The 141,911-nt window shown below is 51.3% G+C and overlaps 1 protein-coding gene across 1 annotated transcript; it reads right to left on the bottom strand.

Annotated features, from left to right (window-relative positions):
• Positions 1–34,030: 34,030 nt before the first annotated feature.
• PTH1R (parathyroid hormone 1 receptor) lies at positions 34,031–139,826 on the bottom strand. The gene is made up of 13 exons (XM_032681460.1): positions 139,176–139,826; positions 84,126–84,231; positions 74,783–74,893; positions 72,223–72,341; positions 62,053–62,147; positions 59,340–59,526; positions 55,848–56,001; positions 47,410–47,470; positions 45,910–45,976; positions 42,764–42,858; positions 39,754–39,895; positions 38,016–38,057; positions 34,031–37,004 (listed from the first exon to the last, which is right to left on the bottom strand). Exons 1-13 carry the CDS (start codon positions 139,248–139,250, stop codon positions 36,642–36,644), a joined length of 1,617 nt encoding a protein of 538 aa, XP_032537351.1. The 5' UTR covers positions 139,251–139,826; the 3' UTR covers positions 34,031–36,641.
• Positions 139,827–141,911: the final 2,085 nt, after the last annotated feature.

Below are 141,911 nucleotides of genomic sequence, written 5' to 3'. Positions count from 1 at the left end.
TATTATATTCTATAATTTATTATATATGGAATATAATACATTCCAACACATGGAATCCAATATATATTATATATTATATGTTATATTCCATAATTTAATATATATGGTATGTAATACATTCCAACACATGGAAAACAATATATATCATATATTATATTATATATTATATTTCATAATACAATATATATAGAATACAATACATTGCAACACATGGAATCCAATATATATAATATATAATATATTATAATATAATTATAACATATTAATTATATATCATTAATATATATAACATTAATTGTAATTATATATACTATAAATACTATATAATTTATATAATAATTCCCTCCTGGAAGGGGCTGTCCAGCCCTTGGCCCAGGGGTGGAGTCCCCACCCCTGGAGGGGTTTCCAAGCCCTGTGGATGTGGCACTTGGGGACACGGGGCAGGGGTGGCCTTGGCAGAGCTGGGGGTTGTTTGGACTCCATGATCTCAGAGGGCTTTTCCAACCTAAAGAATTCCTTGACTCCAGCAGTCCCTGCCTTCAGGGTGAGTGGTACCCTCTGGCTGAGGGGAGTGGACACCCAACGGGATGTTCCACCAGCCAGGTCCTCGCCAGGAATTTTCTCCCCCTTTGGCCACAGCAGGAATTCCTGCCTGGGAATTCCTATGCCGAGATTGCTCCCCCTCGGGAACAGCCAGGAGCAGGTTGTGCCTGTTGTGGAGCTCCACAGAAACCACCTGGGGCTGGAGAAGGGTTTCCAAGGCAGGCACAGCGTTGGGGAGGCAACATTCCCCCACATTCCATGGGGGAGGCAGGAAATGGGGAGACAAATCCAGGCAGACCTAGGGAAGATCATTCCAGGCTGGGATATTCCAGGAGCCTCGTGGGCCTCTGGGCTGGGAGGGGCAGGAGGCAGGAGAAGCTGCTGAGCAGCCCCAATATTTTCCCGGTGCACGTTCTGGGCTTTTCTTGGGAATTAGCACGAGTTGCTGATGAGCTGAATATGTTAATGAGCCTCTGAGGGGGGGCTGGGCAGTCTTTGATGGGGACTCTCTGAGCTCCCTGCAGCAGCCAGCTTGGAGCTTCCCTCTCCTCCTGCTTTCCCTGCCCTGAGATCTGAGCCCTTCCCCAGCATCCTGAGTATCCTCCTTCCTCCTGCCTCGGGATGGAGCCTGGAATCTCCGGGCAGGAGTCACAGGGTCCCTCCTCAGCCGCTGCCAAGCCCAGGCCACCGTCCTGCCGTCCTGTTGGGTGGGAGGTTTGCAGTCCCTGCTCTCGTGTCTGGGATGGGATCCAGGCCCTGGAGGGGGATGCCTGTTTTCCAGTGAATCCCTGGGAGACTCTGCAGTTCTCCCTGCAGCGGTTCTTGTTTTATTTTACCCTTCTGTTTCAATTATTCCCCTCTTTGAGAGAGAGAACAATATTCATGTGGGCACAGGCTGATAGCTTGCAGAGCTGAGGGGGAATTAGCAGAGCCTTCAAATCCACATGGGTGGTTTCCAGGCAGAGCTGAAGGAAAAGAGGAGGGGATTGAGGGATGTCCCCCCTCCCTGTGATGTCACCGCTCCTTGTCACACGATGTGACACTGAAGACAAATCACTGAAACAAATGTCAGAGCAGAAGGAAGCTGTGAGGGCAAAAGCAGGTTCCTCCAACTTCCCAGGCTGGATTTGGAGGTATCCTGACAGGGACAACTCACTGGAGAGGAGGACATGGAGCACAGAGTGTGGGATGAGTGAATAACTCCAGTTTATCCATGAGGAGCATCACAGGGTGAGGGATGTGATGGATGCCCTGGATGGGTTGAAAGAGGATTCAGAGGACCTGATGCTGCTCCTCTTGCAAGGAACATGATCCCTGTGGCATTTGGGCACTGGGAAAGGGGCAGGGCCATCCAGAGGGAGGTTCAGCTTGGACCAGAACTCCAAGGTGTGAGCAGACCCACAACAGGGAAGGTCCAACGTAGGATGTGGCGTCCCCAGTGCAGAGGGTTCCCGGGGCCACCCCACTCCAGAAGTCCTGGGAAACTCTGACCTTCAAGCAGGTCCAAATCCTTCATTATTTCAGACAAGAAAGGCCAGAATGGAGGGGAACACCCCTGAGACCCTGGAGTGGCAGCACATTGGGAGGGGTCTGGCTCGTGGTCAGCCCTGATGGGGCAGCAGCTCCTCTGATGTGGCTGCAACTCGCCCGTTCCCTGGGCAGAATCCAGGTAGGAAAGGAAGGTATCCCAGCCCCCTGGCTCTGCAGGAGCTGCTGACGTGCCACCAACAAGTCCCTGCCATAAACTGTTCATCCCTCCAGGGAGAGGGTTTGTGGCTCAGGGAGGTGAGGGGGGAATGGAGCTGGTTATGGACAGCCCACCTCATGGGCACACCTGAGAGAACCAGGGAATGTCCTGAGCTGGAAGGGACCCCCAAGGATCATCCAGTCCAACCCCTGGCCCTGCCCAGGACACCCCAACAATCCCACTGTGTCCCTGAGAGCGTTGTCCAAACCCTCCTGGAGCTCTTGAGCCCTGTGGGACATTGCTGAGGTTTGAGAGCTGAAGGGGGAGGGGGAGAGCTGCAATCCAAGGTGTGCTTGAGGGGTTTTTATTCCCTTCAGGTTCCTCATCCCTGGGAGAAAAGTGCTGCTTTCCCTGGAATCCCATCCCTTGTGTGCAGGGGGTTGGTCCCTCCCCTCCTCCCCGTGTGAGTTGCCCCAGTGCCTCTCTCTGTGCTGTAATAAATCCCAGCCACCCAGCACATAAATCCAGCTGGCATGTGGATCCACCACAGAGGCTTCAACAGCTTCCTGCAGGGGCTGTGCTTTCCCAAAGCTTGGTAGCTCCTCCATCTAGGGTTTGCTGTGTCCTATAGAAGGGACCACCCAGAAACTGCCATTGTCCCACTCGGTGCAGAGGGAGGGAGTGGGAGATGCTGATGCTGCAGGTAAATGCCACCCACACTGATCTCAGCCTGAGAAGAGGGGCCTGAGAGCCCCTTCCAGGGCCTAAAGGGGCTCCAAGAGAGCTGGAGAGGGACTGGGGACAAGGGATGGAGGAATGGGACAAGCTTTAAGCTGAAAGAGGAAAAATTTAGGTGGGATATTGGGAAGGAATTCTTCCCTGAGAGGGTGGGGAGGGACTGGAATGGATTTGCCAGAGAAGCTTTGGCTGCCCCTGGATCCCTGGAAGTGTCCAAGGTTGGGTTGGAGCAACTTGGGCTAGTGGAAGGTGTCCCTGCCCATGGCAGGGGGTGGCACTGGATGAGCTTTGAGGTCCCTTCCCACCCAAACCATTCAGGGATTCTGGGATCTGACTGTTAAAACATTTCACAGCCAGCCCCCAAGACCAGCTGCTGAATTGTCCCCATGGCTGCTGAGCAGTGTCAGGTTTTGGTCTCTTACTGATGCTGCAAAAAAAAAAAATTATCAAGGAATTAGGAAAATATCCTTGCTTTGAAGTTCCTTACGTGCTTAAAAATAAGCCTGGGCTTAAGTGGAAGATAATCCCCAGGACAAGAGGGACCTCAGGAGAGGTCTGCCTTCTCCTCCTGCAGGACAACCCAGTGTCTGCTTGAGAAGGGTCCTGAATCCGGGTTGTTTGGGACAAGAAAAGCCACCTCTAATGTTTGGAGAGAGGAGGGTCAAAGGCCAGCAGGAGGAATTGCCCAGGGCAGGCTCTGAGGCTCCTGCTCCTCGTCCCCTCCCTCGTGCAGGGGCTGAGTTGTGGCTCTGGACCTTCGGGGGTTCTGCTCGTGCAAGGGGGAGGGAAAGGGGGAAGGGATGGCAGGAGATGCTGGAAGAGGTACTTGGGTGGAGGTTGCTCCAGGGCAGCACTGACAAAGCACAGGGATCATGGAATAATCAGGCTGGAAAGGACTTCAGGAAGGAGATCTCTGGTCCAGCCTCCTGCTCAATGCAGGCTCAGCTCTGAGGTCAGACCGGGTTGTTCAGAGCTTTTCCAGAGAAAAAACTCCAGGAGTGGAGAGTTCACAACCCCCTGGGCACCTTTTTGCAGTGTCTCCTTGTCCTAAAGGTCAAAACAACTTCCCAGGAGGGAAAGACATCCCTGGCAGGGAAGTGTAGCCGAGCTGGAATTCCAAGTCTTAATATTTTACCCGAAGTTCCTCACAAACCCTAAGGAGACCTAGATCTCCCCAGGGCAAAGCTGGCTGGTTCTCCTGAAGATGTGAAGCCTGGTTGTAACCACCTGACACTCTGCTGCTGTAAATGCACTTTAATTACCCCTCACAGAAGGAAAAACCCCAAAACCAGAAGCAACCGCGGCCAAACCCAAGCCCTGCCTTGTCTGCAGCGGCTGATAAAGCCTCCAGCTGCGGCCCGGGAAGGGATAATCCCGGGATATTAAAGGGTGACGAATGCAATTCGCCACAACCCGAGCGCGGGCGGGCACGGGCTCTCCCAAATTTGCAGCTCTGGCAGAGCTCTGATTTACCCACGTGCGGCAAACCCGGAGCTTCCCCCCCAGCCTTCCCCGCTGCCATCCCGCAGGAGCATCAAAGAGGAGCCAGCGGGAGGCAAAACCCATTCCCAGTTCTCCCCGGTGCCGATGACAGTCCTCGGAGATGTTGTCTCTTGTCTGGGAGCGGAACACGAGCCTCTGTTTTTTGCCCCCCCCCCCCTTCCTCCCGGCCCGGCTCTGACAGTTTAATTGGAGCGGCGTGAAATTGTTTTCCTTTCGCAGTAAATGACATTCCCCGTGTCGCTGTGCCCTCCCTGGTGCCCTGGCAAAACTCTCAGAGGCTGCTTTTGGGAGGGAGGGGGTGTGTGTGTGTGAGGCTTTGGAGCAGCGCCGGGAGGAGCAAACCGGTCCCTGTGCTCGGCCACGGGGTGCGAGAGGAGATAAAACTCAAATTGAGTCAACCGAGCCTGTTTTAAAGCAACCAGTTAATTAAAGCTGGAAAATGAGCCGGGGGGGAGATCAGGATTTATCAGAGCCGAGCACATTTAACAGGAGCAAACAGGGGGAAGCAGAGTCCGTGGAAGGCGATTTAGGGGCCAGCAGGAGATCTCTCGGGAGCTGAACTTCAGGGCTCACCTCTGGTGTCCACACAAGGGCAACAGGAGGCGATTTAAGATGCCCTGAGGGAATTTAATCATCCATATCATGGAATCACAGAATTAGCTGGGTTGGAAGGGACCTCAGAGATCATCAAGTCCAACCCTTGATCCAATCCTGCCGTGGTTCCCAGCCCATGGCACTGATGCCACATCCAGTCTCATCTTAAAAACCTCCAGGGATGGAGAATCCACCACTTCAATGGGCAGCCCATTCCAATGGCTGAGCACCCTCTCTGCAAAGAAATTCTTTCTAATGTCCAACCTAAACCTCCCCTGGCACAGCTGAAGCCCGAGCCCTCTTGTCTTGCTGATGGTTGGGTGGGAAAAGAGACCAACCCCCCCCTGGCTCCCCCCTCCTGTCAGGGAGTTGCAGAGAGTGAGGAGGTCTCCCCTGAGCCTCCTCTTCTCCAGGCTGAACAGCCCCAGCTCCCTCAGCCTCTCCTCATGGCAATTGTGCTCCAGTCCCTTCCCCAGCCTCGTTGCTCTTCCCTGGACCTGCTCCAGCCCCTCCATGTCCTTCCTGAGCTGAGGGCCCAGAACTGGACACAGCACTCCAGGGGTGGCCTCCCCAGCGCTGAGTCCAGGGGCAGAATCACTTCCTTGGCCCTGTTGGCCACCCTGTTCCTGAGCCAGGCCAGGATCCATTGGCCCTCTTGTCCCCCTGGGCACACTCTGGCTCCTGTTCAGCTCCCTGTCCATCCCCACTCCCAGCTCCCTTCCTGCCTGGCTGCTCTCCAGCCCCTCTGGCCCAGCCTGGAGCTGCCGGGGGTTGTTGTGGCCCAAGGGCAGGACCCGGCCCTTGGCCTGGTTGAACCTCATCCCCTTGGAATCAGCCCATGGATCCAGCCTGTCCAGGTCCCTCTGCAGAGCCCTCCTGCCCTCCAGCTGATCCACACTCCCCCCCAGCTTGGTGTCATCTGCAAATACGCACTTCCCTGGAGTTGTGGAAGCAGGGGCAGACCTGGAAACGGGAAAATTGGAGCTGCTGGCCTTGCCTTTCCCACCCCAGCAGCCAGCTGAGGTGTGAACTTGGTTTCCGTGGCTGATTTAGTGCTTGGCAAAGGCTGGAGGTGATAATTGGGACCGTTTGTCGCTACTTTTGTCAGCAGTTTCCCCCCTGCCTGATTGGTTCGTGGCAGCTTTGGAATTATTGGGCTGGTTTGGGTGTTTTTTTTCCTCTCAGTTCAGGGGCACAGACTTGTGGTTTCATGTTCCTGTTCATTCCCTGATTTATTCTGGGTGGAGGCTGGAGAGGAGGGCACAGGGAAGGGGGTTAGAATTGGATTTGGGGTTGTATTAGGTTTAAAAAAAATAAACAACCTGGCCAGAACAGCAGCAGAGCCAAGTGATTGTGTTTCCCTGTACACCAAATTGAGGGAGATGGAATTAAAAAAGAGCCCAGTTCCACAACCCTGGGGCAGTTCCAGGTTCTCCTCTCTGTCCTTAGTTAGTGCCTGCTGAGAAGAGGCACGTGGAGCCTCCAGATCCTCAGATTCCAGGTTTACAAGCCTTGTGTGGCATTGCAGGGTTTGCGGGAATCACAAGGAGGATTTTTGGGTTGGATCTCAGGGAAAGATTCTTTCCCCAGGGAGTGGTTGGGCACTGACCAGGAATTCAGTGGGCACAGCCCCAAGGCTGCCAGAGCTCCAGGAGGGTTGGGACAGCGGGGTGGGATTGTTGGGGTGTCTGTGCAGGGCCAGGGGTTGGACTGGATGATCCCTGGGATGTCCCTTCCAGCTCAGGGTATTCCATGGTTGTTCTGGCCAGGGTTCCAATCCTCCCTTCCAAAATCCCGGGCAGAAATCCTTCGGCTCCTGGGGGAACAGGAGCTCTCATGGCATGAGGTGCATCACATTCCATGGTAATTCCCATCTTCCTGCTTCAAATGTCAGCTCCTGCTCCAAGAGTTTCCTTGGTCCTGGGACTCTGTGCAGGATTTCCTTGCAGCAGGATGGTTTATCCAGCCCTGCTTTCCCAAGCTCCACCTTGCAGAAGGATTTCAACACTCACTGCTGCTGTTATTGGGTCCTTTTTCTTCTCTTCCCTCCTGGATGCTGAAATTCCGGGATGCTACACGTGATCCCGAGGAACAGCCAGTCCCAGGGGGTGGTGCAGCACAAGATTCCCAGGTCAGAGGTGGCTTGGAGAGGATCCAGCTCAGATTCCACTCCAGTGGGGCCTGAGCCACCACTTGGTGTCTGCCCAGGAGCTGAAATCAAAGGTCCAGGAGGAGACAACTGGCCTGGTTTTCCTGAAATCCTTCTGCTCTGGGAAATTCGGGGCCAGAACCACGAAATCCGTGCGTGACATCCTTGGGCTGGGGTGGGGGATCCTCCTTTGACTGGGGTGGGGATCCTCCCCAGCTTGTCTCCGGGGTGGATGGGGCTCCAGGCTGACATTCCAAGGGGAATTTTGCTGCCTGTCCCGAGTGGAAGCAGAGGTGGGATGGGCTGGAATCCCAGACTGACTCTGCCCTGCTGGGGACAGCCCAAGGCTCTTGCAATCAGCTCCTGGGCAGCACTGAAGGTCATTTCATCTTCTTCATTTTTTTTTTTTTTTTGGAGAAGAAAAACGCTGCCCTTCTTTCCGTGGATTTTCCAGAGATAAAGTTACCAAGCCACAAACATCCCGAGAAAATTGGGCCTTTCAGGTGGAAACCACTGCACAAACACCCATGTTTGGAGAGAATTAACCTGTCTGAAGTGCTGCCTGGCTGGGTCAGGAGCCCACAGTGACCTCCCCTCTCACCAGAACGTGTCACCTCAGCACTGTCTGCTCTGCTTTTCCCACTGGTTTCCCTGCTTTTCCCACTGCCTGCTCTGCTTTTCCCACTGGCTTCCCTGCTTTTCCCACTGGTTTCCCTGCTTTTCCCACTGGTTTCCCTACTTTTCCCACTGGCTTCCCTGCTTTTCCCACTGGCTTCCCTGCTTTTCCCACTGCCTGCTCTGCTTTTCCCACTGTGTTCCCTGCTTTTCCCACTGCCTGCTCTGCTTTTCCCACTGGTTTCCCTGCTTTTCCCACTGGCTTTTCTGCTTTTCCCACTGGTTTCCCTGCTTTTCCCACTGCCTTCCCTGCTTTTCCCACTGGTTTCCCTGCTTTTCCCACTGACTCCCCTGCTTTTCCCACTGACTCCCCTGCTTTTCCCACTGGTGTCCCTGCTTTTCCTATCCCAGGGCAGATAACACAGCCAGGGGGCTTTTCCAGGCAGGATGGGTGGTGAAAGAGTAAAAACACAGGTAAGTCTTCACCCAGCTCCCTCAGTGGCAGCTCAGGATCCTCGGGAAGAAGACAATGGAAAAGGGAATGGATGGGAAGCTCTGAGGAATGGGGCCAGCCAGACTCCAGCTGGTTTGTTTTGTTCCCAGGGATTCGTGGATGGCACTGAAGTGGAGGAGCACAAGGCAATGTGAGCCAAGAGCTGCAGGCTCCCGGGATTTACCCCATTTGCAGGGTGATGATTAATTAATCCTCATTTCCTGGCACTCCCTGGTGGGACAGAGAGCGCTGCTGGAGCCATGGAATCATCCAACTTGGATCATCAAGGCCGTCCCTCAAGTCCAACCATCAACCCACCCCCGTGTCCACCCCTGAAGTGCCCCAGCCCAGGATTTGGGAATGATTCCAGGGATGGGCACTTGGCCACTCCACCACTTCCCCGGGCTGGACAAGCCCTTTCTGGGAAGGGATTTTTCCAAATATCCAACCTCCACCTCCCCTGGCACAGCTGGAGGCAGCTCCCTCGAGCTTTCCTTGGAGTTCCCCGAAATCCAAGGGTGATTTTTGCTCTGCTGGGTCAGACTTTTGGGACTTTCTCTCCTCTGCTGATGCCTCTGAGGAGGGATTTTTTTGACTCTCTGCCTCAGCATTTTTGTTGTGCTTGGCCAGATGAATTTGAGTTGGTTTTGGGCTCTCTCCTCCCCCCCCCCCAGCCCCCCTCACACACCCCTTTACCCCCTTTTTCTGCCTCAAAATCCACCCTATGGCATCACCCAAGAAGAAAACCCCCTGGAGACAAGTGTGTGCACAGCAGCACGTGAGGAATTCAACAGATCCCTCCGGACTTTAAACCAGAATAAGAGGAATGTTTGCCTGGGTTTATTTCTTGATTTCATGGCATATTTACATTCTGCAGGGGGTGGGAAGGTGGGAGGGAACTGATGGGCTGGTTTGAAAGGAGGGTCTGTGGAGGCCTTTTGAAATCCCACCCCTCGAGAAAGAAAACAGGCTGAAAATTCACCCTAAACAGGAAAACAAACAAACAAACTCCAGCAAACAAACAGGGTTTGTTTTTTACAGCAAAGGGCTCCAAAGTGGAGGGAGGTGAAGTCACAACCCGTGCCTGGTTTGTTGTTGTAGGGTTTTTTTAGAAGAATGGGACATCCAGACAGTGAAATGAGCACAGAGAGGGAGGTGTGGGATATATTTGTGCCTTCACATGTTGTTTACGTGCCTGAATTTGCCAGCAGACGTGTTTTCATGGGTGTCTTTGTGCCTGCCAGACCTTGCTGCACGTCTTGAGGAGGAGATGATGGGGGAAAAAAAAAGGGTCTTGTTTGCTGCTGCAGAAATCCCACCCTGAAAAATTCAGGGGCAGGACTTTCGAAACACTTGTCCGGAGTGTCCGTGGGGGAGCAGGAGGTGTCCAAACCTCCTGGGTAAACCTTCCTCAGTTCCAGGCAGGAATTTCTCCCTGGAAAGGGTGGTCAGGCACTGGCAGGGGCTGCCCAGGGAGGTTTGGAGTGCCCAGCCCTGGAGGTGTCCCAGGAAGGCCTGGATGTGGCACTCAGTGCTCTGGGCTGGGGGACAAGGTGGGCATCGGGCACAGGGGGGATCCATGGGCTGGGAGGGCTTTTCCAACCTCTGGGATGAGTTTTCCACTGCTGAGTGGCCAAGAGCTGCTCAGGGCTGCTCAGATTTGGCCTCCACCCCTCCCTGAGTCCCCTCATCTGGGAACAATCCGGAAGGGTCTGTCCTGACACTCGGTGAGTGGGGCTGGAGGAGCAGCAGGAGTGGGAAGCACAAAGAAACCTGGAGGAGAGGATGAGCTTAAGCCAGGCCTGGGAGCCGTGGCCCAAGCTCTACCACCTGCTTCTCCCAGGAGAACAGCTCCTTTGGGATCTGCTCCAGCACAGCTGGTGGGAATTGGGGTGGTTGCCTTTGATTGCCGAGGCTCCAGTTTTCCCTGGATCTGCAGATCCATCCCTGGCAGGTGCCCATGGAGCAGGGATGGTCCCGAGTTGCCCCTGAGAGCCACCAGCACGGAGAAGGACTCGCTTTACTCCTCCAAGACATCACTCCCAAGCAGAGAAGAGCAGGAACTGGGAAGGGTCTGGGCTGAGGGAGGCAATTCCTGCATGGAAAAGTGCCAGGAGGGGGTAAGAGCAAGCTGAGGCAGGGTAGGGATGAGGACTGTGCAGTGGGACAGTGGAAGCACACAGGGTGGTCCTGGATTACTCCAACTGCCTGGAGAGACTGGGGAGGGACCAAGAAAAACCCCTCAGTGCCCAACACAGGGACCTTTGGCTGGGTGATATTCCTGGCCAGGGAGAGGAAGATTTCACTGCTTAACTCTTCAGTTGGTTCCCCATGAAATAAATGGTTTTAGGCTGAGTTCTTTGGGTTCCACCCCTTTCTTCCTGTTCCAAGTCTCCTTTTCTGTAACCAGGATCACAACCCTCGACTCTGCCCGTGTGAAACTTCTCGTTTCTGTCCTGTTTCCACCAAGTGCACGGAGCAAATTCCTCAGGTTTGGGTTGCACCAATCAGAGCTGCACCAATCAGAGCTGCCAACTCCTCAGCCCCACAGAATCACAGAATCATGGAATCAGCTGGGTTGGAAGGGACCTCCGAGATCATCCAGTCCAACCCTTGATCCAACCCCGCTGTGGTTCCCAGCCCATGGCACTGATGCCACATCCAGTCTCAGCTTAAAAACCTCCAGGGATGGAGAATCCACCCCTTCCCTGGGCAGCCCATTCCAATGGCTGAGCACCCTCTCTGCAAAGAAATTCTTCCTAATGTCCAACCTAACCCTCCCCTGGCACAGCTGAAGCCCGAGCCCTCTTGTCTTGCTGATGGTTGGATGGGAAAAGAGACCAACCCCCCCCTGGCTCCCCCCTCCTGTCAGGGAGTTGCAGAGAGTGAGGAGGTCTCCCCTGAGCCTCCTCTTCTCCAGGCTGAACAGCCCCAGCTCCCTCAGCCTCTCCTCACAGCACTTGTTCTCCAGTCCCTTCCCCAGCCTTGTTGCTCTTTGCTGGACCTGCTCCAGGACCTCAATATTTTTCCTGATTTTTTTTTGAATATTCAATATTTATTAGAAGTGCAATAAAAATAAACAGTTCTCCTGCCCCTGGGAGCAGAAAGATCAGCCAGGAATTACAGCCAAGGTGTGTCATTGTGCATTTGTTCCCCCCTTTGGCTCAGCACTAACACCCCAACCATGCAGAGTCCTTCCCATTCCAGGGATGCAGGAGGACTGGGACATCAGCCCTGTGCCTGCTCTGGGGGTTCAGCACTGGCTCTGGGAACCAAAACTGCTCTGGGGGTTCAGGCACTTTGTCCTCAGATCCAAAACAACCTTTGGGGCTCCGGAAGCCCAAGGAAATTTGGGAATTGGAGGTGTGTGTTTCACCGTCATCCCCTGATATGGTTTGTTTTGGTTTTGCCATGATTGTTTGGGAGCAAGTCTGGGAAGGGAGCCAAGTTGGTGTAAAGATTGACCATTGTTTGGGAACAGAACTGGGCAGAAACACCAGATAAGAGTGGCAAGGTTTAGAGACTTGGCAGGGAGCCAGCTTCAAACCATATCATCCCCAAGGATTACCAAAGGGGTTAGTTATGTCAAATACCAGGAAAAAGAGGGAAGATCTCTCAGGAAACATTAAGCAGCTCCTCTCTGACAAGAAACAGATAAGGAGGAGCCAACTGATTGCTGAAGGGGAGCCCTGGATTGGGACTCTGTTTTATGGGAAATCAATCTCAAACGATCTAATGGTCCCTGGTTGCTCAGGGAAAAAAAGATCCATGAATTTGTTCCAGTTCTTTGTTCATGCAACAGAAATTGTGGGGGAAATTGAACCAGGAGAAGGCAAAGCCTTCTAAAAAGGGTTTGGTTCCTTCAGGGTGAGTGGTTTTAGAGAAAGGCTTGGAGAAATTCTAACATGGATAAACCCCTGCACCCTCAGGAATTGGGGGCATTTAGTGGCACAAATTGGTCTGTTGGATCTCACCTGAGCAGGCACAGAACCATGGAATATCCTGAGCTGGGAGGTCCTTCCACCAGCACTGTTGAATCCAATCTTGTGCCACCTCAGATCCAGAGGGAGCTCAGGGCACGTTGCTGAGCACATTTGATACCCGTGGCTGGGCTCTGCAGGGGAGCTGAGGGAGGTTAGTCTGGACATTTGGACTCTGATCAGGAGTTAGGAGCAGTATCTGCCAGGGGATGTGGGGGAAAAGGTTTCAGGGCACATCCTTGGCTTTGGAGATGGTTTCGGTGCCGACAGGTCAAGGCAGCACCTGAAAGAAGGTGTGGAAATGCAGCACCTGGAAGAAGATCTGGAATTGCTCCCTGACCACTGTGGGCTTGGTCAAGGAACCCACCCTGGTGCTCCAGCCCTGCTGCTGCTCAGATCTGCTCCTCTGTCCCACAGCTCTGGCTCGGTGACTCCTCACCACAGCCTGGAACCTTCCCTGCTGCTGCGAGGGCTTGGTGGTCCCACACCCACCTGGGCACGTGTGTTGGGCACTGAGGGAACCCGGCATCAGTGAGGTTGGAAAAGCCCTCTAAGATCAACAAATCCAACCATCCCCAGCACTGCCAAGGCCACCACTGACCATGTCCCCAAGTGCCACATCCCCAGGGCTTTGCAACCCCTCCAGGCTTTGTGACCCCACCGCTGCCCCGGGCGGCTGTGCCAGGGCTGGGCACGGGGTTTGTTGTCTCTAACTGTGTCCAGTGTCTCCAGTGGTCCACCCTTGGCACTGGAGAGGGAGGTGTGGGATGAAATTCCGGGAATGGCAGAGCTGAGGGAGATGCTGAGGCACTGCTGGGAGGGAGAACCTTAAAGATCATCCCGTGGGCAGGGACACCTTCCACTAGCCCAGGTTGCTCCAGCCTGGCCTTGGACACTGGGCTGGTAGAAGGTGTCCCTGCCCATGGCAGGAGGTGGCACTGGATGAGGTTTAAGGCCCCTTCCAACCAAACCAGCCTGGGATTCTGGGATTCTGTGGTGGGACATTAAAGGCTGAGGTGAACCTGGGTCTGTCTGGTCCTCAGAGGTTTTGGGGTGATCTATAATATGGTAATTGCTGGTCAGCATCAATCTGCTGAGGGGGTGTCTGGTGTGAGAAGGAAGTATTTGGGAATTCTGTGTCTCGTCCTCACTGTCATCTGTAGCCAGGGAAGATGCCTTGGAAGTGGGAATGGTGCAGAGAGTGGACTAACTGGAACTGTGACACGGGGAAGAGGCCAAAGGCAGGCCTGGGAGTGCCCCCCGTGGTGTCCTGTCTGCAGAACCCTCCCAGGAATCACGGGACACTCACCAAATGTCCCAAAACTCCCGTGCCGGGCTCGGAGCACGTGGCGAGCGCAGCGGGAGCCGAGCTCAGCCGGGGCCCTGTGCCCGAAACCACCGAGCTCTGGGGGAAAGCTGAGCAGCTCCTCCTGCCCCTGCAGCCTCCTAATTCCTCCCAGCTGACTCCCAGCTCGCTCGTGGAAACATCTCCCGGCTCGTGGAAACATCTCCCAGCCCGGGATCCAGCCCGGGGATTCCAGGACAATGCTGCTCTTCAGGAGCGGGAGGGGGAATTAGGGATTAACAACTGCCCTCCTCTCGTGTGTTTTTATGTGTCTCCAAGGGCAGCATTTGTACTTTTTGTCCTCTTTGGAAAACTTGACCGTGGTTTTTGGTTTTTTTTTTTTTTTTTTTTTTTTTTTTTTTTTCATGGAACGGTGAAGGTTTGGCCACGGGAAAAGCAGGAAGCAGAGGGATATTGGAGCTGTAAACAGGGGAGGAGCAGATGTTTCGTCCCCTGTGTAGGGAACTCGAGGAGAAGGAGGCAGAAAGAACAGGGGAGAGAGAGCCAGAGCTGCCCAGGAGGGAGGGATGGAGTGTGGTGTGATCCGGTTTGGAAGGAGCTGGAAAGATCTTGCCTGCTTAAATTAGAAATTAATTAGAGTCCAACCCGACAGACCTGGAGTGTGCCTGGGTTCTGTGGGCCCTGGAAACCCTGCAGGCAGGACAGAGATCTGGCACATCCAGCCAGGCAGACAAAGGGAAAGAAAGCCAGGAAAGAACGCTTTCCCAAGAATGAAGATTCCTGGGACTTGATCTTCCCAACCCAAGCAGTGTCTCTGTTGCCAATGGTCCATCCTTGGCTCTGGAGAGGGAGGTGTGGGATGAAATTCCGGGAATGGCAGAGCTGAGGGAGATGCTGAGGCACTGCTGGGAGGGAGAACCTTAAAGATCATCCCGTGGGCAGGGACACCTTCCACTAGCCCAGGTTGCTCCAACCTGGCCTTGGACACTGGGCTGGTGGAAGGTGTCCCTGCCCATGGCAGGAGGTGGCACTGGATGAGGTTTAAGGCCCCTTCCAACCAAACCAGTCTGGGATTCTGGGATTCTGTGGTGGGACATTAAAGGCTGAGGTGAACCTGGGTCTGTCTGGTGCTCAGAGGTTTTGGGGTGATCTATAATATGGTAATTGCTGGTCAGCATCAATCTGCTGAGGGGGTGTCTGGTGTGAGAAGGAAGTATTTGGGAATTCTGTGTCTCGTCCTCACTGTCTTCTGTAGCCAGGGAAGATGCCTTGGAAGTGGGAATGGTGCAGAGAGTGGACTAAATAAGGTCTGGTGTGAGATGAGGGGTCAACACCGAGCAAGACCCTCAGTTTTGGATCCCTCACGTCAAGAAGGACATGGAGGGGCTGGAAGGGAAGGGAGCTGGGAAGGGGCTGGAGCAGCAGGAGCAGCTGAGGGAGCTGGGGGGGCTCAGCCTGGAGCAAAGGAGGCTCAGGGGGGACCTTCTGGCTCTGCAACCCCTTGACAGGAGGGGGGAGCCGGGGGGGTCGGACTCTGCTGCCAGGGAACAAGGGACAGGAGGAGAGGGAACGGCCTCAGGCTGTGCCAGGGGAGGGTCAGGTTGGATATTGGGAAAATTCCTCTTGGAAAGAGCTGTCCAACCCTGGTACAGGGTGGAGTCCCCATCCCTGGAGCGGTTTCAAAGCCCCGTGGATGTGGCACTTGGGGACATGGTCAGTGGTGGCCTCGGCAGTGCTGGGGATGGTTGGAATTGACCCCAGAGCCTTTTCCAACCGAAAATAACTCTGTGATTCCAAGACATCAGTTTTGAGCAGCAAAACCAGCCCAGGGTGAGGATTAACTGCTGTGGGTTTTAATGCAAAGGGCAGAGAGGAAGAGGAGTTATTTAAGCTCAAGGACAACATCAAACCAAAGATAAACAGGGCACAGATCAATTCAGAGGGGAAATTAGGAGGTTTCTAAAAGGTAGAAAATGGATGTTTTGGAGCAGGTTCAGTGAAAAGCAACCAAGGACAAGTCAGGGCCACTTCTCACATGGAATTCCATCCCTTTTGGAAAGGATGGTGGGGGCTTCTCCTCGTGACAGGAGGGACAGGACCTTGTGGGCTGGTTGATCCTTCCTGTCCTGTTTGGCTAACAGTGTGTAGGAGATGGAAAAGTCCTTTTGACTAAGACAGGGTTAAATATGATCCTCACCCTAACCACTGTGAAAGACCTAAAGAACCAAAGGAAAAAGCCTCCAGAAATTGAGTTCCAGCAGGACACCCCTGAAACAACAAACAGAAGGAGTTTTAGTACATTCTCAGTATGAAAATGGTACAGAGAAGGTGAAGGTTTCCCAGCTCATTTATTCCAACACTTCCATGTGAAAGCCAGGGCTGTGTTTGCCCCCGAGTGCCATTTCCTCTGACAGTTTTGGGCAGGTATTTCACAACTTGTCACTTCATTTTGCTCCCCCACCCAAAGCCCCGAGTGAGGTGGGTTGTGAGTGACTGAACCAGTCGTGTTTTCCTCCTTCCAGAGGTGGATGACAATGCCATGGCTGTAGGAATTCCCATTTATTCCTCCAGTCCAGGCTGGGCAGCCGGGCAGGCAGGTGGGACTCTTCAGGTGACAACCTGGGACATGGATGTTCCATTTCTGGAGAGCTGGGGGGGTTCCCCTGGAGAAGAGAAGGCTCCAGGGAGAGCTGAGAGCCCCTTGCAGGGCCTGAAGGGGCTCCAGGAGAGCTGGAGAGGGACTGGGGACAAGGGATGGAGGGACAGGACACAGGGAATGGCTTCAAGCTGAAAGAGGATAAATTTAGGTGGGATATTGGGAAGGAATTCCTGGCTTGGTGAGGGTGGGGAGGGACTGGACTGGATTTTACAGAGAAGCTGTGGCTGCCCCTGGATCCCTGGGAGTGTCCAAGGCCAGGCTGGAGCAACCTGGGCCGGTGGAAGGTGTCCCTGCCCATGGCAGGGGATGAAATGAGATGAGGTTTAAGTTCCCTTCCAAACCATTCCATGATTCCATGATTTCCCTCCTGTCTGACCCTCCGGAGATGTTTAGGCAGCAGCTCCAGGGGAATTCCTGGGGTCAATGAGACCCTCCTTGGTGTGGGGGTCACCTCAATCTGGGGTGTCTCCAGCACTGGCTGGGGGGGGGGTTTGCTCCTGGAAATGTGCTGCTCAAATCCCTGGATTTCTCCTGTGGCCTCAGGAATGGCCTTTTCCTGCCTCCTGAGTGCCGTCAGTAAGGAATAACAAATTTTAAATCCATGGAATGGTTAAAGGAGCCCTTGTGATGTCTCTGCCATGGTCTGGATGCCCAAATGCAGGTCTGTGACTCAGCACCCTCATTTAGGGCCATTTAGCTATTACAGGGCTTTGTCTGGGAATCCAATCATCTTAATTGGATCATTCTGATCCAAACCCACGAGGCAAATTCATGGGAGGCAAAGGCCAAACAGCCCTTGATTTATGGTAGGGCTGATTTTGAAATATAATAGCCACAACAATAAAATAACGAAAATAAAATAATATAAATTATTATAAATATATATTATAATATAAATATATGATAAACTATAATCATAAACTGTAACAATAAACTATAATAAATGTAAATACAAATACAAATATAAATACAAACACAGATATAAATATAAATATAATAATTGAATAAAGACTTTTTAATCCTGTTGTCACACGAGTCCTGGGTTCTCAGCCCAGCATAAACCAGTGCAATGTTGCTAAAATCAAGGTAACTTGGGCAGGTTTTGCTGCTCTGAGTGTTTAATCTGAGGTGATCGAGGCTGCTTAACTCTCAACATTCATTTGAACTGTGGGAATCCTGGAAGCTGCAATTCCAGCAAAAGGCTGGAGCTGCCTAATCAAGTAATTGTAGGTAATTCTGGATAATCAGGAGTCTTAGATCCAGAATGGGGAGCAGCAAACCAGCTGCCATTTAACTAAAGCTCCCAATTAAAGAACTGCCAAATGCAAATGTGGTTTTAATTTGTGGGGTTTTTTTAAACATCTTTTTTTGTGGTTCTAATTGCAGGAAAGGGGCTCATTCTGCAAAGAGACTTGTTTGGTCAATTAAGGATTGCTTTTAATTAATCTGCAAGGCTCCATTCTCCCTCAGAAACCCTCCAGTGTCTGTGTGTTCTTTTCCAGGGCAGATCCGGCCACATTTGGGAATTTTCTTCCTCCACGTTCACGTGCAAACGAATAAATGGGATTAGAAAGGACTTTCATTTCCAAATAATGCTACAAATCCCCAAATCCCAGCCCAATCCCCACGGGGCCAGTGGTGGAAATCAGGGATTATCGTGGAAACAGCAACATATCTGGGATAAAATTGTCTCTCTCTTGCTCTGGAGCCCTGAAGGACAGAAGGCACAGGTTGATTTTCACTTCACAGCACCTGAGATATTTTCAAGCTGAAAGAGGGGAAATTTGGGTAGATGAGGGAGGAATTCTTTCCTGTGAGGGTGGGGAGGGACTGGGATGGATTTTCCAGAGAAGCTGTGGCTGCCCCTGGATCCCTGGAAGTGTCCAAGGGCAGGTTGGAGCAACCTGGGCTGGAGGAAGGTGGGTGGGGTGGAATGGGACTGACTTTAAGGTCCCTTCCTACCAACCCATTCCACGATTCCAGGAGTGGAGGAATCTCTGATAACAAGGGCTCTTTTAGACACATGGCAGCCTTTGGAACACTGGCAGCAGTTTTGGGGTGAAATGTGATGTTTCCTTGGGATTATCAACATGAGGGAACAGGTCCAATCAGGAACCGACAGCAATTAATGCAATTCTGCACTTTGGGCTTATTTTAGGCTGTTGGGAACAAAGTCAGAATGAAGACAAGACTCAATTTTGTAACAACAACAACAACAAAAGAGATAGTGGTGGAATTTTTAGTAGCCAGAAGCTCTGTTTTATAACCACAACAAAAGACCCACTCACCTTCATAGCTTTCTTTCCATTCCATGATTATTAATCCAGAGGGGCTTTAAAGGGAAGGAATTGCCCTCACTGGGTTAGGAACACTCACTGGATCAGGAACACTCCCTGGATTAGTAACACTCCCTGGATTAGTAACATCACACTTCCCAAATCAGAGCTCCCAGATCCAGGTGGGGGCCCAAAGCAGGATCCAAGCAGAGGGAATTCATCTGTGACGGTGAGGTTTGAAAGTGGAGGTGGAAAACGGAGGGAGGTGAAATTCCAGACAGTTCCCTCTGCCTCTGTGCCCTCTGTCTGTGCTGGGGGTGGGTTTTGGGCAGCCCTCAGTGTTTGGGTGGGGATGGAGGGATGGGAGAGGTTCGTCTGGCTGTGGGTTCACAGAGTCATAGGATGTGCTGAGCTGGGAGGGACCCACAAGGATCATCCAGTCCAACTCCTGACCCTGCACAGGAACATCCTCAAGAGTCACCCCCTGTGCCCCAGAGGATCATCCAAACCCTCCTGCAGCTCTGGCAGCCTTGGGGCTGTGCCCACTGCCCTGGGGAGCCTGGGCAGTGCCCAACCAGCCTCTGGGGGAAGAACCTTTTGCTGAGATCCAACCTGACCCTGCCCTGACACAGCTCCAGCCATTCCCTGGGTGCTGTCCCTGGTCCCCCCAGAGCAGAGCTCAGTCCCTGCCCCTCCTCTGCCCCTGCCCAGGACGTTGTACCAGCACTGAGGTCTCCCCTCAGTCTCCTCTGCTCCAGCTGAACACACCAAGTGCCCTCAGTGTCCTCACAGGGCTTCAAATCAAGGCCCTTCCCCATCCTCGTTCCCTCCTTTGGACACTCTCCAATGGCTCAATCTCTTCCTTCCATCGTGTCCCCCCAAACTGCCCCAATGTTGACATGAGGTTGCCCCAGGGCAGAGCAGAGCGGGACAATCCCCTCCCTGGTGCCCCCAGGACAGGGATGTCCCTCCTGGCTGCCAGGGCACTGCTGGCTCAGGGCCAACTGGCACCACCAGGACCCCCAGGGCCTTTTCCCAACACTCATTCCCAGCCTATCATTCCCAGTCTGTCCCTCCATCCCAGGGGCAGAATCTGACACTTCCCCCGGTTGAGCTTCCCATGGTTGGTGATTCCCAGCCCTGGGATTTGGGATTCTTGTCACAGGGGGAGCTCGGGGCAGGTCCCACCCCTCTGGACAGGGAGCAGAATCCCCAGCAGAGCAGCACCAACCCCGCTCTGCTCCGGATCCATGTTTTCCTTCCAGGGGAACTCCCAGCTTGGGGCATGTTTTTGTCCCTGGAATTACTCGGTGAGTTCATTAAAGCCTCGCTTTTCATTTGGATTCATTCCCTTTTGTGTCCTGGAGACAGAGACTCTGGAGTGTGGCTGCTGCTCCTCCATCTCCTGCCTCCCGCTCGTCCCTTCGGGGGCTCCTCGCTGGGGGTGAAACCAATGGATTTGGGAAGTGCTGCTGCTTTTCCAGACTCTGGGAAAGGCTCAGGGAGGAACTGTCAGGAGAGAAGCACAGCAAGAGCTGAAGGGAGTTCAGCTGAGCTCAGGTCAAGGGGCTGAGTCTGCTCAGGCTGGAGATTAAATGGGAGAACGTGGCTGTGGGGCCTCGTGGAACCTGTCACCGTGGGACAGGCCTGGAAAGGGAAAAGGGAGAGGGGAAGGGAAAGGGAGAGGGAGAAGAGAAGGTTTGGGAAGGGAAGAAAAGGAAAGGAAAGGGAAGGTTTGGGAAGGGAAGAAAAGGAAAGGAAAGGGAAGGTTTGGGAAGGGAAGGTTTGGGAAGGTTTGGGAAGGTTTGGGAAGGGAAGGTTTGGGAAGGGAAGGTTTGGGAAGGTTTGGGAAGGTTTGGGAAGGTTTGGGAAGGTTTGGGAAGGGAAGGTTTGGGAAGGGAAGGGAAGGGAAGGAAAGGAAAAAGGAAAGGAAAGGAAAAAGGAAAGGAAAAAGGAAAGGAAAAAGGAAAGGAAAAAGGAAAAGAAAAAGGAAAGGCAATGCACATATTTGCAAAGAGCCCAAAGTCCTTGTAGGGGCTTCTCAGTGGAAAAGTGAGAGGCTGGTGGTTGTAATAACCACATCCCTAATTTAAATCCTTGGATTGTCCCCCGTGCAGGTGCATTGTCACCCCGGGCTGGGGGAGCTCAGCATTCCTGGGCCTTGGGGTGTCTTCCCTCTCTGGGTTCACCTGGGGTCCAGGGCAGCAGGGGGGCAGCCCAGGAGGGATCCTGACTCTGCTGGGCCTTCAGGACAGGGAAAAAAGAGCAATTCTGCCACTAAAAAATAGCATTTTCCTGCTGTGGAGAACAAACAGTGGGGAACAGATGGGCTGAGGCAGAAGGGCTGTGTGGGGGCTGATCTAAAACCACGGATATACATGATATGTCAATAAGAATTGATATAAAAATATTGATATCTGTGATATACTAACAGAGATCTGATGGAGAGGGAATGACAGATGCAGCTGGGACCCTCTGGTTGGGAGGAAGGGGGGGTAACTCCCCCCTGTCTGGCTCTGCCTGCAGGGGGAATTCAAGGCCAGGCTGAACCCCGGGATCTCAGTGGGAGTCCGACCATCCCGAACAGACAAAGCCCTTTCCCTTTTCCCTCCGAAGTCGTGGCAGGGAAGGTGAAAGCCGGGACAGGAACCTGTGGTCTCCCCTCCTGCAGAGCGATGCAAAATGCATGAGCTTTAAACAAAGGCAAGGGAATCTCTGGACAGCTCCGAGAACTTGTCCCTGGCTTCCCTCGGAATGTTTTCCCCCAGGGGCTCAGCAGGGTTTGGTAAACGATCCAAAGAAATTAGCCCTTAATTGGCCCTTCATTTGCTCGGAATATTTCCCTCTGTTCTTTCTCTGCAAACCCCCCAACTCCACAGAGTCCTGTGATTAATCAATTAATCTTAATTCTCTCTCTTTCTCTGTGTGTGGTTTTTTTTTTTGTTTGTTTGTTTTTGTTTTTTTTTGTTTTGTTTTGTTTTGTTTTGTTTTGTTTTTTTTTTGGCCAAGACATATTTTATAATGGAAGAGAATTAGAATTTTTGTCCCGTTTTCAGGGGAAAAATAGGAGTGTTATTCCTGGGCTGTGATGAGCTGAGATGTCGTGAAGGTCCCTGCTGAGTCCTTGACCTGTTCTGCTCTCCCAGAGCACTTCCCAGGAAAGGACATGGAAATGCACAAAGAGGGGATATCCAGAGGGGGCTGTTTGGAATATTTGGGTGCACAGGGCCCTGAGGACAGTGACAAATCACTTTGCTGCAGGGAGGGACCTCTTGGTATCTCCCTAAATCCGGGGGGTGGACAAGTGTCCTCCGGCCTGGGCAAGGCTGAGGAGGGATGTAAATACATATATTTACCAGGGAAAAGGACATTAATCGAGGAAATGAATGATTTCAGAGGGTCTAAACTAATCAGAGACGTTTAGAGAAGGAAGATGCTCAGATAATTGGGTTTGATCCAAAGGGGAGATGCAATCCAAGGATAACAAAGGCCAGTTGTTTGTAAGAGAGTTGTCTGGGCAGAGAATAAACTGAAAAAACAGGGTTGTGTCTCCGTAATAACAATCTCCAAATAGCCTCTTATAGATTTGTGGGGTTTAAAGCAAGATGGGGATAATTAATTCTGCAACTCTGACCTCGTGGAATCACCGTCCTTCCAGGCTCAGGCTCGTCCCGGAGCTCTGGTGGACAATAAATCTTCTGGAAGGGGGAACTGAGTCTTATTAAAACCTGGGAGTCGATTCTGGAGCTGGATTCTGTGCCCAGAATTGCTCTGATTTAGAGGCACGGAGGCCAAACTCGGAGTAATGATGGAAATAATAAAATCAAAGCCGGTGTCTCGGTTTTTGTGGCGCTCCCTGAGCTCGTTAAACATGGGAATCATCAAACATGGGAATCATCCTGGCTTTTAGCTGGGGTCAGTTCAGACTGGAAGGAGCACGAGCCTTTTTTTCTGCACGAATTATTTTTACGGTTGCAGCTTTTTGCATCCTGCAAAAATCCCCCATTTTTGTGGGTTTTGGGAACCCACCCCCAGCCCACATCCAGGGAAAGCTCTGGCACCTTCCCCTGAACCCCAGCTCGGGACAGGCAAGAAAATGCTATTTTTTTTCCCCTCTCACACTGAAACCTGGTGGGTTCTCCCTGTTGCAGCTTTAGGAGGTGAGTGGGACCATCAAATGTGCTTTCAGTGCACAGTTCTGGACACCTCGGTGGCATTTGGAGCCCTCACACAGACCTGGCTCCCAGGAGTTGCTGACTTACCCCTTGGCACAGTTCCCATGGCTGGAGCTTTGGATCACACCACAGGCAGCCCCTCCTTCCGAGGGGAATTCAGCTCATTCCCCTGGAAAAGTCATTTTTGAAGGAACTTCAAACACAATTGGCTCGGTCGCTTTCTCTGAGAGACAAAGTTTGGTTTCTTCTGGGCTTCCTGGTCCAACTATCCCAAGAGAGCTGGGATTTATTGGATTCCTGGGTGGTGAGTATCCAACAGACAATTTGGAGATGGTTCTTGCACCGTTGGCCATCATCTCTCCCAAACCTGGATGCTCAGGAGCCTCTTCCACCTCCAAGGAACCAGCGTGCAGGAGAGGGGGGTCACAGGGGACATGGCAGCCCTGGGAATTCAGCTTCACTGGGAAGGGAATTCAGATTTCCTGGGAAGGGAATTCAGGTCCTCCAGACTCACCTCTGGGCCTCCCAGCTTGAGTTTTCCTTGCTGATCTTGCACAAAAAGTGACCTGTTTCATCCCAGCCCCCGTGGGGGTCTCGTTAGAAGGATAGAGCTGGAAAAGCTCCTCCATCCCTGTTTCCCCTGAAATAATTTTCCTTCCAAAGGCAGAAAAGTGCTGAGAACTGTGGGCTGGGCAGCCCAGGATCCTCAGGGCTCACCTTCCCACCCAGCAGCACCACGTGCTCCAAAGCTGAGTGGTTCTCCTCAGCTAATCCAAATAATAAATAATTAAAATGTCTAAATAATATCCTCATTTTGATGTCAATTCTCTTTACAGAGACTGTCAAATAAATCCCATGGATGGTCAGAAGAAGAAGAAGAAAAAGCAATACATGGGATATTTGGGTTTATTGGGAGTGGTTTAATCATCAGCATCAGAAAAGACTTTTTTTTTGGGGTGTTAAACTGTTAAAGAAATGCTTTTTAAAGAACTCCTGAAATGGGGGAGGGCACAGAGCTCCACTTTTTCAGTGGCCAGGCATTTCTCCTCCCAGACAGTGAGAATCCCAGGATAGATTTTTTTGTTGGGAATTTGGGATTTGCCTAAAAATTAAAGAAATGGGATCTGAGCGTAGAAAAGGAGGAATCTTGAGGGATAAACTGAGAGGGGGAGGAATTGATGTAGAAAGTAGGGAAGTGAACCCAGGGGTGGTGGAAGAAGCTCCTCCCAAATCTTCTTGTCCTGTTCTGATGATGATTTGGAAGTTTTCTGGCATTTCCCACTTGATTTAGTCAAAGAACCAGCAAATCCACGTGACATTCCTGACTTCCATCTCCAGAGTCCACCCTGCTCACCTCTCAAAAACCTCCAGGAAAGGGAAGTTTTATTACAGGAGTTTTATTCCCAGCTGGAAGAAAAGTTCCTGGGCAGGGAAAAAGAACAGATTTGGCTTTGCCTTTGAGTTTTGGGATTGTGCCACGAGGTTGTCACGGATAACTGGAGTTGTGTGGAGGAAGGCCAGAGCTGGGGTCAGTGGCAGGGAAGTGCAGATGGAATTCCAAAGGGTTTTCTCCCTCCAGGGTGGGAGCACCGGAGGAATGGGGGAATTAGGGGCTGGTTGAGGTGAACCCAAGGCAGGACTCTGAGTCTCTGAGCTCCCCATGGGGTGGATGAGATCCCCATGGATAAGATCCCCATGGATAAGATCCCCATGGATAAGATCCCCATGGATAAGCCCCATGGATCCACCAGAGGCCAATCTCAGGCCTGGGAATGGCCCTGGGAATGCACCAGGGGCACGTCTGAGCCCGGCCTGGGCTGAGGGGCATCACCTGCCCCCTAAGCTGGGCTTTAGGGGGTAACATCTGAACATGCAGCAGACAGGGAACAGGTTCCTGGGGCTCAGCTCTGGGCTGTGTGCCCTGCAAAGTGCCAGCTGAGTGCCCAGGGGTTGGCACACCCCTGTCCCAGCAGGAATTCTGTGCTCACACGACCTCATGCTGGGTTTGGAAGTCATCAAACACCACCCCCCCCCCCTCCAGGGGTTCCCACCACAACAGATTTCTCTGGCAGGTGGTGGCACAACTTTGCCACTCAATCAGCAGGGAAAACACCAGAAACCAGGAATAAAAATGCCTCAGAGCCCCAGGGAAAGCAGCTGGGGTGGAGGAGAAACTGCTGGGCAGCTTTGACGTTCAAAAATGAGAGTCCTCAGCTCAGGGAAGGGAATGATCCATCATGGAGCAGCTTTAAATTCCAAGCTGAAGCAGCAACAGCAGGACTAAATAACTCCAGGAAATACATTATATATAAAATATATATATATTATATATATACATATATTTACATATGTATATAAATATATATAAAAATATATAATATATAAAATCTAAATAAATCTAAATAAGTATATATATATAAAATATAAATTTATTATATATATATATATAAATAAATGAAATACTGAGCTTTGGGTCAAGGAAATTTTCTCTGATTTTTCCAACACAGAAATCATGGAATCATGGAATGGTTTGGGTTGGAAAAAAGCTTAAGGATCATCCCATCCACCCCCTGTCATGGGCAGGGACACCTTCCACTAGCCCAGGTTACTCCAACTTGGCCTTGGACACTTCCAGGGATCCAAGGGCAGCCACAGCTTCTCTGGAAAATCCAGTCCAGTCCCTCCAAACCCTCACAGCCAAGAATTCCTTCCCAATCTTCCACCTAACCCTGCCCTCCAATTTTATAGACTCTGAATTGTTGATCCCCTTTTATAGACACTGGATCATTGATCCCATTTTATAGATGTGACTCTGGATCATTGATCCCATTTTATAGATGTGACTCTGGATCATTGATCCCACTTTATAGACTCTGGATTGTTGATCCAATTTTATAAATGTGTCCCTGTATTATTGATTCTCTGATTCCACGATTCTCTGATTCCATGATTCCACAATTCCACGATTCCCTCAGCCCACCCAGGCACAAACCAGCTCTGCAATCCACCTGCTGCTCTGGATAAATCATCCCCCATCCCTGCCTCCAACAGCCTCCCCCAGAACGTGTCTGCAGCACAGAAAATCCAGCTGTCAGCACTTTGGCACATGTCAATCCTTCCCTGCTCCGAGGGGGAATTTGCTTCCAAACACGCGGAGTTTGGATTTCATCCGGATTTTCTTGCTCAGGGTTTGGCTGCTCGGATGTTCCCTGTTTTCCACGGGCAGATGAAGGTTCTTCAGCAGAGTTAATGTTCCTTGTTAATCCTTGTGGCATTCGGTGGAGCACGGGGAGATGGAAAATTCCTTGCCAAGGGTTTGTTCTTCGACAGAGAAATGAAGAGACTTGGAAGTGCTGTTTGCTCAGCCACGGAATACTGAGAATTCTGCTTCTCAGGGGGGGAAAAAAATCCATGTTTTTATGTCAGTCTGGATCACAGAATGGCTTGGGTTGGGAGGGATCTTAAGGATCACCCAGTGCCACCCCCTGCCATGGGCAGAGACACCTCCCAGTATCCCAGGATGCTTCAACCTGGCCTTGGACACTCCCAGGGATGGGGCAGCCACAGCTTCTCTGGCAAATCCATTCCAGTCCCTCTCCACCCTCACCATAACAAATCCCTTTCTTTTGTCCAGCCTGAACCTCCCCTGTTTTAGTTTAAAACAAGTTTCAAGTTAAGTTTGGCCTTAACTCTGCCCAAGCCCAGCATGGACGACTTCAGCCCCGGTTTCCCAGGTTGGAACGACCAACCCCGTGGAAAACGGTTCCTTGGGGTGATGCAGTTCAGGAAATCTGAGCCTTCCCCTCGTCTCCCGTCAGGACTGAGTGTTTCCCACCTCACTTTGCTCAGCCTTCCCTGGAGGAAAAGGCTGCAGGAGGTCTCTGTGACCCTGCTCCCCGATCTCAGCCGGGGAAAGAGGGAGAAAACTGCAGGTTAAAAATAAAACAGCGGCAAAACCAGACAAACTGACCGAGTCACCCTTTTGTCCCCGCCTTGCCCCAAAGCTCTGTTGTTGCCAGGAGGCTGCAGGGGCTGTTTTGGAGGATGTTCTCGTGCCACTGATCCCCTCCTGGTGTCGGTGTCACGAGGGGCTCCTGGTTCCCTTCCCAGCAGCAGCGGGATCCCTTCAGCCAGCACGGCCCAAACGGTGCCCAGGGTTTCCCTGGCAGGGACTGGAGCTGGGCCCGGGAATGAAATGTGGCTGAAACGTGATCCCAGTGAAACGTGGCTGGGAGAGAACCTTTCCACGGTGTCACCCCACTGCTCAGACCGCTCAGGGCTTCCCGGAATTCTCTGGAATTCACCCCTCCCGTTGTAGCCCTTCCTCTCACTTTTAGCCACCCCACAACGAAACGGCTTCAGAACCCACCACTAAACACTTCATTTTTGTTATACATGAGGCCCAAATTGGTGGGGGCTTTTTCTTTACTTCACAGGAGAGATTTGGGGCCCTTCTGTCCCTTTGCTCTGTGCTGGAATCTGTGCCTGCGAGGTGTGATGGGAGTGGGATCCAAAAGGACCCATTCGAGGTCCTGGGGGTTTGTAGAGCAGTGGGATTCACATCCAAACAGCCCTGAAACCTTGAGGAGAAGGACCTGGAGGGGCTGGTGGAGCAAAAACTGGGTGTGAACCGGCCTTTGGAGCTGCAACCCAAAAATCCCCCGTGCCCTGGGCTGACCCCACAGCAGGGCAGGGGGGGATTCTGCCCCTCTGCCCCCTCAGCTGAGACCCCCCTGCAGAGCTGCTCCAGCCCTGGGAACAGCAGCAGGAGGACGTGGAGCTGCTGGAGAGAGTCCAGAGGAGGCCCCAGAGCTGCTGCCAGGGCTGGAGCCCCTCTGCTCTGGAGCCAGGCTGGGAGAGCTGGGGGGGTTCCCCTGGAGAAGAGAAGGCTCCAGGGAGAGCTGAGAGCCCCTTGCAGGGCCTGAAGGGGCTCCAGGAGAGCTGGAGAGGGACTGGGGACAAGGGATGGAGGGACAGGACACAGGGAATGGCTTCAAGCTATTCCAGGAGGATAAACTTAGATGGGATATTGGGAAGGAATTGTTGGCTGGGAGGGTTTGGAGGGACTGGACTGGATTTCCCAGAGAAGCTGTGGCTGCCCCTGGATCCCTGGAAGTGTCCAAGGCCTGGTTGGAGCAACGTGGGCTGGTGGAAGGTGTCCCTGCCCACGGTAGGGGGTGGCACTGGATGAGCTTTGAGGTCCCTTCCAGCCCAACCCATTCTGGGATTCCCTGATTCAGAAGCTGTTGGAGCTAAACTAGGATTAAGGAGAAGGATGTCAGCAGGGGAATTAAAATGTCTCCACGAGCTGCTTCCCAACAGGAAGCCTGGATTGGAGCTGCCCAAGTTTGTTCCTGCTGCTCCTGAAAAAGCATCAGCTCAAGCAGGTTTTTAAGCCACCCAATGCTGGATCTTCCCAAAGGATTTCCAGAGATGGCTCAATCCCATTTTTCTGTCTCCTCAGTGAACTGCAGGAGCTCATGGAGCCCCTTCCTCCCAAACCCAGAGGAACACCCAACCCACATCCCTCTGTGTCCCTGGTGGATTTTTGGGGCTCTGAGCCCTGTGGACAGGAAAAGACACAGGAGAAGCATTCCAGGAGAATCAAGGAAGGTTTGTTTTTATTGGAATTCCCTTTTACATGCACCTGTGGTTTGCCACGTTCCTTTGGTCCCTACAGAAGGCAGGGGTGGGGGATGTGAACCAAGCCCTGCCTGAGCACACACACAGGGCAGGGCCTGGAACACACGGGAGGAAATCACAGTTCCAGCCTTTCATTTTGGGAATTTGTCCCTCTCCTGAAGTGGGACAAGCTCTTAAACCCCACTTGGTGACAGGGGGGCAAACCCACCCCCGGCTGCTCTCCCGGGGTGGAGAAAGGAGCCAATATCCTGAAAATAACCCCTGGGAACGGCTGAGTCCTTTTCCCAATGCCCAGATCCCACCAGTTCTGGTGCCCACCATGGCTGGGCCCCCCTGAAGCTGCTGGGATGAAGGGATGGGTTTTAGCAGCAGGTTTGTCTCCTCAGCTCACACACAAAGCACTTGGGAACACGGGGTGGGACTGGGGCTGGGATTGGGGATGCCTTTGGCTGTGCCTGTCCTTCCTCTTCTGCCACCAACAGACTTCCCTCTCCCACCAGCTCCGCCTCCCACAACCTGTCCTTCCAAATATCTCCCAACAAATGGCTCATTCCAGGGTGGGGCTGGAGCCCCCTCTCTGTGGGAGGTGTCCCTGCCTGGGGAAGAAGTTGGGACTGAATGGGATTTATGGTCCCTTCCCAACCCAAACCATCCCAGGATTCTATAATTCCTCCTTTCCTGCAGCTCTCAAGGGAGAATAATTTAATTCAGACAGAGGCAAAAGAGAAGATAAAGCTTGGCCTGGCTGGAAAGGCTCAGGCCCAGGTTTAGGAGGGGTCCTGGCTGTTGGAATGCTCTGGTTTAAACAGATGCAGCTTCTCTGGTGAGGTCATTGCTCTGTCTCCTGTTTTGGGCACCCCTGCCTGGAGGACACCCTTCCCTTCAGTCCTTTCCAGTGCCCATTGCAGCTCTATTTCAGTGGATGTAACCCCAGGCATTTTGGAAACCCGGCTCACACTAATCCCACCCATCCCAAACATTTTAATCCCGTGCCTTTTTCTGGCCAAGTGTCTCTCACCTCCTAAATCCCCACTGCTCCCAATACAAAACGATGTTGTCACTCCTGGAGCATTTCAGGAGAGGAAACTGCCCCTCAGACCATCTCCCACCTCTGGATCTCTGTTTTGGGCTCCTGCCGTGCTCTTGATCCAAAGGAAAAAGCCACCCTGAAATCCCAGGAAGGTTTTGGGGACGAGGAGTTGATTTATTTAAATTTATTTCAATCGCTGCCCTTTTCCTGTGCGGAATTTACAGGTGAAACCCACTCCATGGAAATCCACAGACATTTATTTATCTGGGGCTTGATTTTCCCGGGGTCAGGATTTCATCCCAAACGGATGCACATTCCGGGTTCTCAAGATGAGTTTGTTCTAATTTACCACTTTTTTTTCAGGTGAGATAAAAGGGAAAAGTGCCAGTGGGGGTGAAGGAGAAGAGAAAGTTGTAGTGACACTGTTACACCCTCCCATTTGCTGACTCAAGACTCCCCTAATCAGGAGAAATCCTAATTAGGCAATAATTGATCTGCCTGAAAAGCAGCAGGTTTATGAGGTTCCCTCATCACCCCTGATCATCTGGGGCAGCTCTTCCACAACTTCTCCTCTTGTTCCTGGGCCCTGCCAAACCCTCAGCTCATTTCCAGCCCTTCCCTGCCCCAAAGTCCTGGAAATCTGTTCTGAAGGAGGACAAAGCTCATCGGGCTAATCATGGAATTAGGGAATTGGTTGGATTGGAAAAGACCTCCGGGATTAGCAGCTCCAACCTGGACCAAGATGCAGGAACTGCACGAGCAGGTGAGATTATGGAATGACCCAGGAATATTGAATGGGGAACCAGAGAAAGGGAAGGTTGTGGCAGCTCTGCAGGTCAAACTGACTCGAGATCTTTGAGTTCAGCTGGAGGATGAAATCCTGGGCCAAGGTTTGCAAACCTTTCCCTGCTCCTGGGAAAGGTTTCACAGGAACCTGCTTTGATATTTCTTTTAATGCTCCCCCCCGTGATGCTTCCCCCCCCCCTTTGTCTCCCAAATCCTGGCCAAATGTTGGTGTTGTTTTGAAGTTTGGGTGGGGTGGGACTGGCTGGAGGCAGTGGGAAAACTTGGTGGGTCTGGGTTCACATGGAAGAAGGAGAGAAAAGAGGGGAGGGAAAGGATGAGGGAAGGGAAGGGAGAAGGGAAGGGAAAGAAAGGAGAAGAAAAGAAGAAGAAAAGGAAAGGAAAGGGGGGAAAGAAAGGGGAAGAAAAGGAATGGAAAAGGACAGAGGAATAAAAGGAATGGAGAAGAAAAGGGGAGGAAAAGGGAAGGGGAAGGAAAGGGGAAGAAAAGGGAAGGGGAGGGGAAGGAAAGGGGAAGGAAAGGGGAAGAAAAGGAAAGGGAAAGGGAAGGAAAGGAATGGAGAAGGAAAGGGAAAGAAAAGGAATGGGGAAGAAAAGGGGAAGAAAAGGAAAGGGGAAGAAAAGGGGAAGAAAAGGAAAGGGGAAGAAAAGGAATGGGGAAGGAAAGGGGAAGAAAAGGAATGGGGAAGGAATGGGGAAGAAAAGGAATGGGGAAGAAAAGGAATGGGGAAGGAAAGGGGAAGAAAAGGAATGGGGAAGGAAAGGGGAAGAAAAGGAATGGGGAAGGAAAGGGGAAGAAAAGGAATGGGGAAGAAAAGGAATGGGGAAGAAAAGGAATGGAGAAGAAAAGGAAAGGGGAAGAAAAGGAAAGGGGAAGAAAAGGAAAGGGGAAGAAAAGGAATGGGGAAGAAAAGGAATGGAGAAAAAAGGAATGGAGAAGGAAAGGGGAAGAAATGGAATGGGGAAGAAAAGGGGAAGAAAAGGAAAGGGGAAGAAAAGGAATGGGGAAGGAATGGGGAAGAAAAGGAATGGGGAAGGAATGGGGAAGAAAAGGAATGGGGAAGAAAAGGAATGGGGAAGAAAAGGAATGGGGAAGAAAAGGAATGGAGAAGGAAAGGGGAAGAAAAGGAATGGGGAAGGAATGGGGAAGAAAAGGAATGGGGAAGAAAAGGAATGAGGAAGAAAAGGAATGGGGAAGGAAAGGGGAAGAAAAGGAATGGGGAAGAAAAGGAAAGGAAAATCCCTGGCAATCCCTGGCAAAGTGCTGTAGTGTGTGGCAGTGGCAGAGGAGGCTGATCTGGGCAGGAGTGGTTCCTGTGCCAGTTGATGCCCTGGCCAGGAGTAATTCCTGTGCCAGCTGGAGCCCTGGGTGCTGGGAGGGAGCCCAGCCCAGCCTGGCAGTATCTCCTCAGTGTTTCTCAGCAGCAGCTGAAGCTGTGCCCGTGCCATGGGGCACATCCCACCTGAGCTGACTCAGTTCCCTGTGTGCCCACCAGTACCAACCAGGGCTGGGGGAAAGGCAGGGGGTGTTTTCCTTGCTCTCTGTGCCCTTTGCTTCCCCTCCCAGCCCGAAGGTTGTCAGAGAAGTGAAGAAAGAGGGGATGTGAGCCACGATTTCCCACGACAGGTTGGTTTGCACCAAACTCAGGGGCACCAAGGGGTGGAAAAAACCAACATCCACCAACAAGAACACCTGGAAAGGCTTCACAGATTCCTAAACATCTCACTCCTCAAGTGATTCCTCTCATTTCATGCAATCCTGTCTCAGGTGAGAGCCACTGACCCCAGTGGGAGGATCAGGAGTGTCAGGGGATTCACTGATCCCTCTGCTCATCCATCAGTCTTGAAGCTTTTGAGGTGGAAAGTGCAGAAAAATCAGTCAGTGGGGGGAAAAAAAAAAAAGGAGAACCCAACCTATAAATGAGGTTTCTTAACTTTTTGATCCGTCAGAACCCGAAGTGAAAAGTTTTAATCCAGATATTGAGTTTGACAAGACAGTAAACAGGAAGAAAAATTTGGAGATCTTCCCTCTTCGTGTGTGTTTTTATAGTTTAAAAAGTGGGAAATTCTTCCCAGCGCCATGGATGTTCCGTGACCTTCAGCTGATTGCCCATAAACAGATAAACAGAGCCAATCCCTGGCTGAAGAATTGGATTTTGGGAGACCTTTGTGAACTCTTGGCTCCAAAATGTATCAGACAAGAGGCAGCAGAGCTGAGGAATGGTGGGGAATAGGACAAGACATGATCTCATCTGAACCAAGACCAAGCAGGGGAGAGGAGGTGTAAAAACATTTGTCTGCAAAGCAGAAAGGACCAAACTGCTGCCAAAAGTCCTCCTGAAGAAATAAAAGGCTGAGGAGGATCTGAGAGCTCTGTACCCCTCTGGAAAAGAGGGAGATCAAGGGGAAAGGACTCGGGAGGAACAGGAGGTTGTGGTGCTGTGGGTGGGAGGCAAAAGGAGATGAACTCTCCAGGGTGGGATTCCCATCCAATTCCCAACAACTTGGCGGGGCTGGAGAAGGGGACACTCATCCAAAAGATGGGCAGGGAGATTCCATGAATCCATGAGTTCTGTGCCAGCCCAGCAGGCCTGGAGAGGTGGGAGGGACTGCAGGACTCCTGGGTAATGCCAGGGGTTCTGCAGGGTGAGAGGAAAAGGGGCACAAATCCGACACCAGGGAGGAGGGGAACTGGGAAAATCCAGGCCAGCAGCTCCTCTGCACCTTTGCCTCCTCCTTGGGATGAACCTGAGGAAATCTTTTTACCTGTCTTTGCCAGGCTCAGGGAAGGTGTCCCTGCCCATGGATGAGATGGCCTTTAAGGTCCCTTCCAACCCAAACCATTCCAGGCTGATGATTCCATGACATGTTTGCTGCTCCCCACCCCCAAGGCCACGTGTTCTCTCTGCTCCAGGATCCCACGTTGGATCCAACCCGGGATGGGCACAAACCCTGAGGTGGCTGCAGGGTTTGGTCATCGGCTGAATGGTGAAAATCCATCCAAAACTCTCCGTGTTTCTGCTTCCTGAGGCCTTTTGGGAAATCAGAGGGGAGAGGAACTGTCCCCCCAGGTGCACCCAGTCCTTTGGATGGGAAGAAACTCTCCTTGAGGAACGTCCTCAGCTCCTGGTGACAGAGGGAGGGAAGGGGCTGCTCTGAACCCAAAGGCTCCTCCTTCCAGAGCAAATCCCAGCCATGAATTGGGGTTTATTCTCTGTTTTGAGACACCACAGATCTGATTTTTTCCTCACTAAAATCAGGGAAGGATGACCTTGGATGTCTAGTTGATAGTCCTGATCCAAACCCTCAAATCAGGAGTTTGGGATCAGCCCAGGAATGGCAGGAACAGGCTTTGACAAACGTATTCTGCTGAGCCTGGATGTCACTTTTCCCCTTGGTTTGGTATCAGCACTCCCTCAATTTTTGCAGGAATATTGTTTATTCACATAACCCCCTCCACTCCCCCCCAAAAATCTATTATTCATGATTTGCAATTAAAAAAGGCTTAAAATAAATTATTTCTTCCTCTGTACATCCCTTGTGCCTGTAAATTTATCTGTGTCCAACAGGAGTTTTTAGACATTTATTCTGAATAACCCAGTGCCAAACCCATTGCAGCGAGGGCTGGGTTTGATGAGGGTGTTGTATTTGTTTATAAATAATTTCATGGCTTTTGCTAATTCCTTGAGCTGTGCTGAGTGATTGTCAAACATGTTCTTAATCCTGAGTTCTCAGTGACAAACACAAGCAAACACTGAGTCACTGCTTGGAGGTTTTTTGGTCTTTTTTTTCTTTGTTCTGGCGGTGAAATGATAACCATTTTTTTTTTTTTGAGTGAGTGAGAAAAAACCGGGAAGGGCAGAATGGGAGAGCATAAAAAGAGATCAGTCGTTGAAAATTTACATTTCAACAGCTGCCATTTGGTGGGAAATGGCTGTGATGGGATTTGACTCCTTTAAACCTTGTGAAACAGGACAAGAAGATCACAAATTAATCCTGGTTTTTAAAGAGCTCTTTGACAGGACGAGGGGAAGCAACCTCCAGCTGTGCCAGGGGAGGGTCAGGTAGGACATCAGCTGGAATTTCTCCCTGGAAAGGGTGGTGAGGCCTTGGCAGGGGCTGCCCAGGGAGGTTTGGAGTGCCCACCCCTGGAGGTGTCCCAGAAAGGCCTGGCCGTGGCACTCAGTGCTCTGGGCTGGGGGACAAGGTGGGCATCGGGCACAGGGAGGACTCGGGGACCTTGGAGGGCTTTTCCAACCCCAATGATTCCATGGTTCCACGATTTATGACCTGCTCAGCCCCCACCTCCCCCAGCAGGTCTGAATCCCGAGCTCAGAGATGTCCAGGGGAGGAGGTTTCCCCCTTGATTTCCCTGGGCTTTGCTCAGGCCCAAGTTGGGAGGTTGTTGAAGGAGCTGTGGGACACAGGTCAAGATCCCAGCTCCTCTTCCTACCTTCTTTCAGAGTTTGGGGGAAGTCAGCCCTTCATTTCCCTCTGCAGACCAGCTGTTTGCATGGACTGGATGCACCTCAGGAGTTCTGGTTGATGTGACCCAACAATTATATCACAGGACCAGAATAGAGAGAGCAGGTTCTCCCATTTTCCTCACCTTCCCACACTTCCCCAATACCTCTTTCCTATTCCATTGGAGTAAAAGGGGCCAAAATGCTTCAGTTCCCAGAATCCTGCCAAGAAGGAAAGGGAGAAATGAGGACAAAAAGCCCCCTGAGGAGCTGAGTCTTGGACTGGAGCAAAGGAATGGTGATGGTGGGACAGAGGCTGGAAAGAGGGGCCGGGTTGGCTCAGCAGAACTTGCTGCAGTGGGAATTTTGGTGGCTGTTCCTAATTTCTCCCTCCTGCCCAGTTCTGCATCACGGCTGGGAACAGGCAGAGCCCCTTCCCTGGAGGATCAGCCCCAGCACAACTCACTGGTGGCCAACAGGACTTCAGCCCTTCATTGCTGCTGGAGATCCACCAGAGAACAACCTCTGGGGACACTCGGCCAAAGCACCAACGAGGGAAACTCTACCCAGGGACAAAACCCTCCTGGTCTCCCTCTCCCAAAGGAAGGAGACATTTCCTTGTGCCATTCCCTTTGGAGGCACCCACAGTAGGATCTCCTCATCTCAGCATCTCCAGGCAAAGACAATGCCTTTGGTTGGAGTTGACCCCAACTGAAAGTGTGACCTGGTGTCCAGTTGTGTGGGATCAAAACACAAAGAACAGGGAAGCTCAGAAGAAGGTGACCACCCAGGAGCAATCCCTGTGCTTTTATCCATCAAGATGTGCCTCTGGATGTCATGAAGGTGGGTTTATCTGGCTGTATCCCACAGTTTGTTCTTCTGGGGGATACAGGCAGAAGGCTGATGGAGTCTTTCTCCTCAGGAGGGTTTGGACCAGTTGTCCAGAGAAGCTGTGGCTACCCCATCCCTGAAAGTGTTCCAGGCCAGGGTGGAGCAACCTGGGAGAGTGGAAGGTCTCCCTGCCCATGGCAGGGGGTGGCACTGGATGATCTTTAATGTCCCTTCCAACCCAAAGCATCCTGGGATTTTATGCTTCAGTGGATTGGGATTTTCAGGGAACAGAATGAGGGGCAATTTAGAGGTTTAAAAACGAAGTGAAGCTTCTTTCCATGAGCTCCCCAAAAACGGAGGGCTGAGTTAGGTCCCCTCTGAACTGATTTTAGCCACAACCCCCTCCCCCCATCTATGAATTCCCTGCCCTTGGAAGGCCCCTCTCCATCTCTGCTGCGTCTGGAAGAACGGAAACGTCGCGTATTCTGAGAACCACATTTTCCATCCTGAATTCCCACCGGTTCCTGCCTTGCCACCGGGACTCGGGGAGAGGAAGGAGAGTTTTCTGCCTGGATCCTGCAGCCCTGAGCTGCGAACCCTCCCCAGCCCCGAGGAGCACTTTGCCGAGGAGATTCCCCGAGGGAAGGACGACGCGCGACGGGTTGGAGGGAGCAGGACCTTGGGCCGAGTGCCCACCCTGGGGGTGGTGCCAGGCAGGCCCTGTGGGCAGAGGGCAAACCAGACTGAAGGGGGGGTGCCCAGGGTAGATGCACCCCCTCGAGGTGATGGCACTGCACCCCCCCTGCGAGCCCCCGGGGAGCCTCCCGTCCTCCTCGGCCGCCCGCGCTCTCTGAGAGCTCCGAGGGCCCCCGGGGTGCTTCCCAGCCCTCCCTGGGCAGCTCCCGGTGTCTCTGTGGTCCCGGGAGCACCAGGGACACTGGTGGATCACTGAGTCCAGGGCTGGGATCCACCTTGGTGGCCCCGCTTGTTTCTCCCACATAACTTAACCTCCGGTTCCGCGGAACAGGGAAACTCCATGGAAACCCTCGGCGTTCCACCCGCGGCCCCATGTTCCGTCACCCACTAAATGCTCTCCAGGAACCTTCTCCCATCCTCTGGCTTCTTTTCTTGCTTGTTTTCCCCCTCCTCCCTTTACATCACTGTCTCTCTCTCCTCCTCCACGAGCGCCGTGGGTCTGTCCCCGTCGTAAAGGCCGGAGCCGTTGAGATATTCCTCGTCCTTGTTGTACTGCTCCGGCCCGGAGGAGGGCATGGAATTCTCGGAAATGGAGCCGTTTTTCACGTAACCTGGCAAATTCCGGTGTCCGTTGAGGGTCCCTGGGATAAGTCTCGTGTTGAGATGGAGGGCAAGCGCTCCTCTTGTGGCTACATTTGTGATGCTGGTGTGGGACACCATTGGTCCATAGCTGTAGGTCGTGCTCCCACTTCGTGCTTTCCTTTTAAAGTCAAGGGCTAAAGTCCACCTGCTCCATGACTTCTTGATTTCTGCTTGGACCTGGGGGAAAAGGCAGGGAAAAAACAAGCGTGAGAGGGAGGAGAGAGGGGCAGGAAGGAGGGGGTGGGAAACTCCAGGGGGGGAGTTGGGCTTTGATGATCCTTGTGGGTCCCTTCCAGCTCAGGAGAGTCAGTGATTCTATGGGATTGGAAGGAACAGCAAATTCACCTTAAATCCCCCCTTTCCACATGGAATATTTGGCGCTGGGAAGCTTGAGTGGCTGGAAACATCTGGCTGAAAATGGGAGTGAACTCTGTCCAAGAGCAAACCCAGGAGAGAATCCCCTCATGTACCACGAAATCAAGGAAAAATGGGATGAACAACCTCCAGAGGCACCTGAGTGCCCAGAAATTCCTCTAGGAAGGAGTTAACTATTTTAGAATTAATCTATTACTTTAGACTGAGACTACTTCAGACTGAATCTAAACCAGATGGCTAAAGCTGGGATGAGATGAATTCCCCTCGTGGTACAGATTTTGCCTTGTTTTAATCTTCATATTTGAAGTTATGTTTCCCCTTAAAATCTCCAAATTTAGGACAAACCAGCTTTGTGCCAGTCCATGAAAGTCCTTTCCCATCTAGTTCCTTAATCTGCAGCAATGGAGGGAATTAATGGAAATGAAGAAATCAAAGGATATTGCTCTGGAAATAGGAAAAAAAAAGGGTCAAAAGGCCCTGAACAATCCAAAGAGTTTTCTGGTCAGGCAGCTACTCCATCAATCCACTTTTCTTCCTGCCACAGAGCTGAACTTGAGCAGCACTAACCAGCCCTGGTGCTGGGAAATGATAACCCCCCCACATTTTGATGTCCATTAGGTACTTCCAGCAGGTCATTTTTAGGGACATATTGACCTGGGTGTCTCAGACCAACAAAAGTGGGGCCTGAGAGACTTTGGGAGTGCCAAACAGGGCTGGGGCACTCTAAGGAGTGAGGAGGTGCTGATGTTCATCCACCTGTGTGTGGAACTGTCCTAAAAGGGGAGGGGAATCCCGAGGATGTCGGTGACTTACCTCTCCATTGCAAAAACAGTATATGATGGCAACAAAAAATCCCTGAAAGGAAGAAAAACCAACGTGTTAGTGGGGATTTGGCTGCGTGGGAGCTTCTCTTTCCTGCTCTTTTCACTCCCAGGTTCCTCTGGAAGGAGCAACACTCAGCATTTGCTGTGTAGAATTGGCACAGTAGACCTGGGGGTCCTGGGGGACAGGGAGGACACGGGGTATAGGGGTGGGGTGCATTGGGAAGAGCGTTCCCAGCAGTCAGGGAGGGGATCCTGCCCCTCTGCTCAGCCCTGGTGGGGCCCATCTGGATGCTGTGTCCAGTTTGGGCTCCTCAGCACAGCAGGGACAGGGAGCTCCTGGAAAATAATTCTCCTGTGGAGGTGCTGAAGGGATGGAGCATCTCTGGGAGCAGGAAAGGCTGAGGGAGTTGGGGCTGTTCAGCCTCCAGAGGGGACACCGAGAAGGGACCTCCCCAGTGTCCGTCAGGGGCTGCAGGGAGGGGGCAGAGGATGGACCAGACTCTGCTGGGGGGGCCCAGCAGTGGCACAGCAGGAACGGGCAGGAACTGATGCCCGGGAAGTTCCACCTGGCCACGAGGAAGAACTTGTTCCTGTGCGGTGACCGAGCACTGAACAGATTGTCCAGGCAGGGGGTGGAGTCTCCTCCCTGGGGATATTCCAGAACCATCAGGACACAATCCTGTGCCACGTGCTCTGGGATGGCCCTGCTGGGGCAGGGAGGTGGCACCAGATGCCCCGCTGTGGTCCCTCCTGGGACCCTGTGACCCTCTGGGCCATGGTTTAGTGAGCAGGGCTATTTTTGGATCTTCTGCAGGGCTTCTGGGATGGTGTGGGAGGGGGCTGGGAACACAGGGAGTTCTGCCTCGCTGAAGGTGTTTAGGAACTTCCTGGATGTAATTCCCAGTGTTTTATGTGTGGCTGATGCTCCTGGAGGGTGGAAGATGGTCCTGAGGGGACTTTGCCAGCTCTGGCTGTGACTGGAGCAGAACTGGCTGAGTGAGACCAGCGAAGGAATCCAGCTGGGAGCAAACCCCCCACTCCTTTGGGTTGGCCAACACTTCCCCCAGCTCTTGCTGAGTGTTTTATCCCATCCAACAGGAACTGTGGAAGCACAGGAATGCAAGTTTGGGCTCCATCTCCCTGACAGTTTCTCTGGACCCTCTGTCCACCTTTCATCATCCACTCTGGTCACCCATGACCACAGGAGAGCCAAAAGTCAACCTCTCAGTGATGACCAAACGCTGCTCTCTTGCAGAGTTGCTGATTCCTGCTGCTGTGTCTTCCATAGGACCATTCCTAAAACTAAACCTCCCCTTTTTCCAAGAACTGAGGAATCCACTCAGCACTTGGGGCAGGGAAATTGGAAGGTAATTTGAAACAACATCTCTGTGGATCTCCACCAGCTTGTGTCTCACCTGGGTCTAAAGGGGTTTATTCTGTGGGGCAAAGTTACCTTTCAACAGGACCATTTTTTTTGTTGGACACACTGAGCCTTTATAAATACAAATAACATAAATAGCATGCTTTGAAAAGAGAAAATATTTTCAAATATTTTATAATCTTTATATTATAAAGATGATGATAATATTTACATTATAAAATTATATCTATTCAAATACTGTCAATCACTGTGTATTGTAAAAGCAGCTCTGCTTCTAGAGACAACTTTCATTCCCATTTCCCCCTTCTTCCCATGGTTTCCCCCCATAATTCCCCAGTGCCAGTACCTGGAAAGAGTTGAACAGCATTTCATAGTGCATTTGAACTTGCCAAAGAATCCCTGACACATCTGTGTATGGCATAGCCATGAAAACAATATAGTGAACTCCAAACAGAGGCATAAGGACGAGGGTAGATTTCAGCAGCTTCCTGTGGGGACAGGAAAAGAGAGGGGATTAGTGGAGGGGGGGAACATGAGCCCTGGTTAGGCTTGGACAGCTCCTGTTCCCACGGGAATTGGGGCCGCCTGGAATTTCAAGCTGTTGCTTCTCTTATGGCTCGTGAGACAACCCCTGTCCTGATGGGCCACCTCAACCCCCTCCCAGGGGATGATGCTGAAGGTGAAGGCACAGAAGGGTCTTTTCCAGCCTCAGACTTTCTCCAGGATCATGGGTGGAGGGTGGGAGGGTGGCTGGAAAGGAATGTGTGCTGCTCTTCCAGCCCTCAGCCCTGATTGGGATCAAATCCTTGTTCATAAAGGATGTTCTCCTTCACCCTCAGCCCCTGACTGGCATCAAATCCTTGTCCCTAAAGGATGTTCTCCTTCACCCTCAGCCCCTGACTGGCATCAAATCCTTGTCCAGAAAGGATGTTCTCCTTCTCCTCAGCCCCTGACTGGCATCAAATCCTTGCCCATAAAGGATGTTCTCCTTCCCCTCAGTCCCTGACTGGAATTAAATTCTGGTCCCTAAAGGATGTTCTCCTTCCTCTCAGCCCCTGACTGGCATTAAATCCTTGTCCATAAAGGATGTTCTCCTTCATTTTATACCTGGACATGGTCCTACACAACCTGCAGGAGGTTGAGCAGGGAGGGTTGGACTGGATGATCTCCAGAGGGCACCTCCAATCCCAATTTTCCTGCTTGTTGAGGCACACCATGGACATCCCCCCTGGGTCAGTGGCAGGGCTGGTGGAGAGGGAAGTGCATTTGGGAGCAGAGTTATTCCAGCTATCCGAGGGAAGAGGACAGTGCCCTGTGGGGTTGGAAGGTGGACATCCTCAGGAGGTGCTCTGGGCTGCAAGATCACTTGGAAAACCTCCTGCTAAAGAAGCAGCTGAATCTCAGCACGTGCTGGGGACGGGGGGGAGGCTCCACACAACCCAAGCACTTGGCTGGGTTTGTTCCTTGGGGAATCAGTGACATTAATTGAAGGGTTGAACCCTCTGCCAAGAGTTCCAGCAGGTCACCAGGAGCAGCAATTCTTGACAGGGGTAAACACCCCCCCCCCAGAAAGGGCTGGTAGGGCCTCTGTCCAGCAACTGCAAACCCCCGAGGGAACTGGACACTTCCGAAGGAGAAAGCCTCATCCAAACCATGATTAACAGCGACTTTCAGCCAGGGAGAAGTAAATAAACAGATAAATCAGAGCCCTGACAGGGCAGCAAAAAAAAATAAAAAAATAAAAAAATGGAGAGGTGTTTTCCTGCCAAAATGTCCTTTCCTGCCTCCAAGGAAACGTGAGGGGTTCGGAGGGGGAGGCGGCGGCAACGAGCTCATGGTTTGCAGCCCCCCATCACTCTGCTCCCCCCCCTTTCCATGGGTCATGTTGGTCAGTCCTGGATGTTCTGGGAAGCCCTGGGAGCTCTCGAGCACCAGAGGCGTCTCAGCAATCTGTTTGTTCCGTCTGGTTTTGACCACGCTGCAAATAAACCCAAATTATCAGGAGAGCAGAGCTGGCGGAACACGGGAAAACACAACGCAACAAACAAGGGAACACCAGCAAAGAGGCAGGAATGTCTTTGTCATCTCAGCAAAGGCACCAAAAACCTGCTGAAGGGCAGATTTAACAGACAGACCAAATTTCACAAAGCACAGGAGGGAAATAAATGGAAATGAGGCAACGGGTACACGTTTTAGGGGCTGCAACAACATAAAAAAGGCTTTAATTTCTGCACTCTTGGCTCAAGAGCAGCACAGTCACTTCTACACCAGCTGAAGAGCTTGAATTCCTCTCTAACCTACAAGGCAGGTCCTCCAGGTTGGGCTGGAGGGGCTGAGGAGGTGTTTAAGCTGTTGACTCGTTCTGCAGCACCAGACTTGGGGGACAACATCCTCCCCACCCTGTTTGAGGTGGCTGCAGACCCCGGGAACTGCTCACCCCGGGCTTCCTCTGAAGCTTTGTCCTCACTCCAAAAACTGCAGATGATCCAGGTTACTTTTGTTGGGAACCATGGATGGAACTGCCTTTGCTAGTCTGGATTCCAAACCGAGTTTGACAGCAGTACAGGTGGTTGGCGAGGCTGATATGTTCCTACCACCATCTAAAATTTAACTTTATAGCTACACTTTTCCTCAATTAAAGGTGTAGCCAGAGGTTGAACAGTCACCTGTACAGCACAGAATCAGTCCGTGGAGGTGACAGAATTACCCTCACAAAATGTTCCAGTCTTTTTTTGTTCACAGAGTGCGAGATGAGAGTTTTCCCGACAAGCTTGGGGAAAATAACGTATCGAGACTCCAAGAACATCACAGAAAATGTTAATACAATGAGCTTTTTCTTTTCTTTATCTGAGAGGTGACCAAAAAAAAAAAAAAATCAGCTACCCATGTGGCGTTTCACTAGTCACTAAATAAAGTCTTGACGCTAAAAATACATCTTTAGCAAAAAAAAGAAAAAAATAATAAATCCTCTGAAAATATCAGCAAAACCACTAAATCTGATAGAAGAATTACATTCTGCAAAAACTCCTGAGAAATATCAGTCACAAATCTGAATTATAACCCCCTGAACCACAGTAACTGCACAGGGAGCAGACAGAGGGTGTGTGCAAAGGGGAAACAGGGAAAATTAGTTTGCTTAAAGGAAAATTAATTTACTTAAAGGAAAATTAGTTTACTTAAAGGAAAATACGGAAAATCAACTCTAAAATTCACATTCCTCTTACACCGTATGACCAGATCCCACTTTTTTCTCCCCCCGAGGGAAACAAGCTTGGCAAATGTCAATAGTGTCAGTTAATTAGTTAATTAATCCCTTTCTAGCATGGATTTTGCAGTGGAGAGGCCCCAGGACCCACCTGTACTGTTGTCTCGAGTCGCACCTCCCCGCGTTCGTCTCCCGTAGTTTGGTGGCGAGAACTCTGATAATATTGATAAAAAGAATAAAATTTACCTGCAAGGACAAAAAGAAAAACAAAAAAGAAAACAACAAAGAAAGGAGAGCTGTTAAAAAACACACATCCAGGTGGTGGCAGAGGTTTAGTTGGTTCGTTCCCCCGGGGGAGTCGAGGCAGTGGCTGTGGAGGAAGGAAGGGATGAATTTCCCGGGAATGACCTGTTTGGCAGGATTTTATCAGGGTTTACCCTCGGGAGAGAGAAAGGAACGACTTTCTCTGACAAGGGGAGGACATCTCACGTGGAAAACCCCCAAATCTGAGCCAGCCAGCCCAGCAGGCACCTGGAAACTGGGCAATTCCTGGGAAAAGACCCAAATGAAGTTATAATTTTCTCTCGCAGCCTGACTGAGATTCAAACCTTCCCAGGACACCAGGAGCATTAGTAGGATGCCTTTCCATGTTTCCACGTGGAAAATGAAAGGAGAACAAGCCAAATGCACTGTGATGGACACACAGAGTGGACCTGAGTGGAGGTGACAGATCAAGAGCAACGGGACTGTCAAACTTCTGCTGGGTTTCTCCCCCGGCTCTTCCCTGGAGAGGGGCTGGGTGTGGGTCACACCAGGGCAACCAGGGAGGAATATCTGCTTCTGATGCTGGGAGACACACCTACGACCCCAGCTCGTGGTTAACTGCCCAGCCAAGCTAATCCAGATGGTCACACCTTGGAATAGCTGCTCAGGGAGGTGGTGGGATCCCCGTCCCCAGAGGGATTTAAGAGCCCTGTGGAGGTGGCACTTGGGGACGTGCTCAGTGGTGGCCTTGGCAGTGCTGGGAATGGTTGGGCTCAACCTCGGAGAACTTCTCCAGCCTTAATGACCCCGTGAATCCAACCTTGCCCTCCAGGAACGTGCTCCTGGTGGCTCACATGGCAAAATTGAATGGCAAAACATCTCCTGGCTCCTTAAAGGAGACGAAAACCAGGTTGACATTCCAGAGATTTTCGGGTTTTTGGAGCTCTTCAGGGGCTGGTTGCCCTGGATTCCACCTGCAGCTGGCCCAGCCAACCCCCTTCATGGCACTGATGCAGCCCCACCGTGGGACTGCGCCGGGTGGATCCATGTTCCCGGGCAGTGCTGTGGTCTGGGAATTCCTCTGGAAGCTCCCAGCAGTCATTGGACCTCCCAGATGCCCCCGGAGCAGCGTTTCAAGGAACCAAAGAACCACACAGGCTTGGAATTTTGTGCCAGGAGGGATCATTTGTCACCCTCTGGTTTGATCTCTGGCACAGCCCAGCCCAGGAGACCTCCCTGTTTTCAGAGCAGATCTGGCTCTCCCGGGGTTTCCGTGACGGAGATCCCACCACAGCCCTTGGGAAGTCGTTCCAATGGATAATTATCCTCGCTGTTACAAGGAGTTCCCTGAGCTGCTGAATGAGCAGGGCCTGCTTTTGCCACAGCTTTGTCTCCTGGGGTTGGATTCCTTCGCCTTTAACGAGGTGCAAGTTCATTTTCGACAGAGTTCCCCTCTGGAAAAGAGGGAGGAAGCTCCTACCACACCCTTTCCCTTGAAGGGCCACCAGGAAAATTTCTCTCCTGTGTCTGTTTGACCATTTTGTGGGAATTTAACCCCCAGAGTTCCCTTTGGTTGGGATTTAGTGCCTGGCATGGGAGTTGTGAGGGAGGGATGGACAGACCCCCAGGCAGAGCCTGGGAGCAGATAATTCCTTTCCATTGGAAACCAATCCCAAAGGGAATAAAACCCCCCTGCAGGATTTATTTCTCATATGAGTGTTTTTGGCTTCAAAGGCTCCAAAGTGGGATCTTGTTCTGGCTAAATCAAAGATGTCCAACCTCACCACAATTAGAAGGGAAACTCCCCCGATTTCCTGAACCGTGCTAAATCTTAAAAGAAATCCAGGCAACAGAATAACATCAAAGCCAGGAGAGGAGAGAAGGATTTTAAGCCCCTCAGCCTCCAAATTCTCTGCAAGTACATCCAGCAAATGCACAACTCAGTGCAGCAACATCTGAGCAGCCAGTGAGGGAATTGAGAAAGCAAAGTGAACAAACTGAACCCACAGAAGTTAACCAGAAACAAGCCACAGAATCTGTTTGCAGCATAAATGGCTGCCTTTGCAAACAGCCTCCTGCAGCAGCAGCATTTGCCCAGGGCTCAGCCTCAACGGGGCTCTTTCTGCTCTGCTAATTGGGCTTTACATGAAATGCGAGGGGGTTGCTGGAATTCATCCCCTTGAACCATCTGAACTTGCTTCTCCATCCCACTGCTTCACTCCTGGTGACCATGCTGTGGGCTGGGGGGGATCCATTTCTTCCAAGGTGCAGAAGGAATCGGGGAGAATTTCCAGCAAAGGGAAGAAATTGAGCCCACCCCAACAAAACCCCAGACACCTCACTCACCTCAGTTCAAGTGGAATTGAGGAAATCTGGGAAAGCAGGTTCTCCACCCCATTGGGACGCTGCTCAGGCAAACACAAAACTGCCCCTTGTGCAGATAATCCCATTTTATAATGAGCTCTCTGGCTTTGGAGAGCTCAGCCCTGGGTCTGGAGAACATCCCTGCATCCTTTCTGTCCCCTCTGGCTCCTGGGAGGGGTTGGAATAACCCCCCCATCAGGTGTTCCATCACAGCTGGGATGGTTTAACTTCCCTCCCCACCTCGGAGGCTTCCCCAGCTTTTCATCAGCTCAGCAAAGATGAGTCTGGAACAATTTGATGACACTGAAACACTCCTGGAGAAAAGAGTTGCTCCAGCCCCCAGATTCCAGTTCTTCCCACTGGTGGTCAGAATGACCCCTGAGAGCTCCCAGTATGGTATGGCTTGGAAATACTGGTTTGAATGTTGGATTTTAGGGTCAGAAAGGTGGGATTTTTCTCTCCTGAGCAAAACTTGAAGCCTCTCAAAGCCCTGTGCTTTCAAACTGTCAGAATTCCAGGCAGGTCAAAAACAAGGTCCTTAAACTGGATATATAAAGACTCCACATTATTAAGGGTAGATTGTTGTTAATTATTAGAGCAGAGAATCCTGGCTCAGCTCTTCCCATCCCACCACAGGCACTGCCTCTCCTGCCAGGAGTGGGTACTCACCACGATAGCTGCCAGGATGGGCACCTGAATAATCCATTTTAAATTGCCAGCACTCAAGTCCCAACACCTGAGGAGAGATGGATGTTCTGTCAGGAAATCAGAGGGGATGGAGAGCAACGGATCCAGCGACTCCTGGGATAAATCCCCCCTGGCAGGGGGGGTTTCTCCAGAGCCTGGTGTGGTGGAAGGACCTTGGTGGGTTTGGAATGGCCCTTCTCCTGCTCCAAAGCCATGGCAAGGGGTGATTTGTGCTCTCCCTTCCTTTTCACAGTCAGGAAGACCTGCCCCCTCCAGGCAGGAACCAACCCTTTTCCACTTCTTCTTCACCTCCTTACCAGGAAAAAAACTGGAGTAATCCCCCTTTCCTGGCTCATGACTTAGGAACATGGAATCCCAGAATGGTTTGGGTTGGAAGGGACATTAAAGATCATTGAGTTCCACCCCCTGCCATGGGCAGGGACACCTTCCACTAGCCCAGGTTGCTCCAACCTGGCCTTGGACACTTCCAGGGATCCAGGGGCAGCCACAGCTTCTCTGAGAATCCTGTGCCAGGGCCTTCCCACCCTCCCAGCCAGGAATTCCTCCCTAAACTCTAATCTAAACATACTCTGTGTCTTTGAAGCCACTCCCTCTTGCCCTGTCACTACAGTTCCTGATGAAGTTCCTCTCCAGCTTCCTTGTAGGCCCCTTGGGGTCCTGGATCCCTGCTGTGTCCCTGCTGTGTCCCTGCTCCAGACAGGGGGCTTGGGCTGGCTGCCCTTTAAAGATCCCTTCCAACCCCAACCACCACCCTCTGATAACCCCTTGGAATGATTCCACGCACTTCAGCAGTTCTGCTAACCCATCCTGCCAAACCTGGAGCTGAAATCCCACTTGGAAAGCAGTGTCTTCCCAGGCAAAGCCATTTGGGATGTTTCCCGGGGACCCCCAGGCTCCTGGGGGCAGATGGTGGCATATGGAACCTGCTGTGTGGTCAGACCTGGGCTTTAGGGGGGGAAGGCTGGGTTGGATGGGGCCTGGGATAGTGGGAGGTGTCCCTGCCCATGGCAGGGGGTGGAACTGGATGAGCTTTAAGGTCCCTCCCAACCCAAATATTCTGGGATCCACATGTCCTGTGTGGAGGAGTTCCACCTTCACCCCCTCCCCAACACCAAACCTCCTTTGACTGTGCTGAACCTGCCGTGTCCCAAATCCCTTCCTGTTCATTCAGGACTTCAAAGACCTCGTCCCTGCCTAGCTGGGAAATGATCCCTCTTTTCCCCAGGGATAACAGCTGCAGGTGTTCCCATTTCATGGCAAATCACAGAGAACCAAGTGAAAGTTAGGAACCCTTATCCTTCCTTGCCACAACAACCCCACCCCCACTCCTCCCTCAAGAGTTCCATAACTCCAGAGTTGACTTCTGGCTTTGCCTGGTTCCTTTTTCCCTTGGAATTCACCCATGGGCCCCACAGAAGCTTCACAAGTGAAAGGAAGAGTAGAAAACCCAGCGGGACTTACTCTGTGTCGGCGAGAGTGGCTCTCACGCTGGCCCACGCTGTGACAAATACAGCTGGGAGGCCTGCAAGGAACACAGGGCAGGGGTCAGAAGGGGGATTTGACTCCCAAAATCCGGGTGGAGGGGGGTAGAGGAAGGGCACAAGAGCAGTTTTCCAATATTCAGGCTGGGAAAGGCTCACCCCTCACATCTAAGATCTGATCTGGGTCAGTTTTGGGCCCCTCAAGACAAGAAGGACAATCTGCCAAGGGGGTGTCTGGTGTGTGAAGGAAGTGTTTGGGAATTCTGTGTCTTGTCCTCACTGTTTTCTGTAGCCAGGGAAGATGCCTTGGAAGTGGGAATGGTGCAGAGTGGACTAAATAAGGTCTGGTGTGAGATGAGGGGTCAACACTGAGGAACATTCTCAGTTTTGGATCCCTCATATCAAGAAGGACATGGAGGGGCTGGAGTGTGTGCAGGGAAGGGAACAGAGCTGGGAAGGGGCTGGAGCAGCAGGAGCAGCTGAGGGAGCTGGGGGGGCTCAGCCTGGAGAAAAGGAGGCTTAGGGGGGACCTTCTGGCTCTGCAACTCCCTGACAGGAGGGGGGAGCCGGGGGGGAATCGGGCTCTGCTCCCAGGGAACAAGGGACAGGAAGAGAGGGAACAGCCTCAAATTGTGCCAGGGGAGGGTCAGGTTGGATATTGGGAAAATTCCCTCCTGGAAAGCGTTGTCAAACATTGGAATGGGCTGTCCAGGGCCGTGGTGGAGTCCCTATTCCTGGAGGGCTTTCAAAGCCCTGTAGATGTGACACTTGGGGACATGGTCAGTGGTGGCCTTGGCAGTGCTGGGGATGGTTGGACTGGATGGTCTTAAAGGTCCTTTCCAACCTAAACGATTCTGTGGTTCCTTGATCTCCATCCCAGCTCTCTCCTGTAGCCCACATGGTGAACAGCCAGTGGCAGGGAACGTTTTCTGGAAGGTAAATGCCATGGTTTGGACGCATCCACCTTACTGAATCCTCCTGCCTTTCCAAACATGGCATTTGCTTTTCCAACCTGCTGGCCAGGAGTGATTCAGGTTTAACCTGCCTCCTGATGGATGCTTGGGAGAGAAACAGCTGCTCTGGGCCTGAAATGGGCCATGGATTCGACAGGATAAATCCTCAGGTCCTGCTGTGCCTTTCCTCTGTCACTGCTTTGCAGACACATGGCCAGCAGTGCCTGAAGGAGGGACTGAGACCTGATTTATCCCACTCATTCCACTGGAAGCAGAGAATTCTCCCGTGGACGCAGGCTGGGAGACCTGGGGGGGTTCCCCTGGAGAAGAGAAGGATCCAGGGAGAGCTGAGAGCCCCTTGCAGGGCCTAAAGGGGCTCCAGGAGAGCTGGAGAGGGACTGGGGACAAGGGATGGAGGGACAGGACACAGGGAAATGGTTTTAAGGTGAAGGAGGATAAATTTAGGTAGGATATTGGGAAGGAATCATTGATGGGGAGGGGCTGGAATGGATTCCCAGAGAAGCTGTGGCTCCCCCTGGATCCCTGGAAGTGTCCAAGGCCAGGTTGGGGCATCCTGGGCCAGTGGAAGGTGTTCCTACCCATGGCAGGGGTGGGAACTAAATCATCTTTAAGGTCTCTTTAAACCCAAACCATTCTGGGATTCTATGATTCCAGTTGCTTTGTGCAGCACCCCTGTCCCAAGGCATTTTCTCCCTTCCTTCCCAGCAGTGAGAGGGGGATCTGGAGTCGGGCTCATCCCATTTCTCCCAGCTCAGGGCTGGATGGCTCAGCAGCTCTGTTCAAAGTGTGCCAGACTTGCTGCCTGAAGCCCAGAAATGCTCAAATTTAGGGCAACGCTCCCAAAATGCTGCAGCCAAAGGTTTGCTCCCGAATGAACCACCCTTAGTTCAGCACAGCCACACTGGGGCATCATCATCCTCAAGAAAAAAATTCCCCAATAACCAAATGCAACCTTCTATTTATTTTTATAGGGTCCAGTTATTTGTACAACTGAGTCCCCTACTGGCTTCCCTTAAAAGGCAGGATCGAATCCACAGTAGCTTCCACAAATCGGGAAGAACAGGCCCTTTCAGGTGCAAAAAAAAAATAAAAAATAAAATATTAAAAAATAAATAAAGGCGACATTTATCACCGGGGACTGTAAATATGCTGTTCACAGCCTAAGCTCCTTGGGGCTGGGCAGGAATAAGGCCAGGCTTAACTTTCAGCATGCACTTAAGTCTCATTAGGGTGCTTAAAGGCTTTCCTGACCACGGGCGCTTTCCTGGGCCGGGGGTGGAGCAGGGGATGTCTGTCTGCTCCTCGTGGGGACAACGGGGGCCTTCTCTGGGCTGGCACCTCCAGAGGCAGCAGTAATATAAGAAAGCATAAATAATTAAACACAGGGCCCCACTCAGGCCCAGCTCTGCCTACAAAGCCACATTTGTAAGGAATGCACCCTGCTCGGCAATCCCTGGGATTGGGGGCATTGCAGGGAAAATACCTGACCCCTGCACTGGGAATGTGGGGAGCTGAGGGCTTGGGAAGGTGAGGATTTCATGGAACAGGCACCACCTCTTTCCTCCTCATTGATGAAAAATAGGTGCACAGTCCAGACTGATCTACCAGAGGCTCAAATGTGTTTAATTTTGCTGATATTCCTGTTTCTATCAATGGGAAACTGCTCATGTTGAGGGGCTGACAAGCCTGTCTGTGACATATTGGATATTCACCCTCTAGAGTGAAGTTTGAGATTTGAAAGATGGATTGTTTCAGAGATCTGTGTGTATTTGACATGAATTTGTTCCCCTCAAGACTGTCCTGCCCTTCACAAGAGACACTGTTCCCATTCCCACTAACCCTGTGCTTTGTTTGAGGGTCCAGGCAACAACAAAATACCCGGGAGAGAAGAGCTACCCCTAAAAAATCCCCCTGTGTGCATTTGTTGTGCTGCTGCCTCACCCTGTGCAGGCAATTTAGGAAAAGGATCCTGGAGATTTTCTGCAAAGCCCATGGACTGAATTCCTGGCACCTGGTTTATCACTACATTTGTCTTTCTGTGTCCCTTCCATCGTTCTTTTTTTTGCACTTTTGAAGTGTAAATGTCCTTAAATTTACAGGAAGTGGTTGGAATCCTCTCCCTCCCTTTCCTCTGCCTCGGGTTTTGTTTCTTGGTCGGTGTGACATGCAACAGTTGGGCTGGCAGGTAATTCCTAGTTCAGCCTTTCCCTTCCTCTGACAGGTGAAACTTTCAATGGGAGAAGTCCTGGAATCACAGAATTGGTGAGGCTGGAAAAGCCCTCCAAGATCATGGAGTCGAAAGCAAAGTCCAACCATCCCCAGCACTGCCAAGGCCACCACTGACCATGTCCCCAAGTGCCACATCCACAGGGCTTTGAAATCCCTCCAGGGATGGGGACTCCACATCCCTGTGCCGGGGCTGGGCAGCCCTTCCCAGGAGGAATTTTCCCAATATCCAACTTGACCCTCCCCTGGCACAGCCTGAGGCTGTTCCCTCTCCTCCTGTCCCTTGTTCCCTGGGAGCAGAGACTGATTCCACCCTTCTCCCCCCTCCTGTCAGGGGGTTGCAGAGCCAGAAGGTCCCCCCTGAGCCTCCTTTTCTCCAGGCTGAGCCCCCCCAGCTCCCTCAGCTGCTCCTCATCACACTTGTGCTCCAGAAGGAGCAAAAACCTTGCCTCCAACATCTCCTCTATTTCCAGAGGGTCATGAGTGACCTCTCGGTGTCTCCACTTGAAATTCCTGGTGTGTGATTCCCCAAGAGTGACAATCCCTCCTGCTGAGCACTCACAGTTCCCACTGATGGGACAACCATTAGAAGTCAGGCCTGGGGTCCTCAGAGATCCCCCCAAACAGCAGGAGAGCCAAGAGGCTGCGGCTCAGGAGAGTCATCCGTGGATAAATCCATCTGGTCGAGCCACCAGAGAAAGGAGTGTCCAAAAATCCTGTGATACCCTGGGGGCTGTGAGTGCAGAGAGAGGCAGGGATGGATGGAGGGAGGGATGGGAGGATGGAGGGAGGGATGGGGGGATGGAGGGAGGGATGGAGGGAGGGATGGAGGCGTGGATGGATGCATGGATGGATGGGTGGGTGGAATGAGGGATGGATGGATGGATGGATGGATGGATGGGTCGGGGCATGGATGGAGGGATGGATGGATGAGTGGAAGGATGGAGGGATGCAGTGATGGAGAACTGGATGGATGGAGGGATGGATGGATGGAGGGATGGAGGGGTGGATGGGTGGATGGATGCATGAGTGGATGGATGGTTGGGTGGATGGATGCATGGATGGATGGATGCATGGATGGATGGATGGTTGGGTGGATGGATGTATGGATGGATGGGGGGGATGGATGGATGGGTGGATGGATGGTTGGGTGGATGGATGGTTGGGTGGATGGGTGGATGGGTGGGTGGATGGATGGGTGGATGGGTGGGTGGATGGATGGATGGATTGATGAACGGGTGGATGGATGGATGGGTGGATGGATGGATGGGTGGATGGATGCATGGATGGATGGGTGAATGGGTGGATGAATGGATGGGGTGGATGGATGGATGGGTGGATGGATGAACGGGTGGATGGATGGATGGGTGGATGGATGGATGGGTGGATGGATGGATGAACGGGTGGATGGATGGATGGGTGGATGGATGGATGGGTGGATGGATGGATGGGTGGATGGATGGGTGGATGGGTGGATGGGTGTGGGATGGATGGATGGATGGGTGTGGGATGGATGAACGGATGGATGGATGGATGGATGGGTGTGGGATGGGTGGATGGATGGGTGTGGGATGGATGGGTGTGGGATGGATGGATGGGTATGGGATGGATGGATGGGTGTGGGATGGGTGGATGGATGGGTGTGGGATGTGTGCAGTGAGGGCAGTCCCACCCCAGCCCAGCCCGGTGTGAGCGGTGCCCGCGGTGCCGTGGGTGCCGTGCCCAGCCTCCACATTGCATGCGCTGTGCGTTCCGGTGCCACACACAGTGTGTACAATGCAGCTGCTGGACAGGCAGCTTCTCCCCAGCCCCTGCTCTCCTCTGGGCCTTTCCCTGTGTCCGTGTCTCCCGGCGGCTGGAATCACGGCTCCAAGCCGGGAGGGAGGGAGGAGGTTGAACAGCAACTGCTGGGAGAGGGTTTGTGGATAAAGCCCGGGGGGAATCCGGTCTGAGCTCCCTGGGGTTTAAAACCCTCTCTGAGGAACAAGGAGTGGGTTTAATCAACTCCTCTGTGTCGTGTTTGCCTGATATTAAACGATCTTGGAGGGCTTTTCCGACCTCTGCAGTCCCACCATTCCATGACTTTTCACGTGGGAAGTTTAACTTGTCAGAGAAAGGGAAAGATGGAACTCCAGGAATTACCTGAGAGCCCAAGTGGAGTTACACTGACAGAGAAACAAAACCTGAGGCAGAGGAAAGGGAGGCAGGGCATTGGCACCGCTGATATTCCTGATGTGAAATAGGGATAACAACACCCTCTGATGCCTCTGCTCCTGTTGGGTACAAATTCCCTCGGGGGAGGATGATTCCTGCTTAGATAAACACAGGATTTTTGGACCTGAGCACCTCTAACAGTCTCACACCATCCCATTTACCTTCTCCAATTCCCTGGAGCTGAAATCCAGTGCGGTCCAGCTGCAGGGAATTACCACGGTGTGAAGGAAAAATGCCAGTGGGATCAGCTTGGGTTTCCCAGTTATTGGTCACGGCTCTTGGGCTTCCCTCCCAAAACAGCTGCTGTGGGATTTATTGTTGCCCAGAATGTCACTATTTATTTAATTTTCTCGGGTCCCTTTCTGCCATCGGGGTCTCCCTGGGAAGAAGGGAATGAGGACTTTTGATGGAGCTGAGCTCCCTCGTGCCAGCGAGGTTGTGGATGGAAGAGACCCGACAGAAATCCTTGGATTTCACATCAAAGAGTAACTGAATATCCCGGTTTCCTCAGCAGTCTGGAAACAACACCTCGGAGGGTGATTTTTGCACCCCTTTCCCACCTTGGAGATTTCCAGGCAGGAAGAATCCAACGCTGTTTATTGTTATGATATCCCAGTTTTTAGGACAAAAACCGCCTTTTCTGTACCTACGTGGAACGTCATAATTATTTCTCCCCGACTCTGTGCCCTTCCCTGCTGTGGTGTGGGCAGGATCCAGTGCCCACTGCAGGGAGCTGGAGAGTTTTTCCACTGATTCCGGCGGCTCCTGGACTGGTTTGCCCCTTCCCAGCGCCCAAAAAACTATCCAAACAATACGTGTGTGAACATTATCATGCTAATCCAAACACAGGCAGCCCAAATGCCACCGGAGGGGTCCTGTGTTCTCATTCCAGAGGAATTTAAATGGAGCAGCCTCAAACTCTTGGAAGCACATCCACGGTGGGTGTTGTGACAGGTGGGACCCGGGCTCTGCGGCTGCTCTGATAAAATGATTATTCCCTGGCAGTGCTTGGGGGAATTAATGAGGGCAGCTCCTGCCTGTGGGGCTGTTTTCCTTTGGCTGAGTTCTGAGCAGCAGGGAGTTGGTTTTTCTCGTGAAACATATGGCATTATTTTCCTCCTGCTCCCCTCTCTTCCAGAATTCCCTCTGGGGAATCGATTCTTTAAGTCTCTGCTCCGTACAGTTCAATGGCATTTTCTGAGAAGCAAATTTTACTTGAAGATGCCAATTTTACTTGAAGAAGATGGGTTTGGTTTGTTGTTGTTTTTTCTTTTTTTTTTTTTTTATTGTTTTGTTGTGGGGTTTTTTTTGTTGGTTTGTTTTGTTTTGTTTTGTTTTGTTTTGCTTTTTAATTTAATTTAATCGATTTAGGGGTTTGTCAACTTGTTTTAAAAAAGAGGTGACACCTGAAGCCCTCTGTGTCCCACAGCAGCTGAGGTAGGAAATGCCCCATCCACAAAACAGAATCCCAAAATGGTTTGGGTTGGAAGGGACCTTAAAGGTCATCTCATTCCAAGCCCTGGACACCTTCCACTAGCCCAGGTTGCTCCAAGCCCTGTCAAATATCTATTTATTTATTTTCTTTTCCCCTAAACATTCCAGCTGTCCAGCTCTAGACTTTTCCTGAGAGATGGATTCCCAGTTTGAGACTCATTTTTACACCTCCCATCCTTATCCTATGGCAGCACCAGCAGTTTATGACTTCATCATCAACTGAAGGAGCTTCTCCCCATATCCCACCTGGGAAGGAGGAAAGCTGGGGAGACTCCTGCAGGCTGGCTTGAACCCCAAAATCCTCCAATCCTTCCTAAACTCGATCCTGCACTACCTGGCTTGCTTGGAAACACCGGCTCTTCTCCCTGAGAAATGCAGCTCTGGGACGGGGCTGGCGTGGTGCACACATGAACCTCGTCCCAGGCTGCAGTCAGGATGTGGCCAGGTGCATTTTAAACCTGGAATGTGGGAAGCAGGCCTGGGCCACACAGTTTAGAGCAACCACAAACCCCCCCCCCTTCCAGGTTTTTCCTGCTGGGAGTTCCTGTGTGGACCCACAGCCCATTACTCTTCATCATGTCCTCAGGGATCATCCAAGACACTTCCCGTGCTCCCTCACACTCCACAGGCTCCAGGGACAACTGTGGGCACTTGTTTTATTGTCCTGAGCCTCCCAGCACCTCATAACTCCTTGGAAGCCAGAAACTAAGGCCAGAAGGGAACAGAAATCACATTTTTGTCTGAAATGTGTGTGCCCACAATGCCTCCTCCTGCACCCACATCCCGCCCCTTCCTCAGTCCCTCACGGAAAAGATGCCCAAGTTGAAAGAGAAAAGGAAGGGGGGGAAAAAAAAAAAAAAGCCTTCCCCACAAATTGCAGGTTTCCACCGGTGCTCCATGAAACCTCAGGGAGCTTTTTAAAGCAGCTGAGGTTGGAGGGAGGAAATCAGAGCTTTGGGAGCAGCTGCTCAAAGCCTCAGGCAACTTTCTACCCCTCCAGCCCGACGGGAGCACTGGGAAGAGATGGGGAGAACTCAAAGGATCCTTGAATGCCTGGAAGGATGGCAGGATGGGAGGGTGGGGAGGCACTACCAGAGGAGCTGTGGCTGCCCCATCCCTGGAAGTGTCCAAGGCTTGGATGGGGCTTGGAGCAACCCGGGCTAGTGGAAGGTGTCCCAGCCCATGGGAGTAAAAGGTCTTTAAGGTCCCTTCCAACCCAACCCACTCTGGGATTCCCTGACTCCATGTGCTGTCTCTCCAAGCCTGGGCTGATCCTTCCAGGTACCACAGTGGAAATCCCCCAATTCAGAAGGGGTAAAGCTTTCACAGGAGGGAAAACCTGTCCTTGCAAGAGTCACCCGGGGGGGCTCTGATGCTCATCCTGTATTTATTTATAACATCCCTTCTCCTGTATTTATTTATAACATCCCTTCTCCTGTATTTATTTATACCCACGACCATCTCCAAAAACTGCCTCCCAGGGGAGCTGTGAGGAGCAGCCACGACTTACCCCAGCCAAATAATGTGAATCCCCAAAGATATTTCTTCTCTGAGAAAAATGCCATGAAGATGAGGCTGTGGAGATAGAGCCCTTCCACCAGGATCCAGTAGTAATTGGTTGCCAGGAAGTAGAGGAAGAAGGTAACAGCTACTTTACAGCCCACCTGCAACGAGCACAGAAGGACAGGAAGGCGCGTGAGGAACGCGGGGTGGAATTCCCGTTCCCCACAAAGACAGAATGAACCAACACGGGGTGGGAAACAAGGTGGAGAAAGGGAAAAGTAAGTCAGGCAGTTCTGGTGGCTTTTATGAGGGGGAAAAATCATCACAAGAACAGAAGAGGTGACCAACTGAGAAAGCAGCCAAGCCAAACTTGGTTTTTCCAATAGCAGGTGAGCTGGGAGTTGTGGGGAACCTGTGGAGAGATGATGGCCTGATCCTGCTCTCTGCCAACCTACTGATGAAGGACTCACACACCTTGTAGGTCAGCTGTGTTTTCTCTTTTCCCCATGTCCCTTGTCCACGGCAGAGGACAAAGGGCTGTGGCCTTTGTGGCTCGGTCTAGGTGACCTGGCACGAGTCACAGCACTTGGAGCTACGACCCTTTCCTCAGCTCATGGAGGGATCTTATGGATCAGGTCACCCCATCCTGCCATGGATGTCCAAGCCAGGATCCTCCAGGGCTGCCTGTCTGTCCTCAGCAGATGTGAGGACACCCCAAGTGGCTTCTCTGGGCTTTGGAGGCCTCCAGGAATAAACAGAACCTGGAGGTTCTCACCCCCAATCCCAAGGTGCTTCTGAACAGAGCTGAGCTGCCAGGGGGGGCATCTGCTGGAGACCTCCAGGACATATTGATGTGGAATGAGCTGAGCTCTCACCCCACACTGGGCTGAAATCCTTTGCTTTCTAAAGGAAAACCTTGACTGTGACCCAACAGTCCTTGAGGCAGAGGGGGCAAAGCCACCCTCCCTCCAAATGTCTCAGCTCTGGCAGAGAAAGGTTGGACAATGTTGATGCCACGTGGGGTTAAATGGCACAAAGGGACATGTAAAGCCATCTCTTGCCAGTGGGGACATTCTTGGAGTCTGGGAAGTTGGATTTCATGGGAAGTCTGTGACTACCAAACACGTCCCGTGGCAGCATCGCGTCTGCAGGATGTCCCTTCCTTTGAGAGGAACACAAATGACTGGCAGGAAATGTCAACAATATGCACCTTGTTAACAAAAAAGGGATTTTTTTTTTATCCTGGCACAGCTCTTACGCTAATCCTTTCTCAATCAAAATGAACATGCACATATTATATCCATATATCCATATGTTTGTCTGTCAGTAAGATATGGACACATTTTCTTTTACAAAGTGAGTTAAAATGGAAGACCAATTAAAAACCCCCTTCCAGATGGGATTGATAATAATTTTAATATGTTTTTATGTTTTATACATAGTAAATTTTATATTCTATATTTTTGTTTTATATTTGTAAAAATACACCATGTACCCCCCCGCAGGGAGCATCAGGCAATAATTGCAAAGCTCTCACTTCCCTTGGAAACAAGAGAAATCCATTAATTGTTGCCTTCATCACTTATTTGCCTTCCAATCCAGAAGAATGGGAGATGCCATTAAAATGCTAATATTCAAAGAATGCCATTTATTATCCCAATTATTCCTCTGAATGAGTCCAGCCCAAGGAGAAACAGAAGACAATGCAGTGAAAGGTTTGGGGTTCTTCCCAAAAAGTGAGTGTTTTGAAGTGTGCTGAGTTCTCAGCCAGTTAATGAGATGGATCTTGGAATGGGAAGGAAACACAACACCAGATTTCCATTTGGGATGGCTTGGATGCACAGTGGGACACTCCACAGGCACTAATTGGATTCAGGGGGGTGCTGGCGGGTCCCTGGTGGGGGCAGGAGCTGTGAAAGGCTTGAGAAGCCACATAAATGTGAAGGCAGGAAGTTTATCCCAGAATGGCTGAGGTTGGAAAAGCCCTCCCAGCCCATGGATCCCCCCTGTGCCCGATGCCCACCTTGTCCCCAGCCCAGAGCACTGAGTGCCACAGCCAGGCCTTCCTGGGACACCTCCAGGGCTGGGCATTCCAAACCTCCCTGGGCAGCCCCTGCCAAGGCCTCACCACCCTTTCCAGGGAGAAATTCCTCCTGATGTCCAACCTGAGCCTCCCCTGGCCCAGCTGGAGGCCGTTCCCTCTCCTCCTGTCCCTTGTTCCCTGGGATCAGAGCCCGACCCCCCCTCGGCTCCCCCCTCCTGTCAGGGAGTTGCAGAGTGAGAAAATCCCATTCCAAGGATATCTTGGAAAATCTGTGATGGAACCAATGACCAGGAGAGCTGATTTTTTTTTTCAGAAGCTGAGGAAGACTTTGACACATGAAGATGGGCTCTTTACCCCCTGGCCCATGGCCAGTGCAGGTTCTGCCATCAGAGCTTCCTACACAAGGAAAAGACAAGTTGGGGGACAACTCTCCCCTTTGGGGACAAGTTCAAGCGACCTCCCTTCAGTTTTTATTTTGGGATGGTGACTCCTCTGACTGTGCTGACCCTGCTGACCCAACCAACCATCAATGGAAGCAGAGATGTCCCCAGTGAACCACTGGCCGTGGCACTCAGTACTCTGGGCTGGGTGATGGGCGGGCATCGGGCACAGCTTGGACTTGGTGCTCTTGGAGGTCTTTTGGTTCCAGGGTCCTTCTCTTGCAACCATCTGCCTTTTGCAGAAAAGCCCCACCCTTTCTTATGGCAGCACATAATCCCTCCTTTTTCCCATCTAAAATGCCTTTTTTTCATATGGGAGTGATAAAAGTTGTGCATTCCCCATCCCTGGAAGTGTCCAAGGCCAGGTTGGACGAGGCTTGGAGCAACCTGGTCTAGTGGAAGGTGTCCCTGCCCATGGCAGGGGATGGGACTGGATGATCCCTAAAATCTTTTCCAACCCAAAGCATTCCATGATTCCGTGTTAAATCCCAACAGGAACAACCAGCTGTGGTTTGCTCCAAAATGAAAGTGAGGCGAGTTGTCCTCTGGTGACCTTCTTCTTCAGGAGAAGGAGTCAGGGCTGAGACCCTCCCATGACACAGTGGCTTTGCTACATCTGGGCTGTCACTTTGGGGGCACAGTGATGCCTCCATGGGGCATCCAGAGAGCAGCTCCCAGTGGAAAACCAGCCAGTTGTGGTGGGAGAAGAACACGGCAGAACACGAGCACTGGTGGGAGAGTCAGGAATGTTCCCGGAGCCAGAAAATTCAGGGGACATCAGGGCAGTGTTGAAAATAGGAGTTGTGGGTGGGAGTCAGAACATCAACCACGAGGAACAGCTCTTCCTTAGCTTGGAGGTTGGGAAATCCCTCTGGATTGAGAGGGAGAGGGAATGGATGGGGCAAGGCCATGGAAGGGGAGCAGGGTGGAAAATCCCCCTGAAAAAAAGCAAAGTGCTGACCAGCCAGGACAGAGACACGAAGACCAGAGAGCCACCTGCTCCGGGGGTACTCACAAACTGCGACTTGTCCGCTGGAGGTGCCTCAGTGATGGATTTCAAGTCCTCCTCCGAGATCCTCTCCATCTCCTCCAGGGCCGAGCCCGAGTAGAGCACGGCGTCCTTCACGAAGATGCTCACGGCCCTCAGCATGAAGGACACGAACAGGTGCATGTGGATGTAGTTCCTAGTGCAGTGCAAACGTCTGCAGGGGACACAGAGAAGGGTTGGGGGAAGTTTAGCCCGTCTTGGGGGACGTTCTTTGGGTCGTCTCTGACTCCAAAGAGCCCCCCGGCTCCTCTCGGCCCCGCGGTGCCACAGACGCCCCACGCTCACCGCTCCCCCACAGGCATCAACTCCTGCTCCAGGGGGCTCCTGGAATCATGGAATCATGGAATTGGAAGGGACCTTAAAGGTGATCTCATTCCACCACCCTGCCATGGGCAGGGACACCTTCCACTAGCCCAGGTTGCTCCAGCCTGGCCTTGGGCACTTCCAGGGATCCGGGGGCAGCCACGGCTTCTCTGGGAAATCCATTCCAGGGCCTCCCCACCCTCACAGGGAAGAATTCCTTCCTCAAATCTACTCTAAACCAACCCTCTTTCAGCTGGGAGCCACTCCCCCTTTCCCATCCCTCGATGCTCTCGGACCTCAAGGGCAGCAGAACTTGTGGCCACCGAAAACCTCGCCAAGGCTCCTGTGAAGTGCTGATTTTTGTGCCCCCACCAAATTTAGCAGCAACTACAGGAGTAACTGGAGTGTGTTGGGCGTTTTCCCTGTTTTCCTTGTTTTCCCTGTTAGAAACATTCTCCTTTGCTTGCTCGTGTTGAGCAGGTTTTGGGCTCCGCCCCAGCAACGGCAGCAACGACCCCACAAATGCCGGTTGTAAAGCGCTTTAAGATCCTTTTTGGGGGAAAAGCTGGATGGGGAGAGGTCAGTGGGTTGGACCCACAGATGAGAGGTGCATTTGGGAACCAGGGATCACGGGTTTGGGGAGCAGAAGGAACTAGCTGACCTCTTGGGATCCCCTCTGTCCTCTAGAGCTCTCTGTCCTGGCTGGCCACGCATGGATTTATGGATGGATTAACATCCTCTCAAATCCCCAGCTCCAGTGATGGAAATAAAAATTAAAAGCTGTGCTTTTGTCTCCTTTGGAGGATATTATGACAGTAATAACAGTTGTTGTCTGGGCTGTTATAATCCAAATTCCACCAAGTGGAACTGATGAGGTAGAAATGAAGATGGGCTTTGTTCTCTGCGTTTGACATGGAGTCAGTGAATCCCTGGATTATGTGTTATCTGGAATAAAACCTGGCTTGACCCCTGCTGCTGCTTTCATCCTTGGGATAAAGATGTTCTAGCACAGTTGTCCATGTGGTCTGGGCTGTAAATGAAGTGCTCTGAGAACATGAACAAAGAGAGAAACTAGGAATACTCCTGAACTCCTGAAACTGGGAATGCTCTTAGATACGTGGACATGGAATATTTTAACAACCTTGCCAATGTCCAGTGGGCAAGGAAACGGAGAGAGAAGGTTGGGAGAGCAGGGGTGTGGTGGCTGGGGTGGGGTCTGGCCCTACATGGTTGCAGTGCCTCCAGGAGGGGTCTGCAGTCCCCTTGGCCCTGCGTGTGTCCCAAATTTGGGCTCTGCTCTCCAAGAACATCCCCCTAAGCCCCTTTGGCTCCCTGCAGAGGGGCCTGAGCCCTTTCAGAGCCAAAAGCCCCCCATTTTATTCCCAGTGGTTCATGCCCAGGGCTTGGCTCCAGCTCCACGTGCAGACACCACGTGGTGTTTCAAGCACAGGGAGAATTTCCCCCCTCAGCTCTTGTCTGGCTCCTGCTGTTTTCCAGGAGAAGATGTGACCAGACACTGAAGGGAAGCAGATCTGGGGCTCAGGGGTTGGGAGTCAGCCCCCTGCTCTATTCCCAGCTCTCCAGGTATGGCTTCCCAAAGGTCAAATTCCCAGATGTGGTGACACCTTTCATCCCTCCCATCCCACTCTCTCTGTGCCAGTGAGAATCCCAGAATCCTGCAGCGCTTTGGGTTGGAAGGGACCTTAAGGATAATCCAGTGCCACCCCCTACCATGGGCAGGGACACCTTCCACTCTCCCAGGTTGCTCCAATCTGGCCTTGGACGCTTCCAGGGATGGGAGATGCAACAGGAGCTCTGAGGAACAGATGCTGTGGGTCCAGAGGGGTATTTAGGGGTCTCCATCCCTTGGCAGAGGGGGGGTGGAAAGGCAGGGGAGACCAACCAGAGTCAGGAGGGTGAAGTGGGATTTTTGGCTCCCTGGGAACAGCAGCAGGGGCAGGTTGGAGGAATCAGCCTGGGATGGCTGGAGTTCCCTTCAGCTGCTCTATCCTTCATGGATATTTGGGGTTGGAGTGCCAAATTCCCTGAGGAAACCGTAACTACCTCAAAAAATTACCATCTAAATCTGAACCGGGTGGGGAATAGGGGCAGAAAACCCCAGAGGGTTTTCCAAGGGGGACCAACCTCTTCCTGGAGATTCCCCTCTTCCCGTTTGCTACAGAGGGTCTGGAAAACTCCTCTGGGGGGAAGAGGAGGAGGTTCAAACACCCCACCCGCCATCCCCCAGGACGTTTGACCTGAGCGACGCTAAGGCAGCCCAAATCCCGGACGGAACCGCTCCTGGAATTGCCACCCCAACCTCATCCTGTGGGAGAGCCCGAGGCTTTTTCCCTTAGGTAAAACCAGAGCCGCCTACCTGAAGTATCCCAGGATAAGGACAGCAACTGTGAGGGATCCCAGAGAGATGGAGTATCCAACAGTATAAATCAAATAGAGGCGATCAAAGACCTCCTGCAGCAGAAACGATGGAAAAAATAGCGTCACATTAGAACGCGGCCTCCTGACGGGGGGACACGGGCACTCGGACACCCCCGGGGCTGGGAACCCTCGGGAATCACAGCCTTTGGGCACCCTGGGAAGGGCTGGTTGTGTTTCCTGACGGGGTTTCCTGACGGGATTTCCTGGGAGGGCGGGAGTTTTGCGTGGGTTGATTCCCTCGCCTGGGAGTTCCCTGCAGCGTTTTCATCCCAAAGGAACCCAAAGCGCTTTACAAACTCTCAGCCCCATCCAGAGATCACTTGGATCTCCACGAGGACAAAACCTTGGCTTGGGCAGAACGCCCACGGACCCGGGATTTGGGCTGGAATTGTGCAATTTAGCCATTGCTGACTGATGCTGGTCCAGCCCGCCCCAGAAAACACGGGCAGGATAAACTTTGGCTCTGGGATACGAGGAAAAAAAAAAATCACCTGCATTTATTTTTCCCCTTTTTCCAACCCAAAGCAGCCTCTGCCTGTGGTTATCCAACCCAGACACAACTTGAGCTTGCCAAGGGCCCCTTGGAAAAGGTCCTGTCACAGGAGAGCTCGTAGGAATTAATCCTCTGAGAGGTTTCAGTTCTCTTGGCTCTCTGTGTCTTAAAGTTGGGCTCAGAAACCCTGAGGTTTCCATTAAATAGCAAGATGTTTTCCCTTCATCCTGTGCTGGGACGTGCAGCTGAACTCAGGGATTCCTGAATATCCACCCGGAAAGGGTTAAAATTCCTGCCACCAGCCCAGTTTGTACTGCCTTGAACTGCCTGAAATTAGAAATAAACCCCAAAGAAACCAACCAATTCAGCATCTTTCTCCCTCCTCCTTTGCCTCCCGCCTCTCCCTCACCCCACCCACCGGGATGCAGGAACACTGGGCTCGGAATGACAGCCCTGGTTGGGATTGGAGGCTTGAAATGCTGGCTTGGAATGGGAAACCTCAGCCCTATGACATCAGAATCCCCAGATATGGGAATGTTTCTCTGTGGTTTCCACTGGCAGAGTGGAGTGTTTGCCAGTATTAATTTAGTGTGTGTGTCTGGGTGTATTTATATATATATTTATATATATATCTATATATCTATATATCTGTCTGTGCAGGCAGCAGGCACTGAAAAGCCAGTGGGAGTAAATTTGAAAGCTTTGGGGGAAAAATAGGAATTTTCCTGCTGCCAAGCTGGAATCCCCTTTGAACTGGAAAACAAAAAACATTTGCCTCCAGAATGAAAATAATAGTAATAATAATAATAATAATAATAATAATGATGATAATAATAAAATCCTGCTCCAAGTTTAGGATTTCTGGGGATCCAGCAGTTGTGAGGGGGGACAAAAGGGTCCCTGAGCCCCACTGGGAAATTTAACCGGGAAGATCCACGTTCCTGCCGGACAACGATGGTGTTGTAGCAGGAATGGCCCTGGGAAGAGCCTCCTGATTGGCTGGCAGGACGTTTTTGGAGGCTGTGGTTAACTCCTCTGATTAACCACAGGGCCTCTCTTTGGAAGGGCGAGGAGTGAGAGGTGCCAGGACACACAGATCCACGGCTCCCAGCACGCTGGTGTCCGATCCCGCCGATGGAGGAGGCACAAATCCTGCTCTGGGAAAGGGGATTCTCTGGATGGGCTGCTTAGATCCTCAGGGAAAAGCCTCAGGAGCAAATGTTTGAGGTTCTCCAACAGGCTCTGTTCCCAGGAGTTTGTCTCAGGAGTCACCATTTTGCCCTCAGGATTTACTCAGGAGGGAAAAAAGTGGTATTTAGGGATCTCCATCCCTCGGCAGGGGTGGGGGAGAGGGAGGGGAGCCAGTCAGAGTTCAGAGGGTGAAGGGGGATTTTTGGCTGCCTGGGAAGAGCAGCAGTGTGGGGAGGTTGGAGGAAGCAGCCTGGGATGGATGGATGGGCTTCCCTTCGGCTGCTCCAGAGGGGAAAAATCCCTCCAGGCAACTCCAGTCCCACTCATCCAGCATGAGGGAGGTCCCAGCTGGGTGGGAACCACGATGCTGAGTCAGGGAAGGTCCCCCAGGTGACAAAACATCGAGTCATCCGCCAGCTGCAACAACCACCTCCACGGGCTGAGATCCCTCTGCCGGGAGCTGAGGGGGACACGAGTGGAAATCATTCCCAGAAGGCCACAAAGGTCAGGATGGCCGAGCCATGGACACAACCTGGACCTCCACAGTCTCCAGTTCAGTACTTCTGAGAGCAGGAGGAGCTCTGATGGCTCCTAGAAATCCACCCTAAGGACACACTGACCATCACTGGTCACCCCCTGACCTGTTGGAAGGGGCAAAAATCTGGCCTTGCTGCACCTTTAGACTCTGGTTTAAGAAGTGTGATGCTTTAACCGGTGTAATTTAATTTAATTATCATTTAATTTAAGTGTTCAAGGCTTGGAGCAACCTGGGCTAGTGGAAGGTGTCCCTGCCCATGGCAGGGGGTTGGAATGAGATGAGCTTTAAGATCTTCCCAACCCAAATCAACCCAGGAATCCATAATCCTATGAATTTGATTCCTTCACTCTTTCAGCTGAGGACACAAGTGCTCTGGAAAATAGGAGAAGCTGAAAATAAACTAATGGAAAACCAGAAGGACAAAACTTCAACATCTGGGCTCCAGGGGTTGGGATTGTCAGTAAAATATTATAAAACCCATAACAGAGCACCAAGATTGGGGAACATCAGCTTCAGAGCTGATTGCCTTGAACATCCCTCTTTGTTCACTCCATCCATTCATGGAATGATAGAATTGAGGTTGGAAAAGCCCTTTGAGTCCAACCATTGACTGCCAAGGCCACCATTGACTCGTGTCCCCAAGTGCCACATCCCCATGGCTTTTAAATCCCTCCAGGGATGGAGACTCCGGCCTGTGCCAGAGCTGGACAGCCCTTTTCAGGAAGAAATTTTCCCAATATCCAACCTGAACCCCTTGAGGCCGTTTCCTCTCCTCCTGTCCCTTGTTCCCTGGGAGCAGAGCCTGACCCCAGTTGTCCCTCTACGTGTCTCAGGTCATTTTAGTCCCCCAAGTGTCTTGCTTGGCTTCCAGCTGCTCTTGCAGAAGGGGAGGAGTTTCCTGAAGGTCCCAGGAATTGTATCTGCAATTCCCACGCAGCTGTCTCCCAAACCTGAGGACATCTCATCTAATTCCAGGCCTAAACCTCATCTCTGTTCCAGCATCTGGATGAGACGTTCAGGGTTTTGGTGTCCACGTGTCCTGGTCCCTCCCAGTGTCCCAGGGAGAGACTGAGACAGGAGTTTTCTACAAGACTGATGGCAAATCCTATTCCAAGAGTTACTGTGGATACCCTGGGCCTGACTTTATCCTTCCCTCCTTTTAATTTGTGAGACAACAGCAAAATTCTGCACCCTTTGTTTCGTGGAGCTGAACTGGATCCAGTGATCCTTTGAGGAACTGGCAGGCTCTGCTGGAGGCTGGGATTAGCGGGATAGGAGGATGGAATCACGAGGAAGGGCTTTCCAGATGAAGTATCTCCAAAGTTTCTCCAAGCTGCTGATTCAGACGTTGTTAATGACACGTTTGGAATCAGCAGGGGAAGTGTTTCACTGCTTGGAGTGATAAGCAAAGCCAGAAATCCTCCGGGTTTGCTTTTCTTGCCTTTTGGTTTTTTGTTGTTTTTTTTTACAGCAAAGTTGTGACTAAATGAAAAGCTTAATGGGATGTGCACAAAAGGCACAAACCAGCCACTGATTTCCAAAGCCTTGGGGAAAACACTGAGGGCTGAACAGGAATTTTGGCTGCAGGATTCTGTTCCCTTCGTCCCTAGAGGTGCCGGGCACTTAAATCCTCCCAGTCTGGATAAAGAGCAGGATCAGCTCCGAGATAAGACACCCCACTTTAGACTCAGACACCCCAATTTAGACTAAGACACCCCAGCTTAGATGTGTAAACATGCACGTCTTTGTGATCTTTGTGGCCCCTTCCAACCCAAAGCGTTCCAGGATTCCCTGATTCTATTCCCAATCCCGCTCTGTGGGCACGGAACGAGCAGGGACACCACGGGGTGGCTGCAGCAGTGAAGAAAACCTCTCCAGGAGGCTTTTTTTTCCCACTCCTAAACAGCCTTTCGAAGCTCTGCCCCTCCATCCTGGTGCAAAGGGCTGCCCCTTCGCTGGCATTTCCCGGGATAATTCCGTGTCCAGGCCGCAAACGGGGCTCGGGGGCCTCACAAAAGCTGTTTGCTTTTCAAAGGGCCCCGGAGAGCCCTGAGAACACAGCGGATTGTTGGTGGGACAATGGAGTTTAGATAAAGCAGCCCTGCCCCACGCTGGGCCTTCCCCATTGTGTTGGGGGTGGGATGGAGTCTCCAGGCCTCTCTGGTTTCCCTGGAAGCAGTAAAAGCACCAGGCTCTAACCGAGCAGTAGCACATGAAGACAGGATTGGTGGGCTGAGGTTACGTCTCACGACGGTCCCTCTTGCTGGTGGTTTCCAAGCCAAGCCAACCTCCCAAGTTGCTGGCTCGGATCCCCCTTCTCCCTGATTTCCGTGGATGTGGATGGTGTTTACCCTCGAGTTCATCCCTGAAAACGGGGTGGGTGGGACCTGCTTTAAAAATAGATGAGTTTGGCAGCAGTGCTGCCGTGGGGGGAGACGGGAACGAAGGAGATTTCTGCTTTTTGACCAAAATACGCCACTGACTCCTGGCAGTGTCCCAAAAGGTGACCAGGAAAATGGTCATCCTGGAGATGCTGTTTGGGCTGGATGTGTGGAAGGGGACGGGGTCAGAGTCAAAGTGCTGCTACGGTTTTTGGAGGGAAACGGCCTCAAAAGCTGCCAGAGGGTCATCACTTCTCATCTGGGCCACGTTTTATCTAAAGATTGAGGAGCTCCAAGAATACAGGTCACCCTCACTCCTGTTTTTAAGGGAATCTAGGAAAGAAAGAAAGGAGAACAGCCAACCTGGGCCAGGCCAAAGGTCTTTTTAACTCTGATCCCTGACTCCTGCATGTCCAGGAAGGGATGGTTAGGGAAGAGTGTGAGAATAGAATAAATATGGAATAAAGATGATGGGGAGCTGCTGGAGTAAATCCAGAGGAGGTCATGGAGATGCTCCCAGGGCTGGAGCCCCTCTGCTCTGGAGCCAGGCTGGGAGAGCTGGGGGGGTTCCCCTGGAGAAGAGAAGGCTCCAGGGAGACTCCAGAGCCCCTTGCAGGGCCTGAAGGGGCTCCAGGAGAGCTGGAGAGGGACTGGGGACAAGGGATGGAGGGACAGGACACAGAGAATGGCTTCAAGCTGAAAGACAGTAAATTTAGATGGGATATCGTGAAGGAATTCCTGGCTGTGAGGATTTGGAGGGATTGGAATGGATTTGCCAGAGAAGCTGTGGCTGCCCCTGGATCCCTGGAAGTGTCCAAGGCCAGGTTGGATGGGGCTTGGAGCAACCTGGGCTAGTGGAAGGTGTCCCTGCCCATGGCAGGGGGTGGCACTGGATGATCCTTAAGCTCCTTTCCAACTCCAGCCATCCTGGCACTCTGTGATACAGATCCCCCCCCATGCCCACCCTGCAGTGCTCATGGAGCAGTCCTGGATACCCCCTCCCAATGTTCAGCAGAGCTTCAGCCCCGTGGAACAGGCAGCAGAGGGACAAACAGCTGGAGTTTAACCCCAGTGCCTCCGAGAGGGAACTCCAGCCAAGCCAACCCTTCCTTCCCTGCTCCTCCTGCTCCTCCTCAAACACCAGATGGAAAAGAAGCCAGGCAGAGCTCCCAGAGCTCAGGGACTGGGCTGGGAAGCCACAGATCCCTCAGTTTATCAATTCAGAGGCACCTTCTGAAGGTCCAGGGTGCAGCTGGGGCAGGGGATGCCCAGGCACCTCTCCTGGGGAAGCAGTGGGAGAAGGAGGTTTCCCACCATCTCTGCTGCACTGGGGGAGGGTTATTTTAAAAGCAGAATATGAGGGAACACACAGGGGGTGGTGCAGAGGTGGCTTTGTGCTCAAAGGCACGAAGAAAACTGTCTTGTCTTCCCACAAGGAGCTGCTGAGACACCTTTCCACAAAACTTCATCCTGTCCTTTGCTAAACAGTTGGCTCAGACTGTGTCCAGGAGGGCACAGAATCCCAGGATGGTTTGGGTTGGAAAGGACCTCAAAGATCATCCTGTTCCATCCCCTGCCATGGGCAGGGACACCTTCCAGTGTCCCAGGTTGCTCCAAGCCTTGTCCAACCTGGTGTTGGACACCTCCCGACTGTTGGTCTCTCTACATTTGATCCTGTCTGGAAGGGATTTGAGGAGACACTTCCCTGGCTCACTCCAGGCTAAGAGGGGACACCAATCTCCAGGGCTGTCAACCCAGAGTCCTCCAGAAGAGCTGGTTTTCCATCAGGACACAGCCCAGGAGCAGTTGCTCCCCGGGCTGTTAATTCTCCGGCTCTGATGGCTTTAACATTCCAGAGAGTGGTTCTTCCTCTGCTGCTCCTGCTGGAACCATCCTGCCCATCCCCTGCAGGACACAAACCTGCTCTGGGGCCCTCTGTTTGCTGCTCTGCTCAGTCTGCCAGTCACCCCACAGTGCCTAAAAGGAGAAAACTCCCCACCCAAACAAACATCTGGGGGTGTTTATTTAGGGGTGTATCTGTACCTCTATCTATAGTTACAGCCCTATTTCTAGGGAGAGCAGCAAATCTATATATTTATAGTCACAGACAGATTTTTTTTTTTCTCCCCCCTGATTCCCTCTAAGTGCACATTTCCCCTGGTTGCATCTGCTCTGGTGCTGCTCTGCTTGGAGCCAGCCCACGATCCTCTTTCCAAACGTTGGTTAAATGCAGCTGTTCCCGGTGACGCAAAGATGTTGCTCCCCAGGGAGGGAAATAATAATAGAAAACAAATTCTCTCCCTGAAGATGACGGGCCTGCCTTACCGAAATTCCCCGATTCTGACATCTCCTGACATATTTACTTCAAGGAGAGGGGAAAAAAAAAAAGAAATATCAAAGGGAGGTTTATTAATACCAGTGATCTGGGTGTGAGGGACAAGAGGCCTTCCGTGCTCTCCGTGAGGAAAGTCATCACCCAACTGGGTAAAAAAGGTCATTATTTTCTCTCTCTTTTGTTTGCAGGGTGTTTTTCAGACCAGAGGGCCCGAGAGACCTGCAGTGGCTGCATATTTGTTGTGTCACTTGTCACTAAAATTCAGCCACCTTGCTGATAACACACTCTGTGACAACACAGAGGGGAGGGCAGGGCTGCTCTCAGGGACACCTTGTAAATACAAGGATAATAATAATAATAATAATAACAATAATAATAACAATAATAATAATAATATGTTGTTGAAAAGCATTTGTTAATCAAGCTCAAGTCCCAAAGCTGAGGAAAACCTCCATTTTTTCCAGTGTTCTTTGCACTGGGGAAGCACCACTTAAACAAGACCATCTTGCCCAGTTAATCTGAGCAATGGTGATACTCTAATTAAATATTAAATCTAATTCAATATTAAGTTTCATTCAATTTGCCTCTGTGTAGCTAAACAAGGAAATTCCTGGCAAAAGATGACTATTGAGGAGGATGGTGATTTGGGGATGGTGAAATCCCACAGCATCTTCGTGGCAAAAGGTGGACCACGAGGAGAAGGATCTGGGGATGGTTTATTAAAACAGCTCCTAAAGGAAGAGGTCATGAGGAGCAGGAATTTTCCAAGTGAGAGGTTGGGAAGGAAAATGAAGTCTCCTGGGCTGTGAGACATCATCTAAACCTCCTTTGTTAGGAAGCACAGTCCAAGTCCTCTGGGCTGTGACCACCTCAGGGGACACAAAGTCAGCACCTGAAACCCAGGACACGAGACTTTGCTTTCAGCCTTTTTTACCAGCCTGGGGGTGGAAGGTCTCTGCTTTTATCTTATGCTGGTAACAAATGGTCACCTCTCTTCTTCTTTCCACCCTTCCCCTACCAAGTCACCTTGACAAGTCCCAGTTGCCAGCGTGGGAGGTTAAAAAGACAGGATGTCCTTTCCCTGGGGGAAATCTTGGACACTGGCTCAGCTGGACAAGTCAGAGAATCACAGAATATCTTGAGTTGGGAGGGACCCCCAAGGATCATCCAGTCCAACCCCTGGCCCTGCACAGACATCCCAACAATCCCCCCCTGTCCCTCAGAGCGTTGTCCAAACCCTCCTGGAGCTCTGGCAGCCTTGGGGCCGTGCCCACTGCCCTGGGGAGCCTGGTCAGTGCCCAACCACCCTCTGGGGGAAGAACCTTTCCCTGAGATCCCACCTGACCCTCTCCTGACCCACTGATGGTGTTTCTTCTGTCTGCAGCAGGTGACTCCCACCTCAGGGCAGGGCTGAGGGAGGTGGCACAGAGACAATGACCTCAGAGAGGTCACGAAGTTGTACAACTTAGTGAAGTGCTCAGTGTGATCGAGACACTCAATGACTCCAACACCCAGTCCAGAACCTTCCCAGAACACTCTGGGGCTAAAAGAGTTCTTCCCACTGGATGAACTGGGGAAAGATGAGCCCAAACTTGTTCTAGAAGTGAACATCATCCAACCCTGAGATGACACACTCTGCTGGAGCAGAACCCTGTGTGTAAAACCTCGCCTGTTCTTTGACCACATGACACAAGCCGTGCAGGTCCTCAAATAACTTATTTCCTCACTAAACAGCTTCATTCATGTGTTGCTTCACTCTGGAGAGAAAATAAAAAAAAACAAACCCCAACCAAAAACCAACCCCGGGCACGCTGTGGTTGGATTTCAAACGAGGAACATCCTCCCGACGGGGCCTGTGCATCATCCCCATCCTGCTCCACAGATCTTTATCTCCAGCTGCCTGCACGGAGCCCTGCCTGCACAGAGCCCTGCCTGCACATCAGCAGTGCCCGTGTCCAAGGGGACAACTTCCAAGTGCCACGGGAGAGCCAGAGGTTTGGGCTGCGTTCCCGGCGTGGGCGGGAATGTCGCTCCCTGCCACGCGAGGAGGTCACATCCTCTCAGGTGACTCCTCTGCTGGCTCTGCTGGCACATCAGCACGGAGCAGCCACTTCTTGCCTTCAGGCATTTTCAGCACCACAGAGAGGTAGGAAATTTTTCCAGCTCCTACTTCGCCAATTACCCAAATTTGTGCAAAAATAAGGCCCCGGAGTTCTTTTTTTCTTCCTATATTTTTTTTGTTTTCAGGAGCCCACCAAACCCTCCCCGTGTGCTTTTAGTCTCTTTTCACCTTTGGACTGATGGCTCTGTTTCAAAACTGTGCCTACACCATTATTAATTCAAGATCATGGAATCCCAGTTTGTCTTGGGATTGAAGAAGGGACTTTAATGATCATCTCATTCCACCCCCTGGCATGGGCAGGGACACCTTCCACTAGCACAGGTTGCTCCAACCTGGCCTTGGACACTTCCAGGGATCCAGGGGCAGCCACAGCTTCTCTGGAAAATCCATTCCAATCCCTCCCCACCCTCACAGCCAGGAATTCCTTCCCAATATCCCACCTAAATTTACTTTCTTTCATCTTGAAGCCATTTCCCCTTGTCCTGTCCCTCCATCCCTTGTCCCCAGTCCCTCTCCAGCTCTCCTGGAGCCCCTTTAGGCCCTGTAAGGGGCTCTCAGCTCTCCCTGGATCCTTCTCCTCTCCAGGGGAACCCCCCCAGCTCTCCCAGCCTGGCTTGGACTGGTTTGACTCTGGTTTGACTGACACATCCTTTCCCTCTATGTTTGGCCATCCCCCACCACAGCCAACCACAGAAACACTGGAATTTTTGATAACAACCTGGTAGCAAAATTATTTCCTGATGGGACAGGGGGAGTCTCAGTGGCAGGGGAACAACCTCCAACCACTTCTGAGCCTCCCTGAGACCGCTTCATTTCCCCCAAAATCCCTTTAGAAATGGGGAGGGGCAGCTGGAGCCTTTCTGGCTTTGAGGACAATTCCAAGTTCAAGTAATTCCCCACCAAAACCCGCCGTGGCTTTGGCAAGCTCGGGCTCAGTTTCCAAGAGGAGGCCGAGGAGCTGGAGCTCATCGAGGGTTTGAAGTGAGACAAGCGAGGAATTCTGGGTGAGGGCAGAATTCCCGCTCCGTGCCCGAAGGGAATTGCCTACCCTCTCCCTCGTCTCGTTGGTGAGGAACTTGGCACACTCGCTGTAGTTTGCCCAGGTCCTGTTGTTGCCTGGCACCAGCTCCCAGCTCCCGTTCAGGTCACACCGACGGTAAGCGTGGCCTGTGGAGAGAGGGGACACACACAGAGTCAGGGCCTAGACCTGGGAAAACAGGAGACAACCACTCCAGAGGTGGATCCCACCAGTCCTGGTGTGTCCTGCCCGCTTCCAAGCTCAGCTGCAAGAACCAATTCCCATCTCCACAGAAACCTCATCGACCTTCCATCTGAGAAACCCCACAGAGCATTTTAATTAGGGTCAGGTAGTGGGTCTAAAAATCGAGGAGAGAAGCTTTGAAAAGCCCCAAAACATGGAATCATCCTCGGAATTAATTGCAGTTCTCCCTGGGAAATAAAGGGGGATTTATTGATGCTCCTTTTCCTTTACAGGCTTGGGTCATCTCAAGGGAGGTTTTCCTCTGGTTGCTCTCCTCGTGGTGAAGGAGGAAGAAGAGGAAGCAAGGTTTCCTCCTGGGATACATCTGGCAGATGGGAATATCCACGTTCAGAGGTCTGTGTGGGTACCAGGGCATCAGCTGTATGTTAAAATCCTTTCACAGAAAATAGGGATGAAACCATTCAACAGACCTGTCTGTCCCGGGACTACGGAGGGAGAGCTGTTGGGAGCCCTCCAGGAAGATGGAGAGGGACTTTTACAAGGGCCTGGACTGACAACAAAATTGGGAATGGCTTCAAACTGACAGGCAGTAGGTTTAGGCTGGATATTAGGAAGGAATTCCTGGTTGTGAGGTTGGGGAGGCCCTGGCACAGGGTGCCCAGAGAAGTTGTGGCTGCCCCTGGATCCCTGGAAGTGTCCAAGGGCAGGTTGGAGCAACCTGGGCTAGTGGAAGGTGTCCACTGGGGTGGACTGGATGATCCTTAAGGTCCCTTCCAGCCCAAACCAGTCTGGGGTTCTTTGTTTCTATCATCTGAGGCCCTTCATCTGACTCCAACACCACCTGACTTGGCCATGGACCTCAGCAAGGTGAGGAATCCATGCCATGTTGGAATACTGAGGGGAAAAGGGATGGATTGCACTAGGGAAGGATTGGATTGGATATTGGGAAAAATTCCCTCTTGGAAAGGGCTGCCCAGCCCTGGCACAGCTGCCCAGGGCAGGGGTGGAGTCCCCACCCCTGGAGGGATTTCCAAGCCCTGTGGATGTGGCACTTGGGGACATGGGCAGTGGTGGCCTTGGCAGTGCTGGGGGATGTTGGACTCTGATCTTAGGGGGCTTTTCCAACCTAAACTATCCAAAGATTCCATGGTAGCTTGTTCCTCCTGGTCTCTCAGGTGAGGAGCATAGACAGGATCTGTGAGAGGTCAGGGGTGAACTGGGTGAGCTCCCAGTCCCTCACAGAAAAGCCAGAATGTGCAACCAGGATTCCTGGGACTATCATTCCTTGTTTTCTGGAAGCAGCACCAGTGCTCTGCTCAGAACAGACAGGCTTAAATCCCTAATTTTTCCCTCCCTGGGGAGAATAGAGACTCCTCTAGCTCTGAAAATTCCCTGAGGGAACACAACTGTGTTCCTGCCCTTCTCCAAACATTCCCAGACTCCAGGGCACCACGGAGTGCCCAGAAATGAGCTGCCTGAGGGGAAGGGAGATAGGGAAGAATTCCCACCTTCTGCTTGCTCCTGCTGCTCTCAGACACCCAGAGAGGGCTCTGGGCAGGGAGCAGGGACTGGGATTAACAAGGAATATAAATGGGAAGAATATTTTGGGGTTTCTCTTGTTACCCAGAGTACGTGGTGTCAAACAAATCCGGGTTGGTCAATCAAACGAAAAAATCAGAATCAATCAAATGAAAAAATCAGAATCAATCAAACCAAAAAATCCAAATCAATCACGTAAAAAAATAAAAATTAAAAAAAAATCAAAGACTTGAGCTCTGTCAGGCTCAAAGTGGCCACAGAGTTCAAGTTTTGTGGATTTACAAGCCTGGATTTGTTTGATGCCACAAACTCTGTGTAGCAAGAGAAAACCCAAGAGAAGAGTTGGACTCGATGGTCCTTGTGGGTCCCTCCCAACTCAGCATATTCTGGGATTCTGGGACTTAATCTGAAGGCTGTGTTTATTGTGTTGTTATTAATTATTAATATCTAAACCACTAGATTAATATAGAACTAATATTAATATATAAAACAAATATTAGTATCTAAACAAATATTTATATCTAAAACTAATATTAGTAACTAAAACGAATATTAATATTTAAAACTAATATTAATCTCTAAAACTAATATTAATATCTAAACACCAATCATTAGTGTTTGGAGGGTTACAGGCTGTGTGGGGCACGTGGGAAACCTGTCTCTGTTTCAGTTAAAACTCAGCTTTTCTTTCGGCAGAAACAAATAACAAACTGTTCCTTTCCTTCCTTCCTTTCCCCTGGGTTTGCTCCTGCTTGGAAGGGAGCCCCTGTGTGATGAAAAAGGGATGTTAAAGGTGGTTTGGAATGTTGTGACTGCCAGGAATCTCCTTCCTGAGGGCAACACCCACCTTTGTGGTTGAAGTCGTAGATGTACTCGGGGCATGGCATGGCCACCACCTTGCCCGGGACACCTTCGGGCCAGCAGACGATGCCATCCCACTCAGGGAGACAAAAACCATCTGGGGGAGACAACAAAGACAAGGAGGAGTAACTGCACCCTGCGGAGGTGACACGGATGTCCCGCTGTTTGGAGAAGGCTCTCTGGGAAAAGCTCTCAGTGCTGTCGCTCAGTTTGAGAAATCACTGGGAAATCACTGGGAAATCCTTGAGAAATCACTGGGAGTCACTGAGAAATTACTGAGAAATCATTGAGAAATTATTGAGAAATCACTGGGAAATCATTGAGAAATTATTGAGAAATCACTGAGGAAACGTTGAGAAATCACTGAGAAATCACTGGGAAATCATTGAGAAATCACTGAGAAATCACTGGGAAATCATTGAGAAATCACTGAGAAATTGCTGGGAAATCACTGGGAAATCATTGAGAAATCACTGAGAAATTGCTGGGAAATCACTGGGAAATCATTGAGAAACTACTGGGAAATCACTGAGGAAACATTGAGAAATCACTGAGAAATCACTGGGAAATCTGGGAAATCACTGGGAAATCACTGAGAAATTGCTGGGAAATCACTGGGAAATTACTGAGAAATCACTTGGAAATCACTGGGAAATCATTCAGAAATTATTGAGAAATCACTGGGAAATCATTGAGAAATTATTAAGAAATCACTGGGAAATCGCTGGGAAATCATTGAGAAATCTCTGGGAAATCATTGAGAAATCACTGGGAAATCACTGAGAAATCATTGAGAAATCTCTAGGAAATCACTGAGAAATCATTGAGAAATTATTGAGAAATCATTGAGAAATCTCTGGGAAATCATTGAGAAATCACTGAGAAATCACTGGAAAATCATTGAGAAAGTGAGAAATCACTGGGAAATCACTAAGGAAACATTGAGAAATCACTGAGAAATCACTTGGAAATCCCTGGGAAATCAATGCCATTTTCTTCTTAGTGTTTGGCTCCAGAAGGTGCAGGTTCTCCCAGGTTTTATTTCGGGAGGACACACGGCATCCAGCCCTGGGAACAGCAGCAGGAGGACGTGGAGCTGCTGGAGAGAGTCCAGGGGAGGCCCTGGAGATGCTGCCAGGGCTGGAGCCCCTCTGCTCTGGAGCCAGGCTGGGAGAGCTGGGGGGTTCCCCTGGAGAAGAGAAGGCTCCAGGGAGACTCCAGAGCCCCTTGCAGGGCCTGAAGGGGCTCCAGGAGAGCTGGAGAGGGACTGGGGACAAGGGATGGAGGGACAGGACACAGGGAATGGCTTCCCACTGCCAGAGGGTAGGGATAGATGAGATACTGGGAAAGAATTCTTGTCTGTGAGGGTGGGGAGGGACTGGAATGGAATTCCCAGAGAAACTGTGGCTGCCCCTGGATCCCTAGAAGTGTCCAAGGCCAGGCTGGACAGGGCTTGGAGCAGCCCTTTGAGGTCCTCCTGACCTCTCAGCTCCCACAGCTTTGTGTCCTCAAGGACTTCCTTTGCTTTGGCCTTGGTGACCTTCAGCCACCCCTTCCAATCCAGCTGCACCCACCTGAGCGTGGGAATTCAAACGCTCAACCTGATGGATCTGCCACGACTCTGCTTCCAGAGCAGCACCTTCCCTGGGCTGAGTTCAGGGAGGGGTTTGTCAGCAGTGCCTGGCAGAGGATTCCCTGCGAATCCAAACAAACCAGAGCTCCCCCAGGAACAGAACCAGCAGCAGGGCCAAGATCTCAGCAGGTTTCATTAATATCAAAGCCTTCCCCACCTTTCAACCAAACAACCCTTCATCCTTCAGCAGGAACGTGCTTTCCCAAGGTTAAGGAACAACCCAGGATTGCTTGGCCTGGTTTGGAGCTGCCGCTGATAATTCCCTTTACAGGAAAACTCAGGGCCAAACAGCTGATTTCTAATATTTAAATTAGAATGTGGATGGAAAGGAGCAGATTAATCCCTGCCTTTCTTCCAAAAACACCAACTGGGAGTGAGGGTAGAGGAGCTAAAATTCCTCTGCACCCCTGAGATAAAAAAGAAATCGAGATTTATTGTGTTTTCCAGGCTTCCAGTCGCAACAGGAGAAGAATAATATTACATTTCCTATTCATGAGAAGTGGGAAAGCCCTTCCCTTTGGCTCGTTGTGTTGCAGGATAACTCAGACTTTGCAAACCCAGTTTGTTTTTCAGTTCTCTGGAAGGTTCAAAAGAAAAAAAAGGAAACAAGACAAACAAACAAACCCGCAGCGCCCCACAAAATTTGGATTAGGACAAAGTGTTATTGTTTTTTGAGGTCTTTTCTCGCAGAGAAGAAAGTAAATAAAGATTTAATTTAGGCCTCGACGTGGTCTGGCTGAAAATAAAACCCAGTTCTTTGGGATGAAATAAATGAGTTGGGGGAAGGTTTGAAATGAGCAGTGGGGAGAAACAACACTGAGGGGGAGAATGTTGGTCCTGATGTCGTGCTCTGAAATGCTCTGAGAGATCGTGGGGTTCTGCACCCCAGAGAGAGCCTGGGCCAGGGCCTGGGCCCTTTAGGGACAATGGCCCCACAAAATTTGGATTAGGACAAAGTGTTATTGCTTTTTGAGGTCTTTTCTCGCAGACAAGAAAGTAAATAAAGATATTTAATTTAGGCCTCGACGTGGTCTCGCTGAAAATAAACCCAATTCTTTGGGACAAAATAAATGAGTTGGGGGAAGGTTTGAAATGAGCAGTGGGGAGAAACAACACTGAGGGGGAGAATGTTGGTCCTGATGTCGTGCTCTGAAACTACTGAGAGATTGTGGGGTTCTGCTCCCCAGAGAGAGCCTGGGCCAGGGCCTGGGTCCTTTAGGGACAATGGGCACAAACTGAGATGCCCAACCAGCCCATTTTGGGTAAACACACACAAATCTTCAATTAAAATAACCCCTTTCCCTCGCAAATAAGCTCATTTATTAAAAAAAAAAACCCACCCAAGCCATTTTGAGGCGAACTGCAACACCTCGGGCCCCAGAGCGAGGCCTTCGCTAATAACAGTGGAAAAATCTCCCTCTTCCCCCCCAAAACGTCCCATCTCCTCTTCCAAACCAGGCAAGACAAGCTCTTAATTCACGGGGTGAAAAAAAATAAACCATCCACCCCTCAGGTCTCGCTGGTTTTTTTGGGTGGGAATTGTGGGAATTTTGCTTCATCCCCTTCCAGGTTTAGCTTTGGGGTGGCATCGGCCTGCCCAGCACGGCTCAAATGGAATATTTGGCGAGGGAGAAGAGACATTTTAGGGTTTCCTGTTCTTCCCCAAAGGCTTTAATCTGGAGGCTAAATTTAAGGAAAAAAAAAAAAGGGAGGGGGGGAGAGAAAAGAAGGAAACCAAATGCTGGCGGGGGGAGGAGTTTGGGGTGTTGGGTTTTTTTTTTGTTTTGTTTGAATGTTTTGGGTTTCCAGAGGCAGCAGATGACGCACAAATGCCAGGTGGGAGCTCATTGGGTTGGCTCAGCTCCATGTGGGGCTGTCCAGGTCACCTCATGGATCAGGATCCATGGCTGGGACACCCCTGGGGACAAATAATCCCTGTGAGCTGCCCCAGGAGGAGAAGAAGCAGCTCAACCTCCAATGAACCCCCCTAAAACTAAAAGTTAACATTTTTAGAAGGGGAAAGAAAAAAAAAAATTGGGGTTTTTACACATAAAAAGTGGGTTGTTATTGCTGAAAAAATTTTGGACTTTATGATTTATTTTTTTTTTACCTTTTTCTTTGCTGAGACTTTCCTTTGGACTCTCAACCCTGATGTGTTCCCACCACCCAGAAATTCTTGGCACATCTACTGTTCTCCCTCGTGTTCTTTAGTCCCTGATTCAAGACTTACAACCAGCCTTAGACACGTCTAATTAAATGAGAGAAATCAGTTAAATGAGAGAAATCAATTAATTGAGAGAAATAAATGAAATTAGATTAAAAAATTAAATTAGATAAATAAATTAAATGAGATTAAAAAATTAAATTAGATAAATCAATTAAATGAGATAAATTAAATTAGGTGATGAAATCACAGCTGATTTCTCTCCACTGAACAAGAACTTGCTGATCTGTGGTAGCAAACATTTGAATACTCCACTTGACAGTGGAGATTCCAGGACATTTCCAATGGAAATGAAATCCAAGAAAGCCAGGGAACACCTCTTCCCCAAACCCCCCACCAGTCATGCTGAAATGAGACAGGAAAAGTGAGCAGAGGGAAAAGGACAATTCCAAGGGGAAGATTAGGAGATCAAGGCTTTCCTGCTTCCAGAGGGTGCTGGAGTGTGACTTGAGGCACTGGGAAGAGCTCCTGGAGTCCCTTCACGACTGGGATCACATTTCCCACTCCAAGAGCCACTTTTGGGGGGTGTCTCTCCCTCCCAAATCCGGGTCTGTGCTGGCAGGAGGACACACAGAATCTCTCTCTTCAAAAAAAAAAAATCTCCTTTGCCCTCCTGGTTCTGGTCTCACAGTGTGTCCTCCTCACTTTGATTAATCCATTTATATCCTGGGATTTCCATCCTTTAGGGATGGAGCTGCAAGGTGAGAGAGGGAACAGCAGATTCCAAAGTCAAGGTGCTGACCCAGGCTTCCTCTCATCCACTAAGACTCCTGGATACCTCTGAAATCTGCATTTTTCCCTTATTAAAATGTCAATTAAACGAATATTAAAGAGAGAAGAAAGTTGGAGAAATCCATGAATCCCTGACAAATCAACAAATCAAATGGGAGCCTACCAGTTTATCCCAGGAAAACAACAGGCTCCTGAAATGCCCTCAGGGATGTGATGGGCAAAGGAGAGGAAAACCCAGGTCCCCACTGCACTACAGGAAGTTCCAAATGTGTTTTCCTCATTCCCAAAGAAATCCAGAGGCTTTAAAGCGAGAGAGATGACGGGAGGGTTGAGTTCCACTCCAGTGGGATTTGTCCAAGGATTTTCATCAGCTTCTGCCCACCTGGGTTGGAGTCTTTGCAGCCTCCCCTTGAATTCCAGGACAAAAGGAAAGTTGGATTGTGGCTTGGAGGCAGGAGAGGAGAATCTAAAGCTTGGAATCCAAAGCTTGGCTCTGCCACAGACCCTCCTTGGAGGCGGGAGGGGGGATGCTGAACATCCCTATGCCTCAGGTCCCAGGAATTCCAGCCCTACCAAACTCCCAGGCCGCCTCAAGTGACATTTCCCTCCCTCTAAGAAAATCCATAAAAAGATATCAAGGTGTCCCAAATCCCACTCTCTGCTTCCAAAAACACCCACCAGGGGCTGGTATGGAGTGGATAAATCATCACACTGTGCTGCAGCCACTGCCAGGCAGGGGCAGGAGCTATTCCAGGTGGAAATTTCTGGATCAAGGGCGGGATTTAAGCACTAATTGGGCACACACAGCCCATGATGTGAAGCAGGAGCAAGGAGAGAAGGCAGTGGGATAAATCAACTGGGATTTTCCAGAGCTCAGCAGCTCTGCAGGTAATGCTTGATGTGACACCTCTCCCACCAACACCTTCCTCTCCTGGCCCTGCTCCTTTCCCTGGGGTGTCACCCTTGGGTTTGTGGCTGCAGGACAAAGATCAGGAAGCTGATCCAGCTGGAAAACAAAGCTCCTCCAAAAAAGGCTCTCCCTCAGGTCGATCCACTCTGCCAATCCTTGGGTGTTGAAGGGGATCCAAAGGAGCAAAGGAAGTCACGGGGTTGGTGACAACAAAACTGGGCTCTGGGAGGATTTGTGGGGGTGGAGTCACATCCCTGGAGATGTCCAGGGAATAACTGGATATGACACTGGGAGACAAGGTGGGCACAGGGTGGACTTGATGGTCTTGGAGGGCTTTTCCAGCCTCAATGATCCTGTGATTCCGTGAGCTTGGAGCGTTGGTGGGAGCAGGTTTGCGGGAAGAGGTCCCCGGAAGGCTCCTTGGAGAAGCAGAGCTGTCTGGACAAGGGCACCCCCCAATCCCTCATGGCTTAGGGAGCATCCCTGGTGCCCACAGCCATGGATTCACCTCCCAGATTCCTCTTCTCTCTCCACCCACAAGCTGGAACACTGGAGGTTCAGGGGGGCAGGATAAAACCCCGGAGCAGGGATGTGGAAGCGCTCCACGTGTTGCAGAGTTTCCTCCAGGATCTGGTGCAAAGCAGCTCCAAACCAGCTGTGGGGTCAAAGACTCTTTTCCTGTGACCCCTGTGGTCAAGAGTTTCCCTGGAGAGACGTGACTCCTGAGGCCAAAGCCACTCCTTGTTGACCCGGGTCAGGGATTTTAAGTAGGGACTTTCTCCTTTCCCAACATCCCCAGCACTGGGATTTCCTCACTGGCTTTTCCTGTCTGCAGGGTTGTCCCTCCATCAGAGTTGCTCCAGGATGTGGGATAGGATGGTCCCAGGAGGATCCTGGCACTCCAGGCAGATTCCTTCAAGCACAGCTGAACGTGGACCTTTCCTCTCCCCACAACTCTGCAGAAAAGGCCGGAGAAGTTTCCCCAATGGATGGCAGGAGGAAGTGCTTCCCTGAGGATCTCCCCAAAACTGCTGCCTCACTGTGAACTGGGCCTTTTTCCTTCTTTGGAATGACAAACCCAGCAGAGATTTGGACACAGGAGACAACTGGAAAGCACCCCCAGGACTGATGTTGCTCCAGGTCCCCACCGCTCTGCCCCTGATGTCTGCAGCTGGGGGCTGGTGCATCTCCATTGGGAAGGTGATATTGCCCTTCCCAGACTTTTTCTCGAGGTCTGGAGTGAGGGAAGAGGGAAAGGGATGAGATCCTCCATCTGACAGCCCCACCAGGCCTTGGGGGATCAGCAGAACAGACACCAGGTCCCAGTTCCTGCGTCATCTAAGGAGGAAAGGACTGGAGTAACCACTTTTCTAGTGTCCAGGGGCATCTGTAACCTAAAAATCTGGGAATGGCAGCTCTTCTGCAAAGTGGGAAGAACTTTTCCAAACCAAAAAACCCTCTGCTGTGTCCACAAAATCCTTCCACCATCCCAGAGAATGTCTGGCAGCTCCCTACCTTGTCCGTGAAGAGGGAGCAGGAATTTCTGGGGTGTTCCAGCCTAAGGAAACATTCCTTGGGAAAGGTTCAATCAGAAATCATTCTGCCCTTTGGATCTTGCAGATTAATTGGATCTAATTACCTACTTGAATGATTGATTGAAGTCTTTCTCTCATCACCTTCCTGCCCAGAGTGTTGCCATTAGGGTGATTCCTCCTCTCGGATGGAGCCGGAGCTTTAATCCCTGAACAGCTTTTTTCCCAAGGCAGGACTTGTGTCCACAAGACTAAATGACAACATTTTAGATTTCCTTCTGCTCCAGTCACTGAACCAGGTCTCAAAACAGCACCTAAAAACCCCTGGGGTTGGATCCTTTGCTCTCCTTGGGACAGAGCCCAAAATCTGGTTGTCACTCACATCCAGCTCCTCATCCCTCCCCGAACTGCTCCTGACGATTAAGGGGGGATCGATACCAAATGTAGGGAAAAGCTGGAGCAGCTGGTGTTTCTCAGATGTCCCCAGCCCCCGGGGTGGGCAGGTGGGCTGGGGACAACAGAAGGAAATGCCTCTGCATGTGCGTTTTTAATGAGGTGTTAATTGGGCAGCGGGTGAACGGGACAAAGCAGCAGCAGAGGATGTGGCTTGAGGGTTTGGCTGATGGGAAGCAGGAGGCTGGGAATCAAAGGAAAGCCGGGATTTTGGGGCCTCTCGCTGCCGTGTCCAACGGGAGAGGGACACCAGGTGGGCAGGGAACTCTGCTCTGGGGTCAGGGCTGGATTTGGGGATCCTGGTTTGTCCCCTTCTCTCACGGAATAGAGGGAGAGGGGCCAGGAGCCCACCCGGGACTGGCTGGGTGGGGTGGGGTGGTCCAGCTGAGCCCCAGTGCCAGTCATTAAAGTCATTAACACGTGGAAGTGAGGAAAGAACCCACGGGGGGGGGATTACTGGGCTTCCCACAGAAGAGAGCTGCTCCTGCTCCTCCTCCAGCCCCACAGCCCAGAGCAGATCTGCAGCCCAAAAGGGAAGGGAAGGGGAAGAAAGAGGCTGAGCTGAGCTTGGGCCCTCTTGAGGAGAAGAGAGTTTGGCAGAGGGAAACACAGAAGGGGTGTTGGAGGGAGGCTTTTCTGCACCACTGGGGGCTGGTTGGGAAGGATCTTTGGAATTTGCCCCAGAGATGCTGCCAGGGCTGGAGCCCCTCTGCTCTGGAGCCAGGCTGGGAGAGCTGGGACAGTTCCCCTGGAGAAGTATCCAGGGAAAGCTGAGAACCCCTTGCAGGGCCTAAAGGGGCTCCAGGAGAGCTGGAGAGGGACTGGGGACAAGGGATGGAGGGACAGGACACAGGGAATGGCTTCAACTGAAAGAGGATAGATTTAGATGGGATATAGGAAAAATATTCTTGTCTGTGAGGGTGGAGAGGGACTGGAATGGATTTGCCAGAGAAGCTGTGGCTGCCCCTGGATCCCTGGAAGTGTCCAAGGGCAGGTTGGAGCAACCTGGGCTAGTGGAAGGTGTCCCTGCTCATGGCAGGGGTGGCACTGGATGATCCTTAATGTCCCTTCCAACCCAAACCACTCCAGGATTCCCTAATCTTGGCAGAGCTGATGTTCCCTCCCATGCACTGCTTGGGCTTTGGGTACAACAAGAATGGGCACAATCCCATGACTTTTGCACCCTCCTGACCCTTTGGCATTTGGAATTCTGCTGCAGAAGAACAAGACAGATGTGACAACTCTGCTTCCCAACACCTTGTGGTGAAAGATCTTCCCCAAACCCAATATTTTGGGATTCTTCCACCGCCGAGCTCCACGTGTGGGACTGAGGGGAAGGGCTGGGACAGACACAGAGGTATGAGACAGAAAATATGGGTTTTTATATATAGGAGTATCACAAAGCTGTAAGATACCCAAGTTCCAAGTGGGACAGAGTGTCAGGGTCTTTTTTGGCCAGATAAAAGTTCCTAAAAATTCAAATCTTTCAGGGCCATGTGGAAATTTTGTACACGGGGGGTTTCTTCCCTCTCTTTGGGCTGAGAACAAAGGAAGATCCATCATTTTTGACAGAGGACTCCTTGCAGCCAACCTTCAGGGAGAAGAAAGGTTTTTAGGCAAAAAATGAATATATTAAACTCATCTGAAAAGGGTGGGATTTTGTCAAACTATAAAATGTACAAAATTTAAACCCAAAGGGTCTTTTTCCACCCCGGAAACTCGGCGAGATAAAGACCCGGCGCGCCGAATAAATCCTTTCCTTTGTCTTTCTACATTTAAAAGAGGAATTTTTTTCCCATGAAGGGGCCTGGCTGTGGAATTCTGGGGTGCTGTGGGAACACTCACCGTGCACCTTGGGCACCTTGGCTTTCAGGTGTCGCTCACACTTGGCCTTGGCCTTCAGCAGGAGGAAGATCTGCTCCTCCTTGGTGATGACATCGTCGGCGTCCACCTGCACAGGGGGAGAGAGGGGCAGAACCTCAGCAGGACACAGAATTCCTTGGGCTGAGGGCAAAATGTTCTTTGCACCCACAGCTTCATAGAATCAGCTGGGTTGGAAGGGACCTCCGAGATCATCAAGTCCAACCCTTGATCCAACCCCGCTGTGGTTCCCAGCCCATGGCACTGATGCCACATCCAGTCTCAGCTTAAAACCTCCAGGGATGGAGAATCCACCACTTCCCTGGGCAGCCCATTCCAATGGCTGAGCACCCTCTCTGCAAAGAAATTCTTCCTAATGTCCAACCTAAACCTCCCCTGGCACAGCTGAAGCCCGAGCCCTCTTGTCTTGCTGATGGTTGGGTGGGAAAAGAGACCAACCCCCCCCTGACTCCCCCCTCCTGTCAGGGAGTTGCAGAGAGTGAGGAGGTCTCCCCTGAGCCTCCTCTTCTCCAGGCTGAACAGCCCCAGCTCCCTCAGCCTCTCCTCATGGCAATTGTGCTCCAGTCCCTTCCCCAGCCTCGTTGCTCTCCTCTGGACCTGCTCCAGGACCTCAATATCCTTTCTGAACTGAGGGGCCCTTCCTCTCCAGCCTTTCCCAGTAACTCCCAGTTTTCCCTGCAATCCCAGTTTTCCCGAGCGACGCTTCTCGCAAGGCGCCGCCTGGAATTGTCCATGTCCACGGCAAAGGAGCAGCTGCTCCCGTCACACACACAAAAAGGGAGGAATTTTGGAGCTGAGTGCTCCAGTCCATAAGGAAAAAAAGATCCTAGGAAATAACGTTGGAGCAAGGAATGTTCTCCTCTTAAGGATTTCAACCTGTTGTCATCGTTCCAGTGCAAATTCCACCTCCTTGTGGAGACCTTCAGGCTCTACAAAATTCCTGCCTGAGTCCAGAGGGGGGGATGCCCCAGGTAGAGGTGGACAGCATCCCAAAACTCAGGGAAAAGCCATTGGTAAACATCATCCTGGAGTTCCCCTGGAGAAGAGAAGGCTCCAGGGAGACTCCAGAGCCCCTTGCAGGGCCTGAAGGGGCTCCAGGAGAGCTGGAGAGGGACTGGGGACAAGGGATGGAGGGACAGGACACAGGGAATGGCTTTGAACTGAAGGAGGGGTAAATTTAGCTGGGATATTGGGAAGAAATTGTTTGTCTGTGAGGGTGAGGAGGGTGGAATGGATTTCCCAGAGAAGCTGTGGCTGCCCCTGGATCACTGGAAGTGTCCAAGGCCAGGTTGGAGCAACTGGGCTGGTGGAAGGTGTCCCTGCCCATGGCAGGGGTGGCACTGGATGGTCCTTAAGGTCCTTTCCAACCTAAACCACTCCAGAGGTTTCCTATAAAGGTGCTACATGAAGGACATTCCCACTTCATCACCCGAGTCCCCTTTGTATCCCACCTGCCCTGGGCACTCCTGGAATACTTCACCCTTGGGAAGTCCCTGCCCTTCTCCAGCCTGGAATATCCCAATATTCCAAAGGGAGATGTGGAGGTCACTCCAGGTTGGACAGGGCTTGGAGCAACCTGGGCTGGTGGGAGGTGTCCCTGGCCCTGGCAGAGGTGGGATGAGATGGTCTTCACTGGCCCTTCCAACCCAAACCATCCTGGCATTCCATGAGTTCCTTGCGCTCCCCCAAACCCTTCTCTCCAGGATTAGGTTCCTCCACTTGTTTTCTGGTTCATTCATTTGGCAAAAGGCAAGAACGGGAACCAGCTGGAGGCAGGTTGGTTCTCCAGCAGAACTCCCTCCAAGTGACAGAGTGAGGGGTAATAAAATAAAAGCAAAATAAAAGCAAAATAAAAGCAAAATAAAAGCAAATAAAAGAAAATAAAAGAAAATAAAAGAAAAATAAAAGAAAATAAAAGAAAAATAAAGAAAATAAAAGAAAAATAAAAGAAAAAAAAAGCAAAAAAAAAAAAATTAAATAAAAATAAATAAATAAAATAATAAAAATATAAAAAATAAAATTAAATAAAATAATAAAAAAAAATAAATACATAAAATTAATAAATAAAATTAAAAATAAATAAAAAAATGTAAATATAAATAAAAATAAATACAAATAAATAAATACAAATAAATAAATAATAAAAAATAAATAAAATATAAATAAAAAAAATAAATAATAATAAATAAAATAATAATAAATAAAAATAGAAATAAATAAAAATAAAAATAAAAATAAAAATAAAAATAAAAATAAAAAATGAATAAAAATAAAAAATAAATAAAAAATATAAAAATAAAATAATAAATAAATAATTAAAATACAGAAATAAAAATAAAAATAAATAAATAAATAAATAAAAATACAGAAATAAAAAAATAATAAATAAATAAATAAATAAAAATAAAACCAGAGCCCCTTTCCCAGCGAGCTCCTCTGGGAAGGGCCAGGGATGTTGAGCAGCTGGAGAGGGGCTGGACAGGCAGAGGGAGGGGCAGGTCTGATAAGGGCACTCCGAGGGAAACAGGAGTTAGTTTGTCGTGTCCTTGGACTAAATCCAGGCTCAGGATCCCTCTGAAGTGGGAGTCACTTCCCAACACACTTAATGACAACAAAGCCGCCATTCCCAGATGTTGGCCCATCCACACTTAAGGTAACATCCCCAGTTCAGTTTCTCCTTGGAATCCCGGAGCCCTGGGGGCAGAGCCCGCTGTCATTCCTGCACAGCCCCGCAGTGATCCCGACAAATCCTCGGATTTCTCCCCTCTGACCTCAGGCATTCCAGGATTCAGCCCCGGGAGCAGGGCAGCTCCAGCCCCAGGGATGTGCAGCCTCCAGCAAAGGCATTTTCATTCCCAGGAAAAGAGATGAATCGTCCAAGTGCTGTGCAGGACAACTGGGATACAGCTCTTAAAATTTCCTGCCAGACCTTTAAAACCCCACCAAAACCAACTCCAAATTCTCTCCTCTCCCCCCAGAAGAACTGGTTTTAGTGGTAAAGCGTATTTAAGGCACGTCTTTCTTGGGCAAAGAGGCTGAGACGTGGTTTTAAAACACATATATAGAGATTTTCACTCCATCCTGCCACTCAAAGATATCTATTCCCAAGAGATTGCAGGAAAATTAATCCCTAGAGAATAACTGGCATTAAGCACCCAATGCTGAATAACTCCCATTAAACACCCAAGACAAACTGGGCTGAACTTGTCCCCTCCTGTCCCCAACCCTCCTTTCCAGCCCTTGCCGAGGAATTCCAGTGAGGAATCCTCAGGGACTGAGGATGGGGAAGTACAACCAGGCTGAGTGATCCCCAGGGATTGGGAATAATCTGCTTTATCAGGCACTGGGATGGCCCTGATTTGGGTTCAAGGGACAGGAGGTGGGACAGGACCCACAGCTGGAAAATCTTCCAGCTGCTGGAGAAATTTTAACTGTTCAGCACCACATTTTCCCCCATTTTCCTCTGGTTTTGCAGAATTTCAGCCCCAGGAAGGACAAGGGGGGGTGAAAATGCAGCACAGTTCCTGTAAGCAAATCCCAGAGTGGATCCAACAGAGCATCAGACAATTTAATAAATTATTAAATTAGCAAATCCATCAGGAGCTGTTAAAAAACTGCCACCTGGATGCAAAATTCCTGGATACAGGAATGTCTGAAACTGCTGATGGCCAAAAGCTGGAAGGTAACAACCTTCTTTTTCCTCAAACTGGGGATGGTCTAGGACAGAAGATTGACCAAAAAAGCCTATTTCATATATATATCTCCACAGATTTTCTATTTTTCTAAGACACAGAAACCTCGTGCCCTGCTGAGAACCAGAAATAACACTTAAATTCAGAATTGCTCCAATTTAACACACTCAGCACCATCCACTCTGTGTATTCCCTGCTGTCCAGGACCAGGAAAAAGGAGATAAAAGGTGCTAAAAGTGTTTCATCCAAGTGAAAACCACATACCAACCCAAAATCTTTCATCCTGCAGACAACAAAAAGGAACAAAAAGAGGTATTTTACCAACAGAATTCCTGCCCTGGTGACCAACTGGGAACATCCAGAGTGGGATTCACCACCCTGAGCTGTTCACTCCTCTTATAATCCCGAGGATTGAACTTTACAGAGCAGCTGGAATTCATTCCACCCTCATCCCACCACCTGAAATCCATTGGATCAACTCTGTTTTTTTTTCCCCCACCCTCCTTTATTTTTTTTTTTACACTAATTAGTCCCTTTTCAACCCTTAATCTCTCATTTAAACTCATTCACCAACAAAAAGGAACAAAACCAGATTTTTTTTCCCGTGTAATTCCTGCCCTGGTGACCAACTGAGAACATCCAGGATGGGATTCACCAACCTGAGCTGTTCAGTCCTCTTATAATCCCTGAGGATTGAACTGCACAGAGCAGCTGGAATTCATTCCATCCTAAAACACCACCTGAAATCAATTGGATCAACTCTGGGGGTTTTTTCTTCACCTCTTTTTTTTGCACTAATGGCCCATTTTCATACCAAAATCTCTCTTCCTGCAGGATCTCATTCACCAACAAAAAGGAACAAAAATAAATGGTTTTCCCATCTAATTCCTGCCCTGGTGACCAACTGGGAACATCCAGATGGGATTTTCCAATCTGAGATGTTCACTCAGAGCTCCTCTTCCAGTCACTGAGGATTGAGCAGCTGGAATTCATTCCATGCCCAAACACCTCCTGAAATCAATTGGATCAACTCTGGGTTGGTTTTTTTTTCACAGTCTTTTTTTTTTTGTCCACTGATTGGCCCATTTTCCACCCAAAATCTCTCATTTAAACTCATTCACCAACAAAAAGGAACAAAAATAGATTTTTTTTTCCCCGTGCAATTCCTGCCCTGGTGACCAACTGGGAACATCCAGGGTGGGATTCACGAACCTAAGCTGTTCACTCCTCTTATAATTCCTGAGGACTGAACTTTACAGAGCAGCTGGAATTCATTCCACCCTCATCCCACCACCTGAAATCAATTGGATCAACTCTGGGTTTATTTTTTTCCCCCACCAATCTGTTTTTGTACTATTTAGCCCATTTTCCACCCAAATCTCTCATTTAAACTCATTCACCAACAAAAAGGAACAAAACCAGATTTTTTTTCCCGTGGTAATTCCTGCCCTGGTGACCAACTGGGAACATCCAGAGTGGGATTTACCACCCTGAGCTGTTCCGTCCTTTTATAATCCCTGAGGATTGAACTGCACAGAGCAGCTGGAATTCATTCCACCCTCATCCACCACCTGAAATCCATGGATCAACTCCGTTTTTTTTTCCCCACCCTCTGTTTTTTGCACTATTTAGCCATTTTTGCACCCCAAATCTCTTATTTATACTCATTCACCAACAAAAAGGAACAAAAATAGATGGTTTTTCCCGTGTAATTCCTGCCCTGGTGACCAACTGGAACATCCAGGGTGGGATTCACCAACCTGAGATGTTCACCCAGAGCTCCTCTTTCAGTCACTGAGGATTGAGCAGCTGGAATTCATTCCATGCTCAAACACCTCCTGAAATCAATTGGATCAACTCTGGGTTGGTTTTTTTTTCACAATCTTTTTTTTTTGTCCACTGATTTGCCCATTTTCCACCCAAATCTCTCATTTAAACTCATTCACCAACAAAAAGGAACAAAAATAGATTTTTTTTTTTTACCGTGTAATTCCTGCCCTGGTGACCAACTGGGAACATCCAGGATGGGATTCACCACCCTGAGCTGTTCACTCCTCTTATAGTCCCTGAGGATTGAACTGCACAGAGCAGCTGGAATTCATTCCACCCTCATCCCACCTCCTGAAATCCATTGGATCAACTCTGGTTTTTTTTCCCCTACCCTCTTTTATTTTTTTTTTAAACTAATTAGTCCCTTTTCAACCCTTAATCTCTCATTTAAACTCATTCACCAACAAAAAGGAACAAAAATAGATTATTTTTTTACCACGTAATTCCTGCCCTGGTGAGCAACTGGGAACATCCAGGGTAGGATTCACCACCCTGAGCTGTTCACTCCTCTTACAATCCCGAGGATTGAACTGCACAGAGCAGCTGGAATTCATTCCACCCTCATCCCACCTCCTGAAATCAATTGGATCAACTCTGGGTTGTTTTTTTTTTCACAGTCTTTTTTTGTCCACTGATTGGCCCATTTTCCACCCAAAATCTCTCATTTAAACTCATTCACCAACAAAAAGGAACAAAAATAGATTTTTTTCCCCATGTAATTCCTGCCTTGGTGACCAACTGGGAACATCCAGGATGGGATTCACCACCCTGAGCGGTTCACTCCTCTTATAATCCCTGAGGATTGAACTGCACAGAGCAGCTGGAATTCATTCCACCCTCATCCCACCACCTGAAATCCATTGGATCAACTCTGATTTTTTTTTCCCCCTACCCTCTTTATTTTTTTTTTTACACTAATTAGTCCCTTTTCAACCCTTAATCTCTCATTTAAACTCATTCACCAACAAAAGGAACAAAATAGATTTTTTTTTCCCGTGTATTCCTGCCTTGGTGACCAACTGGGAACATCCAGGATGGGATTTTCCAATCTGAGCTGTTCAGTCCTCTTATAATCCCTGAGGATTGAACTGCACAGAGCAGCTGGAATTCATTCCATCCTAAAACACCACCTGAAATCAATGGATCAACTCTGGGGGTTTTTTCCCCCACCCCTTTTTTTTTACATTAATTGGCCACACTTGGAGCCCTGAGGGGATTTGGGGAGTTCTGGGAGCAAGAGAAGCTTCCGAGGGAAATCAGATCCAGTGTCACCCCCAGGGACACCTCCCAGATCCAGGGTTTGGAAGGAAAAGGTCGAGGTTATCGTGGCCCTGCAGGATTTAATCCCTCTGAAAGCACTGCCAGGAGATCCCTTTCCAAAGGAGCCTTCCCGAAATTTCTTCTGCGTGAGTTCCTGCCGCGAATTTCTTGGAATCCAATTATCCCAGGGATAAATGTTCTCTCCAGGGGTTCAGGGCAGCACACAGGTGAACTCAGGACAGTTTGTCCTCCCCTCCTGCCTTCCTGGACCAGGTGCAGCTGGAAGGGCTGGAAACTCCTCTCCCTGAGCTCCCCAGTTTTGGGATCAAACCCCCTCTGCTCCTCTTCCTTGATGTTTATCCCCCCTCAGCTTCCCTGGGCTGTTTTCTGCCAGAAAAATAAAACTCCTCATGGGGAAGAGATCCAGGAATGTTGGTTTTATCCCTCTCCTTGTTCAGAGACAGCCAAGCAGAGAAGGGGGACACAACAACATTATATCCAGAGGCCAGTCAATCAGTTTTGGTTCATTTTCCCCCTCCCTTTCCCATATTTTTCCCCCCCTTTTCCCTTTCCTTTGCCCCCACAGGAGGCCAGGGGTGGCCTGATGTTCTCTGGGATCTCCCAGCCACTGAAGCAAACCCCAAATCTCCCCAATCAGCCTTGTTTCTGGGGCTCATTGTCCCAAATAACACTGTCCTTTTTCTGTGAGCCTTCCCTGCTCCAAAAGCAGCTCCAGGCCCAGCAGATTCCTTGGAGAGCATCAGGAAGGCCCAAGGCAAGGGAGGGCTGGTGAACACCTTGCAGGAGAGCAGGAATCACTTGTGGGAAGTGGGAAAGGGGGTGCAGGAAGGAGGGGGGCTCTGGAGAAAAAGGAAATATGAAAATATTACAATTCCAGAAGGGTTTGGGTTGGAAGGGACATTAAAGATTGTCCATGGGCAGGGACACCTCCCACTAGCCCAGGTTGCTCTAACCTGGCCTTGGACACTTCCAGGGCTGCTGGAAGGTCTGATTGAAACACCAACCCAAGTGATTTAAGGTCACAAACCAAGTTCCTTTTCTGCACCAGACTCTGCAGTTGAGCACCAGGGACAGAAATCAGAGTTTCACTCCAGCCCTGCTGAGGGAACATCCCCTCCCTGAACTCTGGAAGGGCTGGGATGGGGGCAGAATGAAGAGATTAAGGGATTAATCTAACCAAGAATCTAAAGGGATCCTTCAAGAAGGCTGGAGGGGACATTTTAGGAGGACATCAAGAGGTAAGACAAGGGGGAACAGCTTTGAGCTGCTGGAGGGTGATTTAGGTGGGAGACTGGGAAGGAATTCTTCCCTGGGAGGGTGGGAGGGGCTGGAATGGATTTGCCAGAGAAGCTGTGACTGCCCCTGGATCCCTGGAAGTGTCCAAGGCCAGGTTGGAGCACCCTGGTCTAGTGGAAGGTGTCCCTGCCCATGGCAGGGGGAGGGAATGGATGAGCTTTGAGGTCCTTCCCATCCCAAAGGATTTTAGGATTCCATGATCCCGTAAATCCAGTCTAACACGAGACCTGCAGCTGCCACGATCTGATCTGGGATCAGAGCACCAGGCTGGGCTCAGCACAAGCCAGTGCTGATGCCAGGCTTGCAGCCAAGGCTGGCACAGCTCAATAATACCCTCAGGAGCTGCTGGAGCCTCAGCAGAGGAGCCAGAGCCGGGTCAGCCGGGAGCTCCCGGCGACTGGAATTGCTCAGAGGCAGGAGAAGCTCCAGGGTGGAGGGGGTTGGGAGCACGAGGCGTTGCATGAGGTTGGTCAACAGTGAGGTGCCCACATGGGACGGGGCAGGGTTGAGATCCTGACCCCTGTTTTTTGGGAATGAGTTGCCTTCCTTCAGGTTGTTGGGGGGGTTGGGGTTGATATTCCGTCGGTCTCCGTTTTCCTGCGCTCCTGCAAGTGATGGTTTGTGCAAGCCCTGCCTCTCCTGACCCTCCCTGCTGGTTCCCTCAGGTCCAGATGGGCCCTGGCAGGGCTGGAAGGAGCAGGGTTTGTTCTGTGCTGGCCTGGACGAGCTGTTCCCTGGGCAATCCCTGTTCCTGGCTCTGCTGCCAGTCCTGGAGCACGGCAGGGTCTGTCCAACCTCAGCTCCTCTGGTGATTAACTGTGCCCTGGGCCTGTTGCACTGCACAGGTTTGCTTGGGATTTACTGGATTTGCATCCTTTGCTTTTCCATTTTGTGGCCTTTGCAACCCCTCAGGGGCTCCCTGGAAGGGGAAACCCCGGGCTGGGCTCACAAGGGCATCGTGACCCCACCACTCGACTCTGGAAGCTGAAACTTCCCCACAAAACACATCCCTCACTCCCTAAAAGCTGCTCTGAACTCGTGTTTGGACTGGGAGGACCCAGAACTCCGTGTTTCAGTGCTGCCTTAAAGCCTCTCCCTCGTGGAGAGGCAGAGCAGAGCAAACACAGATAAATAATGTTTATTGCCCTCTAATTTGGGCAATGCTGGATTTTCTCAGTGCTCAAATAATCGAATTCCCCTTCCTTAATTCACTGCTACCTCTGTGCTCGTGTCCTCTGTCTGCCTGCAGTGCCTTGGCACGAAAACAGACAAAAACACCACCAAAAAAAAAAGTCCTTGGGGGGCAATTTGTTTTGGAAAGAGGAGCTGGAGAGGGGGGGAAGAGCAGGGAGTGAAACTCATCCTGCCCTCAGGGGTTTCACTGAACTGAACAGACAGTATTTCAACCATTAGGGGGGGGGAAAAAAAAGAGGTTGGAAATCTAATTCCTTTCAGGTTAATGCTGGAAAGGTTTAAAAATAAATAAAGCTGAAGTGCCAGTTGGCCCAGCTGGAGATCCAGGAGGGAAGCAGTGCCAGGAGCTGCTCTCCAGAGCCACGGAGCTGGGCTTTGCTCAGGACACCGGGGTGGGGAAGGGGATGAGGGGCAGGAAGGTCCTTTCATAGCAGGAGACCCCGAGCTGGTGGCCTGGGATGGATCCAGGCATAAGGAAAGGAGCTTGGAAGCTCCTCCTGCTGCTGGGGCTGCAGCTCCCCTGGGACTGGAGGGACCCCCAGGAGGACAGGCACCCAATGCTGTCCCCCCCTGGTAAATCTGAGCTGCAGGGATGTGGAGATGATGGCAGGAATGGGGGTTTTGGGGTGCTGAGCAGAGCTCTCTGAGTGACTGTCCTGCCCACCCAGCGTGTCCCTCACCCCACCAGCCCTGGTGTTGGAGGGAATCAACCTCAGGAGGGGTCTCACTCCTTCTAAAACTTGGCTCCTGAATCCCAGAATGGGACAAATAACCCCCGAGGGTGTGAGGACAGAAGAGTGAAATGAGGAGGCCCGGGATGAAGGAGAGGAGTTGAAGAAGAAGAGGGAAGAGCTGGCTGGATCCTGAGGAAGGAGGACTCTGGCCACGGGCTGGGGAAGCACTGAGAAGTCACTGCACAGGCTGCTCTGCCTCCTGCCTGCTTTTCCCAGCTTTCCAGAGGGTAAATGAAGTCGGTGGATTTGCTTTAATCCCTTGGACCCTCTTCCCAAAGCAGCCCTGGGACAGCAGGATGGCTCCAGGGATCAGGGACCCTCCTCTGCAGCTGCAGAGGGATCAACCCCCAGGGGCTGTGTCAGCCCTTCCCACAGCTCTTCCTCCTGCCCTCACACCCCATGGAATCCTGGAATCCTTCAGGCTGGAAAACACCCTCAGGATCCTCGAGTCCGACCTTCAACCCAACCCCACCGTGTGCACCTTTAAACCACGTCCTAAAGTGCCACACCCATGTGTTTTTGGAGCCCTTCCAGGGATGGGGAGTCCCCCCCTGCCCTGGGCAGCTGTGCCAGGGCTGGACAACCCTTTCCATGCAGGAATTTTTCCTCATATCCGACCTGACCCTCCCCTGGCACAGCTTGAGGCCGTTCCCTCTCGCGCTGTCCCTTCCTCTCTCCTCCGAGGGATGATCCAAGGAATTTTGCTGTAAGACCTGGGAGATGCTCAGGAGGATCACCTGAGTGCAGCCCCTGCATTCCAGGGCCTGGAATGTCTCCGGGAAAGCCTCTTTGGATTGTGTGACAGGCTCACTTGGACGGAGCAACCCAAGGAATGGATTTTCCTCCTTTCCTCCCGGGAACATCCAACTCCTTCCTTGCAGCTCCCAACCCCAAATCCCTCTCTCAGTGTCCTCTCCTGCTCCTCGAATCTTTAGGCAGTGATTCATTTTTTATTTATTTTTTTTTTAATATATATATATTTGTTTTTAAGCCTTTCTAGGAATTTCCAGGGAATTTGGAGTTCAGCCTTTTCCTCACGCCCTCAGAATGAGCCTCACACGAGCCAGATGTTTGCAGTCACTGGGCCAAGGATGCAGCAGAGCTTCCTTAATGCTCCCTGACACGTATTCCCATGTTTTCCTCCATGGAAAACACCAATAATAAGCACAAGAGAAACATCCCTATTAAACCCTGAGATCAGAGCTCTAGAAAAACAAGCACAGCAGAAAGGTCTCTATTAAATCCCGAGAGCAGAGCTCTAGAAAATCAGGATTTTTCTACTTTAACCCCTCAACAAAAGAGCAGGGGGGTTATAAAGCAGATTATTCCCAGCGGGAATGTGCTTGGGAGGATGACACCAACAGCCTTTCCCAGGTCTCCAAATTCCCAGAAATGGGATTTTCTTGCTTGGCTGAAACCAGGTCGATGCCATTAATGAAAGATTCCCAGTGGAGTGTTTAATTGAAAGGTGTTTTAAGGCAGCAATTAAAGGAAATACCTATGAAACAACAGAATTAATGACCTATTATTGAGTAGTAATTATAGCAAACCTCATTCTGGTGATTTTGGTCCCTGAATACCAATAATTAGACCCCCTTGTCGCACCTCTGCAGGCTTTGGGTGCTCAAAAATAGCCATAATTAGACAAAAGACTGATTAATCTGTAGAAATAATGAGTTTTGTATCATTTTCCCAACCCCACACATCCAAATATCTTTGTTGTGCTTTCAAACTGAGCCAAACCAAGCTTTTCCTCTAGTCATTGAAATTAAAATACAACACCATTAAATTCCCACCAGGTGCAGCTGGAGAGGGAAAAGCTGAACCTTCCCATTATTTGCCATGAAAAGGAGAAGAATCCCAGTTTTTCTGAGCGGGGCAGAGGTGAGACAGTCAGATATTCCCAATAAATCACCCTTGGTTTCCCTGGAAAGACACATGGATGGTCCTGGTGTCGGGTCTGGCTCTCCAGCCTTGTCCAAAGGCACGGCCAAGGCTGGGCCAGGATTGGGATTTCAGGAGAAAGGTTTTGGAGTTTAAGGTTCCCTCCAACCCAAACCATCCTGGAATTCTGGAATTCCGTGCTCTAGGGACAACTTGACTCACTGGGCTCGGTTTCCTCTAAAGATCCCACATGTTCCCACTTCACCATCCAGAGCCCTTTCCATCCCACCTGCCCTCGCACTCCTGGAATATTCCCACCTGGGAAGCCCTCAGAGCTCCAAGGAGCTGCAGGAGGATTAAATCCCCTTCCAGTGGGGTCGGGGTGGGGGCTCTGCTTGCAGCAGGAACGAGAAATCAGCCCAAATTTCCTCCTCCCCTCTGGCAAATCCTCAGCCTTTCTGCTCAAAGGCTTCACTGGATTTCCAAATTTCCAAGGCAGCTGCTCCGGGCCAGACTGGGATTGATTCCCCTTGTTTTCCCTGTATTTTTTTAATAATTTTTCTGGTTTTTTTTTTTTTTTAATTTATTTTTTATTTATTTATTTATTTATTTGTTTTTGTTTTCTTTTTTTTTTTTGTTGTTTTGTTTTTGTTGGTTTTTTTTTCCATTTTGGGGTTTTTTTTGTGTGGTTTTTTTTCCATTTTTGGAGTCTTTTTGTGTGTTTTTTTTTTTTTGTTTGTGTTTTTTTTTCCCATTTTTGGTTTTTTTTTTGTTATTTTGTTTGTTCTTTTTTTTGTTTTCTTTGGGTCTTTTGTTGTTGTTGTTTTTGCTTTTGTTTTTTTTTTTATTTTTGATTTTTTTTTTGTTTTTTTTTTTTTTTTTTTTTATTTTTTTGTTTTTTTTGTGGGTTTTTTTTTTTTTTTGTTTGGTTTTTTTTGTTTGTTTTGTTTGGTTTTTTTGTGTCTTTTTTGACTTTTTGTTGTTTTTTTGTTTGTTTTTGTTTTTTGACTTTTTTTCCCTATTTTTGTTTTTTTGTTGTTTTGTTTATTTGTTTGGTTGGTTTTTGTTTGCCTTTTTTTTTATTTTTGCTTTGGTTTTTTTTGTTCATTTGGTTTTTTTTTTGTTTGGTTTTTTTGTGTGATTTTTTTCTTGTTTGCTCTTTTTTTTTTTAACATAACCCTTTTTTTTTTCCCTCCTTCCAAAGCATCAACTGTTCACCTTAACCAGGCTGCTGAGCCCTGGCTGGGGACCAACATCCGTGGCCTCACGTAGCCCAGGAATTTCGGGAGAGAGAGGCAAAGTCTTGGCAGGATTTCTTTCCCTGCTGCATCTCAGAGCCTCCAGGTCAACGTGACCTGCTCCTTTCCCTCCCAGTGCCAAACATCCAGATGCATCCAGCCTCCCATTCCAGCAATTCCCTTCTCCAGAGGCATGTGGGGTCGGAGCAGAGCCCCTGCCCCGAGCTCCTTCTCCCCCACCTGGAGAAATCCAGCTGGAAGCAAAACTCATCCTTCCCATCTTTGATGTCCATGGAGGAGCTTGGGGGATGCTCCTGGGATATTCCTGCGGCAAATGGTCCATCCCACATCCCACTGGGCATTTGGGATCTCCTCGTGCCGGGTCACGTCTGCCGGCGGGATTGGGAATGTGGAGAGATGAGGAATTCTGTGCCAAGGCCGGGCAGGAACGGGCTGGGTGCCACATCCCCCTCTGCTCCACGGGCCAGCAGCCACAGCCCAAAGGTCAGAAAGCTCCAAGAGCTCCAAGTGGGAATATCTGTTCCCTGTGGGACACGTGGGTCATGTCCCAGTGACTGAAGGAGGCCCAGGGCAGGGGGACAGCAGGGACAGATTCCAGCCTGGATTTGGGCAGGGAAATGGTCCCTCAGTGGGGGGAGCTGCCCTGGGAGGGGGGGGTCAGGCTGCTGGGATTGCTCTGTGCCCACAGATGCCCACCAGTGAGCTGAACATCACCCAAATTTAGGGGGCAGGGCAGGAAAAGAAGCGTTTTCCGAGTGGGAAAAGCTGATCCCCCCCAAAGGCCAGGCTGGGCATTGTCCAACATCCCGGCACTGCTGCAAACGTGGGAAGGATCTGGGGATGTGGGTCCAGAAGGTTCTTCCAGCCAAGGGGGAGAGAATCACAGGCAGGAAAGAAGCTGGATCTGCCTGGGGGAATCCGAGTGTCCTGTTCTACCATCATGGAATGGGTTGGGTTGGAAGGGACCTTAAGGATCATCCCATTCCACCCCCTGCCATGGGCACGGACACCTTCCACTAGCCCAGCCTGCTCCAACCTGGCCTTGGACACTTCCAGGGATCCAAAGGCAACCACAGCTGCTCTGGAAAATCCATTCCAGTTCCTCCTCACCCTCACAGACAAAAATTCCTTCCCAATATCCCACCTAAATTTATCCTCCTTCAGTTTAAAGCCATTCCCTGTGTCCTGTCCCTCCATCCCTTGTCCCCAGTCCCTCTCCAGCTCTCCTGGAGCCCCTTCAGGCCCTGCAAGGGGCTCTGGAGTCTCCCTGGAGCCTTCTCTTCTCCAGGGGAACCCCCCCAGCTCTCCCAGTCTGGTTCCATAGGAGAAGTGCTCCAGCTCCCCAGTGGAAGGATCCAGGGTGGGAACACGTGGGTTGGTGTGGTTTGGACGGGGTTTTTTGGGGTGTCCAGCCCTGTGGGATGAGCTGCACACAACCCATGGCCTTGTGCAGCTAGATTTCTCTGGGCTGCACGTGGGGAAGTGCAAGGAAACCTCCAGGAAAGGGAGGGCGGTGAGGGGGGGGGTTGCAGGAATTGGGAAGGACCTGAATTCCTGGCTCTCCAGAACCCCTTCCAATACCAGGAGTGGAACCCAGATCCCTGCCCTGGGGTGGGTGGTGTGGAAGAGCCAGATGGGATCTCTGGGGTGACAGCACAGGGCAGGGATTCCCTGGAGCTGCAGAATCATTAAGGCTGGAAGAGCCCTCCAAGGTCCTCCAGCCCCCCCGTGACTGATCCCAAAGAACCAGGGCACCAAGTGCCACACTCAATTAACAGGTTTGGGTCTTAATTGGACACTTAATTAACAGGTTTGGGCCTCATCTCCTGCCTGAAATGGGCCCCAAAGCCCACCTGCTGCAAAGGAAAGGTAGATCCCATCCTGGAATTCCCGTGCCGGGCTCTTATCCGGGTTATTAAGGACTGTCCATGACACACGTGACAACATCTTCCTGGTGGCGAAGGGGCCACGGAAAAAAGCCACAGTCAGGGAATAAATCCAGCTCTGCCCATCCCAAATGTCTGGAACCTGAAACCAGGGAGCTGGAACAGCTCCGGGACTGCGGGAGGATGGATTTCCCTGGGATTGAAGGAAGGTCCTAGACCTGGGATGCTGGAAAAAGGAGCGGAGGGAACGTCCCAGCCCACGTTCGGTTTTCGGCGGATGCGACTTCCCTTTTTTCTCCTGAAGGAAATTCCCCCCCCCCATTTTTCTGGAAGCCCAGCTGGGAAATCCCTTCCCCCTGCCCCCCATTTTTCCGGAAGCCCAGCTGCTTGCCCGGGATTTTTGGATATTCAGCCAACTCCTTCGAGCGTTTTCCATGGAAAAGCACCTGCTGGAGAAGGCAGGGAAGGGCCGATCCTGCTCTCTGTGACTCCAAGCGGGAAGCACAGGCAGCAGAATTCCCCTGGGACATTCCAGGCCCTCTGGGCCCGTGCCAGAGGATGTTGCTGGATCCTGGAGAGCAGCCCCGGAGCACTCGGCTTTCCAGGAAAATCAGCATTCCCAGCCCTCTCTGCCCATCATATTCCCTGGGAACATTCACAGCAAAATCCCTGCAAAACAAGGGAGTTTCCAGAAGGAAAAACCCTCAAACCAACCCAAACACCTGTTTTTATTTTGTATTATTATAAAGAATATATTTTATGTAAGTAATATCTTTTATATTCTTTAGAAATAATAAAAAATAATATTATTTTACTGTAAAATGATGAGAAAAATAAAATGCAAATAAAATCGTAACATTATTCGCAAGGAATATAAATCTAAAATTATAATATCAAATTAAAATAAAAATAAATTTATGTTATTTATAAATAATATAATATAATTATACTAAATAATAAAATAAAATGAAAATGATGGGATTCTTTATAAATAATAGAAATTAATAAAATTATAATATAAAATTATGCTAAATAATAAAATAAAACAAAAATGATAGGATTATTTATAAAGAATAGAAATTAAAAATTGTAATTTAAAATTATACTAAATAATAAAATAAAAATAAAATTGTAATATTATTTATAAAGAATAGAAATTAATTAAATTATAATATAAATTATAATGAATAATAAAATTTAAATAAAATTATAATATTTATAAAGAATAGAAATTAATAGTATTATAATATAAAATTATAATACATAATAAAATTATAATAGTATTTATAAAGGATATAAATTAATAAAATTATAATATAAAATTATAATAAATAATACAATGAAAATAAAATTATATTCTTTATAAATATATAAATTTAAAATGTATAATATGAAATTATAATAATAAAATGAAAATAAAATCATAAAATTATTTATAAAAAATAAAAATGTGCTCTCTCAAGAGTCACTTCCTGACAACCATTCCCAGAAGCAAATCCCAGTTTTCTCGTTCAGCAGCTTCCTGGGAGCTCCTGTTCAATCCCAAAATAAAGGGGGTGGGATGGGAATCCTTATGGGGCCTCCTGTGGAATTTTCTACTCAAAGAGGGTGAGTTTAAATTAGATATTGGGAAGGAATTCTTCCCTCTGAGGGTGGGGAGGGGCTGGAATGGGTTTCCCAGAGAAGCTGTGGCTGCTCCTGGATCCCTGGAAGTGTCCAAGGCCAGGTTGGAGCAACCTGGGCTGGTGGAAGGTGTCCCTGCCCATGGCAGGGGGTGGGATGAGATGATCCTTAAGGTTCCTTCCAACCCAAATCCCTCTGGAATTCTGTGATTCTACACCACAGAATGAAGATCAGCCCCAGAAGTGTTCCCATGAGCCCAGGCAGTGTCTGTGTCAGCCCCACTGTGGATCCAGCTGGGAATATCCACGTTCTGCCCAATCTGGGACATCTCCCAGCAGAGCAACCAACAGCACAGCAGCTCCAACCTGCGTCCCAGAGGCAGGAAAGAGCTCCTGGATTGTGCCAAGATCTTTTCCCTCACAAAGGGTTTGGGATAAATAAACCACCCCCTTCAATCTCTACGTTGAGAATCCTCAGGTGACGGCTGAGTTTGAGCTCCCTTTTCCTTCTGATTGTGGCTCAGGCTCCTGCTTCCTGCACACATGGATTATTCCCCTTCCAAGGAGGCCCTTTATCCCCCTGTCCCTAATTCTGCCTCTCCTGGGTGAGATCCACAGCATTTCCTCCCTCTGAGCTGGTGTGGACAAGGATGTTGGGTCTCAGTCTGCACCCTGGGGGGGGGGGGGGAGTCCTGGCAGAGAACAGAGTTAAAATAGATCCCAGAGGAAAAACTTACTATTAATATGCTGACCTTGACATGTCTTGCCCCCCTGGGTTTTCCCACAGCTCCATTGCCATATTCCCAGCAGCCAGCAGGAGATGCAGGCACTGGGTTCAATTTTAATTAAACAGCATCCCAAATTGGGGGTTGGTGCTGCCTGGGCTCGTGGGTCCTTTGCTGCACTAAAATATGATGGTCTTTATTTGGCAGCAACAATCTGAGAAACTCTTCCCATGGCAAGAGCCTCTTCTCTCCCTGCTTTGGGGCCAAAAAGCTCTTTTATTTTTATTTTTTTTTAAGAGCTACCTCCCAAAAATCCCCCCAGGCTGGGCGGGATGGACCCTTTGCTAACCCAGCACAGCGAGGGCTTCCAGAGGCTTAGAGATCCCTGAGGAACAGCCAAGGCTGGAATCCACCTGGGGAGCCTTTGGGAAAGCTGAGAGATCATGGGATCATAAAACAGCTTTGGTTGGAAGGGACTTTTAAAGGCCATCTGGTCCAAGTGCCCTGCGGGGGACATCTTGCACTAGATCAGGTGGGGATAACCTGAGGCTGAGCTGCTGGAATGCCTGTTTTCCAGAGGTGGTTCCCAAGCCTCCCTCATGAAAATCTTGCAGGCTGAGCTTACAGAGTCCCTCCAGCCCGAATTCCCTCCCCTCCAAATCTCTTTTGTAGTTGCAATCCTGGAAACTCTGAGAATCCCAGGATGGTTGGGGTTGGAAGGGAGATTAAAGATGATCTATTCTTTAACAGAATAGATTAATTCTATTTAACAGGTCACCTTTAATTAGGGATTAAAGATGATCTATTCCAACCCCCTGCCATGGGCAGGGACACCTTCCACTATCCCAGGTTGCTCCAAGTGCTGTCCAAGCTGGCCTTGAACATCTCCTCAAATTCCCAGTCTGACTGTGGCTCTTGGTTTCCACCTCTCTCCCCACAGAGAACAGTTCTAAAGGTGTTTTTTCTTCTCCAGCTTCATCCAGGACAAAATAAAAACACCGAGCAAAAAACTTGCAACAACAACTAAATCAAAGCAAAATTTTAAGGGGTGAGGGGGAGGTGGAACCTCTAATTTCCTGAGCAGAAAATTCGGGAATTGCTGCAGGTTTAGCTCAGTGGCAGAGAGGGAATCTCCTCCTCTCCCTCAGTGCTCTTGTTTTCCAAGTTGGAATATTAATTGTGGGGACTCCCCATTCCAGGGGCACCTGGAGCTCCTCAGTGTGTCTCACAAAAAGGGGCCAGTTTTGGACTGAAGGAGCAGCCAAAGTCCCAGGGATTCCCAGGATTTACCCATTCCAGGGCAGTCCCAGCCTATTTTAAACCTCTATTTTAGTCTTCTTCACTTCCCCTGCTCTTAACTGGAAGGATGTTCAGGAACTTTGTCCATTCCTTGGGAATCTCCTCTCTAATTTCCAGCCTTCCTGCTTGTTCTGCTGGTTAGTCCTGGTGTAGTGTAACAATGATCCAGGGATCAATATCCCAGATTTTGGCAGCACTGCCTGCATCCCTCCTGCTTGGAAAAGGTCTCAGAGGAATCTTGGCTCCTCTGAGCACGTCTGTGATTTTTTATTAATTTTTACTATTATTATTTTTTATTCTTTTTATTGAGGTTCTGAGGCAAAGGCAGAGCTCTTCTGAAAGCTGGATCTTCCAGATGCCTTGAAAAATCAGAATAAATTTCCCTGGATACCCTGGCCTAAAAATAATCCACCAAAAAGCGCCTTTGGGAGTGCAAACCCCACAGAGCAGGGGGGGATAAGTTCATCCCTGTGTGCCTGTACACTTATTATTCCCCTTTGTTCCTCTCCCACTTGTCTTCAAGTTGTTGCCGTGCTTTGGAATTATATTTATATATATCTATATATAAAAAAAAAAAATCTATCAGACAAGTATAAATTGCCAAAAGCCTTTTTAAAAATAACATTTCGAGAGGGTTTGGCTCTGACTCAGTGCAGATGTCTCCACTGGAAGCAGCCACCTCGGGCTCTGCTCAGAGCCAGCTTAAAATAGATGGGATTTGGGTTGGAATTATTGCTGGGGAACCCCCCTGGAGCAGGAACTGCCTTGTGTCTGTCTACCTTCATCCCAAATATTCCTGGGATGGGGCAGCAGCGGGATGAGCCCCACCCTTGATGTGCTGCTGGAGGTGAAGAGGGTTTAATATTAACTAAAGGAGGTTTCATGCTGCATAAATGCTAAAATATTTTCAAGTTAAAACCAGCTGAAAAGTCGCAAACACCAAATAAAAAGTTGAAAACACTGTAATGCCCAAATTTAAAATACCAAAAAAATACTAAGTTCGAATTTAAAATGCTAAAATAAATCCGAAAATACCCAATAAATGCTAAAAGAGGGTTTAATAGTGAGGAGAAGGGCAGGTTCTGGCAGTGCTTGGGTTGTCAGGCCGTGGTTGCAGAGCCAGGGGTGATTTATCTCCTCCTCACACGTAAACAGGGCCCATGAATCATTCCTTACAAGTGCCTGTTTGCCCCGGGAGCTCCGAAGGGCTCGTGGGCCGTGAGCTCCCAGGGAGTGGCTCCTGCCCCTTGTCACCAGCACCGGGGTGGGGGAGCTGCTGCCCTTCCCCCTGCACCTCTGCATCCTCCTCTCCTGTCCCAAAGCCCACCCCAATCCCTTCCTTCTCCTCTGGCAGCTCGGATTTCTCCGGTCAGAGCTGCTCTGAGCCGGCGCAGACGTTCCAGATCAGCCTCCTCGAGCGTTCCAAGAGTTTTCCTTCCTCTTTCCCTGCCTGAGCCAGAGCTCCGTGCTGGGGAAGAGCTGGGCTGAGAGCTCACATCACCTGGCTGGGCTGGGATTCATTCAGCAAATTTGCAGATGACACCAAGCTGGGGGGGAGTGTGGATCAGCTGGAAGGCAGGAGGGCTCTGCAGAGGGACCTGGACAGGCTGGATCCATGGGCTGATTCCAACGGGATGAGGTTCAACCAGGCCAAGGGCCGGGTCCTGCCCTTTGGCCACAACAACCCCCGGCAGCTCCAGGCTGGGCCAGAGGGGCTGGAGAGCAGCCAGGCAGGAAGGGAGCTGGGAGTGGGGATGGACAGGGAGCTGAACAGGAGCCAGAGTGTGCCCAGGGGGACAAGAGGGCCAATGGATCCTGGCCTGGCTCAGGAACAGGGTGGCCAACAGGGCCAAGGAAGTGATTCTGCCCCTGGACTCAGCACTGGTGAGGCCACCCCTGGAGTGCTGTGTCCAGTTCTGGGCCCTCAGCTCAGGAAGGACATGGAGGGGCTGGAGCAGGTCCAGGGAAGAGCAACGAGGCTGGGGAAGGGACTGGAGCACAATTGCCATGAGGAGAGGCTGAGGGAGCTGGGGCTGTTCAGCCTGGAGAAGAGGAGGCTCAGGGGAGACCTCCTCACTCTCTGCAACTCCCTGACAGGAGGGGGGAGCCAGGGGGGGGTTGGTCTCTTTTCCCACCCAACCATCAGCAAGACAAGAGGGCTCGGGCTTCAGCTGTGCCAGGGGAGGTTTAGGTTGGACATTAGGAAGAATTTCTTTCCAGAGAGGGTGCTCAGCCATTGGAATGGGCTGCCCAGGGGAGTGGGGGATTCTCCATCCCTGGAGGTTTTTAAGCTGAGACTGGATGTGGCATCAGTGCCATGGGCTGGGAACCACAGCGGGGTTGGATCAAGGGTTGGACTTGATGATCTCGGAGGTCCCTTCCAACCCAGCTGATTCTCTGATTCTGTGATTCTGTGATTCTATGATTCTATGATTTCCTTCTCCTGCTGTTTTCCCCATGCAAAACCCACTTTTCCAACCCCCAAGCTCTTCTGGAAATGATGGAGACCCCCCCACTGGAGACCCCATTCCCCACCCCGGGAGAAACGAGGTGTCAGTGTCTCCGTCGCGGCCAAAAGTCGCCGCCGCACTTGATCTTCTCAGCAGGTCCAAAGGCAGGGGGTTAGTTAAAAAAAACCACTAAAAGTATCTCCCTTGGAAGTGTCCAAGGCCAGGTTGGAACAACCTGGGATAGTGGAAAGTGTCCCTGCCCCTGTCAGGAGGTGGGAATGGATGAGATTTAAGGCCCTTCCAACCCATTCCTGGAATTCTGGGATCATGAGGACATGGAAACAACACTGTGAAAAGAAACCTGAGCCAGGTAGGTCCAACCTGCATTTATCCTCTGCAGGTGAACTGGGAGTTTTGGGCAAAAGATGAGGAAAGGGAAACTTAGAAATCAGAGGTGAAAGGAATCATTTTTTTTCTGGCTCTTAAAATCCTCCATCTCTACCATGAGGGGACATTCTTAATTGTGACTACTCTTAACTGTGATTACTCTTAATTGGGACTGGTCTTGATTGGGACTTTTGGACCCATCTGTAAAGGTGCTCCAGGAGCTCTGGGTTCACAATTGAACTGAAAAAGGCCATTCCTCATTTTTTTTTGGAAACAAGACGCTTCCAACTTGTCACCACCAGCCTGAGGCCCTGTTGTCTCTGGGCTGGGAACTCTGCAGGGTCCATACACAAGGTGGGATCCTTTGATCCCAGCTCTCAGCTTCTCCCGGGGTTATTTGGCACTTCAGGCCTGACTGTCTCAGCACTGACACCAAAGCTGTGGCCATGTGGACCTGCTGAGCTTCCATGGTCCTGCTGAGCTTCCATGGAGCTGCTGAGCTTCCATGGACCTGCTGAGCTTCCATGGACCTGCTGAGCTTCCATGGAGCTGCTGAGCTTCCCTGGTGGTTGCTCAGTCTGGGTTCATCCCACCTTTCTCCAGACACATCAGAGACACCGTGACATCAGTTGGTGTCCCCAGGCTGATTCCATGGCTGGAAGGAGAGTCCTTCCAGCAGCTCCTGCTCCTCCTGAGATCTGGAGGTGTCCCCCAACCCACTGGTCACACACTGACCCCTGACAGAACCACCTCAGGAGCAGCTGGAGTTGGATTGGTTGTCACACATCAGGGAATCATGGAATGGTTTGGATTGGGAGGGACCTTAAGGATCGTCCACTACTTCCACCCCCTGCCATGGGCAGGGACACCTTCCACTAGCCCAGGTTGCTCCAACCTGGCCTTGAACTCTTCCAGGGATGGGGCAGCCACAGCTTCTCTGAGCAACTTGTGTCAGGGCTTCACAGGGAAGAATTTCTTCCCAATGTCCCATCTAAATCCACCCTCCTTCAACTTAAAACCAAAGAGGAAAAGGGACATTTGTGCCTCCCATTTCCGGGGCTGATTTGGAGTCACCCAAACCAGAGCAAGTCTGGGGCTCCTCCAAAACCACAACATCACCCACTTGCATCTTCTCCTTGTGCTTCTCATCCCACAGCTGGGAAAAGCAGGGCCGCATTTCCTCCCTGTCCTTCAGGCTGTTTTGCAGTGGAATGACACAAATTCTCCCACCATCTCCAACCCCACAGCAAACGGACCCAGACTTTGGGGTGGTGGAAATCCAACCCCCCCTCTGACGTCAGCTGGGGAAGGATCCCTTACTGGGAGACCGGCTGAGAATCCCAGCGCTCTCCCAGCCACAATACGGGATTTGTATCCAGGAATATCCGGGCAGATACGGCTATCAGCACGTGCAGAGCTCGGATTACAGGTTCCCCCCAGTCAGGAATGCTCCGAGGAGCACCGGGAATGTCGGCGCACACCCAGCCCCGTGACTCTGGGATGATGAATATCCATCTGTCTGCGCCTTAAATTTAGCACAGGGCACAGACCGCTCTGAAAAAAAGCCCGTTGGATGCCTCCCGAAAAAAGAGACACCTCATCTTGGCCGGGAGAAACGTGCTGGAATACCGGGGAGGGGGGGGAGGGAATTCTGTCTGGAGTTCAACAGGCTTTTGTATCCAGGAATAGCCCGTGCCAGCAGATCACTGAGTAAATACGCAGTGAATTCCAATTTATCTCCAACCTGGCATTTCAGGGCCTCTGGATGCCTCAGTGGTTCATAAAACCGAGTTTTAAATTTAAGCTTCCAAGGGCAGCAACCGGTTCAATGTCTCTGCTCTTAACTCACAGGTGACTTTTACAGATGGCAGGCACTGGCTTTAAAACCTCGACCAAAAGCCAGATTTATTCGGTTTTCCAAAATATCCCAAGCTCCTTGAAGGTTATGGTTGCACAGGAAAATCATGGAAGCATAGAGTGGTTGGGGTTGGAGGGGACCTTGAAGATGATCCATCTCCAACCCCCAACTACACACATGTGCACACATGTGGATGTGTAACCAAACCAAGCTTATTTCTTCAGAGGATTAGATTTTAAAAAAGCCTATTTTGGACAGTTTAGACACCCCTCATGATACAGGCTTTGTCCAGGAGTCAGAGATAAGAAAATAAAGGTGGAGGAAGGAGAGGGAGGGATATCACACCACAGGGATTTACGGGGGGTTTTGTCCCTGTCGTATTAAAATGTCCCGGTTTTGACCACTTTGAGGGACAAAGACAGTCCTGGAAGGCAGGAACTGGGGTGCAAAACCCCCAGCTGGGCTCAGCTGAGCCAGCCCTGTGTCTTCCCTGGGAAAACTGCCCGGCAGTGACGTGCTGGGATCACCCCAAGGGCCAGCCAGCCCTGCAGCCACGCTCCTGACTCCCAAAGCAGCTGCTCCCAGCGGGAAACGAGTCCCAGTTGGCAGGTAATGAGCAGGGAGAGAGGGGAAGGGGAAGGGGAGAAGGGGAAACGTGGCCTCTGCCATCTGGAAAGTTGGTCACTCCCAACACAAAGCCCTGCAACAGGAAACCCCTTCTGTCAACACACTCCCGGCCCCAGACAGGAGCCAAATGTGCTCCGTGGGGAGGGGGCCAAACCCTGGGAAGCAGATGGAGGAGGGATGGAAGCAAAACGGGGCAGCTTCCACTCCTGAGGCAGGACAGGAGGGATCCCAGCTCTCCAGGGCCGCGGGAGGTGCCTGGTGGATGCTGGTTTGGGATCTCCCTGCCTGAGGGAAGGATGGACACATCTCCTGCCCCACCTTCACCCCCATCCTCACCCCCCCTCAGGCACAGGCTGCTCCTTGTCAGTGGGAATTCTGATTCCCCCTTCAGGCACCGGGCCAGGAGAGCTCTGCTCCCCCGCGCGGGATTTGATCCCTGCTGACGGATTTGGGCTCCTCTGGTGGGGTCATGGCCAGGAGAACATGGCTCCTGGTGGTCCCAGCCCATGTGGGTGGCATTCCCTGTGCCAAGGAGCAGGTCCCTGCACTGTGGGAAACACTGAGACCCTTGGAACAACTTGAGATGACACAAACCCCCCGTCCCGTGGATGCTGTGGATGTGGGAGGTGGAATCCGGGGCCATGCTGGGCAGCACAAAGCTCAGGAGGGGAGAAAGAATGATCCAAAACCTCAAGGAACCGGGGAGGAACAGAATTTTCCCGAGGCAATCAGGTCTTTTGGCTTGTAATTAAACAAGGTATCAAGATCCAGGGTTTATGTTTCCTTCCCAAACCACTGTTGCCACAGCTCAGACTCCTCTCATCCGACTTCACCTCCCACAGCACCTAAATTGGGAGCAGAGCTGGGTGGCAGCCCCTGGCCACCACAGAAGGCAAGGGATGGGCTCTGGAGGGTGAGTCAGCCCATCCCAAGTCCTGACTCCTGTTGGAGGAGCCCACACTGGCCACTGGGAAAAGCTCAGCTGACTGGATCTTGACTTAGACTCGGGCACAGAAAGAGGAGCTGTGGCAGCCCCTGGATCCCTGGGAGTGCCCAAGGCCAGGTTGGAGCAACCTGGGAACAGTGGGAAGTGTCCCTGCCCATGAGATGATTTGGAATGTCTCTCCCAACCCATTCCGAGGTTCTTTGAGCCCCGAGGGTTTTCTCCCCACAGGTAGAGCTTTTAACCTTTGGGTTTTCTGCTGGTGTTTGGGTTCCAACTCCAGAGCTTTCGGAAAAACACGGGCAAAACCCTCCCCAGCCAGAGCCTGTGGGCACTGAGGGAGGGAAGCCAGCCTGGAGCTCATGAGCTCATGTCTTGCCTGGCTGAGGGAGGATCCTCAAGGACACACCAACTGGCATCCACCCACTTTGGGTTTGGCTTTTCTGGTGAGAGAAATGAACCCAAAGAACTGCCCAGACTCCTTTGGGTCCCAAATAGACCCTCCTGCTCCCTTTGCCCAACACACACAGGGCTTTTCCACAGAGCTTCCCAAAGAGGGGCTGGTGAGTTCCAGGGCCACGGGCTGGTTAAAACCCTCCCATGTCCTCCCACGTGTCATCTCCTGGGGAGCACAAAAGGTTAAGTGAACTTGGCATTTGGGAAACTCAGACCTGGCAGGAGTTTGGGGTTTGCAACAAAACCTAACAAGGAGCTGCCCGGGTGGGATTTGGATCCAAGAGGCTGCAAACGGTTCCCTGTGCCGGGACAGGACATGGATTCTGGGAAGATGTCCCGCTGAGCTGGAGGCATTGCAGCCCAGAGCTGAGTCCTGAGCTTTAAAGGGCAACTTCTGGAGCTGCACAACCCCCGAGCTTTGCTGTGGCCCTGGCAAAGGGGAGGCTGGGTCAGCACAGGGGCTGCCCGGGAACAGAAATCAAGGCTGAGACAATCCTCGGGTTGTTTTCTAGGGAAAGAGGGAGAGTCTAATCTGGGAAGGCATCATTTTAGGCCTCCCTCCACCCCCAGACAGGGATCCCAGAGACAGCCCCCCCTTATCCCATCCCAGGACACGAGCAGAGCAGCACACCCAGGCAGTGCAGGAGGCTGTCCAGGTCCTGAGGGAGCTGGGGAGAGCAAATAGTGTGGAAAGGGAAAGTCTGGGGGGAGAGGAGAGCGGCGATGAGGAGAACTGGGAGAAGGGAGCGGAGCCATAAAGCTGGGAAGGGGATGAATTGAATGGATGAGGGGAAGGTGAACCCTGTGCGGATCTGCAGCTCAGGGGAGCAGTCAGGAGCCAGAATCTCTTCTCTGCTCTGACACAGGCTCACAGGGGCACCTCCCTCCGCTTTGCAGACTGCAAACTGTCTGGAATAATAAAAAGATCAGGCAAAATTGGCCGGCGCAGGGGAACGCTTTGGAAACACTAATCAGGAGGAGCTGCGGAGCGGGAAAAGGAGTAAATAAAGGAAGAGAGCAGCCAAATAAACAGGGGGCGAGGCAAAGAAAGTTTGGGTTCGGGTTTGGAGGCTCTTCCCAGGGCCCTGGGAAGGCAGAGGATTTGTCACGGCTCAGCATTCCCTGCTCCCTCCTCAGCATTCCCTGATCCCCTCCTGCTTCCATCTGGCCCCGTGTGTGCGAGGCCTGGATCAACCTGAACCCGGCGCTGCCCTCAATTGGAACCAAATGGGCTCTCCCCCTTTTCCATTCCCTGGTTTTATAACAGTTTGGAATTAGGCTGATGAGGTGTTTCCTTGCCAGCGCCGTCTATCTTGGTCTAATTACAGGGGCTGCGCTAATTGCGGGAAGGCAACCTATGGAACCGCAGCATTCCTGCCGGGATTCCAGAGGGAACGGACGGGGCACCCACCAGAGCTCCCCTCCTGCTCTCTACCTCCCTCCCCTGGGTGATTGGGCTCCTGAAATGATAATTAAAGGGCTACAAGGAGAAGGGGCCCTGGCAGAGGATCGACATTCCTGGCTCTGGAGAAGGGCCGCGGAGCCGGAGCTTGGCTGAGAAAACGCACAACAGAGAGCTGGAGGGACGGAATCCACGATCCAGGGAGGAACAGCAGCTCTGGAAAAGCTCCCTGCTTGGTGGGGAAAGGACTGGGAAGGTGTTGCTTTCTCTGCTTAGATAAGGTCAGGCTGGAAGGGGCTTGGAGCAGCCTGGGATAGTGGAAGGTGTCCCGGCCCATGGCAGGGGTGGCACTGGATGAGTTTTAAGGTCCTTCCAACCCAAACCATTCCGGGATTCTGATGTAGCTGGAAACATGAGGGGCAGTGAGATGCACAGGCACATCCCACCCCTGCAAAGCTGGGGAGGTAGAGAGGGATTAGGCCCCCCCTCCCTTCCAGGAGTACAGAGGAATATTCCCTCATGGAATGTAGAGGGAAGTGAAGGGGCACCACCAAAGATATCCAGCAAGTCAAGGCAGGAGCCTTCACCCACATCCAAGGTCCATCCTTAGCTCCCTTCTTGGGCCTGCAGAGGAGAAGAGGAGCGTTCACCAGGCTGGGATGTGTGGGACAGGGTGGAAAAGGATGGTTCCTCTCTGAAAACAGGACACATGGAGCTACTGCTGAGATAAATATTAACCAGACAGAGGAAGGGTTGGGAAACACTGGGAGCCTTCATGGAAACCCACAGCTGGGGACCTTAAAATGACAGCTGGGGCAGGAGAAGGGGAAGGATCACTTCCAAGAAATCTGGCCTTTATTCCTTTCCTTGAGCACTTGAGATTATTCTCTGTGGGAAATAAGGCCTGAGGCTGGATGGGCTTTGAACAGAATTAGAGAATCCCAGAATGGTTTGGGCTGGAAGGGACCTTCAGGATCATCCCCTGTCATGGGCAGGGACATCTTCCACTAGCCCAGGTTGCTCCAAACTGGCCTTGGACACTTCCAGGGATAAAAAATCATAAAAAATTCTTCCTTATTTCCAATCTAAATCTCCTCTTTTCCCGTATAAAGCCGTTGCCTCTTTCCCTGTCTCTGCAGGCTCTGCTCACTTCCAGGACCACTCCTGGTGGGCAACCCTGAGGTTCCCCCCAGGCTGAGCTCCCTCCACAGTCCCCCAGTTCATCCCACTACCCTGGAGCACGGCAGACTGGAGGAGATGCTGCTTGCGCTGATTCCACCTGCTCTGCTGGAGATCCCTGGGGATCTACTCCTCTGTCCCTTTGGAGACGGGACCATCCCTGCGCAGCGAAGGGATGCAGGAATTTCCCTGGCTCGAGGCTCGGTCGCCGCAGCTCCCGGGCTCCAGCACAGCGGGAAGCTCCGAGACTTCTGCTGCCACCTACGGCCGAGACTAAATAGTGCAAAACCAGGTCCGGAGCCGGGTCTGGCCCCAGCCTGGCTTTTCCTCAGCGCTGCTTCTCCACAGGGATGCTCCTCCTCCACGGGGACCGCGGCTGGAGACAGGGATGGGTATAAAGAGGGATAAATACTTTCCGAGTGACCCCGGCACGACTGTGCCATGAAAAACTTCCGTCTCGGGATCCCCAGGACACCGGGATTCTGCCAGTGCCACTGGGAGCCCACCGGGATCAGGTGTGAAGTGCAGGGACAAGACAGAGGAGCTCCCTGGGACAGTCTGGGGTTGGGAACGACGCTGCTGGTGACACACAGGCACGCTTGAAAAACGTTTCTGCCCCTTCTTTTCGGGGTAGTTTCTCTCCCTTTTCCCTTTTCCCTGGGGAGAGCAGCCAGTTGTGATGCAGCTGCCGTTTCAGCAGCAGCCCCCGAACCTCAGAGAGGGATTTGAAGTGCTCGAGAAAGGTTGGAAGGGGGTGATTTCGGCCTGGCAGCCTCGGCACCGGCTCACAGCTCATCCCTGCAGCCCCTCTGGACTCCTCCTGGATCAGCTGCAGCCTCTGCAGCAGCACTACCCTTGTTGTTCCCTGGCCCTGGGTTTTTTGGGATGTCACAGGTCACAGGCACGGTTTTAATTATCCTGGGTAATTAGGAGAACAGCTTGCACCTTTGCCCCAGCGTCGCCCTTCCCCCTTCGATCTGTGCACCAAAAATGAGGACAAAAAGCAGGTTTCTCCTCCAGTGTGGTGGGGGGCAGCCAGGCCCTGGGAATGGGAATGGGAATGGGAATGGGATGTGCATCTGGGTCACAGCCTGGGAACACGGCGGGTCTGGATCTTCTGGTAAAGCCCCTCTGAACTCCCGAACCCTTTGCAGAGGATGTGCCTCCCATCCCCGTGATCCAGATCCCCTCCAGATCCTCTTGGAGAGGGAAGAACTCCCTGAAAGACAGAACCCTGAAGCCTCCATCCTCTTTCCATCCCTCTGGCCCAAGAGCCTTTGGATGAAAGGATAACACAGCCCAACTTCCCAGGAAGACATTCCTGCTCTCAGGGCTGTTCGTCCCTCAGCGCTGCATCCTTGGGACAGAGTTGTTCCCAAGATCCCATCCCAGGGATCCTCTGACTTAGGAGCACTAAGGACTTGGGAATAATCCCATTCCAGGGATCCTCTGATTTAGGAAAACTAAGGATTTGGGAACAATCCCATCCCAGGAATCCTCTGAGTTAGGAGCACTAAGTACCTGGGAACAATCCCATCCCAGGGATCCTCTGCCTTGGGAGCACTAAGGACTTGGGAACAATCTCATCCTAGGAATCCTCTGATTTAGGAGAATTAAAGACTTGGGAATAATCCCATCCTAGGAATCCTCTGCCTTGGCAGCACTAAGGACTTGGGAACAATCCCATCCCAGGAATCCTCTGATTTAGGAGAATTAAAGACTTGGGAACAATCCCATCCCAGGAATCCTCTGAGTTAGGAGCACTAAGTACCTTGGAACAATCCCATCCCAGGAATCCTCTGCCTTAGGAGCTCTAAGGACTTGGGAACCAGGACTGACACAGCCCTTAAAATCAGAGGATCCCTGGGACAGACTGAGCCCAGCCCAAGGATTTGTGGGTTGGGACACAGGGATTTAGGGGTGGTGGGAGGTCCCCCCATTCCCAGTGGTGCAGCTCTTCCCAACAGCTGGGAATTCCTCTCCTTCAGGGCCCTGTTTTTCCCACACTGGGAAAATATTCTGTTTATATTTATTCTATATATTCTATATAATTTGTTCTATTAATTTTATTTATATGTATTCTATTATATATATTCTATTTAATTTGTTCTACCCTATTTATTTTATTTATATTTATTTTATTCTAAATATCCTATTTGATTCATTCTATCCTGTTTATTTTGTTTATATTTATTCTATATATTGTATTCAATTTGTTCCATTCTATTGATGTTATTTATATTTATGCTATTTAATTTATTCTATTCTATTTATTTTATTTATATTCTATGTATTCTATTCAATTTATCCTATTAATCCTATTATATTTATATTTATATTTATATTTATATTTATATTTATATTTATATTTATATTTATATTTATATTTATACTTATATTTATTCCATTCCATATATTCCATTAAATTTATTCTATTTATTTTATTTATCCTTATTCTGCACATTCCACTTAACTTATTCCATTCTATTACTTTTATTGATCTTTATTCTACCCATAAACCTTATCAAAGCTCAGAGGAGCCCAAGGATGGTTTGATGGTGCCCTGTCCCTTCCTTCTCCAGGTTTTCCAGAATCATCTCCCCTTGGAAACCCAGGATGTCTCCAGAGCCCCAAAGCTGTTCCCGGGAGATCCGTGGGAAATCCAGGGGCAGAATCCTCTTTCTCCCTCTTCTCCCCCCAGCCTGACCTGAGGATCCCCCCGGAATTCTGGGAGAGTTGGAAGGTTATTCCACGCAAAACACTGAATTTGAAGGCAAGGTCGGACAGAATAACAAACAAACAAACAACCCAGCAAAGCCCCTCGGGTCCTGTGTGTCCGTGGGAAAACATTCCCGGGCGGGAAGTCCCTGAACTTGGGATGGGTGGGCTCATGGAAGGGAGTGTCCCGTTATCCTTGACCTGGGAGATTCCAGAGCCGTTTGCTCCCGGCTGACTACAGAGACGAGTTTTCCCTCTCTGGAGACCTGGAGCAAAAGCATCTGGAGTATTGCACAGGGTAGGAAATCATGGAATCATGGAATCAGAGAATCATGGAACCAGCTGGGTTGGAAGGGACCTCTGAGATCATCCAGTCCAACCCTTGATCCAACCCCGCCGTGGTTCCCAGCCCATGGCACTGATGCCACATCCAGTCTCAGCTTAAAAACCTCCAGGGATGGAGAATCCACCCCTTCCCTGGGCAGCCCATTCCAATGGCTGAGCACCCTCTCTGCAAAGAAATTCTTCCTAATCTCCAACCTAAACCTCCCCTGGCACAGCTGAAGCCCGAGCCCTCTTGTCTTGCTGATGGTTGGGTGGGAAAAGAGACCAACCCCCCCCGGCTCCCCCCTCCTGTCAGGGAGTTGCAGAGAGTGAGGAGGTCTCCCCTGAGCCTCCTCTTCTCCAGGCTGAACAGCCCCAGCTCCCTCAGCCTCTCCTCATGGCAATTGTGCTCCAGTCCCTTCCCCAGCCTCGTTGCTCTTCCCTGGACCTGCTCCAGCCCCTCCATGTCCTTCCTGAGCTGAGGGCCCAGAACTGGACACAGCACTCCAGGGGTGGCCTCCCCAGCGCTGAGTCCAGGGGCAGAATCACTTCCTTGGCCCTGTTGGCCACCCTGTTCCTGAGCCAGGCCAGGATCCATTGGCCCTCTTGTCCCCCTGGGCACACTCTGGCTCCTGTTCAGCTCCCTGTCCATCCCCACTCCCAGCTCCCTTCCTGCCTGGCTGCTCTCCAGCCCCTCTGGCCCAGCCTGGAGCTGCCGGGGGTTGTTGTGGCCCAAGGGCAGGACCCGGCCCTTGGCCTGGTTGAACCTCATCCCGTTGGAATCAGCCCATGGATCCAGCCTGTCCAGGTCCCTCTGGATAGGTTGTTATCTGGGAATCCTAGAATCACTGCCCCTGTCACTTGGGGCCGTAGTTTAGTGGTGGCCTTGGCAGGACTGAGATAAGGGTTGGACTCGATGATCTTAGAGGGCTTTTCCAACCTCAAGGATTTCACGGACGCAGTGAGGACTGGAATAAGGTTTTCTCCATCCTGCTTGAGATCCTGGAAGTTTCTGTGTGAACTGCCCTTGGAGCTCGCTGAGAGAAACTGGGGCTGGATGGGGACAACTCAGTGTAGGAGAGGTTTGGGAGCTGAATACTCCCTTCATGGAATCCTGAGAATCCCAGAATGGTTTGGGTTGGAAGGGACCTTAAATATGATCCAGTGCCACCCCCTGCCATGGGCAGGGACACCTCCCACTAGCCCATGTTTCTCCAAGCCCTGTCCAACCTGGACACTTCCAGGGATGCTGGGGTGGGGTGACCAACTCAGAAAGGTTCTCAGCTTTCTGACATCTGAAGACAGAAGGAGGATTTTACCTCCTTCTGGAGGGATATGGAGATGGATGGAAACACTGGGGATATGGATTTAAACACTGGGGATATGGATGGAAACACTGGGGATATGGATTTAAACACTGGGGATATGGATGGAAACACTGGGGATATGGATTTAAACACTGGGGATATGGATGGAAACACTGGGGATATGGATTTAAACACTGGGGATATGGATTGAAACACAAGGGATATGGATTCACACACAGGGATATGGATATGGATTGAAACACTGGGGATATGGATTCACACACAGGGATATGGATATGGATTCAAACACTGGAGATATGGATTTAAACACAGGGAATATGGATGGAAACACTGGGGATATGGATTCCCACACAGGGATATGGATATGGATTTAAACACTGGGGATATGAATTAAAACACTGGGGATATGGATTCACACACAGGGAAATGGATTCACACACAGGGAAATGGGTATGGATTTACACACTGGGGATATGAATTTAAACACAGGGGATATGGATGGAAACACTGGGGATATGGATTCACACACAGGGATATGGATTCACACACAGGGGATATGGATAAGTCACTCCTTAAAAATTTGAGGCTAAATCACTCCTTAAAATTTTGGGGCTAAATCACTCCTTAGGACTTTGGGGCTAAATCACTCCTTAGGACTTGGGAATGACTGAGAAAACCCAAGAATGACTGGGTGACCGTCAGATTTTGACTCTCCGGGCCAGACTTTGCCTCACTCCTTCCCTCATCTGCCAGAAACCACAAGAAGAGCTGCTGTGGGTCTGAATTTTAAAGAGTGCAGCACAAAAAAATATCCCTTTTGCGAGGCCAACCCCGTGACTTCGGCAAGAAAATATGACTCCTTTTTCCTGCAAGGTCGACAGAAACATCCAGGGTCAGCCCTGCCTTTATTTCCCACCCTGGTGGGAATTAGAAATCCCACCTGCCACTTCCCAGCCTTCTCCCTCGTTGAGGTGCTTTGCGCTGTTGGATGAGGGGGAGGGAAGGAAATGGAATTAAAAATTGATCTGCTCTCCCTCCTGGGAGCTCCAGGAGAGGCAGCATCCCCACATTCCCTGGCTGGAGCAGGAGCAAGGAGGAATAAACATTTAGAAGGAGGAAAAGAGGAGTGGGAGCATTAATTGGATCCATTGGTTGCACTGGCTCCGTGTTTATTTGTGGATAGGCAGGGAGATGGGGCACAGGATTATCCTGAGCCAGAGCTGGGGTTGTTCCCAAAAAGTGCTGGTGACTGAGGGAGCAGAACTGGCACCAGTTTAGAGGGGACTGGTTCTCCCTCTGGAAATTCAAACACTGGGGGTATGGATTGAAACTCTGGGGATATGGATTGAAACGTGGGATATGGATAAGGATTGAAACATGGGATATGGATTCAAACACTGGGAATATGGATTGAAACATGGGATATGGATATGGATTCAAACACTGGAAATATGGATTGAAACGTGGGATATGGATATGGATTTAAACACTGGGGATATGAATTTAAACACTGGGGATATGGATATGGATTGAAACACTGGGGATATGGATTCAAATACTGGGGATATGGATTCAAACACTGGGGATATGGATATGGATTTAAACACAGGGAATATGGATTCAAACAGAGATATGGATCTAAACACAAGGGAACTATGGATTCAGACACAGGGGATATGGATTCATACACAGGGATTCAAACAGAGGATATGGATTTAAGCAAAAGGGATGTGGATTCACACACAGGGGATATGGATTCATACACAGGGATTTGGATTCCAAGACAGGGGTATGGATTTAAACACAAAGGATATGGATTTAAACACTGGGGATGTGGATTCAAACACTGGGGATGTGGATTCATAGACAGGGATATGGATTCAAACACAGGGGATATGGAGATGGATTCAAACACAGGGAATATGGAGATGGATTCAAACACAGGGGATATGGAGATGGATTCAAACACAGAAAATCTCTGCTTTGGGGGTCTGAACTGGCAGCACCGACAGAGAACTCAAGTCCACAAATCCCCATATATGTTGGAAAATGTGGATCAACAGCCTGGAAATCAGGTGCAGGATCAGAGGACACAGATTCCCTCTTGGATCACCTGCCCTGGGCACCGACAGAGGCTGATCCAGGTTCCTGCTGTGTCCATGCACCCAATTCCCACCTTCCCGGGCTCTGCTGTGACATCACAGAATCCCAGGATCATTTGTGCTGGAGAGGACCCTGAAGATCATCGAGTCCAGCACTGCCAAGGCCACCACTGACCACGTCCCCAGGTGCCACATCCACAGGGCTTTTCCATCCCTCCGGGGATGGGGACTCCATCCCTGCCCTGGGCAGCTGTGCCAGGGTGTGACAACCCTTTCCAGGAGGAATTTTCCCAATATCCAACCTGAGCCTCCCCTGGGACAGCTCGAGGCTGCTTTATCTTGTCCTGTCCCTCGTTCCTTGGGGGAAGATCCCGGCTGTGCCAACCCAGAAAGTCGGGATGTGAAGCAAATCCAAACACTCCATAAAATCCCACCAGCGGAGTAAACACAGGGAATAATCCAGGGAGAGACTTGGCTGGCCTGCTTTAGCTGTTTGCAGGATTCCAGTGATACAAAGCAGCTTTCAGCTCGGTCATTCCCATGAAAACCATCTCCTGTCAGCCCAGTCTCGCACGTGGGGCCGGGAATATTTGGGAATCTGCTCCAGGGATCGCACCCTCGGCGTTATATCCACGGGCTGAAGGCCGTCTCCGAGACCTTGGCACGCCGTGCGAGCGCCTGGCAGCCAAGGGATGTGGATTTGAAATCCCTTGGAGCCCGGCCAGGCTCTGGAGAATGTCATTCCCGCAGTTAAAAAGCCGGGAGAGCACTGACAGTTACATAACAAAGGCAAGGCAGCCCGGCGGGAGGCGAAGGGCTTTTGTTCGGCGGGACAGAGGAAGGGTTTGGTGACAGCCCCGAGATCTGCTCTGGGACAGGAACACTCGGGAAGAGCCTCCCAGCGATGTCCTGCTCCATCAGATAGATCTACCCGGGCCGTTGGGCTTCCTGGCCTAGAGGGATGGCATTTTGGGATGGCATTTTGGGATCGGGATGTCGGCTCCTCCCGCCCTCCACTCACCACCTTCCTCTGCACAGAAACGTGGTGGTTCCCTGAGGAAAAGCTCTTTGCTTCCTCCTCTCCTTCCCTGGAGGAGAACTGTGTGCACAGGGGGCTGTCTCGGGGTTCCTGGGAGATCCTGATCACTTTTTTTTGGAAAAGCCCTCCAAGATCACCGAGTCCAACCATCCCCCAGCACTGCCAAGGTCACCCCTGCCCCATGTCCCCAAGTGCCACATCCACAGGGCTTTAAAATCCCTCCAGGAATGGGGACTCCACCCCTGTGCCAGGGCTGGACAGCACTTTCCAGGAGGGAATTTTCCCAATATCCATCCTGACCCATCCCTGAGGCCATTTCCTCTTCTTTTATCACTTATTCCTTGGGACAAGTGGCCGACCCCACCTGGTACAACCACTGTCAGGTAGTTCAGAAAGCAAGAAGGTCCCCCCTGAGCCTCCTTTTCTGCAGGAAAATCTTTAATCCATCCCCTTCTGGAAAGTTTCCTTGGAGAAGGAAGCTCAGGCTCCAGGACGGTTGGAGGGGCTGGGCTGGGGGTTCTTTGGGATAATCCTGTCAGGAACACAGGGCTGGTGGGAAGGACTGTGTCCATTCCCTTCCCAAAGGCAGAACGAGCTCTGTTGTACTTTGGGGAGGTGCTGGAGCTCTTTGAGACCCTCTCAGGGACAACCAGTCCCTCCCTTCCCCAGGCAATCCACTCTCCCTCTGTGCTCCTGGGAAGCTTCTTGCTCCACTTTCCTTCCCACCAATCCAAGGTCAGCTCCTCCAATCCCCGAGGGGCTTAAGGAACAGTTTTTTTCCCCCCCTCTTCCTTCCCCTGGGCAGAAATCTTTCATGTGTTGGGAGGGCTGGGATCATGTGTCCCCTTGATCTTCTCTAGACCAGACATCTCCCCTCCTCCTCAGCCTCCCAGATCATGAGTTCTCTGCTGCTCCTGGGCTACCACAGGACACAGCCTGGTGACCTTTCACTTGTCACAAGGAATTCCATGGCAGCCAAAGAATGCTGCCATTATTAATGCTGCAGCCAACACTACAGGCTCCTCTGATGCCCTGGATGGAGCCTTCAGAAGGAAGGACTCAAGGACTCAACTTGGAGTCCAGGCAGCACGAAAAACCCAGAGGATCTGTGATTTTCCCAGCCTTTGATGGAAAATCCTGGTGGAATCTTCCATCCTTTGGTGGAAGATCCTTCCCTGGTCATGCCTTGCCAAGGGCTGGGGGAGGGTTTCTCCAGCACACCTGAATCCTTCTCTGCCTCTGCTCACAAAGCAAAGAGATCCAGGGATGAAATGGGCACCTGGATATTAAAGAAGAGCCCGAGGGAGGGACATTTTACAACCAAAGGCTGCCCCTCCTAATGAGAAAGAACCCTGGAATCTGCCCAGTTGGAAGGGACCCACAGGGATCACCGAGTCCAACTCCTGGCCCTGGGAAGAAGAGACAGGAGACAATTTTGGAGCAAACAAGCTGGTCCCCTGCCCAAAGTCGTGTGGCCAGGAGAGTGAAACAACATCCAGGAGCACTGAGGGGCAGGGGAGAGGGAAAATGGGTGTTTCAGAGGGAAACCACAGTTCCCCTGGAATGATCTCCCACATCCATTAACTCCATTTCTTTATTCCCTCCCATCCTGGGCTCATTTGCAGCAGAGAACATGAGGAAGCAGAAAGGTTCCCTGGCCAGGCTCCATCCTCCACAGGGACAGAGATTCTCCCAGCCCCCAGCCTTGTTTTTCCCTGGGATTTGCTGTCAAACCCCTGGGAGCAGGAATTGGCATCACCAGAGTGTCTCTGAGATCCCTTTATCTGCACCCTGAGGGTCCCTCACAACCCAAATCCTTCTTGACCCGAAACAAGACACTAAATCCACATGGATTTCAGAGGGGGGAGGGCAGGGAAATGTTGGGTTTGGCCCCAAAAAGGGAAGGGGCTTCTCAAAAGTCACCCCAGGGTGATTGGAAGAGCCAGGAATAACCCAGGGGTTGGTTTGGTGTGGAGTCATCCCCACCCTCAGCCACAGGAAGGTTAAATATCCATCCTGGTGTGCTGGGCAAGGCCCTTCCCACAGACCCTGGGAGAAAAGCAGGAAGATACAAAAAAAGCAGGAAGATACAACCAAAGCAGGAAGATGCAAAGCAGCAGGAGACACAAACTCCCTCACGTGGGACGAGAGGTCTGAGTCAAGGAAAAAAACCCTCAAGAAATCGTTTTTATGAGGTTGGATAAAGTGAGGTTGGCCCCAGCTGTGGTTCAGCTCAGTCTGGTGTTCCCACAACCTGCTCCACAACACCCTGTGGGTGATGAGGTCTTGGCAGCTGATCCCAAATTTCCCTCCAGAACCAGGGTTCTGGATTTTAGTTAAAAATCACCTGGATTTTTAACTGAAGGTCAAGGGATTCAAATCCTGGTGGTCTGAAGGAAATATTGGCATTCAACAATTTCCTTGACCCCAGAATTGGGGGAACTGTTGGCTGAGTGGTGGCTCTCAACCTTTCTCCACCATCTGTGGGCCTTCACCCTCTCCTGGGGGAGGTGTGGACCTTACTGGGTGACTCCATGTCGGTTCATGATGGATTTGGGGATTTTTATCCCCCTTCCTCAAACCCCTTGGTGTCCATCCCCACAGGCCCAAACTCAGGGAGGTCCAGCCTGACCCAGCAGGTTTGATTGTTGATTTGTGCTTCCAGGATGTGAGTCTCTGATGGAACCCAACCAGCCACTCTTAGGATCACATGGAAAAGCCAAGAGATGGCAGGGGCAGGGACTTGGAATTCATTTCCCAGAAGTCCCTGTTCAGGTGGATGTTTTCCTTCCAGTCTTTGAAACGAGGAGTTGAATTTACAAGCAGAGAAATTATTGTTTTCTGGATTTGGTTTTTTGGTGGTTTTTTTTTCCCAACAAAAGCATTTTTGACATTTGGTCTCGAGGTTGAACATTTTATCTTGGACGTTTTATATTAATTTTGGACGCCATTGGATTTGAAGCCCAACGTTCTGGACAGAAAGGAAGGATAAAATTCCCAACTGGAGCCCTGCCCAGGCTCATCCCTGAGCTCCTGGAGCTCTGTGGACAAGCCCAGACCGTAAAACCCAGGGATCCACTAGGACATCTCAGAGGAGGCAAGAGGAGTCTCCTTCCCAGGATGTCCAAGAGAAGCAGGGATGAGCCTGGACAGGTCTCTGGCTCTGAAATATTCCAGCTCCAACCCAGCCAGGAGGAAACAGGAGCACTTGGAGGAGAAAGCAGTTTCCTAATTATCCCCCTGGGAGAGGCTCACTGTGCTCCTTGGAATCCCTGTGCTCACTTAGTCCAGGACAGTCCCTGCATTCCCCAAAGATCTCTGCAACAGGGCAAGGTTAGGTGGGATATTGGGAGGGAATTCCTTGCTGGGAGGGTGGGGAGGGGCTGGAATGGATTTCCCAGAGAAGCTGTGACTGCCTCTGGATCCCTGGAAGTGTCCAAGGCCAGGTTGGAGCAACCTGGGATGATGGAAGGTGTCCCTGCCCATGACAGGGGGTGGAATGAGATGATCTTTAATGTCCCTTCCAACCCAAACCATTCCAGGATTCTCTGATCACTTTGTTCTTCCCATGACTTTCCCCTTTCAGCCACATCCAGGACACATTTTTAACATATTTTTCAATTTTTAATTCGGGCACAAAACACAGGTTTTGCTCTTTGCAAAAGTGCATTTCCCAAATCTAACCAAGAAAACTCGAACACCAAGATCTCTTCAGTGAGAACATCCCAAATGCAGCAAAAGACCAAATCACCCCCAAAAACACTTCACAAATGAAACCAATTCTCTTTTGAGGCACTTTCAGGAGAACACCTGTTCCTCCAGGAGCAAAACAAACACCACTGACCCCCAGAGGAGTTAAAATGCGGAATATTGGGATTTTTTTTAATTTGCCCTGACACTTTCCTCTCCCCCTAGAGATGTTGAAGGTGAAAAAAAACCAACAGCAAAAGAGCTTTTAATTTCAGTAACTCCCCCCAGCTCTTTAGACACTCACTTTGCCAACTCCTTCCAGAGGGTGAAGGACATACAGGGAGAAGAAAATAGGATTTTCTTACTCATTTTCCTTTAAGGACATGGAGAACATCAGGACTGGGAGTTCTCATTCCTTTATCTGATGCGTTTTAAAAGTGGTTTTCTTTAAGCCTCGACTTCTGGACTCATTTGTTGAGGGACACACAGTTCCCATTTCAAATAACCCCCAGCATTCACCTGCTCTCTTCCCCAAAGAAGCTGGAGGTGATTAATTCCAGAGGGTCAGAACAAGGGCAGGAAAAGGAAAAGAAAGCAAAACTTCCCCTTTTTGGAAAGCTCGGGATATTTTAAGCAACTGCCATAATTTTGGGGACATTTTCCACCTGCAATCACTCACGTGGTTTTCTTTCTCTCCTTCTTGCTTCCCTTCCTTTCTCCTTTCCCCTCTTTCCTTCTCTCTCCTTTTCCCTTCCTTCCTTCCTTCCTTCCTTCCTTCCTTCCTTCCTTCCTCTCTTCCTTCCCCTCTTTCTTCCCCTTTCTTTTCTTTCCCTCTTTCTCTCTTTCTTTCCCTTTTCCCCTCTTTCCCTTTCTTTTCTTTCCCTCTTTCTCTCTTCCTCTCCCTCTTCCTTCCCTCTTTCTTTCCTTCCTTCCTTCCTTCCTTCCTTCCTTCCTTCCTTCCTTCCTTCCTTCCTTCCTTCCCTCCTTCCCCTCTTTCTTTCCCTTTCTTTTCTTTCCCTCTTTCCCTCTTCCTCTCCCTCTTTCTTTCCTTCCCTCTTTCCTTCCTTCTTTCCCCCTGCCCTCCTCTGCCTCTCCCTCTCCCTCTCTCTCTGCCTCTCCCTCCCTCTCTGGTCCTTTTTTTGTCCTATTTTTGTCCTTTTCCCCTCTTCCCGTTGCCACCTCATTCCCACCCCCCACGCCCAGCCATTCCCTCCCATCCCGTCCCTCTGGAATTCCGCCGTTCCCGTTTCCCGAGCCGCGTGTTAGGATCGATCTCTGCCAGCCCCCAACCGCGGGTGTCTCCCCCATCCCAAACCCTGGAACCCCCATTAATGTCCCGATCCACATCCCGACGGGATCGGCACCACCGGGACACCGTCCCACGACCCTTCTCCTCGCTTCCCTGCAGACCCTTCTCCCTCTTTTTTTTCTGGGATAGGGGTTTTATTCCCAAATCTCCCGTGGTAGCGGCGGGAGGTGCCGGCGGGAGCTGAGCGGGGTCGGGACGCCGCTCCAACGAGGGGGGGCCGTGCTCAGGGCTCGGGGAACCCTCAGGGCTCGGGGTATGACTGCTCCAGCTCCAGCCACTCGGCTCCAGCACCCCTTTCCCAGCTCCAGCACCCCCTTTCCAGCTCCAGCACCCACTTCCCAGCTCCAGCCACTCGGCTCTAGTACCCCCTTCCCAGCTCCTGCATCCCCTTCCCAGCTCCTGTATCCCCTTCCCAGCTCCAGTACCCCCTTCCCAGCTCCTGCATCCCCTTCCCAGCTCCACCCATTCAGCTCCAGCACCCCCTTCCCAGCTTCAATACCCATTTCTCAGCTCCTGCATCCCCTTCCCAGCTCCTACACCCCCTTCCCAGCTCCTGCATCCCCTTCCCGGTTCCTGCATCCCCTTCCTCGCTCCAGCATCCCCTTCCCAGTTCCAGTACCCCCTTCCCAGCTCCAGAACCCCCTTTCCAGCTCCTGCACCCCCTTCCCAGCTCCAACCCCTCAGCTTCACCATCCCCTTCCCAGCTTCAGCAGCCCCTTCCCAGCTCCTGCATCCCCTTCCCAGGTCCACCCACTCAGCTCCAGCATCCCCTTCTCAGCTCCAGCACCCCCTTGCCAGTTCCTGCATCCCCTTCCCAGCTCCAGTACCCACTTCCCATCTCCTGCATCCCCTTCTCAGCTCCAGTCCCTCAGCTTCACCATCCCCTTCCCAGCTTCAATACCCCCTTCCCATCTCCAGTACCCACTTCCCAGCTCCAGCACCCCCTTCCCAGCTCCAGCACCTCCTTCCCAGCTCCAGCCACTCAGCTCCAGCACCCCCTTCCCAGCTCCAGTACCCCCTTCCCAGCTCCTGCATCCCCTTCCCAGCTCCAGCCACTCGGCTCTAGTACCCCCTTCCCAGCTCCTGCATCCCCTTCCCAGTTCCAGCATCCCCTTCCCAGCTCCAGTATCCTCTTCCCAGCTCCAGCCCCTCAGCTCCACCATCTCCTTCCCAGCTCCAGTATCTCCCTCCCAACTCCACCCACTTGGCTCCAGCATCCCCTTCCCAACTCCAGTATCCCCATCCCAACTCCAGCCACTCGGCTCCAACACATCCTTCCCAGCTCCAGTATCCCCTTTCCCAGCTCCAGCACCCCCTTCCCAGCTCCTACATCGTCTTCCCAGCTCCAGCCCCTCAGCTCCAGTATCCCCTTCCCAACTCCAGTATCCCCTTCCCAACTCCAGTATCCCCTTCCCAGCCATTGCCAGAAGCCAAATCAACCCTGGAACACCGTTGGAATGGGACATCCCTAAACCTCCCTGTGGGATACCTACACTCCAGGAGTCCTGAGGTGGGTGGACCCCAGGGATCCTCATCCCCAGGAGATGATGGGGAAGGAGGAGAAGGATCCTGGAGTGAAAAGAATGAGGCCAAATCAGCCCTGGAGCACGTTGGAATGGGATATCCATGCATTTTCCTGGGGGGATTGGCAGCATCCCTGTGCTCCAGGGGTGGAGGGTGGTGGCCCACCCTATGGATCCTCACCCCCAGGAGATGATGGGAAGGAGGAGGAAGGTTCTGGAGTGAAAAGAATCAGGCTGTGACCCATTGCAAGAAGCAAATGAACCCTGGGGCACGTTGGAATGGGGGATCCATGCTTTTTCCTGTGGGATGGCAGCATCCCTACGCTCCAGGTGCCCGTGGATCCTCCCCCATGGGTTCTCCCAGTGATCACTGGATGCCTCTCCTGCTGCAGGTTTGGAGGCACTGAAATTCCAGGAGGGATTACTGGAGGGAGTCACCTCCAGGGGAATGGAACCGGGAAAACTGGCACACCCCAGAATCATGGAATATCCTGAGCTGAAAGGAACCACCCAGTCCAACCCCTGGCCCTGCCCAGACACCCCAGCAATCCCCCCCTCCCATCCCTGAGGGTGTTGTCCAAACCCTCCTGGAGCTCTGGCAGCCTCGGGGCCGTGCCCATTCCCTGGGGAGCCTGGGCAGTGCCCAACCACCCTCTGGAAGGACACAGGGCTGGCACCTGGGCCCTGCCCCAGCTCTGGCTGTCCCATCTCCCCCTGAGATGACCCTCAGGTCACCCCTTGGCTTGGCCTCTCCGGGGAGCTCGGAGCCCTCATCCCGCCGGCAGTGCTGAGTCAGGAGAGCCAAGCCCAGCCTGCATCGACCCCCATGGAGATCCTGCTGTGCTCAGACCTGTTGGCACAGCCCCAGGCACAGATCCTCACCTGGGGGGGGTGGGGGGCAAAACAAGCTCTGACTGTCCCTTTTTTTCCCAGCTGAAAATTTCCCTTCCCCTGCTGCTCCACAAACCTGAGTCATCTTTGGCTGATGATAGAGTCAATCAGGAGCCCCCACAACAGCCTGATTTCCCACTTCCAGTCCTACAAAAGAGCTGCAAAAGGCTTTCAAAGCTCAATTTGTTGCTCACAGTGAAATTGTCAATGACAGAAGGGGTGGGAGGGCAAAACCAGCCTAAAAATTCGGGTGGGAGTGAGAAGCAAAAGCTTCACCTCCTGAACAATCTGCCTGAAACACCGGCACGAAATTCGCCCCAAATCTCAGAGATTCGGGGCTAATGGTTGGAGAATGGCCCCAAATCCACACTGGAACCCGGCCCTGTGCTGTGGTTTGAACATTCCAGCCTGCCAGGGTGTTCATCCCCCCCCAGGAGCACGAGTGACTCTCACCCCTCACGGAACCCCCCCGGATTGCTCCTGTTCCAGGGCTCTCCAGGAGCTCCTGAGCGTGGTTTGGAGATGCAGCTGGAAAGGGGGGGGGGGTTTGTCAGCTGATCCAGCTCAACTTGCAGAGCTCTCTCCCTTCCCATCCAGGACCAACATGTGCCGGTGGGGCTTCTCCAACTCCCCCTGTGTGTCCCGGTTTTCCTGCAGAGCCCTGCCTGCCCTCGGCTGAGCTTCCCTTGGATCTCCCTGCCTGCCCTCAGCTGAGCTTAGAATCATAGAATCATAGAATCATAGAATCATAGAATCATAGAATCATAGAATCACAGAATCACAGAATCAGCTGGGTTGGAAGGGACCTCAGAGATCATCAAGTCCAGCCCTTGATCCAACCCCGCCGTGGTTCCCAGCCCATGGCACTGATGCCACATCCAGTCTCAGCTTAAAAACCTCCAGGGATGGAGAATCCCCCACTTCCCTGGGCAGCCCATTCCAATGGCTGAGCACCCTCTCTGCAAAGAAATTCTTTCTAATCTCCAACCTAAACCTCCCCTGGCACAGCTGAAGACTGAGCCCTCTTGTCTTGCTGATGGTTGGGTGGGAAAAGAGACCAACCCCCCCTGGCTCCCCCCTCCTGTCAGGGAGTTGCAGAGAGTGAGGAGGTCTCCCCTGAGCCTCCTCTTCTCCAGGCTGAACAGCCCCAGCTCCCTCAGCCTCTCCTCATGGCAATTGTGCTCCAGTCCCTTCCCCAGCCTCGTTGCTCTCCTCTGGACCTGCTCCAGCCCCTCAATGTCCTTCCTGAGCTGAGGGTCCAGAACTGGACACAGCTTCCCTTGGCTCTCCCTGCCTGCACTCAGCTGTCCCAGGACCTGCCGAGCTCCTCCAGCAGAAGCCTCCACATCCCCCCAAGCTCCGTGGTTATGGCGAATCCCGGAGAAAACGCGATCCTGGGAACGGAACAGAGGGAAGGAACAACCCCAAACATTCCTGGTGGTGGTGGTGAAAGGCTGAGGGAGGAACTCCAGCCGTGCTGGAGATGGAGCTGGGATTCCACATGGGGATCCTGTGCTGGGATGCTCCCAGAGGGTTTAACAAGGCTCTGGTGGGACTCAGAGCTGGGCAGTGACACCCTCACTTGGACACACGCCCCCATTTCATCCCAGATCCCAGGGTTTTGTCCCAAATCCCATGTTTTTGTACAGCTGAGGGAATAAAACCTTGAGGCCCACCCAGCCCTATCCTGCTTTATCCCAATCCAGTGGCCAACCTGGATTAGCACAGGTGAAAATCATCCCTGTCAGAGAATTCCAGAATGGTTTGGATTGGAAAGGACCTTAAGGATCACCCAGTGCCACCGCCTGCCATGGGCAGGGATACCTTCCACTAGCCCAGGTTGCTCCAACCTGGCCTTGGACACTTCCAGGAATCCAGGGGCAGCTTCTCTGGGAAACCCATTCCAGGGCCTCACCACCTCAAAGGGAAGAATTCCTTCCATGTCTAAAACTCCTTTAGTTCAGTTTTATTCTGCTTTGGTCTGTTTACTGTCCTTTTTTTTCTGTTCCCTTTTTTCTTTCCATGGCCAGGTAAAAAATGAACAACCTCACCTTGGGCCTGGAGAGCTCCAAAAGTGACTTTAACTTGGAAATGCCTAAAAAAATCCAAGTGTGCTTTTGTATTTTCCATTTATCCAATTGAAATCTCTCTAAATCTGCACTCTTCCACCTTAAAGCTGTTATGACCATCTCCTCCCGGTCCCACCTCTTATCAGCTCCCTCCCACTTTTATTTTAGGGTGGTTTTTTTGCTGTGTTTTTATCGAGCTGAGTCAAATTGCAAACCCTGAAATAGCTGTAATGTTGTTTTATTGATCTCTCCCTCCGAGTGCTTTGGGACAAACGGGTCATTTCCTGCCCATCACTGGTGTCTCAGAGCCACTTTAGCTCTGATTGCTCAGCGTCTGAAAGGAGAAGTGCTTCGGGATGTGGGAGGGGAGGGGGAAAGTCGAGGGAACATTGAGGCAAAGGCAGGAAAAGCGGGATAGAGGGAAAGAGCACGGGAAGTTCACGGGAATCAGCCCGGAGTTCGCACTGGATTTCGGGGTTGGATTTGTATCTTTGCCTTAAATAAAAGCTCCCTCAGCAGGGGGAGGTGTCCCTGCCCGTGGCTGGACACTGGGTGGGCTTCCAAATCCACTCTGGGATTTTAGGATTCCGTGGAAAAAAAGGAAGCTCCCGGCTGTTTGCTCCCGGGTGATCTCAGGCGCGGCCGGATGGGTTTGGATTGGGAAGAGCAATTAATTAATTAATTAACTGCTGTGCAGGTCAGCCCATGTTTTCCTCCAGCTGAGCAGCCCCTGGCCCTGCTGTGTCACCAAAGGTGTGTTAGAGACCATTCCCAGGGCTTGGGGTGGAGAAATATCCCATTTTTCCGTGTCTGCCACCAGTCCCTTTCCCATCGCCGGCGCAGGGAACGGGCCCAGGGCTCTCTCCTGGGATGCTGCAATCCCTGGAGTCCTCAAATACAAACCAGGACAATCTCATAGGAACCAGGTGAATACAACAAGGTGATTAAATCATGGAATAATTTGGGATGGAAGGGACCTTTAAAGGCTGTGGAGCCCATCCCTCCTGTAACGAGCAGGGACATCAACTGGAGGACTTAATAGTGGTCTCGAACAGTTCCAAAGTCCCTGAAAGCCCTACCAAGTATCAGTAAAGGGATGATTTGTCCTCTTCTATGTGCCCAAGAGGTGGTAACTCCCAACCATCTGCTGCTCCTTAAAAAGTGCCTCATCACTCGACCCCAGCAGGTTTTTGTGTCACTCACTTTTCCTTTAAAACGTACAGAAATAAAAAAAAAAACCTCAAAGCGACAAAAAAAAATAAATAATCCCATTCAGGTCCACCAAGCCAAAGCTCAGGAGGGCAACAGAAGGTTTCCTGAGGACACCCAGTGACATTCAAACCTTTGCAGACGCAACTGCTCCTTGCTCTTGGTGTGGCAAGAGCCAGCAGATAGATCCCCGGGAATTCTCGGAGAGAGGGGAAGGGAGATAACATCGAGGAACCCTGATCAGCAACGGGGCAGCCATGTGGAAAAGCTGATAACCAGCCTGCTTTGCTGAGCCAGCAGCTCCTGCCCCACACACTGAGCTCAGAGGGCTTTGGGAGGAGGCCAAGGCTCCCCTGGGTGGGGGGGAACGAACCCTCGGGGTCGTCACGGGGGAAGGACTCGGGGACACCAAACCCCTTTGGACTTTGAAGGGTCAGAGAGGTGGGCTGGGGTGGGCTGGCTCTTGGCCAAGTCCTGCCTGGAGCAACATCTTCCTCCCTCTGGACGCAGGGAAATGGTTTGGTTGGAGCATCTGAGTGTCCCTGGAAGCCCCAGAGCAGGGAGCAGGTGAGAAGGTGGGGCTGGATGATCCTTCCCAGGTCCCTTCCAAGCCAAACCAGCCCAGGATTCCGTGGTACCAACACAGAGGGGCACCAGAACTCCCACCCACCCCTGTGCCCTCCCTGTTCCTCATGGAACAAGGGTGGGAAAAGCTCCAGAAATCCCTTCTGCAAATGCTCAGGGCTGGGGGAGGACAGAGTGTGAGGAGAGAGAGGGGCCTTGGTTTGCCATCAGGACCTGACCTTGCCTGGGCCAATTCTGAGTCTGTGCTGCTAAAGAAGGGCACTGGGTCCTGCCCTCTGGCCCTGAAGCCAAGTGGCACCAAACACCTCATGTCTACAAGTCTAAACTCATTTTCCCCCCCAAACCCAAGAGGGTGCTCATATCCAACCCCCCTGCCCCGGGTTATCCTGCACCACCACTTGGAACTGGGCAGGACTGCCCTGCTCAGACACAGACCCTGCCCAGTGTGCTCATATCCAACCCCCCTGACCTGGGTTATCCTGCACCACCACTTGGAACCGGGCAGGACTTCCCTGCTCAGACACAGACCCTGCCCAGAAGCCCCTGGATGGTGAGGCTGAAGGAGAGGAGGCTCAGAGGTATCACAGAGCCCTCTCTGGGCTCACGTTGCTCTCTCTGTGTGGATTTACTGCCAAAAAGTGGGAGGCACAACAGGGATGGGGTGTGGATCTGCCCCATGGAGGATTTGGGGGCTTTATTCCAGCAGGGCTCCCCCAGCCTTTGGGATGGGCTGTTCCTCTCCAAAAGGCTGAGAGCAGAGAGGTCTCTCTGTCTGTTAAACTCCTGCTGGGAGCGAAATTAGTAACAATTACAGCTTAAAAAAAAAAGGAAAAAAAACCCTAGAAAAATCTCTTCTTCTGACCAAAAGGATGAACTCAACAGGCTCAGCCTGTGTTAAAGTTTAGACATCCATGGAATCAGGGCAAACCTGCACATACTGGTGGCTCAGCCCTTCTTTTCCTGATCTCTCCCTCACACGCCTCAGGGATTCACCCAAACCTTCGCTTTGCAAACCTTTGCAGAATCCATTCCCTGACCCAGCTCAAAGCCTTCTCCTCGTTTATTTGCTCTTTTCCAGCTTGGGTTAGTTTTGGGAAGCTCGGGGAGCTGGATCAGCCCATGGAATGATAAGGAGGGAAGAAGGGAGATGGGAGCACAATCCCTGCGCTGCTAAAATGCCTCGAACCGGGAATGCTGGAGGGGTGAGAGGGAAAAGAGGCAGAGAAATCCCCTCTTTGCTCTGCTGGGTGATGGGAAAAACACGTGGACAGAAGGACAGAAGGACAGAAGATTTCACCAACCAACCCATCCCCTCAGAGCTGCGGGAGGGATCCGTGTCAGGAGCCCATCGGCCCGAAGTTTTCCTGCCTTGTAAATCAGCTTTCTGCAAGTCAGCCCAAGCTGAGCCTCTGAGGGGGAAAGGAAAACCCTAAAACACAGAGCCCCTCTAATCACTGGCAAGAGCCAGCCGGGCCTCAGTGGAAATAAAGGGATTAATGCCAAGCCAGGGCCATCAACACCAGCCCGGAGTGTTTTCTTCCCACGCCACGAGACAGCCGAGCTCAGTGTGACCCAGCAGGTATTTGCTGGCCGGGGTTCAGCCCCCGGGGATAATTTGTTTATGGCCACGTCACCGAAGATGCAACACAAAGCTCAGCTTTAGTCCTGCGAGCCCGGCTGAGGTTTGAGGTGTTCCGGGCCCAGACGGCAAATTACGTCCTGCGGGCCAAGGGATGAGGAGGGAGGAGGCAAATTCTCCACAGGTTTGATGAGGTCTAAACTTTAACACAGGCTGAGCCTGTTGAGTTCATCCTTTTGGTCAGGAGAAGAGATTTTTCTAGGGTTTTTTTTTCCTTTATTTTTTTTTTTTTAAGCTGTAATTGTTACTAATTTCGCTCCCAGCAGGAGTTTAACAGACAGAGAGACCTCTCTGCTCTCGGCCTTTTGGAGAGAAACAGCCCATCCCAAAGGCTGGGGGAGCCCTGCTGGCTTCTCCCTTTGATCCAGGGGTGGAGGGGAGGGGGTTTGGAGGGGCCAGGGCTCGAAGGTGACGCCTAAACACGTGTCCAACTTCATCCCAGTGTGGGATGAGGATGGAGCCACCCAGCAGCAGCAAGGGCCGGCTCACGGGAGGGGTTCAACTTGGAAGTGTCTCCAGTCCAACTCTGCTATTCCCTCCTCCTGGTCTTTAGGCACAAAGAAAATCCAAGGACTGCAGGGCTTGGCTGGAGCCACAGCTCTGCCACTGACTGCAGGGAGAGGGATCAGAAAATCATGGAATGGGTTGGGTTGGAAGGGACCTTAAAAGCCAGCTCATCCCACGGGCAGGGACACCTTCCACTGTCCCAGGTTGCTCCAGCCTGGCCTTGGACACTCCCAGTGCCAGGAGAGGGGTTTTACCCCCTCACCCCACATGGGGTGTTCAGGGACTGACCCGTCCAAGCTGGGATTTGGGCTTTCAGTGGGATGAGTTCTGTGTCTATGCCCCAAATAACTTCCCAAACTAGGGATGGATCCCAACGGAATTTGACGGATGGGCTCAGGGCTGCGTTTCCCAGAAGCATGGAAATCCTGCAGCCAGGAGGGTCCCTCCTGAGCCCGGGGAGAGGTGACAGGAGATAAAGCTGTAGGACAACCCTGAGCCTCCCAGCATGGCTTTTCCAAGGGCTGGGAGCAGCAGCCCCAGCTGTCCCTGCCCGAGCTGCCTGGGGGGATCCCTGGGTGTGCAGACGCTCTGCCCCCGCCGGGATAATCCCCCTGAGCCCAAAACATCACCCCGGGGCTATTTCTAGGAGGCCACAACCCAAACAACAACTGCCAGGCCCCCAAAGCCGCCCCTCGGGTTTCATTTCCTCCAGCCTTGACCCCCCCCTTCGAGCACAAAGCCCAGCCTGCCCAGGCCAGGCTTACCATGGGCAGCTGGGCTCTTTTTTTTTTGGCTGGTGTGGGCTGAGCTGCCAGCCCAGGAGCTGCCCTGCTGCAAAGGCTTTGTTTGCTTTCTCTTCTCCCCCCGGGGTGTTTTATAGAGCAGGGATATCAGCGATCCCAAAGTACAACAACAACAATCCTGTCTCTCGTAAATACACGGGGCAGGGACGGGCACGTTCCCAAGCGTGTGGGGAGCAAAGAACATCTCAGACATTGTTTCCCTGCACTTGGAGCCTGCCTTGGGTTTAATGAAGTTACTGAACTACTTGGGATTTGTGGGATCTCTCTGTGGGATTATTTTCTTATCATTATTCTTTTTATTACGGGCTCTGCTCCGAGGAAGAATATTATTCTTTTTCCCTTCCAGCTGTAAATTATTTCACTTCCAGTCACTTCTGTTTCCTGATTTATGGGGATGTGGAGCTGATCAGAGGAATAAGAAACAAGACAAGGAACAAAACACCCGCCAGCACCTCCTTAACCCAGCTTTACTGCCTGAGCCTCAGTGTTGCTCTGGGGGGAATTTTCTGGTTTCTACTGGACTTTCCTGCCAGAGATTAACACCGGAGAATCCTGGAATGGTTTGGGTTGGAAAGGATCTTAAAAACCATCCAGTGCCACCCCCTGCCATGGGCAGGGACACCTTCCATTAGCCCTGGTTGCTCCAACCTGGCCTTGGACACTTCCAGGGATCCAGGGGCAGCCACAGCTTCTCTGGGCAACACCCCCGTGATGGGGTGGATGCAGCTCCCTTGGGACTTCCCTGCTTGTCCCTGCTTTGGGTTGTGACTGCAAGAAAGGGTTCCCAGTCCCTAAGGTTTGGGATTTGGATTTCTAGGGGGGTGTTGTATCTCCTCTGCAAAACCAGAGGGAAGTTCGAGCCCTGCCCAGGCAGCCTGAGTGGGGCCAGGGCTGGGGAACCACAGGAGGCAGCAAAAAAAGGCAAGGAGACCATCCTCCTGCCAGAATTTATCCCCCAAAATGCAGCCACCAAGTGCTGCTGAAAGGCAAGACTCCCCCTTTTTCTCCCATTTCATCCCCACTCCCGTTTCATCCCCTACTCCTGTTGTGCTCAGCCCATTTCAGCCCACTCAGCCTGGGACCTGCTCCCCAAACCTGAGCTGGTCTGGCCCAAAGCCCTGCAGAAGGCTGGTCAATTTATTATTATTATTATTATTATTATTATTATTATTATTATTATTATTCAGACTATCTCCCCCAGTGCCAGCTGGGTTGGGGGGTCCAGGCTGGGACTGGCAAAAGGAGGAAACAAAGTGAAAACCCAAAGGGTCAGCAGAGCAAACCACGGAGTTCTTGGCTGGGAGTGGGACACAGAATCACGGTATTTAATTGGAAAAGCCTTCGGGATCATTGAGTCCAACTGTTACTGACACAGGGAGGTTTTTCCACGAGGAGCAACCCCAGCACCTTTCAGATGAAGTCTCTGTGCCCACATCTCCTTTCTCCCGTGCTCTGCTGCTGCTGGACCCTCCTTTTAGAGCTCCTTTATTCCCAGTTTTCTCCTCAATCCCACGTTTTGCAGGGCTGGCTGGCCCAAGCCAGCCCAAAGAGCAGAATTAACCCAAATTTACACCCTCACCTTGTCAGATTTTGGGCACAAAGCACTCGATCCACGCGAAATCCCACTCCCTATTTGGGCAGGTGCTGCTCACACCATTCCTGGGGAAATGCTGGGGGAGGAATTCCCTGGGAATGGATTCCCAGGGGAGTTGGAGCAGAGCAGAGCTTCACCCAAGGCTTCCCCCCACCCCAAAAGCAGCCTCTGTCCCTCTCTCTGCCCCTCAGAGCTTGGGATGGGGACGCTGATCCCACAGGGATTGTGGGGCTCTGATTCCCCCCACACTGATCCCACAGGGATTGTGGGGCTTTGATTCCCCTGACACTTATCCCACAGGGATTGTGGGGCTCTGATTCCCCCAAAGCTGATCCCACAGGGATTGTGGGGCTCTGATTCCCCCCACACTGATCCCACAGGGATTGTGGTGCTCTGATTCCCCCCACACTGATCCCCCAGCGATTGTGGGGGTCTGATTCCCCCACACTGATCCCACAGGGATTGTGGGGCTCTGATTCCCACACTTTGAGCTCCCAAAGGACTCAATCCCACAGGGATTTTCCCTGTGTTTAACCTCCCCCCTGGTTTGCAGCCTCTGCAGGGTCCCCCAGCCCCTGTGCTGCAGAGCAGAGGTGCAGCTGCCAGAGCTGTCCCAGGGACGGGGCCAAAGGAATCCCTTCCCATCCCTGCTCCAGCACTATTCCTGCAAAAAAGGGCCTCCAGCCCTCTCCCTGCTGCCTGGCAGGAGGAATACCAGGAGTGACAGCTCCACATTTAGGGCTCCTCTTGCTCTGCCCCATCCCAGCATCACCAGCTCGGAGCTGCAACGTGACCGAGCCCAAAAGCTCCCAGAAAAGAGGGAATGAGGGAAGCAGGGTCATGGATCCCAAGGCTCCAGACTTCCCAGCCCAGACAGATGGATTGTGCCCTGGAGCTGCCTCTGTCTGCGGGAATCCTCCTGACTCCAACCCCACAACAGAGCTTTGCTTTGCAAGGCTCGGGTACCACTCTGAGCTCAGCCTAAAGCTGAGTCTAAATTAAGCCCTGGCTTCTTTGTCTTTCTGTTCTCACTCCCAGTGATTTTTTTGCTTGTTCATCCTAAGAGATGGTGCCTTTCTGGATGGCAGCACAGCCCTCAGACCCTCCAACCAAACACCCAGCACACACACGACCCTTCTTACATTATATCTACTGAGATGTATTCTCAAGGCTCAACTCTGTGTTCCCAAAATTCGTTTAAAAATCAAATTAGTCGGGGGAAGGCACAACAACAGCCCGAAAAAATCAGGTTCCAGGCACCCTGGAAGCTGTTGGACAGTGGGGTGATGTGGGGTTGACCTTCTTCTCCTGCCTCAGTGGATGCCAGGGGGGGACACACGACAGCTCTGCAGCTCCTGAATCATCAGGACAACTCTATAAACCTCCTGGCAAGTCCTTCTGCTGTCAAGAGTGGTTTGGAAAGCAAGGGAAGTGTCTGAAACATGAACTTCAGCCTGGGCCTAATTAAACTGCGGGGTTTTGAGCAGCAGGACCTTAAATCAGACCAGAAATCAGAGTCATAAAATCACAGAATATCCCGAGTTGGGAGGGACCCCCAAGGCTCAGCACGGCTGAGGGGCTCAGGCTTTTGGAAGTGCAGCAGTGCCAATAGTCCTGGGCTTTCCCAGCAGATTTCCTGGCTTCCCCGTCCCTCTGTGATTCCAGAAGAGCTGTTCCCAGTTTATGCCCAGGCCCAGCTCACCCAGTCGGGAGCCCCTGTCACCTCCCAGAGCTCCTGGGAAGAGCCCTTGGGATCCCAAAGTGCTCAAAAATAAAACATCCACTGGCAACATGAGGCTTTTGGCTCAGTGGCTGCTCCTCTGCACCTTCTGGAGGTACTGGGATGTGCTGGGATGTGCTGGGATGTGCTGGGATGTACTGGGATGTTCTGGGAGAGGGGGTTGAGCCAGGAGTGGCACTGGAGATGCACTTTGCAGCCTTGCCTGTGTTTTCTGTGTCCTGAATTTTCCTGAGCTCCAATCTGGCTCTTTTACCAACCTGATTTTCACCAGTGCCAACAGAGAAACCCAAAGCAGTGGGAAGGGCAGGAATTTTGGGATTTCCTTCAGCAGCAGGGCTGGAGAGGGGGGGAGCAGGTGCTGCAGGACCCACCCTGTCACCAATCACCCCAAAGTGGTCCCAGAGATGCTGCTCCCACCCCACAAAAGGAAGAGCCTCGACCATCACTAAAACCCCAACAAACCTCCAAGGGCTTCTTCCAGTTCTCCCAATTTTCCTTGGGCTCTGAGAGGTTTCTTTGGACCTTTGGCAGGGCTGGACTGACACAAAGATTGTTTTCCGAGGGGCTGCTTCTCCTCGTTGAGGAATTGTTTCCCACCAGCACAAGGCTGGAAGTGTGGGGGAAATCCTCCCTCCCAGACCTGCACAAGGTCCCAAAGAGTCCTTTCCAAAGCCAGGGAAAGGGTCCTTTCCAAACCCAGGGAAAGGGCCCAAGGTGGTGGATCCTGCAGGGTCAGGGAGGATCTGACTGGAACCAGGGGGGAAGGTGATCCCAATCCCTTTCAAACCCATCTCCATCCTCCTGGAGAGCAGACACTGCTTTAGGTGGTGGTTGTGCCCCTTCCTGCACCAGAAAACCTGGAGAAACGGGGATTCCAGGGATGGGAAAAGCGAGGGAAGCTCCTGGCACCTCAGGATGACCATCAAAAAAATCAATATCTGCTGGCTGGTTCCCCAGGACGTGTCCCAGCACTTCAGGAGGGCTTTGGACACCACCTGGGGCTGCACAGGAGGGTCTGGAGATCTCATCCCCTTCTCCATCACCACCAGCGAGGCAGTTTTGAGGGAATTTATCCCGTTTTCATCCCTTGGTGTGGGCAGGAACAGGTGAAAATGGTGCCAAGGAGCAAAGGGTTAATCCAACTTTCCTGGTCCTGAGTGGGAACTGAGGGTGAGACCTGCACTCTGAGGTCCTTCCCAAATTTAATCCCAAAGAAGAAGGCACTGTTTCACTGGGATTGAGGAGATTTGCAAGATAAGGAGATTAAATCAAAATTAAATGGTCTTGAGGGGGTGGAGAAGAAGAAGAAAAGGGGATGGGAAGGGGAAGAGAAGGGGAAAGGAAAAGGGAAGAGGAAGGGAAGGGGAAGAGAAAGGGAATGGAAGGGAAAAGGTGAGGGAAAAGGTAAGGGGAAAGGGGGAGAGGGAAGGGGAAGGGAAAAGGAATAGGGAAAAGGAAAACATGAAAGATAAATGAATAGAAATGAAAGAAGAAGAAAAGGTGAAAGAAAAATAAAAAGAATTAAGAGTAAAGAATATAAATAAAAAATAATTAAAAAGCAAAAGAAAAACTAGAAAAGAAAAGAAAAGAAAAAAAAAAGGAAAAAAGAAAAGTTGTCCTTTACCCACGGGGATCTTTAGATTATCCCCGGCCACCGTTGCCGGGTCCCTGTCAAACTGCCCACGTTCTGGCTTTTCCAAGTGATTCAAACTCCGGGGGGAAGCTCAGACATTTTAATTCCAGCTGCTGCTGCTGCTGCCGCTGCCGCCGCGGCACAACCCCGGAGCCCGAGCGCGCAGACGGCGCCTGCCAGCGAAACAACCACCGGGGCTGCGAGAAAACCACCCCCCGGCAGCGAGAAAACCACTGCCCGGCCAAGGGGAGCGGGGGCAGAGGAACCTCCAGCACATCCCGAAACGCGGAGAAAAGCGGGACTCACCAGCGCGTAGACCGAGCTGAGCACGGAGCAGCAGAGGATCAAACCCAGGCTGTGATAAAGCAGATATGATCCCATATCCAAGGGGCTCCTGCCAGCATCCAGGCTCGCTCAGGGAAGCGGGAGGACGGGAGCTCTTCCAGCGCAGCTGATTCCTCCTTCTCCTTCTTCTCCTTCTCCTTCTTCCCTCCCGCCCCCCCCCCTCGCCGCCCCCTCCAGAATTTTGTCGGGTCGTTTGTTCGCTTCCAGAGGTTTTGGGGGGGTTTGGGGGTGGGTTTGGTTGGTTGTTTTTTTTTTTTTTTGGGTGTGGGTTTTTTGGTTGTTTTTTGGGTTTTTTTTTCAGCCAGAAAGGCACACGAGGAGGGCGGCCGGTCCTTTGCTCCGTTTTCTCATGGTTGGATGGGCGGGAAGCTCCCAAAAAGCGGCCGAGGAGCCCATGGAGAAGGGGAAGGGGGGAGCGGGATCCGCTCAGCGCCGCAGCCGCCGGGGCCGCCGCTGCTCCGCGGGCATCTGCGGGAGAACGGCAAAAATCACATCCATATGGGCCCCGCCGCTCCGCCGCTGCCCTTTTATGAGGCAGTGGGAAGTTCAAATCATTTCTTTGTCGAACGCAAACACACAGAAAGAGGGAGCGAGAGAGAGAGAGAGGGAGGGAGGGAGGGAGGAGGGAGAGAGGGAGGAGGGAAGGAGGCGGCGAGGGAGGGGTGGGAGGTTCAGAGGGTGGGGGAAGCTTCAACCACCGCTTTATTTTTAGCCCCAGTAATTTTATCTTGGAGCTTTCGGACGAGTTTTCACCGGGGAGGGAGGGGGGAAAAAAAAACCCCTCACCCCAGACTCTCCCCCCCCCCCCTCTCTCCCACCCCTTTATGTTTTTTCTCTCGCGTGCAAGTGAATCCCAAAGTTCCCCAAAAACGCCAAAAACTTGGAAAATCTTGGCGCTCCGCAATTACCTTTTCTCCAACAGCGGGACTCGGGGTGGGTGGAAAAGGGGGGGTTTGCTCGGATATCCCGGCGCGGTGCAGCTCCACAATAGGTTTATTCTGCCGGCCTTCCAGGTCGCGGTGAATTTTAGGGATAAATCGGGAATATTTTTGCCTCTCTCTCCCTCTCCGGCTCCGAGGAGCTGCGGTTTCAAAAAGCCGATTGAGCGCGGCGTGAAAGCGTGGGGTGAAAATCGCTCCCCCTTCTCTGCCACCCCTTTTACGTCGTTTATTTTAGCTTTTTTTTTTTTTCTTGAGTTTTTTTGAGCTTCCCCCCCCCCCCCCGCTGCAAAAGCGCTTTGCGCTCACTCGGTGCTCTGAAATCCTCGGGGTTGGGGTTAATTATTATTATTATTATTATTATTATTATTATTATTATTATTATTATTATTATTATATTTTGATTTTTTTTTTCCACTCGCATGGGCACGGAATTCTCTGTCCTATCCCGGGAGGAGCCTCTTGAAAACCCGGGAAGGGGGGTTTGGAACTCCCGGAGTTGAGCCCCCCGAGCCCCTCGGAGCCCATCAAGTCTCCTTTCCCCCCCCTTTTCTCCCAGCCTGGATTTCCCCGCTTTTCCCGAATTTCAGAGCGTGCATTTTACACCCAGCTCCGCCAGGAAGTTTCATTCATAAAACCACGCGGCGAAAGAAGTGAAATTAGAAAATTAAAACACAGCTCCCCCCACCAAGCCGAGCTGTTGGGGGGGGGGCGTTATTTAGGAACTAAAAGCGGGATCCGGGATCCATCCCCTTATCATTTTTCCATCGTGGGAGGAGAACCCAGGAGGGGAGGGGGCTAAAAACCCTCCCAAGGATGCACCCACACAGACCTCCGGGTTCACTCACTGGGGCGCTTTAGAAAATCAACTCAGGGGGTGTTTGTTGCTTTTTTTATCCTGCTTTTCCCCCCTGTTTTATTTCCCCCTTTCCTCGCAGAAGCAGCGGATATTTAGGAGCTGAAGGCAGCGCGGAGAGCAAAAAAAAAAAAAAAAAAAAAAAATCAATCCCAAACTCCCTCCTCTCTGGATCTATCAGGGAGCAGACGGTAAAAACATCAAGTTTTTTCGCCGAGTGGAGCAGTGTGAGCATTTCTGGCTGATTTTTCGGAGCGAAGAAAAAAAAAAAAAAAGAAGAGAGAGAGAAAAAAAAAAAAAAAAAAAAAAAACCCCGAACTCTACAGTCGGTTTGTCGCTGGCTTTTTTTTTTTTTTTTGAGCCCTTTTTTTTATTTTTTTTTTTTTCACAGCCCCATGGCTGTGAATAGGTGCCTTCAGCTGATTTTATGAAAAGGGGCTCTTTCCAAGGCTAAGGTAGAGTAGGGCTTCCTGTGAAAGAGAGAGAGAGAGAGGGAGAGAGGGGAAGGGAAAAAAAAAATTGTGCTCTTGATGCAATCTTTTCCTCCTCCTCCTCCTTCTTCCAAACCCTCTCCCTTCCAGTCCCAGTGGATCTTCCCGGGGAGAGGGGCAGGTATAAAATTCCCCCCACCCTCCTTTAGTGGTATCCAGCCCGGGACAGATGGATTGGGAAGCAGAGGGTCGGTCCCGCGTCCCTCCCACCCCTTTCCCACCCCCTTCCCACCCCTTTCCCTCCAGCGAGGCGGTGCTTGGGGAGAGGGGGATGGAGGATGCTGAGGGGGGGGTGTGTGTTTAAAAGCCCTAAACCCGATCCCAGCCCACCCCGTTCCCCAAGTTTAATCCCAAATCTGCTTTTCAGGCTCTTGCGGGAGGGATTGAAACGCTCTTTATTAGGGAGAGGGGC

Source organism: Chiroxiphia lanceolata, chromosome 1 (assembly GCF_009829145.1).
Source record: "Chiroxiphia lanceolata isolate bChiLan1 chromosome 1, bChiLan1.pri, whole genome shotgun sequence".
Taxonomy (NCBI): domain Eukaryota; kingdom Metazoa; phylum Chordata; class Aves; order Passeriformes; family Pipridae; genus Chiroxiphia; species Chiroxiphia lanceolata.
The sequence above is the reverse complement of the archived record's forward strand: the minus strand, read 5'-3'. Positions and strand labels throughout refer to the sequence as shown.

What these genes read in the sequence shown, in the direction of transcription:
- PTH1R (XM_032681460.1), bottom strand. Translation starts at nt 139,250, where the DNA reads ATGGGATCATATCTGCTTTATCACAGCCTGGGTTTGATCCTCTGCTGC. An exon ending in CTACGACTTCAACCACAAAG is followed by an intron (nt 72,342 to 74,782) that starts GTGGGTGTTGCC and finishes CTCTCTCCACAG; the next exon opens with GCCACGCTTACCGTCGGTGT. An exon ending in CTTATCCTGGGATACTTCAG is followed by an intron (nt 59,527 to 62,052) that starts GTAGGCGGCTCT and finishes TGTCCCCTGCAG; the next exon opens with ACGTTTGCACTGCACTAGGA.